This window comes from Rhipicephalus microplus, chromosome 10 (assembly GCF_043290135.1).
Source record: "Rhipicephalus microplus isolate Deutch F79 chromosome 10, USDA_Rmic, whole genome shotgun sequence".
Taxonomy (NCBI): Eukaryota; Metazoa; Arthropoda; class Arachnida; order Ixodida; family Ixodidae; genus Rhipicephalus; species Rhipicephalus microplus.
Window position 1 is genome coordinate 26,632,537 of NC_134709.1, and position 117,749 is coordinate 26,750,285.

Sequence of the window (117,749 nt, forward strand, 5' to 3'; positions counted from 1 at the left end):
AGAAAGAGTGCACATGTGCATTGGGAACATGTGCACTTCATAATACAGTATATACCTGTTCTCCAAGAGTATGAGTGATCAGCATCTCATCTAATGAAGCATTAACAGAGCCATGAATAATGTTTCTTGTGCCACTGAATTTCACTCGTAAATCTAAACAGACCAACATTCCCAGCTGTCAAAAAGACTATCAGCACCTTGTGTAAAATAACCAGACACCCCAAATTCCGAAAAGATTGCAGCACGTTGCTGAAAGTTCTTTTCAAAAGATCAAGTTATACACACGATATAACCTGCTGCGGTGGTCTAGTGGCTAAGGTACTCGGCTGCTGACCCGCAGGTCACGGGATCGAATCCTGGCTGCGGCGGCTCCATTTTTGGTGGAGGGGGAAATGTTGTAGGCCCGTGTGCTCAGGTTTTCGGAGCACGTTAAAGAACCCCAGGTGGTCTAAATTTCAGGAGTCCTCCACTATGGTGTCTCTCATAATCATATGGTGGTTTTGGGACTTTAAACTGCACATATCAATCAATCATTGTATCACCAGCCTTCTTTGTATGCTCAATCCACTTGAAGCTTTGACAAAGGCGATTAAGTAAGATTCCATGCATTAAGTGCAATCTAGAAATATTCGTACCTCTCCTCTACAGAAGACTCGTTCCCTGAAGGCTAGTGGTACATACCCTTCACAGATTTTTTTTTTTTTCCTCACTCTATCACTAGTATTGTGACAAAGCCGTCGTTCAAGCTCTACTACGTTTGCATATTTATCAACTTGAGACAAAATTCCGATTGTATATGATAGATGTGGCAGAGGTAGAAGATCAATTAGACCTGAAACTTTAGTAGGAAGTCTGAAAAACTAGACCAGAGACTTTTAGCGTGCAAAATTTTAGAGATTCCTATATATGGACATCTATAAGGCAGATTTGGGATTTCGGATTTGGAAGGAACATGCCCTCGTCTGCCACAACAGTTGGGCTTTCACAGAAGTTGAAAGAAGAGAGGCTGAGGAAATATAGCATGTTTGCCTCACACTTGCAACATGTTGTCGGACACATTTTGATAGCACCAAATCATGCACATAAAAAAAATTTGGCTTCTGCATTGTCTCATTCTTGGTAAGACAGCTATGAGACGCCACTCCACCTATACTTCATCAACTTAGCCCAAAGAAACACTGTTGCTATGCCGTAAAAATATGGTTAGGAATCCTCTGCAACTTTTTTTTGTGCAATTTCTTTTCAAATTATTTGACAAATAATTTAGCAATATTCGAAAAATATCAGATTTGATTCGCACTCACACTTCAATATTCAAATTTGCTATGCACCCAAAACTTCGCTATTCGCACAGTTCTACTGAAGACTCTGTAGTCACTAAATTCGTTATCATTGGTTCATAAATCAATGAATGAATCAATGTGAAGAGCATCACTTTTAAATTTCTCGCCCCAATTTTCTATAGCGATGTCGCCGATTTGAAAGCACTTTTTCACATTTTGGCCACATAAGCTCAACAATATTCCCCGTGACACGGGTATGTTAAATTTCTAGTTTGCTCAGAACAGAATGCAATTTCTCACTACTGCAAAGAAACTGTGTAGGCCCTATTAGTGCGGGAATTTCAAGATTCCGTTGCCATCAGGATTATTTTTTAGCACATCTTGTAGCTCACCAAGTGTTTTTTTTTTTCCCTCTAAGTGCTCGTTTTACACTCAAAGGTTCCACGAACAACATTCCCCAAAACCTTGAAAAAAATGCACAATGCAGCAGTTGCTCTGCAAGGCAGCAATTTTATTGCATCCCCCACAAGCTGTTTTTCGGCGATTTTACTTTTTTGTAGCTCATGTAAAGCAAAGCATTCCATCAAATCAACAACATGGTGTGTATATATATAATATATATATATATATAATGTATACATTTATGTATATACTTATGGTTAGACAAATGTCAAGCAACAACAAATGGTACATTTAAACAATGCATTCATTCCAAAAAATAAAAGATAAAGGCTAGAGAAAACAAAATAATTGCCAACGAAGCGACGCAATATTTTTTTAATTAAAAGGGGGAAGGTCATGATGAGCACGCAGCAAGCTCAGGCTGTTCTCGAGGCGGTGTTTGTTAGATTTCTTTTTTATCTGCAATATTTACAAGTTCACGCGGGATGAAGACACAGACGAGGTGACTGCAGTGGCAACGGTGCGGTCATTAATTAGTCTGCTAACGCACATCATCTGCAATAGCAACTGGCAGACGACAGGCAGAACATGGGCAAAAGCACTAGGGAGTCTTAAGGAAGAACCAAAGGAAAAAAAAAAAGAAGAAGCATCGAGTGCCATTAAAAAATATTCTCTATGTACACAATACATGGCGAGAAATGCAGCAGCGTAAGCGCGACCGTTGGGCAGTACTACCTATATTACACCATTAGCGGCAAGGAAGCAAGAAAAAAATGGGGGGAAAAAGGAGAAAAATACTTTTCCATGTGGCTTGCCAGAGAAAGCGGTCGCATCCACGCTGTTGCTGCTACCGCTACCACCGCTGCCACCACTCAGCGAAAAAACAAGTTCTGGCTTGCGCTGTGTCGAAGATAAAGGTCAATATCTAACAAGCATCTACCACAACCATAGTTTACCACGGGCACCTTCCAGAGGTAGTCGACGTGGCATGAAATAGGATGGGCGCGATGCCGGTGTTTTTACGAGCGAAGAGACGCTAGAGCGTTCACTTCGACTTTGTCTACAAGCGGGCACGTATGCTTCCATCAAACTCCTTTTCATCTCAGTACGTGTGTGAAGAACCGTCGAGAACGGGCAAGAATTTCGCCGTTATCCGTCCCTCCCTCTTGTGGCGGCTTTGTGCAGGTTGACTACTTCGTCGGGACCTACTAACTGCTACGTCGCCAGAGTGCCACAATTTGCAAGGCGAGACAGAAAACACTGGCTGCGACGACGGTGACGGTGAGTGCCGAGATGTGAGCCGGGGCGAATATGGGGGGAGGCGAGGCCTGGTGCTGTTGCTGCTGCTGGGGCGGGGATGAGGCATCGGGGGCGGGACATCGGGTTTGAGAGACGGGAGGAGGAGGAGTTTCAGGGGCGGGGACTCGGGTTTGAGGGATGGGAGGCTGCAGGACATCGCAGGAAGATGGTCTTCGGTGGAGAAGTGGGAGAGGTGGAGGTGGGGGAGGAGGAGGGGGATCGAAAGAAGGCGGAGGCAGTATGGCGACAAGCTCGTCGGTCGAACCAGCGACCGGCACGGGCGTCGCCGCCACCTCCACCATGGTTGGTTGCAGAGCGCTGCTGTCTTGTTCGTCAGGGCTTGACGGCGGGGAGGCGGGGACAGGTGGCAGAGGACGGCCCGTCATCGCCGTCGCGGGCAAATGTCACGGCTCGCATAGGTATTTGCCTGCGCATGTGAGACAGGCAAGTATGAAACAGTTCCCACAGGAAATGGAATTAAGTGCTTGTGTTAATTCTGACAGCGAGCAAAGTTTGAGGCTGCTATTTACACATTAATTCTAAATACAACACAGCAATAAAGATTTGCAGGTTGCTCAACAGGATAGGTCACGGAAGTCCCGTGGCTCGTCACAACATAAAATTACGAATGCTTTTTGCTTCAGTAATAAAATCGGTATGCCAAAAATTGTCACATCCTGCAACTCTTCCATTTCAACTGCTCTCAACTAATAATTAAAATGTTAATAAGTTCTAATTAGCCACTTCATTTTTAACTTCGAATGATATCAGCTAATAACTAAAGTGTTAATTAATGAGTGATAATTAGTCATTTCATAGCAACTTCATGTGCAGCAGAGTACTTCCACCTAAATGTAAAGTTTTTGTGTGAAGACAAGTGTCTAACTGTCACGACATTCTGTAAAATATCTCCAGTGCCTAAAAAAAAACACCCTGTATATGCACGCACACAACGTAGAAGAAGCATTTCTGCGTCCACTCACCCGACAATATTTGCCTCTTGACTAGAGACACGCGATAGCCCTGGCCAATCAGCTCAAAGCTGGCACCGGACAGAGTAGCTCCCTCGCAGAGGAAGCGCGCCTCCAGCGGCCGAGGTGTCGAGGGACCCCGCGTCAGGACAAAGCGAGCCAGTAAAGACCCGCCCCGCTGACCGCCCGCCGTCCCACCCAGTGGGTCGCTAAGCCTCCACAGGGCTCGCTGGGTCTCTCCATTCCAAATGCACGGAGGCTTGGCCTGTGAACCGCCAGAAGCACCTCGTTACTCCTCCTACAAGCAGCTGATTGGCTGACTGGTTTACTGACTGATCAGTTGGTAGGTTGACTAGAATTGGTAGGTTGAATCTGTTGGTAGATTCAGTGAGTTGCTCAATTGACCGCATGAGCCATCAGCACATAAACTGACTGACTGATCAGTCCAACTTCGATTGACAAACCACCTAATTGGTTGGCTGATCATATGATTGGACAGCTGCTTGGTGGATTGCAAAATTGATGTTTTCTTTAAAGGTCAATTCGCTCGATTCACTCACTGACTGAGGAATGGATCGATTTATTGATTGTCATATGAAATGAACACAGAAGCTATGGAGACACTGTGGGAGAGGTTTTAAGCGGTCTGGATAAATTTTTAAAATCTACAATTCTTCAGTGTGTATGCAAAGTGTGGTACATGGGTGCTTTTAAATTCAGCCTCCATCAGAATGCGGCAAATGCAGCTGGGAATCAAACCTGAAACCTCGTCCTCAGCAGTAGAATGTCAGTTTAAGTTAATATTGACCTTCACACAGATATTGTTCCTTGTGGACTTTCGTCACACTACTCTCCTTAGAAAAAGATCCTCGGACCATATAGAACATGCAGCTGCGGCAACACTTTAACTTGTGAATCCCTTCAGCCAGCATTAGCTGGTCAATTCTTTGTGAGGTTTGAAGTATACTGCTTCGGCCTCATTCATGGGTTAACCAAATTAATAATTATTTTGAGATCACAATGTTCCCTTCAGAACTGAGGTCAGAAATCCCACATGATTACCAAGCCCTTGTGCTCCTTAAATGGGAAGTTTAAACACACTACTGCAATGACAATCGGCCATAGTTGAAAACCGAGCATCTATCATTCAGATTGGCTTGAGGTACTGTAAATCCATGTACAATTTGTATTTCATTGGACCAAAACAACAAAATTATCTGAATGTTGAGTGATCTGATGCAAAAAAACAGACAAGCACTTACTAAACTAAGCTGCCTTTTTTTACTGAAAAATTTTGAAACTCTCAACATGGAGGCTATAATTCTCATTATGTTGAAACTCAAAAAGATGAAGAATTTAGAGACTGTTGCCAATAAACTGCGCACGAGTTTCTCAGATACTCGAGAAAAAACTGAAATTATCTGAAGTTCCTAATTAATGATGTTTTGTACACAGTATTGGTAGAAAATTTAATGAAACATAAACAACTGTTTCGCACTGTTTGGAACTAATGGTGCATTAGTCAAGATTGTTCCAACTATGCCTCAACACAATTTGGAATGCTGTACAGCCCTCTCACGGTTGAAGTCGCAAAAAAAGCTTGCCCAAGCTAGATGCTGAGCTACTCTCAGTGCAATAGCCATGAAATTTAAATTACATCAAAATTTAGCAATGGACCCAGCTCAAAGATATGGTTATGAGACTGTCACAGAACGAGCGCTCAAAAGGGGCGCGCCGCCAAATTCTCGCGACGAACCGCCAAAGTGACGCCGCGAGGTCAACGAAAAAAAAAAGAAAAAGAAAACAAACATCTAAGGGCTCCCCGGGCGCGCGAGCCTCTCCTCTCGGAAGCGTGGCTTCGCCGACGAACCTCCTCACCCCACAGCAGCGGCCAAGCAAGCGCTGGAAAGTTCCAGAAGGAAATAGGCGTGGTCATGCCGAGTTGAGTCATCCGACGCAGAGGGCATTCGAACCGTCTCGCCTTCTCCCCAGCCTTCGCTGCGTACCGCGCCGACGAAATGACGAGAACCTTCTGGAATCTCGCGCGCAAGGTATTTAATCGAGCGGCCGAGACGAGAGAGCAGGAGAAGACGGAAGTTAGCGCCAGAGCGCGTAGGGATTCCGCCATATAGTCGGCGAAGGTTTTGTCCGTAGCGACAAAGCAGGAGAAGAAGAGGATTTCCACCTGAGGGGTGAAGGCTCGAGTCACAGGCAAGAGCGTGTGTTTACCGCTATCGAGCGAAGACGCGTGGCAACAGCTGCGTGTGTGAGGGCGACGTGTTTCCGGCGAAGAAGTTGAAGCTTGAAGAGTGGCCAATTGAAGACGCGAGGTTTTCTGGAAGAGAAACTTCAGGGGGCAGCGGAACGACAACGCTGGACTTTGAGTGAGTGATTCTTGGAAGAGTATCATTCAGACTTTTGTTCCAAGGACTTTGGACTGAATAGGTTTTCTATCTCTTTAGTCTTTAAGTGTCTTGGTTGTTAAATGCATGCGACTGCATTGTAGTGTGAATTGTTGTCTGTGTCCGTTGTTTTGAGTGTGGCTGATTGTACTGTGTAGTACGTTGGTTGATTGGTGACATATTGTACTCAACTATTGTGGAGTGTGCATACTCGTGTATTGTTTTCGATCTGCCATTATCGATAATATAATTTTGTTTGTTTATCAACTCTCGGCTCTGACTTGTTCTTTGGGCCACAGCCGGCGTCTGCTGGCGCGCCAGTAAGGACCACTTCTAAATTGTCCACGCTTTCGTGGTGCAGTTCGGGGGGCCGATACTTCGGCTCGTGGAATTAGCCCGGCGATCGCCTCCCTAATAACGGGACATGTGTGACAGAGACAGTATGGTGCTCTGAATGCACTTAGCTAATGTACTCTGAATGCTGCATTTCAAACGCATCATAAGCACGCCATAAGTTACACTGTAGAGCACTTTTTCTATTTGTTGAAAATGTCAAATGTGTAATACACTCAAACCTCGATATAACGAACTTGGATATATCGAACTCGAAGGGGATCACAAATCAGTTCGATATATGAAAAATTCGATATAAAGAAACAGAAGCCCCGAGAGCTTACCTGTAGCAGATCATCACTTACAATAGAACAAGAGTGACAACTAATTCTGCAGACACGCCACAACAGAATGATTTATTTGCGTGAAAAAAATCGCTAATCTTCACCTGCTTTTTCGTTTTTGAAATGTTGATGCTAGTCTCGATCTTATCAAGACTGTCCCGGTGCGACAGCCCGGTTTCCTCCATGTCGCTGATACAACAGCGAATGATGCCGAACGCTGCCGCTACTTGAGCGGCGGAGTACGCACGTGTAGCGAGCCCCTCGTCAGGACGATTTGCCTCGTCCCATGAGCTATCAGCCTGGACATTGCAGTCTGCTTACACGAAGTCGTCTGCGGACACTTCGTGTGGAATTGCTGCCGGAAAGCAGGACGACAACTCGCAAAACGCACCGTCCATGTGCTTGTCATTGTCTTCACCAGTTTTCGCAAGTTCCGCCATCTCGAAGCCTGCCTAGCGGAAGCAGTTGACCGCTGTGTAAGTCTTCATGTCTCGTCAGGCATTGAAGATCTTTGCGGGAGAAAACCTCGCGGAGATTTCCAGCTACTCCTTGGTCACCCACTGCAATGTGACCTCGCTGCTGAAAGCTTCGCTTTCACCAGAGTTGCTTTTGCCAACAATGTTGTAGTGCTGCTTAATGAGGGACACTGGTCTTAAAAGGCCGAAAATAGCGAAAAAAACCGACTTGTTGAAGTTGACATTTTCGGAATCTGCAACTATTTTTGCACTTATTTGAGAAGTTTCAAGCTTCTCGCGTAATTATTTCCGGCACAAAATCAATTTATAACACCCCTGTGAGATTATTCTGAGCACAAATAGACTCTAAAGTTGCGCTTTTTCCACACCGAACTGTTGCCGTTACACACGAGCTAGCGTGGTCATCTTGGTTTCGTTTGGAAGGGCCGTTCTTCATCTTCAATTTCCCGCCACCAGTGGCTCGCCTTGCTCATTGGTTCTTCAGCAAAAACGTGTCATCGAAAAGCACCACCGCGTGATTCTATTGGCTGCTTGGGGCACATGACAAAACCTAGGCACCCGATTGACCAAATGATGTTTCCGGCGTCTGCTTTTTCATTGTGACGCGCACGGAAATGTGCCATTTTGTCATGGTGCTGTCGACTGCCTACCGCAGTAAAGAAGTTCCTCGCCGCACTAATTTGTGAAGCGGGTGTAGTGATCGTTCGTTCGCTGTTAACTTCAGAAAGAGCCCCGCTATCACTCGGGACAGACAGGATAGCAAACACGCGGCGTTCAACGGCGGTCGCTGAGTCACCGGTGTAGGCCTAACTCACGTACGGGCCCGTCGGTTGTCGATAACATCGCTGAAAGCGGCAGTGTTTTGGAGCTTCAACAGTTACAGGACAGTAAGTATAGAAGTAGAAGTGAAGCTACGAGAGATAGCAATCTTTGCAATGATGAAATGGAAGCGCAGTCTTATCGCGAAACGCACCGATGCCGTGGGTTCCCCCAGTCTGACGTGAACTGCGTGACGGGTCGCCAGAGTGGAGTTTGCCGCGCGTTGACAAACAGCAGAAAATCAATCAGTTTACGGTGAACGTGCTCGTCGCCCGCGCAATGAAGGCTACTGGCAACAGGTAGAGTGCTTGTAACAACACGTCCGCAACGATGAACATATTGCGCCGCGGCCTCCACTCGAAAATGTGGCAATCTTACGTGAAAAGGAAACTAACACCTCGCTGCTCTTGGAGCCTTGAAATTGATGAGCGAGTGCACGAGTTTGGTCTGCGAGTGCACGAGTTTGATCACGACTCAATCTGGACAAGCCGGAAAACTGCTTTATTATAGGACGGATCGCGGATTACGTGGGCAAATTCGTCGCACATAGGCGTCACCGAACTGGTAAGCGGCCTAGCCGGCAGACGAGCCCAAGGCGACCGCATCAGATCGCAAGTGTGCCTCCGCGGAAAGCATGCAGCGGGCATTGAAAAAATGCAATTTAGGTGACGCAAAACAGAAGGACTACATGCCTGCTGTCTACTGAGAAAGCTGAATTTGCAAATCATTGTAAATAAACAGCTTTTCCATGCTACTGTCTGCCCAAAATGGACTTGTGTTTTTGCATGATTTCTCGATATTCAAATTTTGCTGCAGTTACAAACTTGTCTAAAAGATATCTCTGCCTTCATAGAAGCTAGGAGTGTCATTATTGTTGTGACATGTAGCTGAATTAGTTTACACAATGGTAGGTGTGAATTTTTTATTAAGATCTTCAAAAAATTTAAATCTTGCCATAAATTGGAGCATAAAGTGGGCATGTCTGCAACACTGAAGTGCAAGGTGCAACAAACCTTACTGAAATTACCAAATAAAAAAAGCACTTCTACCATTGTGTAGCTTATGTTCATTAGTATACAGGCATGTGCCAATAGTAGCTCTGCAATGCAAATTTCCTGTCTCATTATACCGGCAAACAATAGATAAATAATTTTAGGATATCTCAAAAACTAATTGGTTTAGAGGAATAGCGATTGCATTTTTCAAATCAGCATCAAAAACTCGATCACACTGTGAATTTTCTTTATAAACGCATGAAAATATCTGAAATTTTGTCTCAAGTACAGTGTCCCCCTTAAATCGCTGAAGGCACCCACTTTTGTCGGCAAATTGTTTCACAGAGTGCAGCGGCAAACCATTTGGCCTTGACGATCAGCATCAGGCCATCCACCGAAATGTCCTTCGCACGCACTTCTAAAAACCAGGCATAGAGTACCTTTTTTGCATTCCCGTGAGCAGAAGCGCGCACATGACAGGCTTCCAACATTCGCTGCTCCGCTGCCTTTGCCGCGATATCTACCTTGTTTTTCAACAAGGTACTCGGAGTGCTCTGTGGCATCCCGAAGTCGTCCGCAAAAGGTCGAACATTTCTCGCCCGCCTAAACACACTGAATAGCCTTGAACTTCGTCGCAAAGTCAAGGGGGTCTTGCGCTTATCGACGCTGGCCATAGCTACAAGAGAAGCCGACAATTCAAGGAGTCCGCAGCGGCTATGCACACCACGCATTCAAAAGAGAAGTGCTGCACATGCGGTGATACGTAGGTAACGCGTCAGCGGAAGCAACAAAGCGCTCACGAGGCGATGGACACCTGCGAGGGCAACAGCAAAAGGCCTGAGCTGTGGTTGGTTGATCAAAACTCACAAAACTGGAAAAAAAAAAGAAAATGCAAAAGGAGGAAAGCGGCGGCTCCTTCGTGCCTGCTCTCCGAGCTGACGGGTAAGCAAAGAAAGCATAAGAGAGAGAAAGGGGAACAAAAAAAGAAAAAAAAACATTTCTGCAAGTTAGAGATTGTGCGATTTCTATACTTTTACAAAGGAATTTCAAGGGGATAAGTTACGAGTTCGATATACCCGAAAATTCTATATATGTGGGTTCGATATAACCATGTTTGACTGTATAACGAAGTAAATAAAGAGTACTCTTGCAATAGATATAGTGCTAGAAATACAACTCTATAACGAATTTTTCGATATAACAAACTTTTTCCAGTAAGATGCAACTTTGTTATATGAAGTTTGAGTGCACATGCTTATGTTTCATTTCTTGCATTTATCAAAATGAAGGTACTTCATGTTAGACCATTCATGTAGGCACGCTGAATGAAGATCCCCTCACTGTTCGCTCTGTGGTCTTCCTGTAGCTTGGCATACAGACCTGCACACTTGTTACGCCGCCGTCCATGGGCACGCCCAGACACAGTCCCGTCAGCGGTGGAAGCCCCGGTGCCGACGGGGCCGGGTTCGCCGATGCAGGCTGGCTCACCCCGGTTGCTCCTGTGCCCGCCGGCAGGCTCAGGGCCTTGGCATTGTACTCGTAGTCAATCTGAAACAGAAGGGAGGACATCAGCTCACCAACACAGCGAACCAGGAGAACCCCGAGGGGAAACTCTACCAATCACTTTCTTAAAGCGGGATTCACACGAGGGAGAAATACACGGGGAATAAAGACGGAGCCTAGCGACGTCAACAGGCGAGGACAAGTCCCCCCAAATGCCCCTCACTCACACGGACGAGGCAAACTGTGGTGGAGATCAGTGTAACCAGAGGCTCCACCATATAATAGAGCGGGAGCACTGAAAAATTCTTTGACCCCCAGCCATAGATATCGGCAAGCTCTCTTCTTGGAGGGGGGGGGGGGGGGGTGTTCAAAGTCTTAATTGGAGAAGGAGGAAAGCACTGGTGTTTCTTGGGTGAAGAAAGTGCTGCTGTGCTTTGAGAGAAGTGCCAATTTTGCACCCCTCCCCCCTGCCGCTTTGCTGTTTTTAGAAACTTTGTTTGTCTTTTTTTTTTTTGTGCGGAATGCAGACGCGGCATTGCTGTTGGTTTGACTCGCCACCGCAAGCTTTTCTTTTTTGCAAAAACGAACTCGCCCAAAGCGACATTTCGGGCAGCGTCATTGACAATGGCTTTTCTTTCTTTTTTTTTTTTTACTGCGAAATCGCTCACAGTCTCTCTGACTCGTCAAATACTACTATTGAGTCGGTAGATAGGAATTTCAGTATCTTTCGATATCGGTTGGATTTCTGTGAGTGAAGAAATTATGCTATCATAGCATTTCTCTAATGAGAACTAAGAACGTAAGGGATCTAGCCTATTAATATTTGACAATTATCTGTACAAGCGTTTCATTATTATAATTTCGAAACACAAGGTAATAGAAGACCTCTACTGTGCAAACTCACTATGCAAACTCAGCCTTAGATTCTGCTGTATCAATGCAGCCGATAAAGTAAAATGTGAAGTATGTCATGTTTCTGAAAATAAAAAGCAGCTCTCGGATACTATGGCTGCCTATATTTGAAGTGACTAATCTTAAATAATAAGGCCTGCTAAAAAAATTTCATTATAAAGTAAGACATCTCCACCAGGCTGAACAAGCAGAGTAGTAGAAGCAGCAGTAACAACAAAAGCGGGCGATGTCACAATTCTAATGAGAATAACCACTTTAAAACAAAACAAAATATCAATTCATAGAGAAGGTGGTGCTCCATCATCTGTTTGACCATCGTCTCCCACGCACCATTCTTTAGTAGTTTTACTATAGTCACTGGAAGAGATGTCCCACAAGCGATGATATTCTTCCACGAGAGAAAAGAAAAAAAGTTGCTTCATCATTAATTTTCGCCATCACGGTGCACGCAATGAGGCTTAGGTGAATCAACGTGCGATAATATGAAAAATACTCTTCGGTGCACGCAAGTAATTTGGAACAGCCGTTGCCGCCAGGTTCTGCAGGCACTGCAGGAGAGAGGGCTACGATGTGGCCACTAAAATTCCACTACATCCCCCACTGCACGTAGATCATTTTACCGGTCGGAAAAACGATCGCCGTCTCCCCGGAGGAGTCGCGAGGAGGTCGCGTCGACACACTAACCCGTGACGTTGTTGTCACGTGATGCACCATCCTCGCCTCTCCTCCGGGGATTTTTCCCACGTGTGAATCCCGCTTAAGGAGGGACGTGCCATTGGAAACGAACTTTCTTGTTTCTGGTTGGATATTGATAAAAATTGGCACAGACACTAAGATTAACTCGCAGTGCTTCCATAAAAATTTTGAGGCGATACCACAAAAACTTGACAAAAGACAAATTATTTCTTCATTGAACCTCACGGAGGGGCTTGAGGATTTATAAAATGATAGAAATAGTTGGTAATTACTGTACACATGGCGAAATGTATGCTGAAGGGGGCTGCATCTTCAAAGTAATATTTTTGCAATGCTAAAACTCGTATAGTTGATGTTTTCTCCAGCGACACTCCAATAAGCCCAATCGTGCTACAAACAAGAAGCCCTACGAAAAATTCTTTAGGGAGTAAAATGAAAAACTAAGATCGCAGTCCTCCCCTGAAGCACAGTTCAAGGAGCGTTACAAAACAAACAATCAAAATCTGTGAAGTGGTTGCCAAAACATTGCTCCACGAGCTGAGCCTAATGCAAAAAAAAAAAAAAACAGAACTTGCCAAAACATTGCTCCACGAGCTGAGCCTAATGCAAAAAAAAAAACAGAACTGAAAAAACTGCGTTTAAAGTTTCCCCTTCTCTTTTCGTCTCTGAAACACCCATACCCCAATGTTGTCCACCATAACGAATTCCGCACATTTTCCAGCAGAGGCCTACTATAGCTAGGCCAAAAGTGAAGTGTAGACCAGAAGTAGGTTCAAGTAGAGAATAAAAGTGGTTTAACTATAAGAAACAGTGCGTGCCCTAAACCTACACGAGCAAGTGGCATAATGAAAGCTGAATGCAGGATCCGGAAGTCAAGTCATATGGCAGAAGTAAGAAGTGAATAGAACTAAAATGCATCATCATCTTCATTCAATCTGCACCCAATCCAGCTATCAGGACATTTACACTAAACTTCGTCCCACTATCGGAGTTCTCTATAGTTGCGGTTAAATGCCTGCAAATATTTCCATGTCTATACAGCAGTTTACCTTTTCATGGCTGCTGCTGTCAGGGAAATCAAACAATGACTCTGATTTGATTATGCTGTGAAGAAAAGCTTTTTCTGTGACTTCGATGACAAATTAATAGATTTATTAATCGACTGATTGATTAATTTACTGATTAATTTGTCTATGTACTGATCGATCAGCTGACTGCAGGTGTTTATTCCGTATTTTTCCTAACCTCCATTCTAAACACTGCTGCAGCTTCTGCGCCCTACAGACTAGCATGAATGCATCGACACCGACTCAAACTCCGTCATGAACTCACCTTGAGGTCAGTGTTGTCCTCCTGCGTCTTCCAGAAGGCAACCAGATGCAGGGGCGCTGACCGGGCACCAGGCCCGGCCCGTACATGATACTTGAGGATGTCAATGTTAAAGTAGGACGCCGAGGGCGTCTGCTCGTGCTGCCGCCGCAGAAGGCCCGTCAGCACCGACATGTTGAACTCGTACACGCACCGGTCACTCGTCGACTGACTCGCATCTCTGCGCAACGCCAAGATGAAGCAAGTGAACTGGCAGGCTCCGACACTAGCTCAAAAATGTACTTATATCAACAAGTGCGCATCAAAGCACCTATATACCACGAACTCTTCAATTCCAATACCCTGAACCACATATTCCCAAACAACTTGTAGAAGCACTTTCACAAGTATACTACATCCAACAAAGTTCAAGTCGCCCATGCCATGACTGTCATTTTAGAGTTTTTGCAGAAGCACAAAGGAACAAATTTGAGAAACAAAAATGTGCACAACATTGCCCAAACACAAACATTAACTAATGCTATTTGCACACATTTGTGTTTCTCACCATTGTACCTGTGTGCTTGCGCAAAAACTTAAAGATGACAATTTTCCAACAAGGCCGAATCGCAGTTTTGCTTCGACTGTCGTCGGCTGACCAGACATGAATTAATGTGGCCAACTCACTCTAGCTCATGCATTTCAGAGGCCCGCCCTTCATTCTTACACAGTGTAGACCACTTACAACCGCTTATAGTGCAGAATCGGTTGCAATGCGGCCTTTTCCAACTCCCCTTCGTCCTCCCATAAAACGCCATGTATAAGCATATCGCTTATTGTGCAGTACTTCAAGATTATAATGCGGTTGCCGGAAAATCTTTGTGACAATCGCGGTGACGAGCGCGCGTCTGAAAAGAGGCGCGCTGGGTGCTAACTTAGGAGTGAGCGACGGAGGGTACGTGGAGTGAATGAACGAAGAGCAGAGGGAAGAAAAACGAAAAAAAAAAAAGAAAGACTGCAGCATGCTCCACGGGCTTACCAAATAAGGGTGGAGGGCAGTAGCACCAGCGCCGATGCGGCTACTGCGTACGAGTGTCGCTAGCATGGCTCCGGCCACGCGCGGCCCAACATGATACGCGCAATGCCGTCCTTATCAACTGCGCTTAACAGTTTGCCTTCGGGAAAAGCGTTGACCTTATCTAGCTTGCTACAGATATTGCTTTTGCTACTTCGTGCATAAATTGAAAACCCTTTGCAGTTTTATGACGTGAGCTTTCGCTTTTGCTGCCAATGCGCTGTATTACGAATGCTTGGCGGGTTTTCGTCATTGTTGACCTTCCAGCTGCAAACGCAAACTTCATATTACCCGCGCTGATTTTGGTTCAGCGCTTGAGTGCAATCTTTTTCACGCCAGATCTTCATGTCTTGGACAAATTTACCGCAACAACTTCGAACCTCAAGCTAGGACTCATCGACGTTAGTTGCATTGCTGCAGTGGTCGTGTGCTAAGTTACACTTTGGTATGAAATCAATAAAACTCCTCATGGTCACTGCAGTCGACGGGAAGAAATTCATATTATTAATGAAAACGAGGATGGCACTTGTAGCGCTCGAATGGTGGTTCACAATTCGATAGCAAGTTTTTAAATCGGGTGCGCGTCCATGAAATAGAACGATTGATGTCTTTCAGCACGTGAAATTTTCGGCGTGATTTAAGGTAGTTTTTGTGTAATGCGCATAATCGAGGCGGTCTGCAGAGTAGTCAGCGAAAGACCCCCCCCCCCTGTTTTTACATTGATTTCGTTGGCAACGCGTGTCTTTAGACGTCAAATTTTTTTAACATTCAGAAATTTAATTCTTTATAAACACCCCCCCCCCCCGCATTACATGCTTCGATTCTAAGAGACGCGTAGCTGTATGCTCAACAGGTTTTGCACAAGTGCGGCCCTTGGAAAATGTTGTTTTGGTTATAGTGTGGTACCGCTTAAAGTGCGAATATCCGTGACTCCTGCGACTTACAGTATAAGCGGTCTATACTGTAATTATGTTAATCAAGTTCAGCTGCAAACAACTGTCCTCTCATTGGCATCTTTTTTTTATTGTTTTTTTTTCTACTACTAAGATAGCATTACTCTGTCCTGAGAAGCCCCTTAAAAATGTTTCAATTATAACTGAAAAGCCTCATTTGAACCGATGAATATTTAGTTATTTCAGCTTCAAATATATTAAGTAAAATGCATTATCTCGCAGATGTCAATGCAGCTTGAGTTCACCAAAACACCGCAACTTACAATGTAACGAGGTTCTTGTTGGGTAGAACATTGTCAAAGCGGGCAGTGTTGACCCTGAATGTTAATGCTGCTGGTGATGGGTTGTTTGTCAGCACATGCACAATGCCTGCCGGGAAGGACACCTTCATGTCACCCAGAAGCTTCACCTGCAAACAGAAAATTTGCTCAGTTTCACGTGATTGGGTGTATGAAATGATGCATAAATTGATGCAGAATTCAGATTTTACAGTTGAACCGCGCTACAACGAAACTGACGGGGCACGAAAAAAATTTCGTTTAAGTGAAATCAAAAATAAGTATAGCTGATCGGAGCTAGCAAAACGGAGGAACATTTATTCTCAAAATTAAAAAAATGTCCGCTGCTTCCTATTCTTTCCCAGCCGCCTCACAACGTCATTTTCACCCATGTATAGCGAGGCCATCGTGAAAAGCATGCTAAAACACGCCTAAAACCGCCTTCGTGAACGAACCAAACAGTTGCATTAACACCTTAACACCAGCAGCTGTCCGCCGTCAAAAGTATGCGAAAACGCCGAGATGAAGGCAGGACATCGTGGAGCGGCAAGTATTGCATTATTCTATGCAGTTCTTATCATCCATCACTCCCAGCTAGCTGATTTTGTTGATAATGCAGACGACCAGCCGCTCTGATTAGTTACCGCACTGGCCAGGTGCGAACATACTGATAAACATCGGAATCGGAAAAGGAATCGTTCCGCGATTGCACCCCGCAGCTGCGTGAAGAAAACCATGAACTGAGAAACTGAGCTTGAGCTTCGTATCGTCGGCGGCTCGAAATAAGCCAGTAGCAAAAGCAGGGCAGACTCATTGCCATCCCTATCGAACAATGGCGGCGCCCATGCTTGTTGAACAGCGGCTCTATAGCGGCGGTTTCTGGTAGTGCCAGCGCGTATTTTAGACTTCGTTGACGCATTTTCAGGCTCTGAAAATGCATCGAAATGTTAAACATTGGGTTTACTGCATAGCAATAAGTATCTGAGCCTGTAATTGCATCATAAAATTTCGTTCAAGTGGGAAAATTGAAGAAAAAGTGTTCGTTGTGGCGACAATATTTATGCATTGACTCTTACAAACTGCTGATGGGGAATCGTGGATTTTTCGTTGTAGCGGAAATTTCGTTGAAGCAGCGTTCGTTATAGCGGAGTTGGACTGTACTAACATTCTTTCCTTAAAAAGGGGGACCAATGATAAGACTACAAATTCCGCTTCTCGTGCATTGAACTAAAAGTCAACTGGGGTTACAAAGCGGTTACTGAATCAGCATAAAAAAAGAAACACTTTGTGAACTTAAGCTTCACTATACCTCTAGCGGTGAAATTCAGTATGCACGAACTGTAAATTGTTATCTGCACCGAATTTTAATTGGTACCTGCACCTATATAGCATACAATGAACTGTCAAAGCAAACCAATCAGTACCTGGCAGAGTGTCTCGTCAGTTCCTCGGAAGCGAGCGTGCACCACTTCCTGGAAGGCGACAGCTAGCGGTATGGAGTCGCTCAGGCCAATGGTGAGCGGGGAGGGACCCCGCGACGAACCAAGTGGCATAGGTGTTGTCTTGAAGTCGCTGCTGAGGCTTCCCACGCTCTCCGTCCGACTCATGGGCAGCGGTGACGCCCGACCCCGCACAGCCTGTTCGCATCACACAAGAAAGGCGGAGCCAAGTATGGTCAGTCACAAATGTTTATGAAAACACGGCATGATGTTTCCTACAATATTTACTTGAGGGAACTGTGGCACTGCCACGGTTTAGCCACCATGGGAATGATGGATAGTGCGTGGATTTGCTTGCGAATTAGAAAGACCTTTGGCTTAGCTTATTGTTGCGTTTTGTCTATCCTTACGAAGAAAAGAATGGCTCGTTGCGAACCCTCACGAGCTGATTTGAACTGCTCAGCCTAAAAGGGACAAGGCGGGGAAGCATGACCACTGGAAATTCGGCTGGACTTCTTTTTGCAACAAAGTGGGTGCAGGTCACACAGTCAAAAGAATGAGGCTTAGGTGAATCAACGTGCGATAATATGAAAAATACTCTTCGAAATCTGTGGTGTCATGCACGGGAATTTCGGTGCAAAATTAAAAAATGAAACATTGACACTGATTTTTCATCTCTATTAAACCTACGCTGGTGAAATCAGCAACATCACAGTGCCCAGAATCGAATTATCAAAGTAAACCAATTCATTGTTTCATTTTGATGTCCCTTTAATCTGCTTTCAGTCCTTTCAATCAAGGTCATGCATGCATGAAAAAAATCAAGTACATGAAATGAATGCAGTTCGTACTATCAGCGTCATTTGAAACCTGAAGAGTGGCAAGCCTTTGCGATGGTATAGTGCGTGTCCTCTTATCACTATGAACAGGCACACGTATATGAGCAGAGCTGTCAAACAGGATGTGCACACCTTTCAATGGTGATGCACTCAAACCTCGATATAACGAATCTGGATATAACACAATATCGGGTATAACAAAGTAAATGAAAATAGTCTTGAAATAAATTTAATGTTAAGAATACATCTTTAAAGCTAATTTTCGAATATAAATGAACTTAATCTCATGTAAGATGCAACTTCGTTGTAATGAGGTTCGAGTGTAACTGGACGCGTTCCCCACACTACCACGAAGGCTTGTCGCCGTTCGGCTTTCATTCGGCACTGACAGTGCACGAAAAAAAATGGCTAACCTCTGATCGTCTAGACGGCGGCCTTGGTAACGCAGGTCCTGTGAAGGCACTTGTCGGTGTTCCTCCCCTACTGGTGGTCGCCCCTTTGCCTGCCTCTGAACTTGACGACTCTGCCGGTGCCTTGTCGTTGAACAAGTCGCTCAACGCTGCGAACAGAGTCGAGAGGAAAGCATTGTGCCGGTTGAAGCACTTCTCATAGAAAGATGGGTTGAGCTGGAGGTCACAATGGTTTCAAACCGCGTGGCAACAAGAAAGTGAGGCTCTCCAGCGTGATGAATGACCCTTACCTACCCCTGATGCCTTATGTCACTTTTCAAGTCACAACACAGGTGCCAGGCAGCTGTCATTAATGTACAACAATAACCCCTGGTGACACGTCATGCTTATTTGCCGACAGAACTTCCTTTCCCCACTTCAGTATACTACTGGCAAAGAAGAGACATCGAACAGTGATCTGATGATGAATCACCCCGAAACTCTCTTATATCACTTCCGAGTGAAAGGTTTTGTTACGCACAATCACTTTTATAAAGGCATCACCAAGTTCAATGAGACGTTGGGACGGGTGCTTCGAAAGGAATTTCGTTTTTTTTTTTTTGTTAATAAACTTTTTAAGGATACTTGGCCTCAGCAGACAGATACAGCATATAATTTCAGTGGGCCATCAAGCTCGTTTTATCAAGCAATATAACATAGCTTACTGCACGGCGTTAGGGATCATTTACATTAAAAATGCAATTAACCAATACGAAAGACTAACACGTTACTTCCACTTGCTTTTTATTTGGTTCCCAAAACACTGATATCAAATCACATCAGCTTCATGTATTTATCGACAGACGATAATAATCTGTGCTTCGAAAGGACAGGACACACTTACAGGCCGTGTGTTCAATTACAACAGCATTTGCTGCTTGTGCAAGTGCTCAATAAGCGTTAGTTGCGCTCACCTGCATATCGGTCCCAGGAGGGCACGCTGCTTGACGCAGAAGGCTGTGATGCGGGCTCACCCTGGCCCAGTGGACTTTGAAGTCTCGTGGTTGGCGTTGATGCACTCGCGTCCAGTGGAAACAAGCCAAGCATGTCGGCTTCCGTGCCGCTGCCTATGCCACCGCTGTCCCTGTGAAGAAGAACAATTAATGACTGGCATTCCTGTTATGGGAGCCAGTGGTGTTAACTTAGCTAGAAAGTCGCTTAATTTAGTGTCTTTTGAGTCGTGCTAGCAACAGTTCTATCTCTTAGGAATCTTGGTGACTTTTTTGGGGGACTTCCAAATTTTAGTACAGTGTTTTAAAACAGACATAGAAAATTGGGAAACTGTAGGAACAGTGGAACGCTTGCAACGAGCTTAAATGAATGAGGCCAAAGCATACAAGATCAAGTTTCTTGAGGTGCTGCGATCTTTAGCGTGCAATAAGGCTGTTCCAAGCACTTCGTCTGTTTCAGTTAGAGATGGGCAAAGCAGCTCCGAATGGCTAATGGTTCACCGCATCAGGTGGACTACAACTACTGACTGGTTAACAGTGGCGTAGCCAGGAGGTAGAAGTGCAGTTCAACTTCATTCGCCACAACAGAAATTGATTTACAATATTGTTTAAATAAAATATAATCTATTCACATGCGTTATCAAGTCAAGAACTAAATGCTCAAAAAAAATTACCATCATCGTCGTCATTTAGCGACTTTTGGCTAAAATACGCGACTTTTCAGAAGCGTATTGGTGTCTATACCAGAAAAAAAAAAAGCTAGAACCTCTTGATGGGAGACCAGGGCCCATGCTTAGTGACAAACATATTTTTTTTATTGAAATTACTTTTTTTACAGCTACATGTTCAAAATGCTCCCTGATGGCTTGAGAACAGCTGGCAAACGTGCCTATGTTCAATTGAATGAGCTGCTCTTCGCATCTCAGAGTATTACAAACTGCAAGGCTTATATAAACCAAGAAAAAGTGATAATCAATTATAATTCATACATGATTTCTCATATAACAAAACTATTTAAAAAGACAAAAAAAATGTTTCTAGATTTTCCAATGTGATTACAATTTTACTGAACAAAAGGTGCAGTTTAAACAGGCTTATCAAGAGAAGTTGACAGTCACTATCTGTCAAAACAATTCGTGCAAGTACTTTTTCTTCCCACCATTCCAATAAGCTGAAGCAAGCGAAGAACATAAACCAGATTTTTCCGTGACGTTTCTTCAAGCCAACCATGATGGTAATCCAGGATAACAAGTCCCAGTGATAAAAATGCACCTGAGATTTACTTGAAATGCATGGTATCAGAAAAGGGTGAAGACTAAGTGGTATGGCAATGTACCACATCCCTCTCCTGCGCAAATTAAGGTTTTGCTTGCTACGAGCACGTCGTTACAGGGTTGCGCTATTGCTCCCTCGCTTATCACACAGTCACCATTTGAGAGCTTGCCTCGAGTTTGGAAACAAGTAATTAACTGAACAATGAAAAAATCAAAGCCAGTTGTACGCCGGTGCAATCTCAGAAAACAGTGGGGCCAGCGAGTGCCAACAGATTGAGATCTTCCTTCTCTTCCTTTTTTTTTCATGTTTCCTTCTTTTGCTCTTTCCTTATCTCTTCTATATCACCCTCTCCTCCTTTCCTTCCTACCAACCCTCACACCACTCTCGCTCTTTCCCACCCCTTGCTATACTACACTATCTGCGGCTATGCCACGCTAGGAGCTCCTTGGTACCATACCCAATTCAGTTCCGCATACCAACCTCATCCTCTACCTTCTTCTTTCCTTCCTCCTACGTTGCCAAGAGAAAACTGTCTTTACTTGTAGCGGCTATCTACTAGAATGTTTTAGGATTGGCTATTAGCTAATTCTAAAACGAAGAAGGGGACGAAGGGAACACATGCCAGCAAGGTAATTGAATCGCATGCGCCAGGCATGGTTTAGTTTCCTGGTCACAAAACGGCCGAACAAAAAGCTTCAACGGCTTCGACGTTAAAAGAGCAACCTAAAGGAGAAGGCAGCAGCTTCGAAATGCACGAAACGCAAGCTCACTTTGAACTTTGGTTTCCTGGCCTCTTGGGTGCTTCGTCTGGCGTAGACGAGGCGCTGTTGTACGCTCTTCGTGCCTGCGATGAATGCACAGCCAGTGTCAGGACCGTAACCAAGCAGAAACCATCGCTAGCATGCAATGTTCGCGCACGACAACTACTTCTAGAGAAAGGAGAGCAAAAGAACGAACATGACAAAATCACCCAGCTCGCGAAAAACCACGTCATGTCTCTATGAATCTGACCCCTAAAGGTAATATTGGCTCCGATATAAGTGTTCATGCCTAAATTACGCCCCCATGACAAACTGCAGATGCTGGAAACGAAAGTCTGTGCATTGCTACGCCCTAAATTGTGGCGTTCCAATACGCGAGTACTGTACAGTATTCTTGGGAATCAAAAAGGCAATGACTCCGAGAAAGGTTACGTAAATCTGTATCACCTAAAGCATAAACGCAAATTTAACAGTAAGGGTTCATTCACGCGGTACTCATTTATTTATTTATTTATTTAAATACCTTAAGAGCCCAGAGGGCATTACATAAGGGGGGATACATACAAGAGGTTACTATAGCATCAGTAAAACAACATGTCAGGGAGTAATACTAGTAATCAAACTGACCGATAGCCCAAACAACATTACTAATAACACAATAAGCAAAAAACACAGTAAGCAGCTCACCATAACAGGAAACATATTTCAAGAAATAGCAATAAACATTCTCTAAGCATGCGTTACACATTAAATGTCAATGGTGGTTACAAATTATTGTCAACTTCTAAGTAAGTTAGTACTGCAGACTGGAAAAGGGAGGGTTCTGTAATAGCGACGATGTTTGAGGGCAGCGCGTTCCACTCGTTAATGGATAACAGCAGAGGTGAAAATTGGTATTTCTTAGTGCGTGAATATATTGCATTGACCTTATGTGCATGACCAACGCGATCAGAAACGTAGGGAGCCGGGTGAATGAATGATCGGGAAAATGACGAGTCACTATGATATAAGCTATGGAAAAAACATAGGCGGGACAACTTTCTGCGCGTGGCAAGCAATGGAAGGTTCAGAGAACGCTTAAGACATGTTACGCTTTGGTGGCGAGAATGACAGGAGGTGATAAACCGAGCTGCTTTATTTTGTACAGATTCTAGCATATCAGATAACGTTGCCGTGTGTGGATGCCAGATGGTTGACGCCTACTCTAGTGAAGGCCTGATCAGAGCTTGATATGCGTGAAGTTTAGTTTTCAAGTATGCGCATCTGAGGCGGCGTTTCAAAAGACCGAGTTTTTTTGATGATTTGCTGGTGATGTATTCAATGTGACTGTTCCAGGTTAGGTCGGAACTAAAGAAAATGCCGAGGTATTTTGTGGATGAAACGATCTCAATTACGGTGCTATTGACTATGTATCTGACGGATGATGAGGGGTTGGCTACGGAAGTAAATCTAATATGTTTGGTTTTTTCAGCGTTGATGTGCATCTGCCACAAGTTGCACCACCCTGTGAGTTTTAACAAATCTGACTGTAGGATGCTACTGTCATTCGGTTCGGTAACCTCCTTATATATAACGCAATCATCTGCGAATAGGCTAGTTAGGTGCTGTATCTCATCTCGAGATACAGCACCCAACTCTCCTTTTTTGGCATACAGGAAGAGAGGCTCGAACATGCGTACATTTGTAGATGCACACAAATACGGCATACACACAGATTCATGCGCGTGCCCACGACACACCTCGCATAGCTAATGAGTAAACATGCAAAAGGCCAAAGCACTCAATCACAAGTTTGGCAAGTTAGCTCACACACACTTGTGTTAACCCTTTCAGTGAAATGACGAACATTCAATGTGTTTCTATCCCGCAGCCAACACCCATACTCCCGAGCACACAAGTGATACATCTGTCCAGAAATTTGTGCTTGTTAGCATGAAGTTCGTGAGCTCTGAGGTGGTTTCACCTTCTGTTTTATCTTTCTTGGAAGTTTATTGTTTCCTCTCCCTCAATGTGTTCATTTGCACCATCATCATCATTTTATGTCCGCTCCAGGATGTAGGCCCCTATGAATGGACTCCAACTCACCATTTCCTGCATGAGCCGATTGCATTTTATACTGCCAAACTTATTAATTTCGTCGCCCCACTTACTCCTTGGCCATCACCCTGCATGCTTCCCAACTCATGGTATCTGTTCCTATGTTCTAACTGACCATCTGTTGCCTGGCCTTTTGACGACGTGGCCTGTCCAGATCCATTTTCTTTCCTTTTAGTATCTACTAGGATATTAACTACCCCTGTTCTCTAATCCCCCCCTCCCCATTTAGTGGCTACGAAACACCTCTATCAGAATAGGCCAACAGGTGGAATGGGTAGTCTACGGTCTATGTACTGCTAGGCACGGTGATATATCTCCATAAAAAATAATTAATAAAAAATAAACTTAGCAAAAGCTACGATTTTTGAAGGTAGTTGCCATCTCTTATATGTATGATGGAGGCTTTCCTTTTCTCTGTCTGTTGCTGTTTTTACTATGGCACCGCCCCCTTTAAACAGTGAAGAAGTATGCTTCATCAATGTGCATTCTCTAGAATGATTCCAAGATATCTTTCATCCCTTTCAACTACTGCTTTCTCTGTTGTACCAGGAGGGTATTTGTCATCACCCAAGTCACTTTCTTTTCAGCATATCAGCCAAAATTAGCCACAGTCATAACTTTATCAAGTGTAAGAAAAAAATGGTGCTCAATTTTCATTAGAACCAGGCACTGAAAGGGTTAAGACAACATTACCTCTAATAACTTAGCAGTAGTCATGTCAATGTGATGCATTGGCCATACACAGCTCGTGACACACAAAGCTTAATTACAGAGTGTAAGCAATGTTTTAGGTGAAAAGAGGTAGCCAGAAAATAAATAAATAAAAAAAGCATTTTTCAAGAAACAGACTCTTCTCCCAATTTGCAAATACATGGACATTCATCTTTCTCTGCACTGTACACAGTGCAATGCTGGTGCTTCGCTGATGTACCACGTCCACATTTTTTTCATCTGACATAATGCACAAAGTTTACATATACGCATTGAGTGCAAGACTGACTACACTGCCATCGTTGTGATAAGACATCTTGTGTGAAATTTAGTTTCATAAAACACACTAAATCCAAATCAACTACGCTACTATCGAGAGGGCAAATTGGCATTTTAAAAGCTGGCTTTACAGTGAATGCTCTCGGAATGCTAAGGTGACTTTCCCTGACCATGATAAAGTGACATTACCAAGCTGACCCACATTGTCCCGGAAAAGCATTAGTTTTACAAACGAGGAAAAAAAGGTCGGGGACTACTCAAGCAGCAGTTTCAGGCAACACATGGGCACAGCACACTCATTCCCGGCTGCGTGCAACTGGAATATACTACGAGCTACCTTGTGCCTGATGTACAGCGTTTCTGGCCTCCGACTCTGCAGTGCGGTGCCCCGTGCCAAAGAAAGAAGGGGGAGGGGGAAAATAAGAAAAAAGTACACAAGAGATGCACAAAAGGCACAGGAAAAAAGACATACACTCCAAACAAGTGTGCGACACACATCACTAACTTAAAAAGAACGGACCATTGGGCGAGTCGGTTAGAAAGAAATGAGCATGAAATCAATGCCAGGCGAGACTGGGAAGGCCACAAAAAGAATGCATAACCGACAACTGAAAGTTTCATTAATGAACATTATCCACGTTCATCCCCTTCGATGCGCCAGTAAGTGGCCAAGCGCAACTAGGTTTCACTTCACGAGTGGCTGGTCAACAAGTCCGCTGACTAGCCAAATTAGTAAACTTGACACACTGCCGCACCGACTGCAGTCAAAGCCAAACTATGGCTGTGGCTCACTGAAGTTACGTTCACCAGTGAAATTCAATGGCAATTACGTTTGCATCAATCGATCTTAACAAAATAAATGTGACCAGATATACTGCGCAACCATGTGCAAAATTGAGCTACAGTTCACCTGTAGTTGGAGTGCTATCTTACGGCTCCCCTTGGAAAAATAAGAAAAGTGTTAATCTACAGCCTACAGCAATGAAAATTTTGCTGTAAATATAGGCCTTTGTACTGATTTCAACTATTTTAATTAGTTTTATAGTAAATTCCACAGTTTTCGTTTTGTGCCATGACAATGTGTAGAGTATAGTTCCTTTTAGACGAACATTTTATGTCACTAATATTTTATAGTTCTGAGCCATTAATGGCTCATACTGCTCCATATTAACTGTAGAATGCAAATAACTATCAAGAAAGTGCATATAAAACATTTTGATGGTCAAGACAAATTGTAATGTGAGAATTCTTAGAATCCTCAGCCTCTACAAATTGCTTACTTTAGGTTCATAATAATTGTACGGGTGGTATCGAGTTTTAAAGGACATACTTGCACCCTTCATATGTTAAGGTATATGTGAGAAAAATTTCATCCCGATCATTTTCCAGAAGTACCAAATCGTGATGTCCAAGCTCATGAAGTTGCCCAAAAATGAACCGAGAGAAAAACATATTTTAAAGGTATAAGTGAAAGCTCATCTGTGCGAAGAAGATATACTATTTAAGATTATTTCTTCCATCATGAAAGCTTGGCAATCAAGGTTATTTTGAGTATGTGGCTTTAATCAACTCCTCATGGCAAGCAGCCAGGTGGCAATTTGCAGGGGGACTCCAGATCATGAGCTCTTCCTAGTTTTTAGTAGCCAGCTTGTGCTCTTTAAAAGCTATTTTAACCTACTTCGAGTTTAATAACAATGTTCAGTATTTTTGTCATGCAAGTAGAGAAACTAAACTTGTGAAAGCAAATAAAACCAAAAAGTATGAAATTTTTTAGAAAAAAAAAAGAAAACCGTTTTTGGACTTTCATCTCTCCATAATGGTGACAAAGCTAACCAACTGACCTCATGATTAATTTTCTGAAGTTAATTCAAAAAGGAAATTTAACCTATTGAAACGGTGGCTCAGTGGGTTAGCTAGCATGTATAACGTAGCTGGCACAGAGCTTTTTTCTACCCATCTGTGCAGTAATAAAAGCATCACAATCTATATACAAGGTGAATCCCAAAGGGTAGACTGTAGCTAAGCGCACAGAGTCACATGGACTAATTCTGATATTCGCAATACCTCTGCAACAACTACGTCTCTATGAAAAAAAAATGTTTTTTTTTTTGTTTCCATCGCTTTAAAAGCTACTATAGGTTCAATAAAAGAAGCTTTTGGCAGTGTTTACACTTCTATATATTTTTATTTCAAATTGAATACATCAGTGGAGTAATACGCACTCAGCCAAACACCTTTGCAAAAAATGCAACATTGATTGATTGATTGATTGATTGGCATCAAAATACAAGAGATATAACAGATACTGTAGTGGAATGCTTCATATAAATCTTAATTTTTATAGCCAACGATTCCTTAACATGCACACACATGTCTAAGCATGAGCATTTACGAATTCAATCTCCCCTGAATTGTGGCCATAGAGACAAGAAACTAATGAACCTTGACATCCGTAGCTAAAGTCTGCCAACAATATAGCAAGCATGAAAACGTGTAAGAAGGCATACAACGCAACAGCTACTACACATCATGACAGTGACAAAACAGAAATAAAGCACACAAAAACAGAGAAACTGGCAGACTCACAGAGTGCTGGGGAATCGGTGACAGTGATAACGAGCCAATAGTGGCACGCAGTTCGTCAACGCTCGCACTCATTGGCGCCCCGTTGCTCAGCGGCTTGATTTCTATGTGGATCCTTCGGTCGCGGTCTTCATCGTCTGCGCACCATAGACCCATGGAAGCATGCAGAAATGAGACACGGCGGCGAAATGTGGTGGCGTGGGGGAGCGTGCCAACAACACTTGGAGAATTCACTCGTTACCAATGTCAACTTAGATCCAAACATTTCTTTTTGTACCAGCCAGCAATAGGAAGAACATATTTATGCTCATCTGAATCTCATCATGCAGCAACATCTGGCAAGAACAACAACTACAAGCCAACCTGGCATGAACCTGCGAGATAGATACCTCTCAGCAGAGCAGTTGGGACAATTGTTAGCAGTGTGCCACATGCCACACCATAAATTAGGAGGGCAATATCCCAGCTGGTCCTACTGGGAATCTTAGGAGGGAGATGTGTGGTTGGCTCCACAACAAAACACTTGCCTGCTGCATCACAGAGGAAAGATTGTTTGTTACAGTGGATGAGCCTTCTTTATTAACAAGAAGCTGACATCACAGGAACAGCTCTTCTCAATATTTCAAGAACATCGTTAACTTCACACGGCCAGTCATTCACGTTGAAACTTCTTTGTCATACTGTCGCTCAACCATGCAAATGAAGAAAAGGGTCTCACCTGAATCACCGTCTGAACTTGAATAAAAACTGTCCCTGTCATCTGAAGGAGCCAGTGGTTAAGAAAATAGCATAAAGTTGTGCATTCTTTAGCAGTGGAGGGCACCACCTTAAATAGCACCACACCGTTATGCTACTATCGAAAAGTCTGATAACATTGAGCGAGACAAAGGATACTTTCTTTGTGACGCTCCGATGATGGCCGTACTGTATAACCTTCTTCGTCGACTTCGGCGTTCTACAGAAGAAAGTGCTGTGTATAATGCTTGTCCCAATGCAGTAAACAGCACTTCAGCCATTCAATTTGTAATGACGAAGCTCAATAAAGCTTCTGTTAAAGCAACAAAAGGCAAACTCACCTGTTCTTCAGATTCCTTGCTGTCTCTAAGGAAGAAGCCAGACAAGCAGGAAAAGAAACAGGTGCCAATTTAATGAGAATATTTTCATAACTATTTTCCAAGGTCGATACTTCATAAACCTTCAAACGCTTGAGTGAAACATAGGGCTTTGTCAAATGCATTATACAAGATACAAGCTGCCTACAATTATACATTTTCTGCACGGCCTGAGAACTTTTACTGAGAAAATTCAGAAATTTGCGGGGTACGCTCTTCTAAGATCTTCTAAGAGTTGTTTATCAGATTCAATGTGTAGCCAGCAACAAGTGACAATTTTTCACTGTTGGCAGTAAATCAAAATATTCCAATCGGAACATCGCTAAAAAAAAAAAAAAGCTGTGTGATAAAATACGTATACATATAAATATATAAAATATGCATATAAATATATTTAGTAGGAAGCCTTTTAAATTGTAGAACAATGCAACTTCAGATATCTTTGCCATAATCAACCTTGTCAACTTGCACAGACACGAGCAGCAACCCGCATGTTCTGCATTCCAAAGGTTTTGTTCCTGCATTTTTATTTGAATTACTGAGCTGATCTAAGCTGTTTCTAATAGAGACAAACAAAATGAGAAAGAGCTACCTTTATCTGTAGACAGTGAAATTATTTCTGTAAGGCATACATTTGTTGTTGTGCAAACACAGCGTCAAAACAATTGCTTCATTCATTAAGCTGGTTTCTCAGTAACACAGAATGCCATTTTCTTTAATACTCAAGCTTATGACTAACACTTCCATTTCACTTTCCTAGTTCCACGCATTCAAATAATGTCCAGGTGAAAACAACACAGCTACACAAATATAATCTCTAGACCAAAGTGAAACGTGCAGTTAGCGCACAAGTGAGAAAGTAAAGAGCAAACAGTGTAGTGAACACACAAATTCAAGCACGGTGGAAACAAAAATGCATGCAGAAGCTGTGGTATACAAAGAGCTTGTTAGTAGCAGCGCAGCAGCAACGTTAGTAGGCAAAGCCAACACGACCGCTAGCCTCACGCTGTTGCCCAATACACACCGATATGATGGTATTCTTGTAGTGGCGCATGAAGGGGCACCTTACCGGATCATCGTGAAAACTACATACACACACACAAACACACAGTTTCACCCAAGACAGAAACAACGTCAAGTCTTGTAGCAAAGTCTTCATATGCGTGTGCTAGATTCTCAATCCTTATACCACAGAGATCTTTGATAGTCTATTTGTGTGTTTGCTTTATCAATCATTGATTGATTTATTGGTTGATTGATTGATTCATAGTAGCATAGCCTTCCTATGTCTCTACTACCTTGTTATTCAGATGGTCATTCCTTATAGCATCCTAATTAGAGAAAGACCTTTGACTGGTTGACTGATCGAAGTAGTAAGCCTGTTGCACGTTGAAACTCAATATTAGGGAGGGATACTGCAGCAAAGGACTCAAAGATTGCTTGAGCCCCGTGGTATCCTCTCATGTAAACTTGAAAGACTACATAAGTGTACTAGTACATTCTAACCTCAACAAAATGTATCTGTGACATTGAGAAGCTAAGATTGTGAGCCATTTTTCTGCAACTAACGGCTGCTACTGCAGAGGGTATACCTAATTATGCTTCCTCAATTGTAGAACAGGATAAAAGAACAAGATTTTTATAAGTTTAAGAATTTCACAGACGGACACATTACCATTGCACCTATCACTCTAATTCCCACTTTCAATTGCACAGCTTTCGGAGCCCGAGAATCATTTGCATACCAACTACTGCTCGCTGCCACCGCCTCACACTAGAGCAACTAACCTGGTGGGCACACGCACCACCGAAGTGGTTGCCGTGGTTGCCGTGCAGACCGGCACGTGGAAGAGTGAATCGAGGTCAGAGGTGGCTCGAGGCTGTTCAACCGAGAGCCGCCGGAGCGTGCTACGTTCGCAGGGCGGCGATGGTTCGTGCAGGGTGCCACTGCCGCCGGCTCGGCCCAGAGCGACTCGTGCCCTGAGGAGCGAGCGCCACCCAGGCGGCCGCCTTGCTTTAGGAGAAGACGTGTTTTGCGCTCAATCTGAAACTCGTCCAGGTCAGCATTCGCTTCGTGCATGAGATTTGCTTTAAGTATCTACGTTACAAGGAGTCCTGCGACACCCCTTGCAAAAGGTGTAATGCTCTTTCTCTCATCAAAAGACCACTCTCGCCATAACAGCTCTTGTTGCCGAGCTAGTTAGTTCAGAAATTCAGAAAAATAGGTATGAATCGAGAAGGATGAGGAGGAAAAGAAGACTCGAACGCAAGATGCCCATGTTCGTCAGTTGGTGCCTTCACTTCGTCCCCCTCCTTTTTGTGCCGTTTACTGCCTCAGTAATTGACTGTCGCAAACATTTTAAAAATCTGTCAAGTATGGGCGGGGTTACGGGAATTCGTCATGCGCTCTAAGTGCTTTCTCTTTCCGTTTTGAAACTTACAATCGGCTTGTAATTAAAACTGCAGGTTTTCTTTCTTTAGCCTGGAGACATCAAAAATGTCCGCAGGGTGTCCCAGTGCTTCACAAATTGAAGTATCACTAACAAATTTTCCAATCTCAAGCTGTACTGAAGGTCTGTTCTTCTACCATCCATGCTCAGAACATGGCTGTACTTGTTCTTGCTTGATAGCAATATTACTGCTTTCCTGCTATACATCGCATGTTGGCCTGTAACTGAGCTGTTGTTAAGTTGCTCAATTTTCAGTTTTTACATGGCAGCTACATGACCAAGATTGGGAGGCTTTTTATACTTCATGACCGCATTTATTTTGTGCGATCTTTGGCAGACGTTTGGCTGTCATCCACATTCAAGATCGACAAGCTTTGAACGTGAGAGCGCACCTCTGACATTGCACAAGCAGCAGTGTTAGTGGACACGTAGCAAGCACACGTGAGGGCACACGTGACTCCCAAGTGGCAACATTTGCACAGGGAGGTGCAGTTAGTCAATCTACAGCACATCAACCAGACCAACACCACATCCAAGACACGAGCGAAAATTGAGTGCTTTGTGAAAAAACAAAAAACAAATAGACAACAAATAGGCAAGTGAAAAAAAGACAATTTTCCAACTGTGCGAAACAAAACGATTCCCAGTGAAAAACAAGTGCTCTGTGTGGGCAACTTGTGAGGTTTAACCTATTCTGCATCCCACTAGCTTCTTAAGTAGAGCAGCATAAAAGTAAGAAAATATGTTGCTACGGAGTTAATAACTACATGCAAAATTTAGCAATAGCAACTCAATAAAAACAAAGCTTTTTTTTAAGTAATGGTACGATATGATCTGCTTCAACAATAAAATGATGCAAATATTCAGAAAATCAAATTCATTACAACTTATATGACCAGAAGTTAACCCCACCTGTGCTAAGAAAGACCACACTCATTTCCACTGTTCCCAACAAACCGTTCTGAAAGCGGTGGAATACCCCTGACAATGCAGGCTCATTAGGGCAATGAGCGCCTTGCGACAATCGCAGGTTGTGCTTAGTGGCTTTAGCAAACTGGGGATGAACGAACCTCCTCTTTTTTTAGGGGAATTCTCAGAAAGAAAAATTCAGATTACAGTGTGCGCATACGACTCAGTTTAAGTATCTACCCCTAGTTCGAGTGACCTAGAAACAAGAGGTGACGCAAATAGAAGCCTGTCCATAGCTTGAATGGATGCATGCCTCAATTGTGAGCTAATGCCCACTTTGCCTCTCGAGCTTAGATGATGATTATGAGATGCACAGAAAGCAATGCAAAGCCATATGCGCAGGAAGAGAGATGAAGATAACAAACCTATTAAAAAAAAACGAACAAGTCCGATACTCACGCCTCTCCGCTCGTGGTCGAAGCGTCCTTGGAAGACATCTCCTTCTTTCGCTTGCGTTTTTCTTTCTGCCGTTCCCACTTGGTTCTCAAGAACCCTGTGACCCCAGTCACCCACAAGAAACACGGGCATCACACACAATGTCTTCACACTCGCCTCGACCAACTAAAGCTGAAAGTGGAGCATACAACCTATCGAGATTAGGTGCCTATCTAGCCATGACATGATTCTCATATATATATATTTATTTATGCAACTTCCAAAGCAGGAACGCAAACTTGGTGATCTGAACAGCTAAGCGTCACAAAAGATTTAACAGAAAAGAGTTCAAATCGATGCTAACTAAAACTGTACTTCGTGTAGGCAAATAAAGTGAAAGTAGTAAAATCCTTCATGTACGGTAGATCTTTCCTCTGTCCGTGTCTTTTGTGCTGTTTTTCCATTTCAGCAACAATTTCAATTTCTTGTTGTTGCAACAACACTAACCGTAAGGAGAAGTAGGAAGAAAAATGGAAACCATGTAAGCTGTTGTCTCAGGAACTTGCACTAAACCCACGTTCTGTCTTGAAAGCATGGAATGTGAATGAGTTGTCGCTATAATCAGGTCCACCTAGCTTTTCATTTTTTTTAACAGCACGAAACTGAATGTTACTGCTTGCTTTCAATTTAACAGACTATGAGCCCTCCCTTCGTGCTTGCAAATGTCATTGCACTCTCTAAAGCTCTAAGATGGCTGCCTACATTGAAAAACCGAATGTAACGCCCTTACCTCGCAGCCACCCAAATTATTACTGGTTTACTAGTATAGTGTCCATAATGCGACTGCAATTACACAGTCCATTCTTGGTAGCTTGTACAGTTACTTGGGATTATTATGACATACAAGATTATAAACCCTTGCATTTAAAGAGTTCTAAATCCTTGTTTTCACAAAATGGATTGACAGACTGATTGAAATTTCCTCTTAAACTACGACTTTATGATATTGAAAATTTTAAGCTTTGAAACTGTGTTACGTTTACCCAGTTACACAAGTTCTCGAGTCAAATAATACGCACTGCTGCTAGACTCGCCGCAATCCTACCTTTTGTGACCTATATGTTAATGGTTGCAGCACACATTTTTCGAGCTAGAAAGGACAGCACTTGACAACACAGCTACAAATACAGCTTGTAACAGTGCAAAGCATGGAAGCGTGCTACTAATCACTACAATACAGTTAGCTGCTGGGATTAGAAGCAAATAACTGCACTACGTACTATTAAGCATAGCGGAATATATCTGCTGTCTATGAAAAGCTTGCTTCTTTGAACGACACAGACAAAACATATAACAATAGGCAATACTAGTAGTGTCCCTATTGTCTGATATTACAGCAGTCACTAGTACTACACTAGTATGCAACACTAGTTTTGCCAATTACTAATTTGTCAACACTAAACGCGGAGACTAAACAACTAGGCGGTACAATTTATAACAAAAGCTGGCACAAGAAACTGAAACTGTGGCACAAGAAACTACCCTGCACGCAACACAGTATTGCGTTCTCACAAAAAAATGAGATTTGATTGCGCGCACCACAGAGGCGGCCCTTCATTTTTGTTCAGAGAAATTCTCTCGGGGCAGAGAAAGTATTTAGTCCCTTTATTAAAGATGTCAAAAGGTTAATCTTTTTAATCTTTATTTCTGAGGCCATATTTACATTTGGCTGCCTGTTTACTGTGACATATGCAAATTAAAAAAATAAGTTACATATTGTAAATGTTGCCTGGCTTTCTGTCCCACAACAGGGAACCAAGAATGTGGTAATGGCATCCAGCAGTAGACTACTAACGACCTGTACAAGCACACATAAGAAGTGCTAGCCTGCTATCTTCCACTTAGCTCTTAATGCGAATGTTTATGAACGGTTTATGAGTAACAAATGCATCCACATTCAGCACATAACACTACTGACAGAATAATCTCCTCCTCCAACCACTGAACTCTAGTTGTCAGGTAAATATGTTCATAGCACACTCATCCTTCATCAACTCTAAACATGCAGGTGCGCACTATAGCTGACCATAACATAACTTGCTTGGAATGACAGCGGGAAGAAAAAAAATCGCTTCTGATCAAAGATGAAGAGCCCCCTCTCAGGTACATACAGGCGCGATAGGTCAGACTATTGCTGGGTAAATGACAGCAATTAAATGACACTGATTCAGCATTCCAGATGATCAATTATGTACATTAGCAAATATTAAAATGCATTTATAGTTGCATAACCACTATATAGTTAATGCAGATGGCAGTGTTCAACTAAACTACTGCCAAGGAACATTATGTAACAAAATTCTGTTCAAAAATTAATTGAGAAGGCAACGAAATGCACTGGCCCAGTCATTCTCAAGTGGGATTGAACTAGCGGGAATCTACTGTCATAGAATTAATAAACTATCACATAAAAGGTCGTATGTTAAATAACAAATGGCAATATGTTTACAAGCTAAACCCTCCTCATTTTTTTATTTCAGCAATGCACTTAATTACTACAGAAGCAAGCTTCAATTTAAAACACCTTTGATTAATTGTTTTTATTCTGTCTAGTTCATCACACAAGGCTTTTGCAACCAAAGAATACAAACACTCCAAGGACAGCCCAGCGAAAATAGTGGAAATCCCTTTCATGCTCTCAATTTACAGTAATTTTGTTGAAGGGGCCCTGAAGCACTTTTTGAGCATGGTCAGAAAATGCTGCTGTTCGGTAGTAGAGGCTCCCAACAACACGCGAGCCAAGCATTATAGCACAGAACGCGGCCTGGAATTCACAATAAATCATCAAAGTCAGCTAAAGATAGCTTTCTCTTCTCTCGACAAATCACGGAATTAAGCCCAGTAAGCCCATCTATCAGCCGTTGGCTGATTCGAACATGGCGCGCTCGGTTGTTACAGAGCTCACCGCAAGAAGCCGTCACTTGTCCAAGCGTGCGCCCGCGATCGCACTGAAAAAGCTGCGTATTAGAAAAAAAAAGAAAAAATCCTCCAGGTCACGAGGCGCAAGTGACGTTTTTTTGTTTGCCCCTCTCTCCCTGCTCAGCTTCCAGCGCTTTTGCCGGGGCGAGAGGAGAGAGAATGTCATTGCAGCATGTGACAAATCTTCGTAACTCCGCTCATACTGGACAGATTCTTAAAATTTTTGCGGCTTTCAATTTGTGAGGTAACACGCTTTTCCAGTGAATTAATTGCATGGATACTCAAAACAGTCTTTAAGGGCCCCTTTAACCAAGCTAAGACAGCGGACAAAATTGAAGTCTTTAGCTGGTACTACAAGTTCAATGATTTCGGTACCAATATGTACAAAGTACTATTAACGATGGGATAGTGGGTAGTTACAGAACTGATGTACTGATACTAACACAAAGCCTTAAAGATTACTGTACCACAGGGCCATGCTTATTCTCCTCACGTAAAGCCGACTTTTCCTGCTGGCGCCAAACCCTCTAAAATGGCTACACTACGGCGCCTTTTTGCTGTCACCACGCAAAGTTACACTTTCCAGATGATACCAGCCTGTCTAAATATGCTGGCGCAAATGCTGACAATATACAAATACCGCTAGGGAAAAGTGCTGAAGCAAACAAATGTTCGAATCCTGATTGCTTGTGGCTTGTATACCCCCCCTCCCTCCATTCCCCTACCACTTGGGTGCTTGCTACTTAACGGAGGAGAGCATGGCTTGTAAACAAATCACCACTGTCACTTCACATACCTGCCACTTCTCTTACCGTTCCTCTAAAAGATATTTAAACAGAAAAAAAGAACTAAAAGAACAAGAAAAGCGATGAGTCACCGCCACTGCCACCGCCGTGACCGCCGGCGCGCTGCTTCTGCCGCCGCTGCTTGCTGCTCCCAAAGGGTGAAAAAACAAAAGCGTGATGCGAGAGATGGCTCAAGGGTGCAAAAAACGAAAGGGTGGTGGTGGTGGTGAGATGGGTGAAGTGACGACGTGAAAAAGGCAAGAGGGGAAGAAGCGATTGAGCGTCTAACGAGCCACCCACTGTGCCAGATGGCGAGGAAGCACCGTCACCTCAGCAACGAGGGCAATCGTTAACCAATATAAAGCACTGCCACCACCAGTCATGAAGTGCATCGTCACTACCATGCACCTAGTGCAGTAAAAGTGCAAGCTTCTTGTGTTGGCAGAAACGAAAAGCAGGTCAAAGAGGATGAACCATTTGCAAAGAACCTCACTTGCACAGAGGGCATGTACCTCTATCACTGCCAATTTAAATGAGCCAAATTCTTGAAGTGTGAAGAAGTCATAGTAAGTGAGAATTTGTATTTAAATATTAGTGTATATGCCTTGATAACCCTTTTGGAACACTGGCGTAATAATACTACAGTGACAATAATGTAACACCGACTACAACGCCAGCAGTGACAAAGTGAAGGGTACTTGACAACCTCTTGCCCCAAAAAACAGAACTCTCCTTGTCTGAGTGCTGACTACAACGACATTTTCTTCAATGACATCTCATCATTTTAGGCCTGCTGACATACTTTTGACACGTTTACGAAGGTACTTCGAGTACATCAGATATTTAGTGCTTGGCCCAGCATCTATGGGATGCTGCAGCCATTAAGCAGCATGAAACGTGTTCAAACTTCTCATTTAAGGTTCAATTAGTATGACAAAAAATTAACAGTGATCAGAAAAAAGTGTTAACGAATTAAGCAAACATTAGTAGGGTAACAGCAGTGCAAGAAGTCAATACACAACAAGAGGTGTATTATGAATCCAGATATAGCAATTTATAGCATTAGACGTGCAAATGATGCTTAGAAAACTTATGAAGAAGGATGACCCTGCCAGTATCCCCACTGACGAGATGCTGCTGAGGAATCATGACAGTACTCGCGTCAGTCACTTTTACGCCATTTCACTTAATTGTACTGACTGACAGCACACTAAATCACTAAATTTTGATATCACAGCAGACATCACAGAACTGTACACAGTTAACAGTATGAACTAGAACTACCTGCCACAGTACTCAGTGCCATTAACAACAGGCCCTAATGATACAGCAATATCGCAAATGCAAACTACTCTGCTTAGTAATCAACGACATTATGAAGCTACTATGATATATCTAAAGTGCCAATAAAGGCAACATTTTAATGGCTGCTTAATGGTCAGTAAAATGTACTGTGTAACATCATGAAGCTCTTCTGAAGCACCTGCATTAACTTTTTGTTAAACCAGTCGATTAAAGGGTTGCGTTTGTAATGTATTCATATCCCATCTAAGGCCAATGGCTAAGTCACAGTTCACAAAGCGAACATATAGTCTGACCAGAATAGTCTACGTCAATTTTTTCCATTGTGAAAAGAAATAGAAAATCATAAGAGTATCACTTGGTGTGTTAATGATTTTAAGAAATATCGAGTGCGTTCTCACTAACGACAATATAATCAGAACTTTTTTTTTGCCAACAAAATAATAACACTATATGGCAGTCCGTGCTTTTGATGCAAGCAAATATTTTATCAAATAAAGTTGCATGTCTCGGAATGATTTTTCCTAACTTTTGTGGTATCACTGCCATGAAAATTATCGTAGGTAGAGAACTTTAGGACGCCACCTATCAACTCAAATAGCCAGTACACCAACAGATCAGCCAAAAATGATGCTAGCAGAATTGCCACTGTCAGTACATAGCTGTACTTCCTCTATACTAAAGGGATGTTAAAGTGAAACAATAAATTGGCTTAGATTTATGAATTACACTCTGAAAACACTAATGACATTAATTTCACCATTGCCTATTCATTAAAAGAGTAGAGAATCAAGGTTAAAGTTTCGCTTTTAAATTTTGCGCCAAAATCTTTCCACGTGACGTCACTGATTTGAAAGATTATTTTCAACATTTTGGCAGCATCGGCTCAATGTAATTTCTTGAAACTTTGTATGTTAAGAGTATGACCCCCTCATAGGACAATGTACTACATTTTTACTACATTAGCAACGACGTATACCCTAGTACATGCTGTCAAAATCTATGACACCATGGTGATTGATTCTGGAAAGCTGGCGTCGCCACCCGTATTTTCGTTCTGCGTGTTTTCTCGTTTGCCAAGCATGTTCTCACAACAAGCATGGCGATTTTGTTATAGTGAGAGAGGAATTGACGAATTTGAGAAAAATCGTTTTTCTCTTTAGAGTCCCTTTAAGCCATCTCAATAAAAAAGTTGGCATCCTTGTGAAGTTTCTTCACTTGCCATCTACCCTGCCCCCAACGTCTATGGGATAATCCAGCACAGAAAGTGCATATACCAAATCTCGTACTTTGGCTGGTCTGCGACTTTTAGCTTTCCTGCTATTATTACTACTGCTGTACACTAACAAACCCACTAACGAACCATTTCGACAGACACGTTCATTCTAAAAGTTGTAGCTCAATTAGAAAATTTGTACAATCTCAGCACATACCAAGTGGAAGGCCTTGGCAGTTAACTTGTGCATCACTATTTAAATAGAAGACTCTTGATAGGGCTAACTATTCTGCTTAATAGAAAGTTCAAGCACCGGCAAGTTTCAGGTCACGCATGATACGACTTATCCGAGCGTGTGTTCAATAACCGCCTGACAGAGCCGGCTCTGCCGGCCGATACTGTCGCTGGTTCATCGTGTGCATTGCCGGTGAAGGCCAGAGAGACCAACATTGCAAGTTCCCATTCCAGTCGGGCATGCAGAGGGGCTTTCCAGGTTAATCGAAAAGCAGTTGCGTGTGTTAGGTGAAGAAAGCGAGTGGCGTGGGGTGCTTCAAAAGGAAAAGACGGTGCGTGGCGGGGAGCAGATGTGTCATCGCTCAAAGAAAAAAAAAATTCTTTCCGCATTCTACGAAGAGAGGAGGCACTTTCAATGTTGCGGCAAGTGTAACAAAATGCTGAAGAAATTGCATTGCCTCGGGCACTACTCGCAGGTCTCCGTACTGCGAAGAAAAGTGAATAAGATATCAGAGATCGAGTTCGTAATGAAACAACGCTGCTTGTGTTGTAAGAACCATGCAAATTCTATTAATTACTGCAAGGCCAAAGCCATAACAATTTACCAGCGTGTGAAAATCCTAATATCATGCCAAATCAACATCATTCTCAGAGAAATCAGGGCAACTTAAAGAACATGTCTTTAAAACCAATGCTGACACTGTCACACTGATTGAGCCTCTACGAAAACAGTGCATGTTTGCAGAGTTTTTATAATTACCAGTGACTTGATTATACTATTGAATTGCAGGAGTAAAGTGTACTTATATAGGAGGTTTTAAGTTAATTGCAAGCTGCTTTTCTCAACTTCACAGAAGTCATCGCTGCTACTGTTTTGTCAGTTGTGCTCGTTATTTCTACGTCCGTGACGCTGCGATGATTTCGGTGCCCTGCTGCGCTGGCGGCAACGGTTTCAGCAGTACCTCATCTCTCCGTTCTTCAGCCTCTTTTCAACAACTGATTCCTACTGCTACCATACGAGAACTGTAAAAAAAAAATTATTGCAAGCTAAACTATAGACTTTACATTTAGAAGATCGCAGCGAGGTTCGGGCAAGGGACTCTCTCTTGGGGGCAGCTGTGGAGTTGGCTTGGCTGCCGTTGGCATCGACTCCTGCGCCTGAAGGGGGGAAACAGAGACCACCGGTACACTTTGGCGTCACCTTCGGCCGTTTCCTCAAGAGTGAAAGTGCGTGGCGCTTTGCAGATCGCCGTTTCGCTGCTGCTGCATCTCTGGCACTGGGAGGGCCCGTTCATCGGCCGGCGTCTCTAACGGCTTTGGAAGCAACACAAATCTCAAAATATCATCGAAAGAGAAAACTTAAGCTCTCATAACTGGGTACCACCCTTCCCTGTTGTCCCATGCCTTTTTCAATCCCTTCAACGAGTGCAACTTCCTTGGACTACAAATATGAGGCTAACATTGGGCTAAGCTCCCACAAAAAATTGTAACAGCTACCCTTGTCAGCAGAAAGCTGAATTTGCTCTCAAATCATTAATTAGAGTTAACAAGAAGGTTCGAAGCGTCAACCACTGTTTAGAGAAAATGCTGATGTACATAAAACCCTCAATTCTGTACTGTAGGCACAAGCCCTGAAGAGGCCACAGTGGCTAAATTATCACACTCACTGAACATTATGAAATTATCCAGAAACAACTTATATCTATTCATGGTGCAAAACGAGGAATGTTTAAACAGATCATAATCAAGAAAGCCTGAGCCACTCATTTCTAAAAACTTTAGTGACTTGACTCTGAAATATGCTCTGTGCTAAGACTAAAGCGAATTCAGCAACATAATTACCTTAACTATTGAGTCCCGCAACAAAAGATTAAACTAGCATCTTCCCTACAATCACGAAAGTGCAGCAAAGAAAGCCTAGATCAAATAAAAGAAAAAAAAACAAAGCACAAGGGCCTATAGAAGTCTGGGCAACTCACTTCACGGAATGTTTTCAGTCTCGTTCTAAAAAAAAGGGGGGGGGGGAGGGGGCACCTTTTCCACCTGTGGCTTGGCTGAGCGAGAATCCAAGCCAAAGCCAAAGCCAGAAAATCTAGAACAGGCGGCGCAGCAACTGAAGTTGAAACAATGCAGCCAGCGAGAAGCCAGCGAAGCTTAGCGGCGCACCTGCGTATCTGCGCGCTGCTCGAGGGCGAAGGTCGAGCAGAAAAAAAATTTGCGAATAAAAAGCAGAGTTGCAAACATAAAACACAACGACACGTCGAGGTGCTGTCGACGAATTCGTCGGCAGGTAACGAGAGAGGAAGTGAGGCACGAAACACCAGCCGAGCACAGTAGAGTGGTGCGACAGAAAAGACAAGTGCAAACAACAAACAGGTAAAAACGACCCACCCCGTAAAGAGACAAAATAAGGAGGAAAAAAATTAAGGATGTAAGTAGAAACAGTGTTCCTTTTAAAAGAGCCAGTGAACTTCCATGCATGACAATGGCACAGATGAACAATGCATACGCGAGCACTGAAACGAAACAAACCAACAGAAATCACACAACAGGCTCAAAATACACAAAGAAAAAAATAAGAAGAAACAAGCAAACAAGTGATTATGCAGTCCATAATTGAGTCAATAATTAAAGGTAATGCCCTCACTCTTTTGTAATGGCTAAAACACTACAGCGCGGCACATATGCAAGTACGCTCACGCATAAGCAAGCACCTCTGAATTAGTGGAGTCATCTTTCTACCACTTTTTTACCTTCATTTACTAACAGTGCAAATTTTATTGATGAATGGCTGAATAGAAATAACTTTTTTTAAGAATTATAAAAACTGGGCTTAAAGTCCTTTTTTTTAAGTGCACAACTGCTCCTTTTATTCAGAACTACGACTGCTTGAACTTGTTCGTTCCATGTCAATATCAGGATTTAGGACTCCGTACGCTGCATCCGTTACGGTGCTGTGCACGTAAAAAAAAAACTAGCTCAGTACGCGGGAGCCAATAGTTATGCGCATGCGTTCCACGTAAAGCATGGCATTATTGCATATTTGAAGCTGTTATGGACGCTACGTAGACAGTACTAAAACACGCTATTGAACATATGTCATACGCAGCGCAAGAAACACATGAAGGTGCGAAACATACTAGCTGTAATGTAAGTTGTCTCGACTTCTAATGCATCCGTGACACTTTGCACTACAACTTGTAAATGCTTTTAGTCATTTACCTCTGCAAAGAATGGAATTCAATGAAACCAGCATTTGCAAATTTAGCTATTTTATTTTGCACTTATCGAATAAGGCACTTGTGTTTAACTTTTCAGGCACCACTTTGATATTACCGCTAACCCCATCACAATCCTGTTCTTAGCTCTCTTTATGTAAAAAAAAAATTTCACAAAACTTTCCCGGAAGTGAACAAAACTTTTGGCAGACCAATATCTTCTCGTGTTTGAGAAGAGGCATTGTGGCGCTGTTACAGAATGGTTCCTGGTCCTTTACAGCAACAAAAATTGTTAATTTGGAATGAGAAATCATCGAATTTCCCGTCGCGTTGCAAGAGCGTGTTGGACATGCCACCACAACGTCCTTGTCCTCAAACCTGTCCCTAAAATAGAGCTAGGTAGAGCTCATACTACCTGTACTAGGATCAACACATACACTACAAAACACAAGAAAGAGCCCTAAAGACAAACACAGTAATTATTATTGGGAAACGTTCAAAAAGAAAAACTATTCTGGATAAATCATAAAACTATTATCCCCTCAAACTTGGGTTGTTGAGGAGAAATTTTCAACACTTCCTTATTTTTACTACATTGGCCAATGAAAGAATCATAAATGTTGAATTTTAAAGGTTCAGTGCATTCATCGAGTGAAAGCACTGCACCGAATAGATGCATTAGGCAGACTAGATGCTTTTAGGTAGGTGTGTAGAAAACAGTTCATGGTGTTTGCAATAACACCTGCTTATCTGTCTTTCCCTCTCTCCAGAAAAAAAAAGATACAGGCCAAACAAAAATAGATAAACGACCATGTGGGAACAAGTAAAACGAAAGTGGGAGAGATCAAATGTCAGTAGGGACGTGAAAACAAGAGATAGCAGTGGAAAGGTGGGATGGATAAGTGGCCACAAGAAAAACGACGCTTAAAAAAAGACAAATATACACAAAAAGGGTTAATGCATCGTGTTATTATTTCTTTTCCTCTTTGTTTCCTATAACAAGTCTGTTATGAATAGCATGAACTTTTTTTAATGAAAGAAATAAATTAAGCAAGGACAACTCGTTTTAGCTCCTGCCTTTTATGTATACATGAACTAGCACTGCTTTATCCTAATATTGCCTATTTTATTGGGTTAACAAAAGGTATAAATGTGATAGCATGGAAAACTGGGCGAGTTGATTCAAGGACATCCTCGGAAACATTGTGGGGCATGCACACAGCGAACATCGTGTATTTGGTGTATTTCTTTCAATAAACTGAGCTGTGAGTTCGCGCCTGTCCGTCTTCTTACTTTTCGTTTTCCCGTCCACTGTGTGCGCGCCGAAATGTCTCTAAGAATGTATAAATGCATATGGAGACACTGTCCTGACTTTATAGTTAACTGAACTACACTTTTGTGGTCTATTCACTACTGATACTGTCGAAACGAACTAAGGAGCATTAACTTGACCCAGCAACCCACATCAAGCCTTTTTTTGTGCATGACGTTAATTCAGAGAATCGATGTATGCAACAGGCCTTTTGAAACAGATTCATGTTCAGATAATGAAATCATCAGAGCAATAAATTTCAGCATAAGTTCGCAGTACATATGATTCCCTATTCTAGTGCGGGGGATGCTATTGTTTCTTCCCAAGTTTTATCGCTAGTGCTAGTAGTACTGGCAGCTAAAAGGATAAAAGCTTCGTTTGCACACGTTACACGAGATGAAGAGAATAGAATGCCAACACGCTAACCCGCAAGCGCAGAAATATTTTTAATAAATGAAAATCAGACTGGTCGAAACACGGTGGTGGCAGAAGAAGTGATGGACGAAGCTTTGAATACGGTAAAATCACAGGCAAGCGGTCCCCTTATGGTAAACGATAATTCGACAAGATTTGAGGGGGAGGAGATGGGGTTTGCTCCCCCGTGGATCAAAATTCAAGATGGCTGCAGAAAAGCAGCTACGAATAAAGAATTGTGCACCTGTGCATCTAATTAAATGCTTTATTGAATACCCATGCATTCACTGTTTTCATTTGCCCTCGTCAGGCGAATAAAAACAGTGAACGAAACTGAAAATGACGAGAGGGGAGAAGAAGTCGCATATTTTAAATCTGACGAATCGGGAAAGGTGGCACTTGTCCGGGTAGGGGCGCTCTTGCTCGTGATTTTAAGGTAACCTAATCATACACTGAAGAAATGATAAAGAAAATGAAAATGCTGAGGAAACCAGGGGTGTGAGGATTGAGTGCCCCATGTGTTTGCCACAACGCCACGGGTGGGTTTGTACCAAACATAATTAAACACAATCATTCACTAATAAGCAGGTGCCAAGATACTGAAATGGTAATAATGACGAAAGTAATGAGCGTACAGCAACTGAAACACGGGCAGAGCTAAGAGGAAAGAACTAAGCGACCGTATGGCTTGTAGCGGGGCTACCCATCGGACTGCTTCTTCCATCCAAACTTCGTTGCATTTCTCCAGCTTTTGTTACAACCATTTCCGAGTGAAATAACTATGACCGGAAAATTGGTGCTGTATAGTAGTTTTCTTTATGCAAATAGAGTTAAGCGACACCTATTGCTTTGTTTTTCAAAGCCCTTCAACATATAGTACTTGTGTTGAGCCAACAGAACAATTTCAATTCTGTTTCTTTTGGCACTGCGCTAGTGGTCTAAGCCACATTCCGCCCATGCTACCAACTAGATAGGTTGGTCATGCACAGTACCCGAGAGGAAAAGACCAGAAATTGGTAAAATGGATTGATGCGTTACACTGATTCTTGATTGATGATTTGTTTTCTTTTTTTCTTTAGAGGTTGCTACCAAGTGTTTACCACAAAGCAGCGCCCATGTCTTCAGCATACCAAGCAAAGCATGAAGGCTGTTAGTTGTCGACATGACTCGTCAAACACGGAATCATTTTTCTGAATCCAGTGAAGTGAATTCTAAGAACAAATGCCCTTTTCAAGAAGTATTTGTATCACATAAGTACAAATGTTGAGCTTTGGACATCCATACTTCAATGCTCTGTGCTCTCAAGCTAAAAAAAGGCCAGAGACCATGGCTAGGTGTCGTAATGGCTAGCATCGAGGTGGAAGGATGACAACGCACTGCTCTGTCACTTCTCGAAGGATGCAGACGACGCACGACGGAGAACGGGGTAGATAAAAATTCGCGCATTGGAAAGAAGGTGACGTACACTATGGTGATTTGTTCTAATCCGCTCGCAACGACTTCATTATCCCCGGTGAGTACAGCATTATTTAGCGTGTGTGGATTCTTGTAAATATTCAGGAATATCTAAGCAAGCAGTATAGTTCAGTTTATATGCGCAAGCTCTTTAGGAAATTTGTTGCATAATGTATGCGAGTAGCGAGTATTTGTCGTGTTTGCTTGTTTTTTGCACAAGTTGTTGTGCTACCCATTTTTGAATTAAAGGGACACTAAAGGCAACTATTAAGCCAACATTGATTGTTGAAATAGCGGTCCATAAACCTCGTAGTGCTACTTTTGTGACAAGGAAGAGCGTATTTTGAAATAAAATCACGTTTTAGTGGATCACATCGGGTTAGCGCTTTTCAAATTACCCGCCTCAAGACGCGGACCGACTGACGTCACTGTTGCCGTGCACAACGTTGCCCGGCGTTACTGCACTAGTAACAGCAGACTGAAAGCAGCGGGAACCACAGGAGCAACAACGGCCAATGATCGATTTCCTGCCATTGGCTCAGAGATTGCAGACATTTTTGGGTGAACTGCGCCCCACTCGATGGCACCACCTGTCCAGTGTAACTACGCGAAAATCGAATTTTCGAACCACTCACGCCATTCCCCATAGTAACGTCCGGCGGTTCTTTTTTTCATGAATCAAACCAAAACGAACAAGCAGCATTTTATTGAGTCTCTTCATGCACGGAAGGTTCTTTATTTAGTGCAGCTGGATCGATTACCAGTGATTAATTGTAGGCGGTCCGTCTGATGTCACTGGGATCATTTTGAGAATGTCCTACAGCGGCGCTTGTGTTCTTGTGCATTTACCTTAATTTCTGGGTAAGTAGGGCACTGATGTTCATAACATCGCCGTTTTAAATCTTGACATACATTGAGCTTTCTCCGACGTAAATTGTTACTTAACTTTAGTGTCCCTTTAAGCTTCTCTAATCCTTACTCCCAAAAATATTTTATTTCGCATGTGTATATATACACGTGCCCAAACAGATGCGCGAATATACATAAATGATGAGTGTACCTTACAAAAAGAAATAACTTCACTAAGGGCACAATTCCTTTTACATGTTTACCTGCTTGGGGGTGCCTCTGCAGCCACAAGTTCTGCCGTCAATCTGGTAAGACATTCATGTCAGTAATAGGTGTTCTTTCGCTTCACAGTACTGCCAAGCAGGTCAACCGTGACAAGTGACTGGTGCAGTGAAACTGCAGAAGTGAATGGCCACATGCAAGGTGTCCTGAATAATTCTGCTTTAGGAAGATGGAACTTTTCCTTCTGCTTTGCATTGGGAGCTGTGCTACGGCTAACGGATCAGGGGGCGTTGCCAGAGACGAATGCTCACTCGCAGAGTCGGTCGGCAGCTACAAGTCCATCGATAAAATTGAACATCGTTTTGGTCATTCCGCAAGCTAACAGTTCATTTCACTTTCTTCCCTTTAGACTGCAGAAACAGTAATGTAATAACTGTTCTGGTTTTACATCCCAAAACCTCAATACGAATAGGAGGGATAACACGGTGGAGGGATCGAGAAACGTCAACCGCCTGTGGTTCTTTAATGAGCACCTAAATTAGTGCACACCTGCATTATTATGCACCTCAATTATTAGCACCTAAATTAGTAGACGGGCTTCCAGCATTTCACTATATGCAGCCACCCCGGGAAGGATTCCATCCTGTAACCTTCAGATCAATAGCAAGGCACCATAACCAGTAGACAACCGCGGCGGGTCGTAGCAAATTCTATAGGATCTCAATGCTCACAAAAGTTGACAGGAAAAAGAAATGAGGAATGCTGGAATAGGTCCAGCAGGAATCGGTGATGAGCAGGAGGTTTCATGAAAGGAAAACTTGTCATCCATCTGAAGACAGCTGTGCTGCCGGAGAAACGCGACCAGGTGGATGACTTGCCGTACATTCACGCATGTATGTATTTAGGCCCAGCACGTAAACAACGGCTCAGTATACTAGCAATAACATCTTTTCCGAAAACTTAGAAAGATTATGAACCTGTCTGTTACCATTTAACATCGATCTACTGATTACGAAAGTGGTGCTCAAGAAGCAATTATATTTGTTCTGCGCATGCAGTCATGAAGGCTTTCTGAACTACTCTCCCTTGAAGCACAATGCAGCTTAGTGGCAAGGGAAAACCTTGCTTTCGAATGTGGCTTGACAAAATCGCCGCTCTACTGCTTACAGTAAGAATTTCATGCTTGTTCAGATACAAATCATTGCTTGGTAGACAAACTACTGCCATAGTGAAGCCACATCTAAGTAAAACAAGAAAGCACATATTTAAAAATTACCCTTGCAATAAATGTTATGATTGGCTGTCCATAGGTCGCCGAGTAGCGAGAGCATGCGACGGACGCGAATCACATCGGCTCCGGCTCAGGTTCAATTTCAAGAAGAATTTCTTCCTGGCGACCTGTTGCAACAATAGGAACTTGTTCCTAGCATCACCACTGTCAAGCCTATATCGGACTTCAACCTGTGAGTGCGCTTTTAAACGTTTTAACGCTTTCGAAAGTTCTTGAAGAGGTCCACCTCGCTAACCCTAACAAGCCGGAGACGCGGCTTGGACAGAACGCCGCCCCGCTCTACAGCGGATGGCGAGCGTCTCTGGGAGCGTCGCAGCCGACGAGAAGCACTCATTGCCCTCTCGCTCCACGGACCACATGATGGATACGCAGACCAGTCAAGACGCCGATACGCAGGTGAGCGATGAGGACAACGCAAATCCATGGATCACTGTTACCAAGAGAGCGAACAAACGCCGACAGCTGCAACCCCATAACGTACCGACTGAACAGCTGCCCAGCACGCCGTCTGAGCCCGCTCTACGCCAGAGCCGGCCTAGGACGCGTCTACCAAGACTCCCACCGCTACCTGCCGAGGACTACAAGCTAGCAATCCGTCCCCATGGTGGATTAAATCTCAGCAAGGTTAGCCCCAAGACATTACTTCTCGCCATAGTTCATGCAGCAAATATACGCAGTGAGAAGCCTGATATCAAGCTTCGAGTTGACGAAAATCAAAATGTGCTAACAATAAGCACCTCATCTGAACACATCCCCATGGCACTTGGACAAATCACCAAAATTACAGTGCACGCAACAACCTACGACATCACCTCTTATGGTATTGCGCCTGATAATTCGTGCAAAGGGGTGGTCAACGGAATAGGCCATGAAATCACACCAGACGAATTCCTGACAGAAGTTGAAGTACCGGGCTACGAGGTCCTTACGTGCAGACGCCTCGGCAACTCCGGAGCAATGGTGCTCACATTTTGTGGCAAGCGAGTCCCTTTCTTCGTGAACGCGTACGGACAGGCTCTCCGCTGCTACCTCTACAAACGGACTATTCCCCACTGTAGAAAGTGCAACAAAACTGGACACCGCGAAGATGTGTGCCCACAGCCTCCTGACACACCGAAATGTCGAGTGTGCGGGGATTCACTATCACCCAACAACCACGAGTGCCGCCCTTCTTGCATGCTTTGTGGTGGCGACCACCCGACGGCTGCCAAACCATGCCCAAAGCGGTTTTTGCCACCTGTCGACCGACGCAAACCACCCCGGTCAGCTACTCCCACCAAGAAGGCCCAGTCACCATCTCCCAGCCCCGGACGGCAGAGCAGTGCGTCCGGGAGTGCAGCCAGGCGAAGGAGCCATTCCAGGGATAAGTCGGGGCCCAAGCGAGGAAACTCGTCATCGCGGAGTGGTTTCGCTGGCCAGCCGGGATCTCAAGGCTGGCACACGGACGGGACAACGCATCATCATGGCCAGCAAAGCGGTTCCCACAAGAAAGCACAAACGGTAAGCTGGGCAGGGCAGTTCCCTCCTCTCCCTCCCTCTCCACACCAGTCCCACTCCCTCACACAAACATCAACGCAGGAAAGAACACCACAACCAACGCCACCTAGACTACCACAACCCATGTCAGTAGACACTCAGCTTCACCCTGACATGTCGTCAACTACGGCACGATCCGACTATTGCACACGAGAGGCGTTGAACGAAATGGCTACTTCTTTAAGGAACGAATTCGCAACTATGATGCAGGTAGAAATGCAGAAAATGAAGGATAGCATTATGGCTGAACTAACAGCTCCACTCCAACAATTGATCCAGCAGGCCCTGCAACCTGCTATCCAGCAGATTGTAACGGATGTTAAACAGCAGATATCGGCTGCACTTGGCCAACTTGATATTTCGCCATCTGCACCAAAACGCACCACGTCTCCGACACGTGAAACACAGCGACCGCATCCTTACATACGCCCCTCCCGTTTCCTATCACCGTCCCGAAAAACCGTCCCAACAGCCGCAGCTGCTGCAGTCCCGCTTCCCACCACCCTCCACCAAGATTTAGCACATTCCGAAATGCCTCCGTGTACTACCGAGGCCCCGCTATTGCATGATCATGGCGAGAAACCGTAGGTCAACGCGTGACACCCCTCAACTCCTACGTGTGTGGCAGTGGAAGTGCAGGGGGTATCGTAGGAAACGCGGAGCTCTAATGCAATTTATTGCGACGCAGCAGATTACTCCCGATGTCATAGCGTTACAAGAAGTACAATGTACCCCTACGCTTCCGGGTTACACCACATACACGGACGTAACGAACAATACACCACATCGCACAGCTACATTAGTTTCTAAGCATGTCACTGTCATAGAACACACCCTTCAAAGCACCTCCATCTCACACGTACTTCTCGAATTAGTCCCGTGCTCTCGTTCCAGTAGCAGCCTGTACGTGCTTAACGTTTACAGTGCACCTAACGCCAGGAACGATGACTTCGGTAATCTATTCGCACAAATCTGCAAGTTGGGTAAACAAATAGTTATTGTAGGAGATTTCAATGCCCCCCATCCGGCTTGGGGCTACGCAACAGAAACGCCTAAAGGCCGACGACTCGCACAGGTTCTCGCGATTCATCGCATGACCCTGCTGACAGAACCTGATCAACCCACTCGCCTAGGTAATAGTGTGAGCAGGGACACATGCCCCGACCTCACGATAGTCAAGGGCGTTAGTCACCATTCCTGGTGCAACCTCATGGTGAATCTAGGCAGTGATCACCATATACTAACTACAGAGCTCCAAGTAGCAGCCACGCGTGCCCCAGAGCGCATCATAAAACTAACGAATTGGGATGCATTTAGGCGTAATCGTACAACTACCCATCAGGACTCTCCTTCCCTAGAGGCTTGGATATTAAAACTTCACTCCGATTTTCAAAGAGCTACCAAACACATCGCTGCGACGACAGAAACGCCGGATGTGGACCGGCATCTGCTACATCTCTGGGATGCCCACAGAGGCTTGACACGGCGGTGGCGGCGACAGAAACATAACCGAAAACTTCGTCTCCGAATCGCCAAACTAGCTACTGAGGCACAGGACTATGCGAACATCCTCACTAGCAATAATTGGCATAACTTCTGTGATCGACTCAACAGCTCACTAAGTACACCTCGAACGTGGCGTATACTCCGTGCTCTTTTAAATCCCACGCAGACAAAATCACACACTGCTAACGCAATCCGCACCATTCTCCACAAATCAGGGCTCGACGATAACACTCTGCTGCACACCTTAAAGCAACACTATGTATCCACGGGCCCCCATCCCACCTACCGTGATTATCCACACGTACACGATACGCCTCTAGATGAGGACATTACAGAAGCAGAGGTTAGGGCAGCTTTGCAAAGCATTAAGCGCAACACAGCACCCGGTACAGACGGGATTACGTACACACTTCTGCGTAATTTAGATGACCAGTCCATCGAATATTTAACCGCTTTTTACAACGAACATTGGAAAAACGGCACGCTACCACAGGAGTGGCGACACGCAGAAATCATACTTATTCCAAAGCCTGGCAAGCCGCTATCCCTCCAGAATCTTCGCCCTATATCCTTAACTTCATGTGTAGCTAAACTCTTTGAACGCGTTGTTCTCTCTCGACTACAACCATTTCTCGAAGACAATCACTTTTTTCCTGATACACTATTCGGTTACCGTCCTGTTATCTCTACACAGGACGTATTATTACAGCTTAAGGAGGACGTGTTGGATAGCCCCACTTCAAACCAGGTCCGAGCTATTCTGGCCCTGGATCTGAAGGGTGCTTTTGACAACGTCTCCCACGACCTTATTCTTGACAATCTCGCTTCATCTCGGTGTGGCTCACGTATCTACAATTACGTCAGGTCCTTTCTTTCTGACCGCACGGCCACTATTGGGATTGGAGACCTCCGTTCGGACGTCATTCGTCTCGCAGGCAGAGGAACACCACAGGGCTCGGTTCTCTCGCCCACTTTGTTCAACGTGGCTATGGCTAAACTCCCTTCCCTATTACAACAGGTTCCCAACATCCAGCATGCCATCTATGCAGATGACATTACAATTTGGGCGACCAAAGGATCAGACGGAACCATTCAGGACGCCCTACAGGAAGCTGTGTCTGTGGTACAAGACTATGCTGCTGCCGGCAGCCTTACGTGCTCAGTGGATAAGTCGGAGTTGTTATTAGTATACAAGCGGCGCCGCAAAACCGCTGATTCTCCTGACATTTCGCTGTTTCTTGATGGCCATCCTATCCCTCTGGTACCACGAATTCGCATTTTAGGCCTCTACCTTCAGTCCGACGGCAAGGCCTCGTACACTACACACCTTTTGGCTCAGCAGATAACTCAAATTACACACATGATCCAACGCATCACCAATCGCAGGAGAGGCCTCTGTGAGAAAGATGTCCTCCGCTTAGTACAAGCACTCATAGTTAGTCGGCTCACCTATCATCTTCCCTTTCACAATCTCACTCTAGCTCAAATAAAAAAGATGGACATCCTTCTACGGACAGCTGTGAAGGCGGCTATCGGCTTGCCTCCACACGCATCTACACAACGCCTCCTTCAATTAGGAGTCCACAACACCATAACCGAACTCATCGAGGCCCAGCGCAATAGTCAGCTTCAACGGCTCAGGCAGACCCGTCAGGGCTGCGCCATCCTGTCTCGTCATGGCTACCCGATTCCTCAAAAACCCGCACAAGTACCGCGATATAAACTTGCTTCTACTGTACGCGCACTCATCAAAGTGCCTCCGATTCCACGCAATATGAATCCCTCCCGCCACGCCGGTCGTCGACGTGCCCGAGTTCAGGCTATGACACGCGTCTTTGGTGATGGTACATCAGACTTACAAGTACTTTACACTGATGCAGCACGCTACCCAGAGAAGTCAGCCATGTGTTTAGCCGTGACAGATGACACAGACGCCCTTGTGGCGTCTGCCACACTTCGCACTACAGACAGTGGTCTGGCAGAGGAGGGAGCTCTCGCTCTGGCAATTGTTTACGCTACGACACTGTCACATGACTCCCCTGTCACTATTGTAACAGATTCACAAGCTGCTTGCCGTGCTTTCGCTCAAGGACTTGTGGCTGCACATACACACAATATCCTCTCTTCTGTCTCACCGTCCGCATTACGTCCTGTGCGTATCGTCTGGACTCCTGGACACGCCTCTCTCCATGGTAATGAACGCGTTCATGCGGTTGCCCGAGAGCTGACCGGCCGGGCTCCATTGGAAGAGCTGTCCAATCCAGACGACGCATCGACAGAACCACTAAACTACAACGCTACGCTGCAGTACTATCGACAGAGCCGTTACACGTATCCTCCCCCTCATCCTTCACTTAACAGAGCAGATGCTGTCGCTTGGCGGCAACTACAGACCAATTCATTTCCTTGCCTTTATATGCTAAATCGCTTTCATCCGACTCTCTACCCCTCCTACTGCCCCTTCTGTGGATCCGTACCGACGGTGTACCACTCCACGTGGGAATGCTCTGCCCCACAGGGCGTGCCTCCCATTCCCAATCCCACCCCTTCCTCTTGGGAGTCTGCACTGCTCAGCTTACGCCGGCAGGAACAGCAGCAGCTGGTCCAGCGGGCTCGCAGGGTCGCGCAAGGCAATGGAGCCCTGGACTGAGGGCCCCACCCAAAGATGGCTCAGTTTCCATTTGTTATTAATAAATGTTTATTCTCTCTCTCTCTGGCTGTCCATAAATGCGTGCAGTTCCCATAATTTCATGCCACGTTTCTGGGGCACAAATGTAAAGCAAGTGAAGGAGTTAAAATTAATTACAGTGTATTTTACAGCAATTGTTTATAATGACAATGTAAATAATTATCTCGTAATTGCAGCCAGTCATGCTATCCTCCTTCATTAACCAAATTCAACGACCCACTTAAATTACATGCGGTAATTACTTCCTGGCAGCGAGCATTTCATAATGGTAAAAACAAGAATCTTTTGAAATTTCTGCTGAGCACCCCACGTCGAACATTTTGTTAAACACGATACTTCACTAGAGTGATCGTGTTTCAACCAGAAGTGATATAAAAGAATGTTAAGCTATAAAAATGCTTAATTCAACACCAGCTCAGCATTTTCAGTTTCTTCCTAGACAAAGTGCACAGAAATGTCAAAAGTAAGTCAAGTTTCCAAATGTGAATCTTGTGCCACAAAGGGTTAACCTTCAACATCTGTGGTGGTGGTTGTTGAGCTCCAACAACATCTATAAATTTGGGGGGCACAGACTACATGCGTGAAGGTATGGCATTTTCCGTTTCACTGATGAGATGTCAATGAGAGGGGGGAACAGTTAGAACCTACCCGCGGCGGGAGCAGCATGACGTGCAGTGGTGGTGGTGGTGGCGGTGGCAGTGGCGATGTTGTTGTTGGCGGCGGGGGGAGGAGAAGGGGCCGGCGTTTTCGTGGCAGACAGGGACGGAGAGAAAAAAAACAGGTCCAGGAGAGACATGGCGCGGTGACGCCGCCCTTTACCTTCTTTCTTGGCCGCCGGCGCCTGCGGACCATTGGTGGCGGCCAAAGACGGCGCCGCTGCCGCTGCCGACGTCGGGCAGAAGTCGGCCGGCAGCACGGGACCGTTCTCGGTGCCAGACGCGGTCGGCGCGGGTGTGGACGTCGTAAAGAACGGCGGCGACCCCGTGGTGGCCGCGTTCGTCGGCGTGAGCTGCAGGCTCGGATCGGGCTCCTCGAAGGTGATCACCTCTGCGTGAAGAGTTACGGCAATTGGTGACCGAACACATCTTCACGCACACTTTCTTATTAGAGAATTTCAGTTTGGTTGTAAACTTCTGCAAGTTTGTGGGTACTGTGGAACCTCGGTGATACAACCATGGCTCGCATGGCTTACCAGCCACCACTTGAACATTGTGTCCAGTGATCCACGCCGCCAATGCCAGCAAAACGTGAAACAATACAGCTCTCTCGCATAATGCAAGCATGAAATAACAGGTTTACAGTAAGGAGACTACAAGGCAACATAGACCAACAAGTGTTCTCATTTGCTTACTAATTTACACAGTACAGTAGACTCTCAGTAAACGGAACCTGAGGGGACCGGGAAAGGATGTTCCATTTAACAGGAGTTTTGTTTACTGAGAGGAGAACATGGTTGCAGAATACAAGCCCGTAACCAAGTATTGCAGAGGCAATATTTCCCTTTAAGCAGTAGTTCCGTTTAACAGATCTCCGTTTACTGAGAGTTTACTGTAATACACCCCTTCAAGAACAAGGAAATTGCACAGCTGCTAGAGACATTTAGTGGAATTTTATCCAAGTACATAACGTCTGAATTGTTTTTTTTTTTTTTTTCAGTCGCATCAGGGTTCACGTAGAAATAAAATTGGGGCAGTAAATGAACATTACACACTCAAAGCCTTGCACCAGCAGGTAAGAAAAACGTTTGTAAGCCACTGCCATATTAGCTTTGTGGCGTCTCTGGTTAAGCTCTGCATTATAAGATGCCAATTCTCGCATTGCCAGTCACATACACTTATTCAATAAATTATGATAAAATGAATCAAGATTCTTGCACTTATTAATAATACTACAGTCCGGTCACTGATTCTTTAGCTCCAAGAATCTCTCTTACAGGGAATGTCGTACATTGTATTTCTTTAACTTCCCTGGATTTCCAGGTAGCACATATATAGAAAACAAAATTCGTTACTGTGCTTTGTACCTTGCACTCCAGAAGATAATGAAGAGAGAAGTGGGTTTAGAGACAATTACAGCATGCACGCCTAAAAACAGGAAGTTCAGTAGAGTACGTGAGAAAATTGGTTGGCAATATGAATTGGAAAGTTGAAAAGCATAACACGACAAGGTTGCCGTAAAACAACTAAATGTGGAACAAGGCAGCGATAAGCATGGTTATCTTGTAAGGCAGAAAAAAAACAAAATTTGAATCACCAGCGAAACATAAGAATCTATTATGCACAGCGGCAGACAAAGAATGCATGTCTTTTGACCTGGGTACTTCACTACATCAAAGGCCAGATAGGATTACAAGATCGCTAAAAGAGGCCTTCAACACGTAGTAGTGATGTAGTGAACATTACCAGGTTACAGGACTGCCCGGGAAAGAGCTTGAAGTTCGCATGTCTGCAGTGTTTGCATGCATGCATCGAATGGTAAATCAGAGGTGCAAAAAAAAAAAGCAAAGGGAGAAATTCGTTGATGGCTTCAAAGGGTGTGGTGTCTAACGTACCTCTTTTCTGTGAACTATGTTACGTGTGACCGAGATGCAGATGGCACATTGCAAGATCGCAGGAGCACAACTAAAAAGTCCAGGAAAGAAAAGACCTCTTTTTGTTGGTATAAGTTCCAAAAAGTGTGGCTGCATTCCATTCTTTGACAAGATGGCAATACTATCTAGACAATCATGTGATAACACAAGAGTTATCATTGAAACCACGTCTACTGCAAAGGCAGTTATATTAGTAGCTCTTCTGTAGCTCTGACCGATAAGAAACTTGCTCATTTAGATTCACCAATGTGCCAATGCCATCCTACATTGGCACATTGGGTCTTATCAAGTACATGGGATTAGATAGCTGCATACTCTTAGCAACAAGGTGAGTTGATAATCAGTCCTAGTTTTTGTCACTCTTCTTTCTTTTTTTTTTCTGTGAGCACATTATGCATACTAAAATGTATAGCCCAGTCCTGTGCCTCACGATGAAGAAATAGGTGTTTAGGACTGCTCACAACTGGTCAGCGTACATACACAAGTGTCGCATTATATGCAATGAAGTATAACTGAAAAAAAAAAAAATACTGGGCCTGCACGAACACGCAGAGCAGTCAAAGCGAAAGTTGGAGCGGCGACCCGTTGTAAACTCTCTCGCGGTGACTACTACACCAAATATGCCACTATTTATCATTCTGCATAAGAACAAAGTACCCGTTACACATCTGTAAGACATTATAGCATTATGTCCATGCTGTGGCTGATGACAAAAAAAATATGATTGAGCCCTTTGTAATGTATGCGAGGCCTTAAACAACTCACTCATTAGACAATTTGGATTGTGTGATGTACAGTCGAACCTCGATATATCAAACGGTGCGGCGATCGCGAAATAGTTCGATATATCCAGAATTCGAAATAAAAAAATCACGAAAAAAATGCGTCAACAGCTTGCTGAAAACGACCAACGAATTGTTCAAGCGTGGTGCAGTAAATACTCACTTGAGGATTCAAACATAGTATTTATTGTGTTGGTTTAAAATATTGAAAAAGAGTAGCCTGCTTTTTGTTGGCCATGGCGTGTTTGACGACTGCGTCCTCAATATAGTCCAGGCGATCTATAAGTGATAGGCCGGTGCCTTCAATCGCGCCGTAGTGGCGGCGCACAAGGGCCAAGGCAGCTACGACCTCAGCTAATGTCGGGAGCGGGGCACCATCAGCGCTTGCGGGATCCACCTTGGCAGAGTCTTCATTTGGCTGCTCAGCAGTAGCTTCGGCGACAATCTCCACATCCGTGAGCTCCGCCATTCGGAGTTAGGCCTGTCGCGCACTGTGGTGCGCGACAGGCCTGACTCCGACACACGAACACTGCGAGCACAACGACCGATGCCTGCCGATGCTACGGGGGAGGAGCTTGCAACAAGTGCGCAGTGTGCCGTTGACACCATAGAGACTGCAACGACTGCAAGCTGCAAGGCTGCGGCGTGAGTCCGGGTGTAAAGCGCGCACATGGCGCGCCCATGACGGCTCACCTGACTGCTTTCCCTTTCCCGGCAACAGCGCGGGCCGCGTCCGAGACAGTCGTCTGCGTCCTTTCCCTTCTATACTTTCCTCCTCAATCTTTACCTCCCCCTCCCCCTTCTCCAGCGCGAAGCCGTGTCGGTGCCTTCGTATTGAAAGAAAATAACAGCTCCGCGCTTTTCTCTTCACTTTCCTCATTCAAGAACCTCTACCGCAAGGCTGCGGCGTGCGTACGCCGCTACGTTAAAGTGGCGCTCTCGGCGCCATCGATGCGTGCAGCATTCGTAAACGCCCGCCGCTCTACCGCTACTTTCGAGAGTTGCGGGAAAGCTCGCCGCCTGTCAATGGAGCGCGGGCGGTTTGGGGTGGCTGAGTTCAATATATCCATTATGTGTCAAACTTTGTTCGAAATAAAAAATCAATAATGCATGCAATTTCCCGCGTGATATAGGAACCGTTCGATATAGGCAATAATTCGATATATCTGTGTTCGATATATTGAGGTTTGACTGTATAGTTGCTATTTTAGTCATCTACAATACTTTGTTACATCTGTTAACATAATTCTTTTCTGAACATGATGCCTGTATAAGGTCTTTCCCAAGGAGTTTCAAATACTGGTGTGGCTGCCGTAGAATATTCGAATGCCACACAGAGGGCTTGGGTTGAAAACCCACTCGCTCCTGGATATTTCTTGTCCTCGTGCACGATAGTAGTTAGGGACACTGGTGGCAGCAGCGGACAGCTACGGCTTCAAAAATCGGCTGTTGTAACCTCATGACAGATTTTGTTGTACAAAAAGTCACAGTAAATCTACTAACAAAGGAAAAAGGAGGCAACGATAATCTCACCTGGCTTTTCAGAACCCGTCTGGCGAGCGTCTGCAAACTGCTGCAATAACGTGTCCATGTCCAGGGCATCACACTGCTGCCGGAACTCGGCGTGCACCTGCCCCACGAGGGCGTGGCTGCTGTCGAGGACGCGTGCGTATCCCGCCAGGAACTCCTTCATGTGCTGAAGGTGGCCCACCTCAAGCTCCTGGAACCGCTGGCACGATCCGGCCATGCGCCGTTCAAAGTCCGCTCGCACCACACCGTGCCGCTCCACTAGCTGCCGGTACTCCTCGCATGCCTGTGGACACACAATGCAGCCAGAGAGTTGAGCAGGAGGCATAATAACCCCTTTATAAGAGGCACTGATATGAGGTCTGTTAGTAAAGTATTCTACCTTTGGCCAAAGAAAAAAAAACTGACATAACTGGAGTGTTGGAAACGTAATCACCCTCAAAGCAGTCTCCTTGGGACAATACACACATCTTGCAATGGTGCTGCCATTGTTGGAAGCATTCCCGGAAGGCCTCCTTCGGAATAGTGCTTAGCTATGCTGTCGTTGCAGCAGTAATGTCCTCACTTGCCTGAAGTCGCGCTCCTTTCAAGAGCCTCTTGATATTGCAAAACAGCCAGAACTTGCCGCGGGTCATATCAGAAGAGTAAGGAGCCTGTTGAACTACAGAAGTCCGGTTTTACGCCAAAAAAAGTCTCAATCAAGAGCGAGGAATTTGTAGGAGAATTATTGTGATTGACGTGCCAATTTCCTGTTGACCGCAACTTTGGTCTTTGGCACCACACAGCATCACGTAGCCGCGATGGAGGACACCGCTGTAACACTTTTTGGTGACTGTTTGACCCTGTGGTGCCTACTCGAGGTGTACCACAGCAGGGGAGTCAAAGAAAGCAGTTAGCATCACTTAGACATTGTGGTGGACTTTATGCGTCTTCTTTGATTTTGGTGATGTGGAATGCTCTAACTGTGTGGACTGGGATCGGGTTTACAGGTCTTACCCGTACACCCAAGACTCTTCACCAGTGATAATTGTGTTCATTATGTGTTCATAAAATCCAGCATGTCCCGTTAGACTTCGTTTTGTACCACTAGAAGAAACTGCATTATGATTCAAACATCATGTAACAGCACGAAACGATGTGAACTAGCACACAAAGTTGCTTTTGCTCCGCCGTGAGCAGCTTTAGCTTGAATTTCGCCGCTGCTCCGTTTATGGCAAAATCTTTGGTCATAGTAAAATGTACGGAAAAAGTGCTGGTGCCTACCTCTTCCGCAATTTCTAGGATAGTCAAACGACGGCCTCGTATCACCATGGGATTCACCTTGGCAATGGCTTGATCATTTCGGCATGTTGATGGCCGACCAGAAAATATCTCGCACTTCACTGATGTGCGGCAGTTTTTACACCAGTTGTACCACAGCTTGATCTGTGTGCTGCTGGCTCCGCCGCGGTGGTCTAGTGACTAATGTACTCGGCTACTGACCCGCAGGTCGCGGGAAACGAATCCCGGCTGCAGCAGCTGCATTTTCAAAGGAGACGAAAATGCTGCAGACCTGTGTGCTCAGATTTGGGTGCACGTTAAAGAACCCCAGGTGGTCGAAATTCCGGGAGCCCTCCACTACAGTGTCTCTCATAATCATATGGTGGTTTTGAAACATTAAACCCCATATAGCAATCTGTGTGCTGCTCATAGCATCGTCACGGATAGTCGTTTGAAGCCATTGAATGGTTTCCACTTGGCTGTCACGCAGTTTCTGGCAAAATTTGATGCAGTAGCGCTACTTCATTCGCTCGGTCATCTTCCTGGCTGTAAAATTTGGACGAACCCAATGCACACTACCTCACTGAAATGTTGCGTCACAGCGACCGGCGCTATGAATAGGTGGGAAAAAATTCGCGCAAGCAAATATTGAAGGTACACTGATGCAAGCTCGCCTCATCCAAATCCATCAGGTGTTCACAAAAAACAAAAAAAAAGTCTCATATTTTGTGGGGATCTGAGGCGCGCCTGCGACCATTTCCCGGGCATTCCGCCACACAACCACACCCTTTTGCTTTCCTGCTCTGTCAACACCACGTGGCGATAGATGGCACCACGTGCGGGCACGGCACGCGATAAGCGCGCGCCGAGGGAGCGGTCTCTTCTCCGTGGACGGCGCCGGGTAAGCACGTGTTTTCCTTCGTCCGCGTCCCCTTTGGGAATCGCCGAACTGTAACCTGCCCGGGGTGGCCTTGGGCACCTCGGAAGGCGTGTTTACTTGAGTGCTAGCTTCGGTAGCGTACGCTAAGCCCACAGCGGTGCCGAGTGCTTGAAGTGGTCGTACCACAACGAGCCGCACTTGCCGTAGGCCTACGCGTACGAGTGTTGCCCTAACACTCGCGACCAGGCCCATTGGCCATCGTGAGAGTGCGCAGCATAGCCGCGAGGGACCTTTTCCCGACCCGCGTGTCAAAGCTCGCCATTGCCAGCTGCGACGTGCTCGCGGTTTTCCCCTTATTGTGAACGTCCGCGTGCGGGTGCCTTTGCTACCCGCGTCCCGGGAGCGGACGTTGTACTGTTGTTCGGGGTGCCGCCAGAGGCAATAAAGTGTTGTGTACTTTTATATTAGAACACTGTCTATTTGCCGCGCCGCGCTAACGCCTTATTAGTTGAGCCCGCGCGGAGCGGTGCGTTACACGCGAGTAAACGGAGTAGCGGCCCTGTGGCTCGCTAAGCGTGAACCCGCGGTGATCGTCCGCTACAGTTAGGAGCGGGGTCACCATAACTTTCCTAACAGACCTTGTATAGGAGACAATTGGGTATAATAGCCACCTTAGATGCCTACGTAGGAATAGAGGTTGATTAAATGAGAAAACGGTACCCTGCTTATGAGAGACACCTCATTCAAGGGACAAGAACTGCTTTACGATGCGTGCTTCTTACGACGAGGTTCAACTGCCAACCATTATTGGTGCAACATTTAAAGGGGTCATCAACTAGCCTGCAGGCTTGGTAAAAAACACGTCGTGTGAAAAGCAAACACTGCCGTGAACATCTCTGCCAGTTCTGCCATCTCTGCAAGCGAAGTAGCCACTTCCCTCTTTTCACAGAGGCACATGCTCGCGCTCTTCGAAAATGTTGGAGCCTACAGATAACACGCCATTAGCCAATAGCTGACTCGAAATCAAGAGCAGCATTTAGATGAGATACGCTCCTTATCACAAGGTGCGGCCACGCGCCGGTGCAGCACTCCCATCGCCTGCTACCATTACATTATGGGCAACAATCGTGCATCGAAATTACAACAGGAGAGAGTGATCGCATTTCATCACTCACACTCATGGTCACTACACATGCAGACATGACTTCCTTTTACCCATGCTGCCATCCCTCCTTGTGCAGCTTGCAGTGTGCTAGTCATGACAGCAGCAGAGAAAGAGCACATTAAGCACCCACAAAACCCCTGTAATTTCACTGATTTTAAACAGATTCGAGAAATTTTTGTGTCAGTCAATGTGGAAAGTGATGAATTCTGAATGGAGAAAAAAAAATGACTTTTGGAAAACTTGGAAAAACAGTTCGCGACCACTTCAAGTGAAAAGAGGTGAGACCCGTCCCAGAGGACCGAAGAGCGGCAACCAAGTGCCTCTGCAACATAAGAAATAGTCATGTCTATAGCAACTTACTCTCACTACACTTCCTATCAATTCATTAACCGTCAAGCCGCGCAACTGTGATAACAAAAACCAAGCTCCTAGAATGCACTATCCTTTCAGCTCATTTTGTGCTCAGTCACCCGACAAAAAGAAGCTCACCTTCACGCCTGTGATGTTCACACGACACTCATGCCAAAATCCCATAGAATAACTCTTCACACTGCTAGTGCTTAACTGGCCATAAAGCCATGATTGGCAACCAAAAGTCTGTGCAAAAGCTTTTGCCAGTCACACTGATTGCATAAGACTGTCACAATGAAATTCGTCAACTTGGGCACAGCGATTGCCAACCAGAACTCCTCTTTGCTGCAAGCGATCTATGTAAATAGAAGAGCCAGAGTCAAACTTTCTTTTTAAGAAAAATTTGAATGAAAAATGCAGAGCGTTTGCATGACTGCGAAGACGGAAGCAAGCAAAGCTATGGTGGAAGCACCGGCAGTGGCAGCACCTTCTGTGGCAACAGCTTCACATTGTTTTTGAGATCATTTGCACTACTGCGGCCGTTGGTGCTCCTTCAATAGCCGCTCTTTTTCATATGAGAAAAGCGACGTGTGTACACCTATAGCAAGTACCAAGGGCAACTGCTGATAACAGCACTAGCGCAACCTCTATGTCATGAGACAGAGGAGCACAATGAGTGGTGAGAAGTGCCACCACCGAGTATAGCAGCACTAGTGAAAGAGGAATGAGCAGTAGTGTGGAAGAGAGGTGCACCTTAGACAAGGCACTTGATATATAAACCAATGTGTTATATCCGCCTCCGAGGATTGTGTTCGACACGTCATCTCCCCAATGGATGCAATCTGCTGGAAACTTGCCGCATACAGCTTCGTTGTAAAAAATGCAACAGCGACGACCGCTGCCCCTGACCTTGCGTGCCTTGGCCTCCGCCTTGTCCAGGTCCTTCGGAGAGGACTCCCGCTTGAGCTTCTCCAACTCGAGACATCGGGCAGCATAGGCCTCTCGGGCCTTGGCCAGTGCCCCCGTCGTCTGCTGCAGGCCCTGCACCACCTCTAACGTGGGTGCCTCCTCCTCCTTCACCTGCTTGTGCCGTCGGTGCTGCTCCTCGCAGTAGCGCTGCACCTGTGCACACCAGACGACAAACATTTTTCACAAGGCTCGTTCAGAACCTGCGACCTTTTTTGGCAACCTGAATGAGTCAAGACGAGCGTCGTTCACACCTGCTTGTGACCTATACCCATCACCCCACAACATTCATGCCTGCTCGCATTGCCATTGCCATATAAAATAAGGAAACGTCTTGTTCCTGTGCATCTGATTTTTTTCAGAGATTTGAAAGTGCAGTCATGTGACCGAAAAATCTAACAGACAGCTACTAAGCCAAAGAAGTCGCTCTACACCAAAGCGGCCACTAGCAGCCAGTTACTGTGCAACTTGGTCACACGACCAGTGCTAGTCGCACGACCGATTCAAAATTAACTGTAAATCAATACAAGTTTCAAGAATGCTGAAGGAGAGTTGGAATGAATGAATGACGAAAAATCATATGCAGCACTTATTGGTGCATCGAAAAAATTTTCTGAGACAACTCAACTGTACACATTATGACAGGTCTGGCGGCGTGAAAGAATCCTGGTTGCTGAGGTAGCTCCAGCCTTAGTTTTTAGGTGGAGCCAATGTTTTGCGACCCGTTTGATCATTTTCTCAAAGTTTGCATAAGTTATGGATACAGCCAGCCCCTGAGGAAGTTCATCATTTTTTCTCCTCTTCCTTTGCCGTCTCCTTTCCACCACATCACAAAAGCCACGCATGTTGAGAGTGGCATAGTGATACAAAGTGATGTGAATGCTTTGTACTGCATAGCACCAATTTGCCCATAAAAAAATTCATTCTTCAACCTTCTGGGGCCCGCTGTCAGGATTGTACAACAATACAACACAGCCACAGTGGTGCGCCGTCGGGCACCACACGCAGCCCAAATATCACTGAAGGACTTTGGCACAATATCAACTGCAAAAAAGGACATCTGATAAGTTTTTCTTGCCCAGCTGTTTTTCTTTCAAGGTGCTTAAAACTGACAAAATGTTTCCAGATCAGAATATCCCCAAAGTTGCTAAAGTTTTTGGACTGCAACGGCATAAGACTTTGTCTGCAGCATTTGGACTGCAAAGGCTTAAGACTTCATCTGGTGCATTCTTTATAATCACAACATGACAATGCAGAAAGCTAAGACCCAGCAGTTACTACTGTTACCAAAATATGCTTTAGTAAAACCTAGAACTCCCCCATGAATGACACTGAATAAAAAAAAAAGAGACGATATAACACTGCACATTCTTTACTCTGTGCCACGATTTGCGCTCGGCTAGCAAATTTAGTTTTCCAGACCTGTTTTCCTTATTAAATAGCACAACACACCTCCCGGACCAGGTCTTGCAACTGCGCAACCATCTGTGCGTGAAGAGAGGAGAGCTTCTCAGAGGTGGAGCGCAGCACCCCCCATAAAGGTCCAAAGGTGCCCGTCGAGCAGGAGCCGGCTGCCTGGCGGGCAAGCTTCGACAGCAGCTTCGAGTGAGACTCCTCCACCAGGGACCTGCACAGCAGCAGGGGCGGCCTTTCACAAGAGGACCGTGACTTTTCCGTGCGCTAAATATTCCGGCATGCCACGCGGCAAAACTGCGATGCGATTACGAGACATGCTGAGAGTGAGGAGATTAATTTCCACCACCTGTGCTTCCTTAATATGTGTTTGAGCTTAAGGGAGCACTGACAAAAATTTTAACGTATTTTTTTTTTCAATACTCATCGCTTGAGTGCACAATGAGTGCACACGCTTGTTTGTTGAGTGCACACAATGAGTGCACACGCTTGTTTGTTGAGTGCACACAATGAGTGCACACGCTTGTTGGGTATTTGGAGACCGCTCTATAGCACGCAACTGTAGTTTCAGTTCCGGAAAGTGCCGAGTGAGGTGGGACCCAGCGTGTTTGTCATGTACAAATAGCTGGCTACGCGAGTACTGGTAATCACAGGCAGACGAGCACCACTTCGGCAGTACTTTTAACAAAAGCTTCCCGAGTACTACTATAACCACTATGAGGCGTAAATATGTATGGCCCTCCCGAATTTCGCTGCAGAAGCAAAGAGGTCAGCTTTCGTACTCCCATGCAAGTCCGTAAAGCAAGTGCCCCCCCCCCCTCTTTCTATTGAAAAGGCCTGTAAGGGAGAGAGTGCTCGCAGGGACCATGGTCGCCAACACAGACTCATTATGCAGGAGTCGGGCGTTTACGTTAAAAACCAAGTTGGTGTCAATGTTATAAGAAGGGATGCTTCATGTGTGGTTATGCGACACTCACATTTAAATAGATTTTAAATATGTTATAAGCTATATTAGCTGTTGTTATTTTGGAGATGACGTGTGCATGTCCACAAAAACATATTCCTCAAGTTATTTAACCTTCACAATCTTGTGTCAGTACTTCTGTAGGTCTACTGGTGTTATTGTATTCTGCTTCCACTGCAATGCAACCGCCATGGCCAAGAGTAAAACCTCTGTTCACATGATTAGCAAAGCGACCTATTGGGCACTAATCTGCACATAGTAGATCCCAGTGGTAAGTCCACATTTAATTCTCATCATGTGCAGCTTCATGTCAATGCACCCACAGCTCCCTACGTGGTGTTTATATATTCCACTACCATTAGCAAGAAGACCAGAACAATAATAAATCAAAACTGTCACAACAAACTCAGCAGCAGAGCATTAGAACTGACTCGGCCAACTCAGATTGAGCCAAGATTTTCCAGAATTAAAAATTCGCAAATGTAGATATATATTCAGAAAATGTTATAAAACAGCCCATTCAGGACTTCAACTGTACCCCACTAAAGCATGCACAAACCTTAATTTGCTGTTGCTGGACTAGCAAAGAGAAGCACAAGGTATGAAAAAAAGAAAGGTAATAAACATCACTAGCCCCACAATAAGCTGTGTGAGTCAAGTCATCCGTGAGTGCATTTGAGTACCATGACACTCTGTCAGATAACAGCTGTGTCCCCTAAAATATGGTACCTACAGCTACAATTAAATCTGTCAGAGGGTCAACCCCCCCCCCCCCAATTATGTGGCGACACACATCACAGTCACTTGACAGGATGTCACTTGCCCTACTCAAACTTTTTTATGTTGATGCGATGACGTTTTAAAGGTTGATTCCCCTGATATTTCGCTAGTGCGAAAAGCTCAAGCATTTCTTAAAGGAACACTAAAGTCAAATAACACTAAAGTCAAATAACAATTTAAGACACAGTGAAACCTCTATATTTGTTGTCTAAACGACAATATAATCAATAGCAGTGCCCTACTTACCGACAAATTAATGTAAATGCACGTGAACACATTGTGCCACGAATAGGCATAGGTCGGCGAACTCACTCGTGAGTCGACTCACTCAGACTTGGATCGAGCCGCGAATCTGAGTCCGAGTGAGTCCCAGGGAGTAATGCGATGCAGGCCTCTAAAACATGATTTCATTTCAAAATGAGCCCTTCCTTGGCCCAAAAGTAGCACTACAAGGTTTCTGGACTGCCATTTCAGCAATCAATATCGACTTAATATTTGCCTTTTGTGTCCCTTTAAGCAGTTGAAACAATTCAAAATACTATGAAAGAAAAGCATGAAATGTTCAAAAGAAAAAAAAAAGCATGATCTGTACTATTACACATGAAGATCAAACAACTGAATTGAACCAGATGAAGGTAATAATCCAATCAAAAAGCAATGCTAGCATATATGTAACTACAAAAAATGGAAACAAGACAAATTGTGCTTTAATGAAATTGTAATTCTTGAAGTGCAATGAAATTATAATGCTTGAAGTGTAGATAAAGTGCAGTGTTTAGCACTGTTTACAGGCACACTGTCTTCAACTTTTTTTTCTTTCTATAGCACTAAACTTTAGCTTTTATTTTCAACTCTTTAGCGCTCAAGCAACTAACCTTAGCGCACCACACAATTTTTTTTTTTGGTTCTGCTACATCTGTTTAGAACACCACATAAAGTGCTAGGGGACATTCAATACACAACAAGGAACAGCATTTCTCACTATGTACAAAGGGAACAGCATTTCTCACTATGCACATAGGCAAGAAAGGCAACTGCTTCAAGTAACTCATTTAAAGCTCCTGCCACGCATTTTCTCTAGTAGTAACAGACTTCCCTCCATCTACCACACACCGCATGTGTGTGGTTTGAACAAGCACAGAGAACTGCTTCTCAGACAAAGCGGCCACCACTCCCAATAAGCAATCACCGCACTTCCCGGTCACCCCCAGCAGCTCCAATGGCTAGTCCCCTCTTTCAGAAGCAATTGCATTGTTTCAGACGACCCATTGTTCTCAGAGCTACCGCACATCAAAGGCCACAGGGCAGACAAAGAAATGAAAATGAAACTCGTCAATAGAAGTACAAAGCTATGGCGCAAGAGGGACGGAAGCTGAGTTAGACAATAATAATCTGCCTACAAAGAAGGATGGACAAGCACGCCAGAGTGAACAAACAGGCCTGCCAGAATGGCATGGTGGCTCCACCAGCTGCTAGGCCAAAGACTGCGCTAACGGAACAGTATGTCACTTATAGTCAACACAACTACTACACTTTCCTTCACCGTCTTCTGACCCTCTACTTCCTTCATAGAAATAAATACAGGCTGAAAGTACAACACAACCAGCTCTCGAAGTAGCTAGCCCTTGTTGAGAAACAGCACTTCCTTGGCCTAACTCGCATTTCGCGCTAGTTAACATGTGTACCAACTTTGCTTGCGCTCAAAATAAGACAACTGTGTCGGCAGGAGAACTGTACTTCCTTAGTCTGATCGTCTCGTCCATCTGCCGCCGTTTTCGCCCATCACGTTTTACATTAAGTTAACACACACAGAAACCTCGCTTGCACTTGAAATTGTACAAACCTATGTGTAGTGACTTAGATGCTGCAGAGGCCTTAACTATAGAAAAAAATTTTTAAAAAATGATATGAAATGTAGGCCTTTTTTTAATCTACAAGAAACGCATAGCAAAACAACCGACAGAAGACTGGCAGAAAATGGGCATATTTCATCCCCTTAAATCAATAATCACTGGTTTTACTGGAAGGTTTTAGAAAACCAAGTAGATAGCACAATAAAATATGTCAAGAGTGCATAAAAACCCATAACACTGGCACACAACATATAGAGCTTCTTTCAACTCTACGCTGCACACAACTAGGTGAGGCGTGGTTTCAGTTCTCACTATCGACAATGTTTGCATTCACGTGCAGTTCATATAACCTTATGCTTTTAAATAAATCTATAACATTAATGACTCCCTTTGATTGGAAAAGAAAAAGCTTTTTAGCACCTTTGTACGCTCCCCGAGAAAAGCATTGTTGGTAGCCCCATCTAGGTTTCGGTTCTCAAATTAATCACTCAGTGACTCATTTTCTGAATTCTTTTCAGCAAAACTACAAAAATATGACTAAATGGAGCAGCACAATTGAGCAGAAAAGCGGGAACAAAATTAGTCACAGTTTGTAGAAAAGAAACAATGGAAGGCACATACACAAGAACAAGTGGCACAAGGCATCAGAAGAATATTGTTCACGGCCGAGAATCGCTTCCATGTGCTACATGCAACAAAAGGACAAAGAAAATCTGAAAAATGGCAAGCAACAACCTTCGCCATTCAATAGCTCTGCCGATAAAAGCAGTCTCGAATAAACCCTTCGTTGAAAGGCTTGCAGACAACATTTTTTCCCCACCAACGGCAGTATTGAAGACTAAACCACCTTGTCGAAATCCTCAAGGAAGGCTCTTTTCGAGGCAGTTGCACCCCTGATCATGTATAACCAATTCCCAAACTACGTCGAAAATCATCTCTGGACCTCTGTCTGCTTACCGGCAATGAAAACAGAAAACTCCCATATAGAATATAGCTCACCGATTTTCCAAAAACACCGCATGGTGCCAAAAATCATTAGCTGATCACAAGTTATCAGCTAGCTAAGCACACTACTGCAAGAAATCCTCTCCTTTTTTTTCCTATTTTAAGCAATAGCAGAACTCCAGTGAAATAGCGTTCCATTACTGTTGCATCGACTTCAGGAAAAACTTACCTCTCGCGGAAGAACTCCGCCAAGTCTTTGGCCGCGAGATAGCCATATTTCATGTTATGGTACAGCACATCAAAGCCATTGTTCTTTTCTCCCTGCATAAAAAGAAATAACAAACCACATGAGCATACAACAACACAGCATGACAAAAACTAATGCCCCATCACAAAAACTGTGAGGATTGCATCTGTTAGAAGAGCTTGAATGAGGAAGAGTGCTGCAGTGAAATGTGAAAACTAGACTCATTGTGTGAAACCGTGTCGGTGTATTATCAGAAAAAAAGTTGAGTGTAATCAATCTTCATTTTGACCTTAATGCAACTTTTCTAAGCTCCAGAGAGCACGTTGTCAAAAGAGAAGAACATTGCCGTCAACAATCAACATGCTTGGGCAAATTCACAGCTCCTAAAGAAAAAAAGCCAGTTCGACTTCCCCGGTAATTGTGAAAGGTCTAATAAGACTCCTGTCTGTAATTACCATCACAACATTTGTACAGCTGAAACAAGACTAATAAATGGGCTAGTGGTCGAAACGTATTGCATTTCATTTAGAGATAATATATAAGCTTTTCAACTTGACTAAGCTGACAAGGTGTGACCTTTGCAACCTTCTTAACCATGTCAAGCTTGACCAGTTATGCACTTAGAACTTCTGATAGCCAAATTCCAGCCGAACATGACCAAACATTCTCATAAGAAATTAGCATCTTGTGGTCCAAGCTTGCAACTTGGCTTATCAGCTCCGGTTCAGGTCTGGTCATATAGTTAGGCACATTCATAGAGAATAAAACAATATCCTACCATTTCCAAAATGTAATCATATTTTCAATTGTGCATCAAGGATTGCACTAAATAAATGTCCTCTCTTAGCCAATACACCAAAGCAGGTTGAAGCCATAGCCAAATGATCTGGGCATTCCATTTTCAAATTACAGTAGTTAATTATTTGTCTTCTTTTCCCCTTTTTGAATGAAGTTTAATGAAGCTAATTTATTTGATGCCATGCTATTGCACGGGCAGGAAGCTACTGCATCAGAATGCCTACATTGTAAAATTTGAGTTTTCTCACTGTGCCATTTACAAAGCCTCGCAAATTAAGTACACGAACTGCAAATGAACCCAGCCCTATCAAGATGCCATTACGTAGCCATTCATCATAAGGCAATTACAACACCACTTCAAACGTGAAGCAATTACCTTCCTTCCGCTAGCTTTCTTCCAAACGGTTGACCTATAAGGCCTCCATAATGCAAAGTCCCGGTGCGCGCGCATATCAACGAAAAAACTTGGGTGCTCACACGGGAGCGTTTCAGCAGCAGATCGAAAATGTACCGCTCATACCCAGTGCACTGCATGCTCCTAAACGGAACACTGTCACCTACTTGCCAAGCACCGCCCATTCATTTACATATACCGTGTCCCGCAAAGCAAGCGAAATGACAGGCCTAAGAAAGACGAGAATAAAGAACATGCAACCTGACACTCAAGCAAAAGGGAGGTACGCATTACAACAAAAGAGCGTAAGGTAATCCCTGTCCACTACCCCCGCCCCTCTCCTTGTTTTCCAAGGATGCAGCTGGCTTACGTCCAGGGAAGTCGTGCACACGCAATCCTGGGATTCCTCTGTGTGCATGGGAGAGAAAACACCCCTGTATGCTACATGCCTGCTGTACTCAGCCTGACGGCTGGTGCAGTTTATCTGACGTTCAAAATTCCTGGCAACCAAATCTTGCATTTTATAATCTTCTGCTTGCTTTTTTCCTTGTAGCTGTCTCGTAACTATCATGCAATGTCTGAATTATTCAAGAAAGCAGCAATCAGCGTGCAGTTACTGTTCAAAAAAACCAGTTCAGAATGCGCGCCAAGTGCAGCACGACTTTATACGCAAAGTTAGGCGCCATAATGCATCACCAAAACCACAGACGGATGTTGAGTTATTATATTTTACGAACACTCCTACATGCTACAGTGGGGTCATATGCGAACAAAGAAAATGCCCAGCTGTGTATTTAATGAAACGATATGCTTTGTTCTTTCACACAAGTGAAAGGATTTCGGGACAACTTAAATGTTGCATATTGTTCCGCATCTAGCTGAAGTTAACCATAAAAATATGTCTAATAGTATTTTCATGCATTGGGAGTAAACGAGAACTAAAGTTGCTTGATTAAATTTTTGCAGGAATATAGCCACCATTAGAACTTTTAAAGGTGCTAATAAGGAAGCCAAGTGGTTTTTGCTAAAAGAAAAAAATATACATGTATGATCTCAAGCGCCACACAAAGAAAACAAGTATCAGTTTAAACAGGCTAAGATTAGCTGGCTGGCATACGGGAAGACTGAAAACGCAATTGAGTTCTCTCAACATGGAATGTGGAAAGAATCACCACTTATAACTGTCACACAACTAAAAATTCTGACTTTATTTTTCCACAGACATTTGCTTTATTAATATAATGCCCTGACACAGATCTGCACCGAGGAACATAAATATAGCATGCTAATTTTGACTGCTGAACCCAGAGAGCACTTGAAGAACTGTAGGGCAGTGTTATTACGAACAAGCTTAATTAGTAAAGTAGTCCATCATTTATTAATTACTTGAGATATTGAAAGCTACATCCCTTTTGCGTATTATAATACAACTCCAGGCTTTGCTTAAATTAAGCCTCTCATTTTTAAACATCAGCATTTTGAACTATCAAACTCAACATGACACGCATGATATTTTGGATATTACAGGGATAACATAAAAGATAGTTTCACCGAGTACCTCATAGAATTCCAAATCATATACCCTCGTAACTTGAAAGAAGACAAATGTACAGTTTTTTATGCTATCGATGAGCTTCTACAACAAATACTGCAACAGTTCAGAGCATTCAGTGAAACTAGATAGAAAATTCAACGAAGGAAAATAATTAACAGGACTTCATTCCATGCAGCAGCTACGTAATTTTTGAGAATTTTTTTATAAACCCTAAGTTATCGGTCAGTGAGTAATGGCCATTTGAACGTTCCGAAAAAAAAGCTGTTGCATTTGAAGGTATTCTTTCCCTCATTTGAACCAAAGCTTTCGCCATAGAGTTGCATACAATAATACCTAGACGGGAATCTGACAATAGGAAAATCTGGCGCAACAATAGTTAAAAGGGAATCTGGTTCCTTCAGCGGCGTTTGTACCCCCTTGGAAATTATGGGAAGTACAGGCTCTGGATCACCTTCGGATGGTTTATGTTCTTGAGATTAGAGACGCTTCTTTTCCGGGTGGAAAACAAAGTCATATGAACTTATATTCAATTAAAACTTGCTTAATTCGTTTATACGAAAACTTTATTGCAAAAAATTTTTGTGATGAGGCAGCAAAAGTGAAACCTGGGCAAATTTAACTATCATGGTATCCATTGCTCTGCCATTGCATTCCAGATTTGGCATCAAGATTAAATGAACCACTTTCTACAACACTTGAAAACGAACATGCTTGTTTTTCTCTCAAAAGTATGCATTATCTATTTATGGAAATGACAGTACAGAATTAAGTGAGAAACACTTTTTTTCATCTCCTGTGATGCTAGGTGCGCCTGTGGAAGTGTTTTGCCCCCCCCCCCCCCCTTGCTCCTCTGCCTTTGGTTTGTTGTGAAGCCGAGTCAGCGCAGCGCGACGGTGCATCTGCTCCGTCTTGCCTAAAACGAGTTTAGGCAAGACGTGCTTGTGAAAAAATATGAACTCGATGCGATATCCTGCACCGGCATGAGACGCTACACTTATGCGCAGAGTTGAGTGGACGGTGCTTTGTTTAAACTGTCAAATATGACTAAAAGCTTCAACGTCGCAGCAAACTTCAAACCTAGTGGTCCTCAGTCTCTTGGAACAACAAAGACACTGCTTCAGTGCTTTTCACCGCACCCCACTACCCACGCTGCACGAAGAACAGAACTGAAACTGTAGAAAAAAGTCTATAAACAGTTCGCTAGCTAACCCTATCCATACCGAAGCCTACACTTCCCATAATTCCCATGGAGGTACAGGATCGTAGCGACAGGTTCCTCCCTAGGTATTGTTTTATAAAACTGTATGCTTTTCTCGGTAGGTACATTTCTCTCTAGTGGCTACAAGTTTTCTTTGTTTTTACTTTCCTTTGGCGTCGCTCACCAATTCGAATCATTTTCAGTCGCCTTTAACTAACAAGAGTAGAGCACTCACTAGTTGTAAGACAACCGCAAATAACATTTGTCGGGAATGTGGGGCTTTTTGAGGCAAAGGTCATATTGAACAATTGGTATAGTCTCACTTACACACGACGTGAATTATGAAATCTGTATGGAGATTTATCCAATGAAAAGCCTCCTCTGCTTTTTGTTTTTTTTTTTTTTGCTTGACACGTACGTGTAGTGCCAATCACACAAGAACATTCAGTGGAATGCGGCAGTTGTAAATGATACGACTTCATTCCGTATGCTTGTGCACTCATGCTGCAATAATATGAGAACAGAACATCACTACACGTGCTTAAAAAGTTGATGCGCTCGTTGAATGACGCAAGTGCGCTACTACAGCATCCCACTCACGTGTCCGCTACAAATGGGTGAGAAAGATTAATTTTTTTTAAATAAAAGAAATATTTGCTTAAGTTCACATGAGAATTTGATAAACTGCCTAAACGATAGCTGGTATTGTACCGATACCAGCCGTAGCTGAGCCTAACCCAAGTTATTACCAGTCCTCACTTTCATTTTCATTCTGCCCAGAGACTTAAATATGTGTGGCCCTTATTTCTTATGTCCAAAACAGCAAACTATCCAAATTTTTCTGATAGCCAATTCTCAAAAATATACTTACATATAAATTAATGAATACTCACACACAAGGAAACTATTCTACTAAGAGATTTATTCAGACAAACGGTGCTGTTACCACTTTCCATTTCTGCAACACTGCACACATTTAGCGAAACCCAGCATCGATAACTTTTCATTCTTTTTGCTTCAGAGCTGTAACAAACATTCGCAGCAGTGCCTATCCAGAAGAGCCAGGTTGCCACAAACTCCATACATACATGGTAACATCTACAACAAAAACGCATCCTCTCTAGTTTACACAACGTGCCCGAAGCTGGGGTGTTATGAAAGTGCAATCTGATTCGCCACTGGGGAGCCAGCTTTATTTTTTTTTCGCAATGAGCCAGGCACTGGCTACGTCACAAACCTCTCAAGCCCAGCATGCAATCGCACGTGCAACAGCTCGCACGTGACTTTTCAAGTGTGTTTCACTACCAGGAGCCACTGCCTCCTTCCTGTTAAACAATCAAGTTGACATAAACGGGCGTAGTGATATCCTAACGTCATTCACTGCCAACCACCTCCGGGGTCTTCCGCTTTCGTAACAGGCTGCCTTTTTTTAAACGTTTTTTGTTTCTGCAGAACAGGCCACGTGACTCATAGCAGCACCTGTGTGCAGCAGTGCGTAGCGCGTGTGCACGTGCGACATGCGTGAGTTAGACCATTGTCTGTGCATCTTCCTTCCAGAAGCTCCGAACACTTGCTTGGTGACTGCTAGGTTCTGCAGTACGCTACAATGTCACGGCAAGCGAGAACGTGAGGAAAGCGACGCCTGCGCATTACGCAGGCAGCAATGACGTAAAGTTTTTAGCACAGCGTGCAACAATTATAATTGCTATTTAACAGAAATGTACTTTTCTTTGCAACGCCTAAGAAACTTCTTAACTATTTTGAAAAGCATACAACAAATAATTAAGGTAGGTTATTGGACTGTTCCTTTGGTAATTCGAATTTGTTGTACTTCGATCAAATTTTCCGGTGAACCAGGAACAAAGTGGTTATGTAAAACAGGCAACAAAACCACCTATCAACGCCTACAAATGCTGCAACACGAATATAGAAACGCTTAGTTTGATTTTCCAAAAATTCGCTACATGAGGACGCCTCAGTACATAAAGACACTGTCCAGCATTAATTTTGACCACTTGGTTCTATTTAAGAGCTGAGAAGGACACCGTCCCGCTTTAATTTTGACCACTTGGTTCTATTTAAGCGCTGAGAAGATGGTACAGAACATTTTTTTTTTATTCTGCCTTAACACTGGAATTCAGCTGCAATGACAGGCAGTCAAACGCATGATCTCCTGCTCAGCACTGCTACGTAATAACTAATAAACCATCGATGTGCATAAAACGGAAGAAAAAAAAAAGAAAAGCACCACAGCAAACGCAATAAGTTTGCACTAAGTCGTGCAGAGCTTGGCACACGAAAGCTGGCTAATGCTGTTTGTTCCAATGTAGTAAGCAGGTTTTGCTATAGGATCAACCATCTTTGCTGTGCCAAGCTTTGCTCAACTTAGTGCAAACATCCCGGATTTTCCTTTCGTCTCTGTTTATTTCTACTTTCTTTATCTCTCTTTCTCACCCTCTTTCTATTGATTTTTCAATCTTTCCATTATTTATCTCACTAACTCTCGATTTTCCCATTTGCTTACCTTTTCTAAAATTTTTTACCTCTCTTTTGCTGATGCCCTCTTCTTTGCCAGTGCTTCTTTATCTTTCTTTCTTCTTCTTTATAGGCTGCACTTTACACCTATCCTCCTTTTCCCTATCACTCTCACTCTCCTAACCCCCTAGCTATACGTACTACAAAAAGCTTTGTTCTGACAGCATACCTGGATAACGCAGTGGTCGACACGATTGCCTTCGGATCATGGGTATGCAAACCCCCACCTCAGGAGGAATTTTTTTAGCCAAGATTTTATCTCTCTCTCTCTCACTCTCTATCATCTCCTTGCTCAACACCAGCCGTCTGTAGGCCCATTTCTGCGGCACACACCTGTTCATTATGATAACAGTGTTTGCGTGACGACACATTATACCGAGCTACAACTGCTTTGCCGTTGACAGAACGCACTATGTATGCTAAAAAAAAAAAAACGAATCTCTGTATTTCCAGGAGACCCACCTTTGAGAGACATTCAGCTCTCCTGGTAACTGGAAGTACAGACTGGGCTACCAATTAAATGCTCAAAGCCAGAACTTGCCAGTTTTAGTTCAATCAGCAGACTAACTGTCCTGCCGCGTTCAATAAAAAGAGAGCAATTTACAGACCGAACAAACGAACACCGCTGAATGGACCTTTTCATCTCGGGAGAGTTCAACACCCTATTGCAGACAAATAGATTGGCTACAACAGAAAGACAAAGGGGCAGGTGAAATGAGGGGCACTCCAATTCTACTAAGGCAGAATTCATGATAGCTATGCCAGAAAAATGCTTCCATGGTCTATCCACCTGGCCCACTTTAGAAAATGAAATGTCTAAAGGAATTGAGCATAAAAAAAGCCATAACGATCAAGCTTTAGCTTACAAACAACCCAGCCATACTTCTAGGGTGTTTACAAAAATAAGTAGACCTAATATGTAAGCCCTACAATTAAAGCACATGTCATTAAAATGGAATCAGCTCCTGCGTGCCCAGAAAAGAAAGACTATTGGCCCACAAGAGCCAAAAGCAATATAAATGATAAAAATGGGATCAGTGGGATTTAGCAACGGTTATCAGCAGTCCGTGAACAAAGCCACCAACAATATCAGTATGCCACACTCTTTGTCCTATGGCAGAAAACAATGTGTGTCTGCAATAAGTGCCAGCGAGCGATATCCTGTATAGATGTATACGCCAATATTGCTGGTGTCGCTTGCTAACTCCCGTGTTTTGTTTTGTTCTTTTATAAATATGTAGAGACAAATGGTCTATATATACCAGAGGTATATTTATCGCATGGTCTATCATGCAAATAAATATTATCAGCATGTGTCACGTCGGCACTTTTTAGTCCAACTGTTTTAAGAGGGGACATGGAACTTTAAGAAGTTTACTTCTTGATAAATTTTGATGACACTTGGCAAATGTATGTATATCTGTGTGCGGATTTCAAATATACAATTATTTTGCTTGTATAAAGTGTAGTTTTTAAAATACTAAATATTTCATGTGCCTTTGGGGAGCAATTTTTGTCTAATCTAAAAGAGTTACAAAGTAAATCAGCACATAAAATAATCTGGAATCGTATCTGATTGCAATGCAACAAAAATTAATGTTCTAAACCCACTAAAAGAAAAGTTATGAAATGTTGAACACTCCCCAGTGAAATCCTAGCTTCAAGCTGACTCACTCTAAATGTTCAACTTACCATAATATTTGTTCAAATTTATTTAGAATAATCATTTTTTCTTTGCATTGCATGCAGACCTGACACCAAATTATTGTGATATGCTAATTTAATTTGCAGCTCTCCTAGTTTCAAAAAATCTTACTCCCCAAAAGGCACATGATATAGCTTGTATTTTAAAAACCCCACCTTATTCAAGAAAAATGATTGCATATTTAAAATTGGCACACACATATATACATAAGCTCACCAAGTTATATCGAAATCAATCGAGAAATAAAAAAACTATTTTTTTTAAGAGCAGCGTCTTAACTAGGCAGACTGTAGCTGATGCATGCCTGGTAACTACTGCAGCACCTTTCTGAAAGAAAAATAACACGAGCAGGCTGAATCACTACGGTGCATGCGACGTCACGTGAGGCATCTTTGAATGAAATATTTAGAAATGGCAATACTGCCTCTGGATCTCTTTTTTTTCATTGTCCAAAAAAACCAGCATTGATTGTGATTGACTAATTTACTCTATTTACCATATACTGGGAAATACAAATTCATGAACAAAAAAATATCAATAATTTACAAGGCTGCGACAGTATAAGATGTCACGCCTAATTTTTTTTTAACATTTATTTTCCCCCACTGTCCTTTCAGTCCCTGTGCGAACACATTTCTATCCATACAGGACAAAACCATGTGCACCCTCACAACCATGCATTCTTTTTCTACGATCGCTTAGTGAAAATGAAAGTGATAATAAATAAAATGAAATGCCACGAAACCTGTGCGACAGACTCCCAAACTTTGTTCTCTTTCACTAGTATAACTTTTTATATGCACATGTGCTTCTTAGTGAAGAAACTACCGATTCAGCACAAATATGCACATTTTTTTTAAGCATATTCGGCCTCATTTGATTACTGGCCAACAGCACGGAGTTTTGAAGCTCAACCACCACACAATGTGTCTATGGACCCAACAGTTCACAACCGATGCTTAGGAAAGCCCTTTTGAAACATCACATCACTGCAAATGTAAGTAGGCAGGTCCGGGTTAAAAAAAAAAGCGAAACAGAAAAGTTGAGGCACAATGCACGGAGCAAAACAAATAAGTTGCGTCATGGAGGTTTCTGCCTTTAGACCCGTTATCTCGTTGACGCAAGGTTCTAGGCCTCTTCCGTCAAGCGCTTTCTGGGCACACTGCCAGCGCTTGAACCGTCCAGATTATGAATGGCTCAACCTTGCTCCAATTGCGCCTATGACTATCCGCCCATAAAGACGGACAGTGGTCAGCTCGGCGCAATCAGTCAAGGAAAAGCGACGTTCCTCGAAGGCATCTGAGCAAGAAACGGGATTACTCGCCTGTGTTTGTGGTCGCGCATGATTCTGAACAGTTGGCGAGACGTACTTCGCACAAAATGCCTAGCCCTTTGTTGGAAAGGTCACACGTATGGCAGCGATAAGACGTGATGTATGCAGAGAGAAACAAGTTAGACATGTGCTGCCCTTTCTTGACCTCTTTTTCTTTCTGAGCACGTCAGGCGTTTGCTGTGCCTTTCCCCCTCCAAGCTACAAGTACACACACACACACACAACATGTCAGGAGCAAATCAAGAACGGACACTGAGAATTCAGATTACTTCAAACACTTCATTCTCGATTAAATTTTAAGGCACTACCTTCAGAAGGACATACGTAAAATCCAAACCTTCGTTCTAGATGAACCACGTTTAAGGACAACACACCTGGACAACTTCTAGCAGCACGTTTCAACACTGCTGTTTATTCCAGCAAAAAAAAAAAAAAAGCCATGCTTCTCATGCCACATGCCATCTTCATTTTTCTCCTCTTCTAGCGTGTGCTATGTTCACTGTTCTTAACAACATACACTCAATTAAAACAATAATGAAACACAATCATTTTGCCTAACGAAAATTGCCGTTGCGTAAAGCAAAGCCAAAATTCGGCCGGAGTTAGAGGTTAACAGAGTTACACTCGGTTTGCTACCCTGCACTAGGAGAGGGGATGAAATGAAAGGAAGGGAAAACGGGCAAGCGATACCGCGCGTGTGCCTAGCAGAACTGACAGCGCCACGTGGGCCGAACGCAACGAAAATGCAATCTGCGCTAACAGAAAGGAAGGGGGGCGAGGAATCTGGTCAACGCTAGCTGCAAGCACGGCCGCAGTCCGGCGCACAACGGCTACCGCAGCGCGCCGGTTACGAAAGCGCTCTGCGCGCTCAGTAATTGGTTTCACCGCTCCTCTCGGTCGCTCAAAACGTTTTTTTTTTTTTTTATCGCCCGATGGAAGACGAAGAAGGCCTTCGAATCACTTCCCAACGGTCACACGGCCGGGGAGAGAAGAAGGGGGCAGGGCGAGCGGTAATCGACATTCTCGCCGCGACTTCGTGCCGTAGGCGCAGCGTCGGTAGTACGCAGTCGAGACGGCATCGCTGACTTCTGTTCTGTTCATTCGCGCGCCCGTAGCTAACGACGCATTAACGCACGGACGCAGGCAAAGTAGGCAATCGGCGATGCGACGACGGTGTCCGGTCGACGTCATACGCACGCCTCTTTCTCCGAGTCGTTTTTTTTTCGTTTACCACGTATACCCTTCTATACGCGGAATAAGAGGTCAGCGTCGCCGATCACGAAGGCCTTGCCTCAGCAGCGCAGCGCGTGACGCAAGCCCTAAATCACCACGCTAGCTGTCCCGTTCCAACTCATAATTAAAGCGCGTAATTTTTGAGGCGATCGCCAAGCCCGACTTTTAACGCATTTGTGCCGGGCAGGCGTTGCGCCGGCAACTCGCGTGTCCGCTCAAGCGTCGGCTCAACGAACCACGACGGTCTAAGCCACTCCCGTCTCCGGCGGTCACGAACCGCAAGAGTTGTGTGTGTTCCAATGCGACGCGTGAAACGTGGCGGCTTGTTTGGCGCCGTTGCGAAACCGCGGGTCGCGCAGGATGCGTGCGTAGCGCTAATCGCGCGTGTTAGCGTTGCGACGGTAAGCAGCCGACGTGTGGCATCAACGCATTTCGTTCTAGACGTGCACGACGACCCGGTCAACACGCAATTGTTCACCCAAGGCCGCGCTTTGACGGGACAGGGGCGGCGATATGTTCGTAGCGCAGTTTCGCTTTTGTCTTACGGGCGCTTTTCAAAGCCCTGCCTGGATGGCCCGCATCAAAGGAGACAAACGCCGCGTCGCCGTGGTAAAAAAAAAAAAAAACTACCCGTTCACAGCTAAGCATCGGCATTAAACCGAGTCACGCGGCTGCTGCAAAAAAACCCGCCGCCAAGCGTGGAGACGCGATGTACCCCGCACATGCGCTTGGAAACGGCGCACCTCTTGTCTGCAGGGGGTAAAGGGAGGGCTCGAGCAAGCCAAGTCAGTCGCAAGCACGAACGACAGGTCGACCACCTGACGGGCCAAAACAAAAACAACACATCGACGAGACGTCGGTGCAAGCACGGATCACGGCGTGCGGTATGACAAGACCACCAAGTTGCACACACGAAAACGCGACTGCGGATTGTGCTCCGCGTTGGTCATCGCCGACTCGAAGCATACGCTTCCGTGCTCACGAACGTAAAATCCAGCGTGAAAACGAAAACAACGTTCGACTAAACCGAAATCCCTCGGGTATACCGGCGCCTCCTCTAGTTTTTACAAACCAGAGACAAATTACGTCCGGCAGCTTTCTTTTTCTTGATTTGCTCTTGCCCGACGCGTCGCTTCTTGCGCAGTTAATGCGTGCATTTATGTTTATTTCCGTTGCCAACTTCTCACTTTCGTCCTCCCCGTCGAGAAGGCCCTCTCCTCGAATCGCGGCGGTGTGGATGAGTCTACACGCATCGACGACGGCGCGAGGCGACTGAAAGTAAAGAAAAAAATGAACCTCTCAAACGGCACTCCCGAAACATGTCAAGCGCGTACCCGCGGCAACTACACCACCACTGTTCAACGTCCAATGCTCGCGACTAGGCCAAGGAACGAAAATTAATCGCCGCGCTTGTCACCGCGCAGCCCGAACTCGCTGGCCGGGCGAATGTTTAGGCGTAGGCGAATGCGGACTCGTCGGGCGTTTCATACACGATGCCGCTATCGCCAGAGCCGATCGGACCGACACATCGCGGGGAAGTGTCCCGCTTACAACTGCGCGAACGCGTCCAGTTTTTTGGGTGCAATTTGCGGTACGTACCCAGAAGTAGTCGCGGAAGTCCACAGTCATTTTGGAGTCATGGGAATGGTGGCGTGAGGAGGAGTGCAGCGAAAATTCCACGCTGCCGTCTTGTCGTTGGGTGGGGGAAGGAGGGTCGAGTTCCGATTCACCGATGGCGTTAGCGAAATATCACACACAGGCCAGCACCACCACTACCTGCCTACCACCACAACGGCAGCAGCAGCAGGCAACGCGAACGAGAGCGCAAAACGAGACTCCACGAGATATCGTCATCGCCGCTGGTTGAATCGGCCGTCGCCGCGTCCGGCGCCGCAGGATCGTATGACAAAAATAAAAACTAAAAAAAACAAATTCGTGCAAGTTTTATTAAGTAAGTTAACTATAAAATCATAATGTAGTTTATGCAACTGTAATATAGCTACAAATAATCTAATCATTAAGAAATTAACGCGAGTTTTGCATGTAGACGAAATCGTCTGTTATTGTTTCTCTGAAAGGTCTATATGAAATACTTTTTCTTCGTACTGCGTACAAATTTGTCTTGCGTGCTTAACAAAGCACTGAGCTTGGCCAGGCTCCCAAAATTGCTTCAACGCGCATCATTCCAAGGTAACATGCGCCCCAGCGGGGCTTTCCCATGGCCGTTCAACTTTTTTATGGCGGTCGCACCGCAATCGGCATCGCCCAAGCGCCGACAAGTCGAAAGCGACGGAGCTCCGCGAAAAATTGCCGAAAAAACCGTATCGCAGGGGTCTCAGACTAGCTCTGAGCCCCCGAATAAACGTAGGAAAGTCCGGTAAATTTGTTTCTCCCCATCAGCAACGTAAGTGCGACCCGTCACGGCTTGTGGCAGTGTTTTTTTTCTCTCCCCCTTCTCAATGGCCGGGCGGCGGCCATGAGCCATGGCGTCCTTCACCTCCTCTCATCCGTCCATCCTCGCGCCTCTCTCGCGCGGCTACACTGTAGCGCGGCGCTCCTCCGGCCGCCCTTTAACTTTGTTTTTTTCTTTTTCTTCCAAAGCGGCGCTAATTTTGTTTTGTTTTTGTGAGCGTGATGTTTGTTTATTCTCACAGGTGATCCTGCAGCTGCGAAGTCTGAATTTTTATTAACCGAAAGTGACATTATTATTATTATTATTATTATTATTATTATTATTATTATTATTATTATTCATTACCTTGTGGCATTCTCATATTCGCCTCTCTGAGAGAGTTTTGGTTAATGAACACAACTTTTCTGGCATTAATTGCTGATTTTGATGTCTTCTTTTAATGGCATGTTTTCTTTTTGTATAATTTGTATCAAGCGTTTGAAAAAAAAAAAAGGGAGGATTTTCTTCCTTGTAACTGGTCCACATGCATGCTTTCAGAAAAGAAGAACTGCAGCTGTTTATTTGTCCATTTCGTAATGAAATCGAATATATAACGATATATTCTGATAATGAGTATATGAGGTCTAATCAATTCTTTATGTATTTCAGAAACCAATTCACAGTGTGCTATCAATTGACATTGGCCCATATCAATTATATTCAATTCAGTTTATTTGGACAAACATTGCCTAGGTTGAAAGGCAGATTCTCTCTGCCCAATTAGGATCACTCTTGCAGATACATTTGGTGATCAGATGCAGTGGAAGATAAAAATAGAGTGATTTTTTTTTAGGAACATGAAGGCAAAATTCAAGGAGCTATTAATGTGATAGCATTAAAGAACTGGGTTCGAGGAAATTCCATCATCGGCTTCGGCATCATTTGTTGTGGGCAAAAGATCATCATGTTGCCCATCACTAAAAAATCTATAATTATGCTACTAAAATAAATAATAAAAATTTTCAGATCCAAGTGAGGATCGAATCCTGGCCGTCTGAGTGGCAAGCAAATGTTCTACCACAGAGAGACAAGACTTGTTCAAACTGCTTTGGAAAAAAACGTATATGAATGTAGTGCAGCGGAAGGAGTTTTCTTAGCAAAGCGTAAAATCGTGCCAGGCATCAAAACATGTTAACTGAACAGCGAGTGGGTGTTTTATAGGTCCACCCATTACAGAGCGCTCAGACACATTTAATCATCAGCAGCAGCAGGACTATCAAGAAAGTGAGCAGTTGCATAGGTTGGCATAGGAGGCCCTTTGCAGATACACAAAAGGAATAATTATGGTGTAGTGGGCACTTAACAACTTTGCTTGCAGTAGGCATTCAATGATACTTTCAAGGTGCAAATTCGTTGGTTACCTTACGGGATTGTTGGTGTATACACCAAGAACCGAAGCAGTCTAGCAGATCATAAGACGATGCGCATGAGGTCCGCTTACATTATCGCGATATTTCTTCAAGGCGAATTCAAGCGTTCTCGAATTTTTGTTTGTGCACTTACACAAGTACGGAAACAGTTGAATAGACCTGATATATAATTTTTCAATATCAGCCAGACAATTGAAATATGATGGAAGGAGCAATTAGGATGTGTTGTGCACATTATCTTTTTCTTCTATTTGCCACCCTAGGGTAGCCCTGCACTTTAGTGTCGAAGACAGCTATTTTTGTGAGCTTTCCATGACACTTTCTCTCACATTTCAAGCAACTTACCTTGTATTCAGTGCGAACATGTGACATATGTGTAATGTTTCAATACCACGACTTGAAGAATGAACACATTGAAGCTCTCATGAACCTATGACCCACCTTGCCCCTTGAACTGGGGCCACAAATTGCTGGCACATGGTGACAGCATGTTCAATTTAATGCTCTGCCTGTCTCTCTTTCATCTAGACAGGAGAGTACACTGCTGTCTCTTGGTTTCTCTGGGTGAAACCGTCAATGCCATGGCTCAGTTAGAGTTGGACCCGCTGTTCCTCAAGGCCCTGCGACTGTTGCATTCGAAGGCGAAGGATTCGGCCGAACAGCTGCGACAGCTCATCGAAGACACACTCGTCCAACGCCAGAGTGCCAGTGGAACCTCTACGGGGAGGGACACCAAGACGTTACTCACCACAATAAAACTGGTCAGTATTGTCCTTGGCTGTCTATGGTTTCTCTCGTATTAGTAAATTTCTTTTTCACGGTACCGAGAACGCCATGCTTGCTGCGAGACGACACTGGGCAAGTGACAAAACGCGAAAGTGCGGGTGGCAACATCGTCTTGCAGTGCCGCACCAATCGCGTTGATGTCATAGATTTTGATAGCGTCTACTGTAGAACTTCCATAATTCCTAATGGGTAAAAATGAAGTACATTGTCTTCTGAAGGGGCCAGGCACCTTAGGAAACTTGAAGGACACTTGAGCTTCGCCTTCAAGAGCAGACCCCAATAGCGTAATTTGGCCTTGTGCGCATCACCTTCTCAATTGCTGGCCCGGCCTGCTCGATTGAGACATACTCAGTGCATGCCTCAACCTGTTTGGTTTAATTATTGAACACAAAAATAAAATGTGCACTGGGGCTATTCATGTTTTTAAAACCTTTTGAACTGGGTGGAAAACTGTATTATGCAGGCAGATATTATTTCTCTTCTTTTCCGCATTCCTGAAGCGATTCTGCTTACATGTTATCCTCCCTGCCTTTCATGCGGAGTACCCTTTCAACAAATTTAAAAAGGGCCTGAAGAACTGGCAAGCAGAAGAGCAGAATAAACAATTCAAGCTTATGGAATATGCACGAGCACAACATTCCCGGCAGAGAAGTTTCAGATCGGAAACGAGTCGGATCTCTTGTTTTGTTGTGCTGGTTCAACAAACCTCTGGTCCTCTCTCTGTCTCTCTCCATGCTTCGCGTATGCTCACTAGGAGCATCTTTATTTTTCTTTTTTACTACTGCCTTGTTTTCGCAGTGTGTACATGCTCGTATCCCGAGACATGCCCCCTTTTCCCTCTAATTGCAGGAAAGTGATGGCAGAGCTCACCTACTGGGGCGGCGGCAGTCGCCCAAGCAAGAGGCCGGAGCTGGCAACAACGGAGGCCCACCTGCCCTGTCAGCTATCCGTAGCCTATCCACTGACGAGCCAAGGCGGAAAGACCCACCGCCTTTAGAGTGCAAGCCGCCTCCTCTCCCCATCTCGGCCATTAAACCAGACACCCCATCGCCTGTCTTAGAGGCAAGCAGTTCGGTGAATTAACATGCTACGGCATTCTAAAGCTGGCAATAGAAGGCGTGGCTGTATTAGTTAGAAGCCAGTATGGTCAGTCATCTTGCTTGCATCTAGCGATTGGTTTCTTATGCAGAATGGAGGCATCTTGGGTCCCGTTCTTGCGAAAATGCTGTGTTCAGTTCATATGCATGCATGAGCAGGGTGAGAAAGGTCACCAAAATAGATGTTCAATAGCATTACGTTTATTCGACTCTCGTATGTCATGGCATCCCTCTGCTCAGGACGTGTGTTGGCAAGCTTACATAAAACCCACGACACACAATATACAACATATCTAATGAAGCACCTTCCCCAACCAGATTGATCTTTCATCAGATGTTCGTGTTCCAAGTGTGAACACGTATGCATGAACAAATCTGAAACCCATTGTCTATTTTTTTTTTGTACAGGTGAGCGGTTTGTTGGAATCCAAGCGTGCCCGCACAGAGTCACCGCAGCTAGCCTCGTCTCAGTCTGCCTCTCCTGCGAGTCGTCTCGCCTCATCCTCATCGCCAGACTCGAGTAGCGATGGAGAAGACTTCACCGTGGACATGGGCCAAGTGTGTGTGATGTGCAAGTGAGCATCGAATCGCTTTTTATCCATTTTGTACAAGCCGTCTCTGGTCTAGCACCTTGCTTCAGGTACCTTCATAATACCAGCAAATATACAGAGAGACTTCATGTTGAAAAAGTAGTACGAAAGGACAAAAACCCCGTTTTGCCTTAGAGTGTAACAATGAACAGAAATACTAGACAAGAGCTAACATGAAACTAAAGTTTATTCATAGAAATCCATGCCGTTTTTATCAATGCACGCTGATCCTAAAAGTACGTCATCACAGAAGGACGCCACATTCGATGCTAAAAACAATAGAGTGTGCACTACAACATGAAAAAACACCTTAGTTCTTAAAAAATATCCTATAAACTAAAAGCTTCAAGTTGTTTGATGCGTGTTCAAACTCAAGTCTTCATCCTAAGAAAGCAGAAGGTACCAGATCATCTGTACGAAAAGCTGATTCACAGGGATGAAAATTCAAAGAAATTTGGCTCATACACGTGGAGCCATTTTGTTGAATATATAAACACTCTACTGCTTCTCCTGTCACCTTGTTGTAGTTTCGATACAACACTGAAGCGTCTTTCAAATGGGCTCACATCAACCCTTGTTTTTGCACTGCTTGTTCTACATGAATTCGTACAAACTTGCCTAAATTTCAGGTCTTGTAAGGGAGAGGCACTACAACGAGCATGGAGAGTGTATGTGCTCACGTTTTTGTGCTGTTTGGTTTTTCTTTATTCTAACATGCCATTCTATTTTTTCCTCAATCGTCTTCTAGACATCACCAGAAGTGGTAAGCATTGTGTCCGCACTTCCTCAACACTTTGGTGGCACCGTTCGATTGCCAACCTCGCGAGGAAACAGTACGTTTCACGCTGCACCTAATCACTGCTGCTCTTCTGTTTTTTGGTTTTGTCGGTTCCCTGCCGTATATGATCAAGGACAAATGCAATAAATTACATTGTAGATTTATATTCAGATTGATAAGCAGCACTGGCAAAATTAATCCTGAATCCTCCTTTTCAGTCAGTCTGTTGCTTCGCTGTTAAATCAATCAGTCAGCCAATTAGTCAATAAAAAAATCTGTGTACACCTGCATCCAGGGAATAGAAGCACAGTTTGCGGTCGCTGCTATGATAAAGGTAGCTGCAGTGATATGACAGTCCGTACGGCAACCGAGGAAGTTGCTGTTCATTCCACCGCTCACCAGTTGATAGCTTGAATGGACCACAGCTATGACCACAAACACAGACCCTAAAGCATGAATGGGCATTGGGAAAGGCATTGGTACAGAGTATCAGTCCTTGACTACTGAGCTATGTCGATTGAGCCCTAACCTCAGGGTTGTTGACGCCTTTGGCTTCGTTGGCCTATTGAGGCCCGAAGTTCCTTTGGCTTAATAGGCTTAAAGGGGCCCTCCAACACTTTTCACGACCTCATTGTTTTACATGTTTTTTCTAGCTAGTTGCGTGCACTGAAAGCTTAAGAGATAAGTGCCGCAAGAACAGCAGCGATATAGGCACACAGTGCAAAGTTATTCAGCATAGAGATACCAAAATACCATGAAATGGATGCTTACCGTCAACTCGATTTTCGCATGCTCACCTGACCGTATTTCCCTCGCCCTGTGACGTCGTAAAGCTGCCTAATGAAATAAACTGAAAGCCCTACCATAGAGGAAGCTTGCATGATGCCATATGCCCGTTGTGTCCAATGTATTGAGGACGCCATTGCGACAGTAACAAATAATGTGGTACTTGAAGAGGGAATGACACGTGCAAAACGAGGCAGCTCGCGAACGCTTCTATAATGTTTTATAGCTTTACTGATCTTTCTTTTTGTGATGGCGTTTATATATCAACGCTCTTACATGTTGTTGTTTTTTTTTTCTTAGTTTTTTCAAACGACGACACCTGGAGCGTCCCTGAAGCATTTCCTCCAGCACCGTGGCGTTTGGCGCATTCTTTGATGAGCTTTGCAGTTTTCAAGCTGAAAAAATCAAAGAGCTTTATTCTCTTCTGCGTTCAGTGAAAAATGGTGCTAAAGAAAAAATAAATCAAATAGTAATCCCTATTTTGATACAATGCCACGATTGCTTTTACGGACACATTCATCCAATCACAGGTCTGCACCCTGCGTCTCCATTTCCGCTCGCAACAGCCCTGGCGAGCACCGCTACCAGTTATGCAGTCAGCACCGATGTTTTTTTAAAGTGTCAGAGGGGCCCTTTAAAGCTTCTTTAGGTTCCTTATGCCAAAGGAACATAAAGCAGCCCCTTTGAGAAAGCTTGAAGGCATCGCTATGCTGCATTTCGCCTCAAGGCCGTGCTCCGTTTGCCTTTTGCAGCCAACAAGACGTAACTGCCAAGAATCAGTTGATTGAATGCCAGGAGTGCCACTGCCTCTATCACCAGGTGAGTCAAGCTCAAGGCATTGTTTGCATGCAGACTTGTAAACTGACCAACTCTCTAGAAACTGTTTGTACCCTGTTCTTGGTGCAGTTGCGAAATCACAAGTTTGATTTTTGAATGAGGGCTACATTTTACTGAGGCATAGCACATTTTTCCTGAGGAGCTTGCCTAGCGACTTAAAGAAAAGAATAGGGACCCTCCTTGTTTAAAAGTTTGGAAGCGAGCTCTGACGTATTGGGCGATCACAGTCATTATGGAGCTGAATCTGTGTTGGTTTGGGAAGGCAGAGACATTCAGTTGTTTCGTTCCTTTATAAAAATATAGGAGTGCCATAGACCGCCAGCCACAGACTATGATGTCAACGACCCCCGCCTTGTATGGTACTGCGCCCGGTGCACGAAGAATATGAAGAAAATGGTGAGTCACTGCCATTAATGATTTTAAAAAGTTCCTGCAAGATCCGGACGTAAAGTTTCAACAACGCCAACTTTCTGCTCATCAGCAGGTTCGCCCAAATTGAAAAGAAGGACCTGCAATGCCTAAAAAAATTACTAGAGCCATTGTTAATTGTTATTTTGTGTTTTTCCACTTCTTCTGTTGCACTTCGGTGTTAAGAAACACCACTGAACAGTTAAAGTTGTGTACAAGAGTCAATGACTCATGTTGTGTAATAGGGCAAGGGCCATTCGATGGCAAAAGAGTGCCAGCACATGAAATCGAATGTGAAAAATGATTGTGTTAAGTGGCTGTATATGGGCCTATAATTCTGTCCTCTCTAAAGGAGTGACGCGAAATGTGTGTGATGAGAATAAATGGCAAGTTGTCGTAGTGACAAAATTATGAGCATACGGCATTGGCATGAATGCCTTGTCAACACCCTTGAGTCCGAGGGCCATGGGGCAAGTGCTTCGTTTAATGTAGCTACTGCAGCAGCGACCTCTAATCAGAGGTTAATGTCAGAAAATAAAAGTTGCTATTAAGAATTTAGATAACATGTGCAGCCCACGTTGCACAGCCACTCAACAAAGTGAGTACAAATGCCACATGGAAACACATAGCGCCAAAGTAACCAAGCGTAGTATAGTGACGTAACATCAAATGAGTATGTGATCCTAGTGTGTTGTTACAGATGTTACAGTGGCCAGGAAATTCCCATTTTCACCCATAACACAAGGTCAAATTCTGTGCTTACAATGACGGCCTGTTTTTTTTTTTTTTTTGCAGTAGCACAAAACAAAGCTTTATTGAAGGAAAAGTTAGACTGGAAGCATGTCCTTCCCCACTAGTTCCTTCTTTACAGCAAATTTTGTTCCTTTACCCAGTACCAAAAATTGTGATACACCTTTTCAGCTTTAACCCCTTACCTATTTTTAGGGGCGAAGCTCCTTAGGGCGTGGGCTGTGCGTCCCCTGTAGCCTGTATGTAGCCACCTCTAGTTTAGTTCTTGCAGTGTTCACTAGATGGCGGTACCGTCCCCTGTATGTCCCCTGTAAATGACGTCCTGAAAAAAGAATCGTCAGGACTAGCGACGACCTTGGCGAAAGGGGTGGATGACATGCGCGCCGTGTCCCCCCAGGTGCAAATTGTAGTATGCACAGTACCGGAAGTACCAGTACGCAACGTCAACCTGCAAAGAGCGGTTGTCGACGCAAACAAAGAGATATGGCGAATTAGTCGAGAGAAGGGTTTCGAGGTAGTGGATTTAAACAGGGAAGTGCACAGGTGGGGTGGATTCCAAAGAGACAAGATTCATTTCGATAAGAGGCTTGGACACGAGGTGGGCTGGCGACTGGCAGGACGCGCAGTAGCTTTTTTGGGGGGCTCACGGGCCCTTCGGAGTCCGGGGTAGCTCGTAACAGGGAAAACAACCAGGAGGACGCTTTGACAGGTAGAATTGCGAAAAACCAGAAAAAAGGTAAAAGAAAAAGGAAAAAGGCGCGTGTTGCAATTAGTTACATAAACATGCAGGGTGGCAGAAAGAACGCAAAATGGTTAGAGATTGAGGAGCAGTTAAACAAAGAACAGATAGGCGTGTATGCGGTTACAGAAACACACCTTAGAGACTTGGAAGAGCCACCACATATTGAAAATTATGTTTGGGAAGGGTGTAACAGGACCATATCGGAAAGGAAAGGTGGGGGTGTAGGAATGCTAATTCATCGCGGAGCCAAATGGGTTAGAGTGAAACAGACGTGTTCAGAGCACCTCTGGGTTCTGGGCACAGTAGGTGGAAAGGAAACGTGGCTAGGGGTAGCCTACTTGTGGACGGGGAATAACTGCAGAGAAAAGAATCAGGAGATAGTGGATTGCATGAGTGCGGATATTAAGGAATTTGGTAATGGGGCCGAAATCATCCTTCTAGGGGACATGAATGCCCACATACATGACCTTGACGGATATTCAGACACCAATGGGAAGTTATTACTAGATCTTTGCGAGCAACATAGTCTGGAGATAGTTAACACGGGGCCTAAATGTGACGGCCAGATCACATGGGAAGTCGGAAACAAGCAATCAAGTATTGATTATTGTCTCATGACTGAAGGAATTTACCACAAACTGACAGAAATGAGGATAGACGAGGAAGGCATTAACAGCTTGGGTAGTGATCATAAACGAATAACATTACAAATGGGATACGAAACTGAAAATATGAGCATGGAATCAAAGTCTGGCAGCTCGTATTTAAATGACAAACAAATAATAAATATAGCCGCAAGAGTCGAGGAAGAAGTAGGCGAAATACCAGGCAAGGACTGGGAGTATAGTGAGCTGTTACATCTAATGACGAAGGAGATAGGGAAAGAGAAGAAAACTGTTTGCTGGAAAGGAAAAAGGAAGCCAAAAAGTTGGTGGAACAAGGAAATCCGGGAGGCGATCGAGAAGCGACGCGAAGCATCACGGGAGCATAGAAAGGCAAAAAAGGAGAAGCGGCCGCAGGATGAAGTAAAAAAAATATGGGAAATATATTTAGAGAAAAAATCCCTTGTACAGAAATTGGTAGAGGCAAAAATTAAAGGTGAAAGTGAACGCTGGATGACAGAGATACACGAAAAAAAGGAGGCCGCGCCTAGGATTTTTTGGAGCCACATAAAGGCGCTAGGTAGGAAGTCTGTCACAACGCAACAACATATTCTAGATGAAGGAGGAAATCAATTGGAAGGGTACGAAGCGCTAGGTTACATCCAAAAGGTAACAGCCGATTCGTTTCAAAAGAGCGTCCAGGGGATCTCCCCGGTGAGTAAAAGTGTGGCGGAGAAAGCAACAGAGGAAGAGCTAGTACTTGATAATTTCAACTGGAAAAAGGCCGAAGGAAAAATTCCAAAGCGCACTGCCGCGGGTTTAGATGGGATTCCCGTTAGCCTCATTAAAGAACTAGGACATAACACTAAAGAAGCATTGTTAAAAGCAGTAGAAAAAAGCTTAAAGGACGGACAAATACCGGACAGTTGGCGACAAAGTAGAATGAACTTAATCTATAAAAGCAAGGGAGAAAAGGACAAGATTCGCTCGTATAGACCACTAACCATTACATCGGTACTATACAGGTTGGCGATGCAAGCAGTAAAAATGAAAATAGAAACATGGGCCGAACATAACGATATTTTGGGAGAACTTCAGAAAGGATTTCGAGTCGACAGGCGGTTAGACGATAACCTGTTTGTTCTCACTCAGTGTATAGAAATATCTAAAATAGAGAATAGGCCCTTGTACGTGGCTTTTCTAGACATCACTGGGGCATACGACAACGTTAATCAGGAAATTTTGTGGGATATATTGAAAGGAATGGGCATGGGCGACGACTGTATACAGCTTTTGAGGGAGATATACCGAGAAAATACAGTTTGCATAGAGTGGGAAGGAATGCGTAGCAAAGAGAACGTTGAGGTTAGCAAGGGTCTGAGACAGGGATGTCCTTTGTCCCCGCTGTTATTCATGCTGTACATGGTGAGTATGGAAAAAGCGCTAGAAGGTAGCAACATTGGTTTTAGTCTGTCACACAAACAGGGCGGCATGATGATTGAGCAGAAGCTTCCAGGTTTATTTTATGCGGACGATATCGTCTTATTTGCAGACAGTCGAGATGATATACAGCAGCTGGCGAATATATGCGGAAGGGAAGGTGAAGCTCTTGGACTAGGATTCAGTGTAACGAAGTGTGGATTGATGGTATTCAATGATCCCTGTGATCAGACGGTGTCCATACAAGGCCAAGAAATACAGAGGGTAAGCGAATACAAGTACCTTGGAGTATGGGTAAATGAGAGTGATAGATACATGGAGGTACAGGAAAAAGCCTCGGCAGCAAAAGGAAGGAGGAATGCGGCAATAATGAAGCACAGAGCGTTGTGGGGATACAATAGGTATGAGGTGCTTCGAGGTCTGTGGAAGGGTGTAATGGTTCCAGGGCTTACTTTTGGGAACTCAGTGGTGTGCATGAGGGCAGAGGTGCAATCGGGAATGGATGTAAATCAAAGGACTGTGGGACGCCTCGCGTTGGGTGCTCACGGGAAGACGACAAACGAGGCTGTAAAGGGCGATATGGGGTGGGCAGGTTTTGAGGCGAGGGAAGCGCAGAGCAAAATAAGGTTCGAAGAAAGGCTAAGAAATATGAAGGAGAGTAGATGGGCAGAGAAGGTGTTCCGTTATTTGTATAGGAAGAGCGTGGACACACAGTGGAGAAAAAGAACTAGAAGACTCACTAGTAAATATACGACTGGTATTGTAAGCCATATGTCAACAAAGAGCGTTAAGGGAAAAGTCAGGGAGGCGGAGAGGATTTACTGGATGACAGCTATGGAGAAAAAACCGGCCTTAAGTAACTACCGAAAGGGCAAAAATGAAATAAGGAGGGAGGCATTTTACGATAATTCAAGGGGAAGCGCTTTACTGTTTGAAGCGAGATCGGGTTGCCTTAGAACGCGTAGTTATAAAGCAAGATTCAATAAAGAAGAAGAACAATGCACATGCTGCGGGAAAGATAAGGAAACGGCGGAGCATGTTCTGATTGAATGTGGAGATATCCACCCAGGTGTACGTTTGGGCACGAGCCTACAGGAAGCCTTGGGTTTTAGGGACAACAATGGAAAGCTGAACACACCCGCGATTGAAATAAGTAAGAGACGGTTAGAGTATTGGTGGCAGAAAATTAGAGAGAAAGGACAGAAATAAATATTGGAAAAATAAAATATGGACAGTGTGCCGTAAATGGCAGAGAACTTAAGCTGAAAATTTACCTTTTTTTCCATTAAGATAGAATTTATCAAAGTAGAGGCATTAGGCCAACATCAAAAAAGAAAAAAAGGTTTTTTTTTTTTGTCGAGCCTGGTGGCATACTTGTCACCACCCCGTTATAAAGGGGACGCTCATAGCATCCATCCATCCATCCATCCATGTAGCCACCTCTAGTTTAGTTCTTGTAGTGTTTACTAGATGGTGGTACTTGTAGCTGATGATGAAAAGATGCAAGATGTTATAAACTAGAAAGCGGTACTTGTAGTTGATGAAAGATGCGAGATCTTATAAAATAGGAATGATGTCACATATGTATGCGCGTGTCATTGGTTGAAGGCAATCGTTCGATTTAGTGCGGCGACGTACGCTAGGGGGAGCGATGTAATCGAGTGGGCAAAATGTACAGAGGATTTATGGTTTACCAGGTTTACCTCCGGAGCTTCGCCCACTCATCATCATTCACTTCGTGGATATGGCGGAATTTTTTTCTTTTTTTGTTTTTTTTTTAAATTCCAGTCAAAAAGTGCTTATTTCTTTAAATGCTGATTTCAAATCTGATTGTACTGAAAAGTAGCGAGTCAATGTTGAAAAAAATATTTACCAAACACTTAGTCATACTAACAGAATAAAGTCTAGTATTTCGGAACAATAGATAAGATACCAGCTACCCGCTGCTAATAAAATTTGAAAACCTTATAAACCAAACAGTTACAGATGCCACATCTTTCTTCACTTGAGTAGGCTAAAAACCCTTGGGGTATTTCACTCGGGAAGCTTCGGGGCTGCGTGGAAAATTTCTAAACATGGAAAAACGCAAAGCGGCTTCACTGGTAGGCCTTCGCAATGTTTCCGTCCGAGCTGTCTTCGTCATTACCGGCAGAGCTACTCAATTGACCGTCATTGCTGTCTTCACTTCGGACACAAGATAAATATCTGTATTTAAATCATCCTCACTCGAAGAAGATGACCAAAGTGAATAGCTTCTTTCTCGTATTTATGGGCCAGCTATCGATGGGTCGCCGCCACCGCACGCTGTCTTTCCTTACAAAAAACAATGCTCCTGCCGCAGGAGAAAACTAAATTCTCGAGCAAATGCTGCCATCTAATGGATGGCACGCAATGTAAGCCGTAAATGCGTGCTTTTATGCCTGAACGCTAGAGGGGAGTACTTATTCCACTAGGTAAAGTTCTGCTCATCCAAATCAGTTAGGGGGTTAATAAAGCAATTTTTGTGCTCCGAATCTGCTCTGGTTATTTGCCCTTCAAGGTATTTTTCATGGAGCTACTTGTGTGGTACTGCTTAATATTTCATCTGTTTTACAGAAAGTCCGGCAAACTAGAAACACATCTCTTTGTTTTTATTTTTTTGTTGTTGTTTAGATGTATTTTTATTAATACATGTGCTCCCTCCAGACCATTAAGTCCGGCAAACTAGAAACACATCTCTTCGTTTTTATTTTTTTGTTGTTGTTTAGATGTATTTTTATTAATACATGTGCTCCCTCCAGACCATTAAGCCTCCCAAGCCACCATCAAAGGTGCCCTTTGGTGTTCCACGAGAATTGACACCACCGAGCAAACCAGACACGCCTCCGCCACTGACGTCTCAGCCATTCAAGCGTGCCGAGTTGAAGGTGAGCTATCGCTAACAGGTCTATAACCTAACGCCTACCAATAAACAGCTGTTGCACAAACGCTCAGAGAAGGCCATATTTTTGAGCATTCAAATAGTTAAAAGCTCTGGCCTATGGCACTTCGAATAGATAATAATAAAAAAATTAGACCATCTCCCACTGAAGGGAACCACGTGTAGATGCGAAACAGTGAGCGCTAATAATGCTTACACTGGCGGCAGCATTTACGCTGGTGCTTATCGCAGCGTTGCGCAGGAGAGGAACCTCGGGAGGCGCGAAGCACAGAGTGGTGGACCAGTTTTTTCCTGCTGGAACATGCCAGTCGCTGCTAATGGGCAATGAGACGCTTCTAGTTAATGTGCACGCTGCGAATTTTTATTGTTCAACAACAGACAGTAGAAATCTCCCATCAGCACTATGTCTCCCATCGGCACGGATCAAGATCGAGTGCCTATATATATTGGGATAGCCAGTGAACAGTTGTGCAGCGCGAGCAGTCAGTTCTTTTCAATCAAGAAACATGCTAGCAGACTCTAGCTGCGTCGGCGTCGCCAGGCGAGAGAGAGGGGAGCATAGGAGAGGGGGCGCGCATATTCGATGGGGCTGTAAACACCGCGGGGAGGGATGCCCAGAGGGGAGAGAGGGGAAGCGAGCTTAGACTAGCAGTTGTAGCCGTTGCGAGGTGGGAGAAGGGGAGCATAGGAGGAGAAGGGGGACGCATACGTAGTGAGGGCAGTTATGCAGCACACCACCGCACTGAACTCCTCCATAAGCTGCTTTACATCTAATAATTTGTGGTGTTTCACATCCCAAAATTATGATATTGGCTGGCACTGCTCCAGCTAATATCATACATATCTATACAAAGCAAGATGTAGGAGAGGGATCAGTGGGACCAACGTCCCCTGATCCCTCTCCTACAATTACGTTGCCCCTTGTTCAAGCAGTTGTCCGGCAGGAAATCGCCAGCTTGGGAATTCACTCTATTTCACCCCCTCCCCGAACCGACTTCCAGCCCCAATACATGCCTGCACACCCCTTTCCGACCGGCTCTGCCACAACGTTCCGTAATCCGTCCGCATGGCGAACACATAATGACAAGCCGATCTTCTTATCGTGTCACTGAATCGGGTACATTTCTCGCCATTGCAGAAGTCGCTGGGGTCCTCCTGCACAAGCCTCCTCTGGTCACTTCCATGCACGTCCTGCCTATCGCCATGAGACCAGCCACAATGATTAGCTCGCGCCAGTATATATACATTTCTTCTTCGTCTCCATGCACTGGCACGTAGCAATATGATTACGAGACGCCGTAGTGGAGGGCTTCTGAAGTTTCGGCCACCTGGAGTTTTTATAATCATAATCTCTCATAGTTATATCGTATTTTGAAGATGTAAAAACCAAGGATAACGATTGAACGACCTACTGAAAAGTTATTTCAGCAAAACCCTTGCCATACAGCACCTAACAACTTCCAGTTTGTAATCCCAATTCGCAATAGAGAGCAGCTAGAGAAAATCATTTAGGAAATGAGTGAAATTGAATCACAAATATGTGCTTTGTATCGATAGTAAGCTTGATGCCAAAAACATAAACACACAGGAACACAAACAAACACACTGACAGTATGAACAAACAGAGAAGAACGCCTGTCCTGCGTATATGTTCATTTGTGTTTTTTGTATGTTTATGTTTTTGGCGTGCAGTTTAGTTTCAATACAAAACATGCACCAACTAATCTAAAAGTGAGTGCTGCTAAGATGTTGCCTTGTGTCACCCGTCTTGCTGTGATCCTGCAGCTGCATCTGTTTGTGGAAATGTTGAGTGCCTGACTAAATGGTCTGACTTTGCACTCACACATCACCAACTTGATCCCCACCATTCTTCGAAAACCAGGTTCCTGCACTGTCTTCCTCTGCCGGCCCAAACAAGCCCATCGGACTTGCGGGTCTTGCCGCAAACCTGAGCAAGCCGAAGCCACTGAAGCCGATGGGTTCTGCCGCACAGCCACAGAAGCCGCTGCCCTCCACCGCATTCCAGAATCTCTCGAGCCTAGCCGCAGCCGCCACCGCCATAAAGTCTGGCTCTTCCTGTTCCGCCGGATCCTCCCGAGGAAACAACGGGGGCAACGGCAGTTCCTCGTCATCGAGCTCCTCCGGCCCATCGCCGCCGACACTCGTCCCTGTGAGCACCGCGGGCGGCAATGGGAAGTCGGCATCCTCATCTCTACTTATGTCTGCGGACAAGCGGCTGCAAATAATGAAGAAGAAAGCCGCAGCAAAGATGCAGGAAAAGCGACGAGTCACGTCGAAGTAGCGCGATTTCTTCCTGTTTTTTTTTTTTTCATCCTTTCTTTTTCTCGGCGGCTGGGTCTAGAGTTTGATTGCGCCGATGCTCGTTTCGACTCTGTCGATCTCCATTACTGTGTTGATCGGAAAGTGCCACGCGTCAGGAGTCACTGGCAGAGTAGAACGTCACCAACTGAACATGGCCAGTTTTTCGGCTTGAGTGATTATGTAATGACTTGTCTCGTCTCTGTTCTATGTCTAGCCAAGTTGCGACCTCCTTGCCAGCAGACCACAACAGTGACGCAAGGTGTCAACTGTGAAGTTTAAGTGCTGTGCCGTCTAGTGAGCATCTTTTTATGCGGAGCGGCATAGAATACCCTTTTTGACGTAAGAACTGAGCTTTATTCGATGGTACTGTCATGATGCATTTACATATGGACGCTTGCTTCTTGAAAAGTTTGGAAATTGTGCACCCTATTGTGCTTTTTGTTAATACCAGATGCAAGCTGACTTGACTAATGGACATGTGAAAGAGTGATAACTGAATATATTGCATGCTTATATTGTTGTTGAAGAAACATAGACTTTTGTTAAATTTTGACCGCACAAGATCTGTCGTAATGTAAGTGCCGCAAGCTGCATGACTTTTGTGCGCTTGTTATTGTGAGAGGTCGCGACAAACGTGTGCATTTCAGTCTGGCACAATGCATGTTTCAAGTCTATGACTAGACGTTCTTTCACGGTTCTGAAGCACATGGTCCTTAAGGAGGATTGTCACTGAACTAGATCTAGAATTTTGTACTGACGTTGTGAATGCATCGCTCGGCTAAATCTGACACGGTCGCGAGTTTAGTGGTGGTTCATCTGGTAAGGAGGGCACCCAGCGAGACAGTTATGTTTCCAAGTTTTAAATGCTACAAGATCTTATTATAGCTATTCTAGATATATAGGCTCCGTCAATCTTGAAACTCTGTTTCAAGGTTGTCAGTTTAGTCCTGTCACAGAGATGCGTAACAAGAAGTCGAGTTTGCAGAATGTTTGCCTACAATGGGTGAAGTAGCAAAACGTAAGCAATGCACATGATTGAAATGTCATTGTTGTGTAAGCCGGTGAACCAAGCGATCTCCACTCGCCAGGTGTGTGCATCAACGTGGTCTCAACAGATCTTTCTCAATATCTGAAAAATGATAGCACATAATGCAATAACAACACACCACTAATGCAGCACTCGGGCCTGCTACCATTAGAGGTATAGCAGAGTGAAGTTACAAGTTTTCAGGGGCGTAGTTGCAGATCTACTGTCTAGTCAGCCCTCTCTAGTGACAAAAGAGCAACTGCTCGATCACTCGGCGTACATCAAGTTTTGGAAAGGTCCCAGGAAGTTGTTCCCCAAAAAAACCGTCATTTCTCTGATACTGATATAGTATCACAGCCAGTGTTGTTTGATAGATGAAACATAAAATATGCAAGAAATGACCGGTGAATAAAAGGTGTAGTGACAATTTTTTGCATTTTGATGAAACTGTTAGAGATTTAACATATCCTTAGCATTGTGGCCCTTATAAAAAGCTCATTTTGAGCATAACGCGGGATATTACACTTCCGTTAAAACTTCTACAAGGCAATGTTCCAGCAACATTTTCTCTTAATTGCGAAAGAATGATGAGATCGCATTAAGTTAGATGACGAGGAAGTTTTGCCCAGAACAGTCAATGACCATGTACCTTTGATGTGACATTTATTTTGCTTCCGTTTTCACTACTGACACCCATTGGCATCTCCATTAGCTTGTGGCAGGCCATCACAAGGCGTCTTATTTACAGAGCTTACAGGGTTTGGTTGTTGGTCTCCAATACTCACTTTGAAACGACTACGCACACGTGCTTTTCTAGCTTGCGAGCGCACAATATTTCTACCCAAGATCAATGTAGCAAATGTTTGAGTTAAAAAGGAAGACATTGCCGCAGTGGAAACGGGATATAGCAGTATGTATTTATTCTACATTTTATACGCGGTCTGGATACACAGAAGACGGCGTCTTACATTTTTAAGTCGCTCGAAAATATTTTTCATTGCCCCGCAAAGCATGTACCGTTACGGACAGTTGAGAGAGATATGGGCCTCCTAGGACGAAATAGTTATTTTTCTTCCTTCCTTCATGAGTAGTTTAGGCTCTGCCGCATCTCTGGCTACCATATACGTTCCAGCACAACTCAGTTATTACTGATCAGAAGGGCATTATTTTAAATTCGCTGACCGCGTCCCCTTTGTTCATATGGTGGAGTGCTCACTCAATGAAATGCAGTGATCCAAGTACATCAAGCTTGGATAATTTTAGAACCCCTTATATCGCCTGAATAACAAACATTCTACTCACGACTAGCTCAAGGTGTGAGGTATGAGAGTAATTGAAGGATTAGTGCTTTTTTGCCATCTTCACTAATACAACATACGTGGTGCAGGAGCATATAAGACTCCTACACTCCCGAGGAAAACATTTCTCACTGCTATTCAAACTTGCCCTTCAGCTATCTTCATCTTAAACTATCTGATATGATAAATCATATCGTGATTTCCTTTTTTCTTGCAAGTAATGCTGGAGGGAAAAGTAATTGAATACTGCTGTAGTACTCTTTTCTTAAAGTAGATATTTCATATGGCCTAGTGGCACAAAAAGCATGGAACTTCAGCATGTCATTTTCTGTTTCATACATCTCTGACTAGGCAAAAAAAAGTGAAATGGTACAAAATGTGGTCATTTTTGTGCAAAGTGTTCGTCAAGGGAATGAATTTGTCATCTCAAACATTGCCACCCATCTGCTGTGATCGAAATGATGCGCATAACATCGTCAAGTGACCTCCAGAGACTGTGCGCTCTGTCTGTCTTGTGGCACCTCCCTCAGCAGGACATTGAAGACACGTGAATCATCCCTGCTTGAATTGCCCAGTGACTGCCATTAAGCACTCTGCACACGAGCTCTGCAAAACGTCTTGAGATGTCTTGCAACGCCATGTGAAATGTGATAGCACATTTGCTGCACAATTTTTTGGCATGTTTTCTGTCTAGTGCATTAATTTTGACGATGGTACACTGCTAGTAGAGAGCTTCAGCCAGTCTACAGTGTTACTGATTATGAAATTTGACTGCACTGGAAGCACAGGTAGGCAAAAGCAGGGTTGGTAGCACCACTTCATGGTGTTTTGTTCAACCACAATGCTTGTCTTAGCACGAGAGTTCTTAATGAAGAGAACTAAGAAAAAGTACAGTCACAGTGGGAGCATCAGTGATTTTACCGTTGCCTAGAAATTTGCTGCAGAAAGTAGTATGTAAGTCTGACTTTGCAAAGCAGCACTGCCTGCAGTGTTGCCCATGTCACTGCATCTTGTGAAGTAACCTTTAAATGGTAACAAGTTACATAGACAAAATAAAACTCTCTAATGTCAAGGCTGGATGAAGTATGGTTAGACGACAGGTGTCACGTGCATTTCTGAGCAAGCTGTGTGGCATATAGTTTGCCATGAAAGTTACCAGAGGGCACTACAAGTTTGATGTGTAAAGCTGTTCAGCCAGTGTGGGCTCGATGGGTAGCTACGTGGACTTGAGTAGACTTTGGCTTAGAACACTTTCAAGACCTCTAAAGTTGATCACTTTCAGCAGAACATTGTGTTACAAATGTTACATATTTGCAGTGATCCCAAGTGTATGTTAAAATAAAATAATTGCTTGAAAAGCTCCACAAGTGAAATATAACACTGCCTCCAAAATTTTGAAAGTAAAGGAAATGAAGATTGGACAAGTCTGTTTATTACCAGTCATCCCCATTCAAGGTTAATAGCCACACCACAAGAGTTTCACTATTAGATCTTAAGAGGGGCTGGCAACAGCCCAGAACATGAAATGAGATGACTCTGTTGATGAAAAAATTGTTCTAGGTTGACTCAAACCAACCCTGTTTTTTGAATGTGCGAGATGTAAATGTATATTTTATTTGTTCATTCAAAGTAGCAAAAATTGACCTGTGGCCCTGCCAGCAAATGCGTAAACGATCCAAAGTACCCACCCACGAGACTGTTGATTGCTGTAAGTGTTCGACGATTTTTTTGTTGTTAGTACTGAAATATTGTTTGTTTCTTTTATACTAAAAGGCATTACTCCGTAAAAATGTACATATAGGCCTCCGTTAGTGGTGTCACCTTTGCATGATGTAATGATCCCATGTTTGTCAGTGCACATTGAGCAACTTTTCAGGGTGCTCATGTAACCATGTGTGCAGTTTTTAAGTCATCAAGATTTTGGAGCGGCATAGTTTTGCCACCTACACTTCGTCTCAGAAACAACGCGCACTGCTATTCGGCACGTCCGTGCATATGCGTAGTGACGTTTTTGGTGACTCGGCTTGGCTCGCATGACAAGAGTAGCAATGCCAGGACAAGCCATCCATGACACAGGCAAAGCTTGGGTGCGGGCACGCAGAACGCAGTACAAATACAGGAAAGTTGTATAATGCCTCGTCATCTCATTGCAACAGCTTATTTTCAAACGTAGTTGACAAGCTCAAAATATTGGTGGTTATGCATAGTAAGAGGAACTCCTGTGAAAGCAAAATGACAACAGTTTCTACACATTGCGAGAAGGAGTAGCAGCACCGCAATCAATTATCGATTTTACTGGTGGAAAGGTCTGTTAAGAGCCTTTGAGATTGAAAAACACTAATTGTAAAATAACTAAGTGCTTTTGGCTTTAACTACTGCAGCCACAAACACTACAAAGGGTGAGCTTTCTGTCGCGTCATAAAAAAGGGGCCGACAAAAATCGGTTGTCGGTTCCTTTAAAAGACACTTTGCACTGTACACATAAGCCATGTTGGTAGCCCTGGTCACTGAAACTGCTTGTAAGCAATGAAGAGGTCTTATTTTGTTGTTATCAACTTTTGTTTGCACAAAATTCAGTGGTTGCATTGAAGCAGCAACCCTGGAAGTGTTCGTGTGTGTGCTGTCTGTGGTGCAGAAAATGAGCAAACTTTCAGCAGGTTGTGTAGGAGTTGTTGCTGTTGGTCTACATTGTGCTGCTGTATAAATTAGTGTCATAAACCAGCGATAGCTTTCCGTCTTTTCTTGCTTCAAATGCATCGTCCATCTTAGGGCATCTGTTTCATGCAAATTGCTACAGCAGTTTAGGAAATGTGTAATTTGTAATGACAACTGCTTCCAGATTGTCCGAATAACAGGTTGTTGAGATTTGTCGGTACTTTAGAAAAGCTTTTGTTTCATTCGGTTTTTTTTTTTCTCTCCCTTTGTCAAGGTGGAGGAATCAAAATTGCGATATGGCTGTATTGCATGAGGTCTGCTTCCTCCTGGAAGACCTAGTGAGAAGGGTCATTGTAGCAATGTGAAAAAAAAAAAATCCTCTTGCTCAAAACCAGAATGCTAAGTGTAGAAGCAAATCAGATTAAAGACGTCGAAGCATTGATTTTGCCGAGTGCTTTTATCGTACAAGGCAGTTAGAGGCACAATGAACGTCTCATTTAACTCGTATGAACTTTCGTGTTTCTCAACGAATACAGCTCCTTGGAGTCATTTATTTTGTTGTCCTTCTAGCACCAGCCAACACCTTTCCTCCTAGATACCAAGGTCATTTTATGCTAATTGATCTAGTTTGCTATGCACAAACTCACAAATCTAACCACTTTTGCAGAAGCTCACAATATGAAGTATCGCTTCTTAAATGAAACGGTTTTCATCAACCCAAGAGTATAACAAAGCTAGCAAAACTGAAGCTTCATTGTAGATTCAAGCAAACAAATTGCTGTTACACAGTGTTGTTGCAAAGGTATGTGTCCTTTATCTTTTTTATTAAAATGATCAAATCGAAGACGTTGGTGCCATTATGGTGGCACCGGCTACTCCTTTTCTCCTAGTAGACAAGATATGTCATGGCCATTTGGTTAGCCGCTAGTACATGTTGCTTAGCGGCAGCGCTTCAACAGGTCATACTAATGATATAACTCAAACCTCGTTATAACGAAACCGGATATAACGAAATATCAGTTATAACAAAATTAATGAAAAATATTGTTGCAATAAATATAGTGGTAAAAATAAACCTACATGACTAATTTTCAGATATAACGAACTTATTTTCATTAAGATACAGATTTGTTATGAGGTTTGAGTGAAGTTGCTGCCACCACTTGTGATAACTACCACCAGTATAACTAAACCTTCACAAAAGTATGACAATGAATGTGGAATGAAGAGCACAACACCAAGCATGAACAAGAATTTCATTATTAACCGAAGGATCGTCTTTCGAGACAGTTGCAGGTGAATAGTCCCAGCATGGTACATCAGTACCTCACTGCTACAGGTACGAACATGCAACACTTTCTGCAAAGTCCACAATGCACCAAGCTGAAAGTCCAAGCCGAAAGCGTGGCGACTCGGCTCTTTTCTCTCAGACTGAGTCCTCAAAGCACACCGGCTTCATTAAGAGAACACTACACCTTGACCACCTGCCGTCCTTCTCACAACGCAGATCCAGCACCCTCTGGACCTGTACACTTCTGTCACCTGATCTCTCGACAACGAACGAGTTCGGGTTTAGGAGTTTCGGTTTCTTGCACCTCGACTACGTTGCCATCTTCGTCAAAGCAGACTGGGGTCTCCTTCGCAGTCTCTTCCGCAACCAGTTTCTTTCTCAGAAGCTGCGAAGTGTAAAGGAGGTCCTCCGTACGAAGCTCTTCGTCCGCGGGATTGAGGTGAACCGCAGAGCAGAAACTTCGCAGTGCCTAGGGATGACCAAACGTTATTGCGCTCCTAGTAAGTAGGATACATTTAAACTAAAGAATAGTCTGCTTGTATAGTCCATAACTGCATACAAACCGTAAACCTAATGCTCACAGTTGGCAAGAGGAATACTATAAGAACGACACAAATGCCACAATCGCAAAAGTATCACTGCTTTACATAGCACCGATTTCTGCTCTGCGACATCTATAAACACATTGCAGCAAAAAAAATGTGATGCCAAAATTTTTGTACCGGTACCCTTTTGAAAAAACGAAGTTATGTCATGCTGCATGTCATCTGTGCACCTATGTGCTGCCAATATGCTAAATTAGTTATGGCTGAAACCACAAGCCGTGTTCTGTCAGTTGCTGCCTGCGGAGAAGTGTTGCTCGGCACACCTAGAGGAAAAACGGTTCGCGCCTGCAACACCTTTCACATAACACTAATCACGTAATATTTTCCTTCACGAAAATTCGTGACACAACGCCACATTACTATAAATTATGCACACTTCAATTTACATCTTTCTTTCTCGTTGAGCATGCTATTTTTGGGTGCCTATTAAATTAATGAGAGAAGGAAGAGAACCGACTGAGCCCACAAGCTTTGCCAATGGTAAAGGTAGTGTTCCGAGTCCATTGTTGGTACGTTCATTTCCGTGAACCTTCAGTTTCCTTTACTATACAATTACTACACCTAAACATTGAAAATTCTACAAATACCATCCACCCCATGCTTTTTCTTGGCTTCATGTAGTACTGAGACGGGTTCCTCTAGCGTTCGTAGAACTGATTAATACGTACAAACCTAGAAGCTATGTGCACTCGCACAAGTTCGAAGTCTCGCTCTATGGTATGTGCTCACTCGTGTATCTATAGGGCCATACACAACAAATACAAGCATTAACCCTTCAACACTCTTTGTTTGTATGCTTGTACTTGCTAGCTGCATCAACTAGCAGCTAAAAAAGAGCACTATACATTGAGGTTTGGATTAACTGAACCAGTGTAATAAATGTGCCTTTAGTTAACTGGATTTCGCAGTCTACACATGATCACATTTCTGAAGGCACTACTGCATTCAGTGATTCATTTAAACGTGCCGCTTTTCACAAGCCACATAAACAGTATCATTTTTTCTTTACTCAAAATAAATATAATTGAAAAAACAAATTCCACAATGTACCCAGCCTAAGTTTTAATTCTGTACATACAAAAACAGAATGTGAATCCCTTGAAGCTAACTGCATATTTAATTAAAATTTTACTGAATATAATTAGTATAAAATATACAGATACACATTATAAGAGATTGTTTTTGTTGAAATAGAAGACTGAGTACCTCGAAATGATGCTGTGCAACTTTTAAGCATTCACAAACAGTTCTTCATAAGTGGAACCTGAAAAAGCTGGAGGCTATTGTTCAAAAAAAAAAAAAAGAAGGTGATACAAGCAAAAAAAGCAATCTTGCCATTTGAATCTCGCCCAACTGTAGCTGCGCTCGTCCAAGGGTCTGGTGTGCGACCCACCACAAGGGATCAAGCTTGACAACTTGCTCTGCCTCCTGAACAGCTGCAAAGTCTTCTCGCAGCAGCATCAGCACCTAAAGATCAAACGCTGCCTTATTGCCTTGTACTGTTGTTTGTCATTTTTTTTTTGAAACACATTCAAACCCCATTATAACAAAGTTGCATCTTACAAGAAAATGGGTTTATTATATTCGAAAATGCATTATAAAGGTAAATTCCTAACACTATATGCTATAGCAAAACTATTTTTCATTTAATTCATTATAACCAATATTTTGTTACGTCCAGGTTTGAGTTACCATAAGCAACAATATGTATAATTCAATGATATGTACAAAATATGGTCAGCACCTCAACCAATGTACCTCGCTCTTATTGACAGTCAATTCTCCTTGCAAAGTGTAAGTCACACAAAGCGCCTTCTTTGACAGACTTATTCAATGGCTTCAAGTGGGACGTAAACAGCTCTGTGCCAGCATGGTTTAGTTTCTGGACAACAATGTTTAAAAAAATGAAACTTGGAGAGTAATCGGTCCATCACATTGTACTGTCTCTCTTGCGTCTAACCACTGTTTTCCATTCTATCAAGCTTTTCCACATGCATGAACTATTAGCATCAAATGAAACGCCATCATCGGTGACAGGCGTGTGCATCCGATTTGACTGCAATGTGCATTACCACTGTAGAGTGATTTTTTTGTCGCTTCTGCGCTAGATCTTTTATCTTGATAATGACAGTCAGCGTGGGTGTGCCAAGCTCTTCTGGTCGTTTCACTTTTGCTACGTTCTATATTGATTTTCTTCCTTTCAAATATCACAACTAGAATGGAAGCAAAATTACCGCACAATATGGAAATCATGCAGAGCTGCCAAACAGGGTGTGTGCACCGGTCAATAGTATATTATTCCTAATGCTTGCTGCTGTTTCAGGTTTAATTTTATGCCAAGACAACATTTGTGGCTTGTGCACGGCAAATCGCTTGATGCCAACAGCGACAAATTCACAAATGCTCCATGCAATTCCAATGCAAGCGAACAGTGTGTCCCTTTGCCTTACACATATGCGAAATAATGAACAGCTTCAAAATTGGGCACGCAGACCTTCAATGTATGCGAACAACACACATGCCTAAGACAGTTGTCGATCATGTCCATGCATCGAATGCAAGCACTCTTGTGTAGGTATGCACGCTACTTTCAGAAAATAAGATTTATACCCAGGAAACCAACCTGAGAATTCAATATTAAAACTCTAATGTTTACTTAAAGACACTATTACGCATGTTTTCTGACAAAACTGCTGAAAAGTTGACTACGGTATAAGACACACTTATTTTTTAAGATATATCGCTCACCTGAGCTCTCATCTCGTGAATTTTGACATCGCCAGGTGTGAGCTGGAGCGCTTCATCAAATTTCTTCAGAGCTTCCCAGCACCTGAAATGGTTACAATCATGCAGAGATATTATACCGTTTGTTTCAAGCCAAATCTCCTAATTTACAACTTAACGCCGTGGATGCATTCCACCCACACACACACACACACAAAAAACTATGCGGGATGCCTAATTTGGCGACTTACATCTATAGATACAATATAGTAAAATTTTTTTGAAGTACTCAGTGGCGATAATCTCTCAGTTTCTGATAAAATGCAACTACTAGTATATGTTGTTTGCTCATGCAATATCAGAGCCTGTACGGAGCCCAAGAACTCAATATTGTCAAAGCTTGATTGATGATTGAAATGTGGGGTTTAACGTCCCAAGACCACCATATGATTATGAGAGACGCCGTAGTGGAGGGCTTCGGAAATTTCGACTACCTGAGATTCTTTAACGTGCACCCAAATCTGAGCACACGGGCCTACGACATTTCCGCCTCCATCAGAAATGCAGCCGCCGCAGTCGGGATTCAATCCCGCGACCTGCGGAATATTGTCAAAGCAAACCAGAGTTAAACAATCCACCAGTCGCGCCACACGTAACTGCAAATTTCGATCAATTAACTGACTTATTAAAAAAGGATTTCGAGCACTCGATTGCCAGTAAGGTCGAACGTAACTCTCCTGAAAACCGAGCGTTTGTTACGCGAACCAGGAAGCGTATTTCTGTCACGCGCAAAACCGCTGCAAGTGGTCGGTGTAATAAACGTAATTGGTGGTTCTAGCTTATACAGTGTGTGCACGCATTCTTGCAGCTCCGTTAACCAGCAACCTGAGATTTTTGCAAGGACACGTTGCCGGGCAACGCAACACGGCAGAGATGACATGTGGGAGTTCTGCCCACCATCTTTATTTGTAGTTTACTTGGCCTTATCGGCCCGCCGCCTTGGCATAAATAGCACGTGTGATCGCAAAATGAATCTATTAGTTGTGAGTTAGCGCTGTGTGCTAGCTCTCTCTCGGGCACTGTCGTGTAGCGCTGCTACGTGAAACCGCTTAATATCACCAAATCAGGACAAACCTGTCGAGTTCCGCTAGTGTCGTCCCTTCTTGCCGAAGGCGACGACTTTTTTGAGCGCAGTCTTCCAACAGCAGGTTTCTGCGACGCTTGTAGCCGCTTAACCAGTCTACGCCTTCGGGAGGATCGGCGTTTTCGTCCGCGCAGTTCTCTGCAAATGCGGCTGCCAGGACCGTCGCCACTTTTCCACTCGCCTTGCGCTTCCACCCGAAGGCGGTTGCCTTCATGACTGCACACGACGGCCGAAAACACGAAGAAAAACTTCGTCGAACCAAGACGCTTTTCGGTCAAACTTGTTGCGATCACCACCGATGCGCGAAGATCAGCCGCAACGACATATTGAACTGTCAGCGATGGCGATGCCCCCTTTGCTAACTGTAAACATGGCCATTGACATGGCTAACCCGAAACCAGGTAGGGGTGTGGCAGTTTGGGCTAGTTGGTATTACATGACAATAGTTATAGCGCGAGAACAGAACGACGACGAAGAGACAAGAATCCTTCTTCTTGTCTCTTTGTCGTCGTTCTGTTTTCGCGCTATAACTATCACCAGTTTAGGGTCTAGCCACCCTTACTAGGTAACGGTTTTGCCTCGGAAGGTTTGTTTTGCCCAGTTTTACCTTTGTGGCCATATAAACTCCATGCTTATGGCGTTTCTGCGCATAAGTTCGCTGGTTCGATTTTCAGCTACGGAAGCTGCTTTTCAATGGGCAAAGAATACGAATGCTCTGTGAACTTCAGCGTTCAGAACTAAAGCGCCATTAAATTCAAATAACAATTTACGTAAAAGTGAAAGTTCAATGGACAAGCTCTAAAACGACAATACTATCAGCAGCAGTGCCCTACTTACAGAAAAATTAAAGGGGCCCTGAACCACTTCTTCAAGTAGCCATGGAATGAATTTATTGGAAGAGATTATTGTCTCACGAATTCAACGCCGCAAAAATTTTAAGAATCTGTCCAAGGCGAGTGGAGTTACAAAGGTTTGTCGCGCGCTGCAATTCAGGTATTATTGCATGAAACTCTATGGCAATTGCATTCTCTCTTCTCTAGTCCCGACGAAAGCGCTGGAAGCTAAGCAGAAAGGGATGTTAGCGCCATAGAAAAACGTCACGCGCGCCTACGCTACTCGGCTGCTGACCCGCAGGTCACGGGATCGAATCCCAGCTGCGGCGGCTGCATTTCCAATGGAGGCGAAAATGTTGCAGGCCCGTGTGCTCAGATTTGGGTGCACGTACTCAGGTAGTCGAAATTTACGGAACACTACACTACGACGTTTCTCATAATCATATGGTGGTTTTGGGACGTTAAATTCCACATATCAATCATCAACTTGTGCTCTTTTTTTTTTCAAATGCGTGGCTTTTTTAAGTGTGATCGCGCGTAAACAAGTAGCAGCCTCCCGCGGTGATCTCTGTAATGAGTGAGCGCGCAATGTTCGAATCAGCCAATGGCTGACAGATGGGCTTGCTACGTGCGATTTTTGGGCATATTCCGTGATTTGTCGAGAGAAGAGAAAACAATTTTTAGCTGACTTTGATAATTTATTGTGAATTCCAGGCCACGTGCTGAGCTATAACATTTGGCTCGCGTGTTGTCGGGAGCCTCTACTACCGATCGGCAGCGTTTTCTGACCATGCTAAAAAAGTTTTGCAGGGCCCCTTTAAGGTGAATGCACGTGGACACGTGTTACGATAGGACATTCTCAAAATGACGTCACACGAACCACCTACAATTAAACACTAGTAATTGAACTAGTTCACTAAATAAAAAACTCTCCGTGCATCAAGACGTAATAAAATGCTACTTGTTCGTTTCTGTTTCATTCATGGATAAAAGAACCGCAGGACGTTATTATGGGGAATACGCATGCAAGGCGGAGCGGATCCTCCTTGAATCGATACAAGCAATGATTGCTTGCTATCGCCAGCCGGTCGCAAAATGGTATAACCGCGTTATCACTTTATTTGCCTATCGCATCGAAATGTCAGATTAAACGCCGAGTGCAACTGACGCGGCACATATCAAGGAGGAGCTTTGTGCTGCAGTGCTGACCGCAATAATGCAGTAGCTAGGAAGTTTATTCGCCGGCGATGGGAGGGGTACTAGCTGATAACCTCGACTATTTAAAAGAATATTTTTATTACTTTTGGCGAAACAACTTCGTCCATCAGAATTTCTGGGCGTGCCGAGTCCATATATGGCATCATATTTACCTGGCTGTTTTGCATGTGCGATCATGCAAACCACAATTAAAGTTTTCAGCCTGATGTCTCAGAGCACATCCATGCTTAAAGAATTATTTTCAAGTATATGGTATGGTATACGGTACGAAGAAATTTATTTAAAGATCCGGAGGCCGTTGGGAACAGTTTACTGTTGGACCTAGTCGTAACTGTGAAGAAACATGACTGCCTCCAACTTTTCAATACAAGTATGCCCGCTGCTGCTCGATCATTACTTATATTAGGTAATTGGGCGACTGACGGCAATAGTTAGTCTAACCTTGTGTCTCCCTTGATACATAACATTTGCAAAGAGCTAGGTGGTTTTTATGTGCCTCCAATTTCAGTGCTGAATTTTAAGAAAATTATAAAGTTTAATTTTGAACATCCTGTATATGCAAGGTTCCAAATTGCAGAAGTTAGGCACACTCGATAGTAAGCACAATAACAATCAAACATTAGTGAGGCCGCACATATAACAATGCAGTCTGTCGCAGAATATATGTGAAACAGCATGTTTGAAGCCACACCAGCCGCAGCCAACACCATTATTCACTAAAGTGGTAGCAACTTCCCAGTTTGCGCTGAACTTTTAATTACATTGCGGAGAAAAGGTGTTCATGAGCAGTTTAAATGAAGATGGAAGAATATCATCAGATCAACTGTGCTTTACGATGAATTATTTAAAAATATAAAGATATATGGGCTTCAGAAATATCGGTGAAATACTGGTGGTGGCCTTCCGAAGCCCGTAGAGTGACCTCCGTTATGTTCATTATATGGTCAATCTAGATTCCCATATCCCACAGCTTCCGAACTTGGGGTCCCATCTCGGCCATCGGCACGAAATTCGTTCCCCTGCCAAGGTTCATTTTTGTAGTGTTCATGGTGTGACAGTTCTGCGAGTGCACCCGCATATTTGTTGTGACCTGGTAGTCATACCAAGCAAAGGAGACTCCGTTGTCTTGAGACAGTAGAATGAAATACTTTTAATCTCTGTCAGAATGAGATAGGGTTAAAGATATATGACAATTGCAAGTAATTCTGCTTGACAAACAGGCAGGCTCTGAAGACAAGAAATGAATTTGTATTTTCTTTTTACCATGGGCACCTTTGTGTGAGCTAGCTCCTGAACACCCGCCATGCCTACATGGGTGCAATTCTAAACGTGTGTGGGCGCGTGTGTCCACCGTCACATTTGCGTGGCCGGCTCCAGTACGCCTCCGTCTCACTCCACTGCCGACCCAGTTCTGTCCCACGATGAATGAAATTGTTGCTTGCTGTTAAGAGCGATTGAGAAGATTGATTTCCAATGCTACTCGTTAATACGCCAGCTTTATCTGAGAGCGATCGAGGATGACAGTACAGCGATCCAGAGACAAGACCACACACAGTCCAGTGATGGATTTCAATTCGATCGAACATCTACAACGTTATCTTCATACGTCTAATTGATCATACAAATTGTTCAACTCCACTGTACATGTATGTTCCTGTCATGTGTCAGCACCTATGCCGTTTTCTTTTCAGGTACACGCTTGCGGTGTTCAACATCATGGTTTAAACGCGTTAGATAGGGAACAAATTAAAACGCACTCGTTATGCCTTTATTAAATTGAAATCAGACAGGATATACATATAACTGTACTGATTTACATATCGAATTGCTGGCTTTCTTAAACACAATACATTGCCAGCTGGAACCTATGCATCTTCTACTCCCATGAAAGCAATATTATATTCTTACAAATTCTGTCATATATATATATATATATATATATATATATATATATATATATATATATATATATATATATATATATATATATATATATATTATATATATATATAATGAAACATATTGCACCGCGAATAGGCACCCCAGCAATCTGATTGGTAATTGGTGTTGACAAGATGGAGACTTATTCGCAGAATTTCAACAATGGCCCGAATACCGTCACCGCAAAGTAAACATAGTTAGCGTTTAGTAAATTGCACATGCAAGCACGGATCACCGCCATTAAAGCATCCACTTCACCGCAGCAAGTCGTACTTGTACATACTATATTTGCGATAACAAATACACACCTTTTATTTTGTTTGTGCACTCTGTTGCCAAACCCGTGGGCTTGCTCTATAATGCCGGTTCAACACGCCGCCAGCCAACATTTACTATGGCTGTCTATCTGTCCTGTAATTTAACACGCTGCCTCCGAAGGCCCTCGACTGTGTCTGCATTGCACCTTTGTCCCTAGACCCGACGCCCACCGCGTTGAGGAAGGGACAGCCCGACCTGGGAACCCCGGGCTCGTTTATCGCGGCACGGCTTCCTGGTCGCGCGATCAGCAAGTACTTCTATTGGAATTCGTTCATGACTGCCACGAGGTCTTCGTCGGCGGATGACTCCGAGCTAAGCCACTCAGTCACCTGCCTGACAAACTTGATGGACTTGTCGCCTTTGTTCCGGGGCGAGCGTCGACCAGATGAAGAGGACGAAGACGATGCTGAGGAGCCATTCTTAGCGGGTGCGGACCCCCTCCTCTTCTTTCCTTGAGACTTGCGGCGTTTGCCTTTGCTGTCCTTAGACTTGTGCAAACGCTGTTTGAGAGGTTTGCCATGAGACGAAGCGGATGAAGAGGAAGACGATGAGGACTTATGGTGTCGCGAGGTTCTTCGCATTGGTCTCGGCGACCTCCTCTCCCTGTAGTCCCAGTCGTCGCATGGTCCGATGGAGGTGCGTGATGTCATTTTACCCATTTCCGGGGGTATACTGATTCTCCTCGCTGTAGATCCACAGCCTACGTCATCTTCAGCGTCCATCGTCACGACGTCTCTGTGAATCTTCTCGAGCACTGTCTCGGCGCGATGCTCGTCGATTTCCTCCTTAATTTTCTGTAGCAAGTCTGAAGCCCTGCTCATAGACTGCTTCGGAAGCAGCCTGCTGCCCTCGGTGTATTCGTCCCGCGGAGGCCTGGCGCTCTCCCTCGACATTGTTCGCCTTCCGAGTTCCCTCGGATTGTCTTTTCGCCAGTCGGTGGAACCGGACATCCGGGGATTCATAGCAGGTCTTTTATATCCTCCCAGAAAACGTTCCGCGCTATAAGCGCTCGTCATGTCAGGCATTGGTGCGCCGTAAGGTCGCATCATAGGTCCGCCGTAGCCACCTGGCATCGGCAGGCCGAAACCACTACCCACCATCATTGGTGGTGCGCCGTAAGGTGGCATCATGGGTCCCCCGTAGCCGCCTGGCATCGGCACCCCGAAACCACCACCCGATATTGTTGGTGGTGACCCTCCGAAGCCCGCAGCAAGACCTCTATACCTTCCGGCGGAATCCGATCCCATGATTATCAGGGACCCCTCGGCCCTCCGGATCATGTCCATTATTTGGTCAATTTGGCTTCCCATATCCAGCAGCCTTCGAACTTGGGGTCCCATCTCCGCCATCCGTGCGAAATCCACTCTTCCGCTATAGTCCATCATATTCTCGAAGTCCTCACGGTTTCGCTGTATGCCCAATGAAGAAGCTCCGAAGCCACCACCCATAGGGTTCTGTTGGCCGTATCCGCAAGGCCCGCCGGCTCCCATCGCCATATTATAGCCGCACTCCATTCCTGGTCGTGTCATTCCTGGAACCATCCCGGGTAACATTCCTGTGGGGGGAACGCTGCGGTTCATGGGCAAGCTCTCGACAAACATCTTGCCACGCACGATGTTGGCGCCAACTTGCTCCTCGTACGCCCTCACAGCTGTAACGTATTCTCTCTTCAAAGGGTCGGAAGGTGCACTCTTGACCGTTGCTACCGTGCGCGTGCCGGGTATCTGTCCTGCCGTCTGCGCAGTGTACTGCTTTGGCGCAGCAAGATGGGCCTTCTGCGCAGGTTCCCGCAGTGCAACAGGTTGAGGTTCAGGAGGTGGCAGCGTAGCAGCTGGAGCCGGTGGTGCTGCAGCAGTGGGCGGTGGCACGGCAGCATGCGGCAATGGCTGCGCTGGCTGCGTTGAGGCAGGTGAAAACGCTTCTGGATTACCTGGTGGGGCGGAGCCTAGCGGCGGTGTTTCAGGTGGTGAATGCGCATCTGGGTGGCCCGGTGGTAAAGCAGCCAGAGGTGCCCCCGGGTGGCCTGGTGGCAAAGCAGCTGGAGGCGCTCTAGGGTGACCTGGTGGTAAAGGAGCAAGAGGCGCTCCAGGGTGACCCGGTGGCAAAGACGCAAGAGGCGCTCCAGGGTGACCCGGTGGCAAAGACGCAGGAGGCACTCCTGGGTGGTCTGGTGGCAAAGACGCAGGAGGCGCTCCTGGATGACCTAGCAGTAAAACAGCAGGAGGTGCTCCTGAGTGACCAGGTGGCAGAACAAGATACGCTGCCCCAGGGCGAACGCCCACGGAAGGAGCGACACCAGGCTGTGGTCCCGCGGGAGGACGTGGTGGGGCGGCCATCTTGAACGATGACGAGTATTGCCACGAGCGATTGGTTGATTTAGTACTCAATCAGAGAGTGGTGCCTGTAGGGAGCTCAAGTCGTTTCTGCTGCTCCTGTGTTGACAAATGGAATCCCGGGATGCTTACAATGGTATAGACGTAGGAGGTGAATGAAAAGTTTATATTACGGAAAAGTTCAGCGGAGAGATAAGGGCTCGAAATATGCAAGTGGTAGTATCCTTTATGAATCCGTCTCTGATATCTGCGAGCTACCACCACATAGCTGTCTTCTCTTTGGAGAGCCATACAAAGCCATCCTATCTTTCATAAAACAATTCTGTTCCATAATATCTCTACCGTTAACTGACACAAGTTTGGTCATGTGTTTTTCTGCCGCGATGTGTTCCTGAGGGCCTGTTAGTCACGACATGACACATTGTTCACTGCAGCATGCGATAGATAATTACAGGTCCATCATTATCGACCAGTTTCAGTCGAGAGAGCTTCAAAAACAAAAAGCCACCGGGTGCAACTCTCGATCGCCACCTAGCGTGTGCAGCTCTCGACTACGTCAACACACAGAACTGTGACACATTTCCGCGCGGTACGCATCGAGAATTACTGAGACTACATTGTCGCCAAACAGAAACTTTCAAAGCATGTGCCATGACAACACACTCGTTGTTTCCAGCCGCCGACTGCGAGAACAAACGCGGCAAAAGAAAAATGGCGGCTATGACGACATCATAACTTGTTTTATTGACAACGGCATGGTGACGCATAGGGACGTCAAGGAACTAGGGGGTCTCCAAAGCATGAGGTATGCCCAAAAGTATCCCCTTCGGGGATTTTCACCATGTCACTGGCACAATGGAACTTAGAAGTTTAGCAGTTTGGGCTAGTTGGTATGACATGACGATAGTTATAGCGCGAGAACAGAACGTTGACAAAGAGACAAGAGCGCTCGTGTCCTTCTTGTCTCTTTGTCGTCGTTCTGTTCTCGCGCTATAACTATCGGCACAATGTTGTCGAGCACTCACGCAAACTTCAAAATTAATTTAAAATAGCTTCCAAGCTATACTCGCTTTTGATATTTTGCAGGCGATATACGAATGTTCACGGCAAACGAAGCCGCCGACTATCTCGGCCGCAAAATTTTGTGTTAGTACCACTTTAGAGTAGCCCTGCAACTCCTATACATAGGTTGCACGTACGTCACATCCGGGAACGAGATGACCGAGAACCGCCATGTTTTTCAACAGTTATATGCAGCTGGTCTTTGGTCGTGCTACCGGCTTCACCATGACTTATTTCTGCCATTTTTGAATGCAGAACAAGAAATAGAACTTCTGCTTCGAAAAGCAAGGCGCTGCTACACGCTAAAATATTTAGTTTTTCCGTGATTATTACAAATCGGTGCGCGCGAACAAGAATGTTGTCCGGGTTCACGTCGTGCCTTAAATTCTCTGGTTGTCCTATCAAAGAAGACAGGTTCACATATTTTGCACCGTTGGACCTCATATATAACACGAGACATGGTTATTCAAGAGAAAAAGGTCGTCATCACTAAGAATTTTGGTAGGATTCTAAAGAAGCGACGCGATCACGTCAGTAAGCATGATAAACCTGGACTTAACTCGAAAATACCTTTACCTGTGATGAAGTGAAGACTGCAGGCACGGATGTATTTCTCTTTCTTCAGGCTTTCCCGGTTAGCGTGCGCCAGCCAAGCGATACGGCGCCTTTCATCCTTGTTCGCGCGCACCGATTTGCAATGTTCGCGGGAAAACTAAACATTCTAACGCCTGGCTGTCCCTTGTTAAAAGCAGAAGTTCCACTTCTTGTTCTGCATTCAAAAATGGCGATAAAGTCATGGCAATGACGCTGGTAGCACGGCCGAAGACCAAATCTCACAATTGAGAAGCTCCCGCGGACTACGCTTCGAGGCAGCCGCATATGTTGACAAACATGGCGGTTCTCGACCCTTTCGTTCCCGAATGTGATGTACGTGCACTTGCGTGCGTCCCCATTCGTCTTGCTTCGTCTTCGCCAGTGTGTACTAAATTCTTAGGATACGTCGATCGTACCAACAAGGACACAAGTGAGCCCTTGTATAAAGAGAAGACGACTCACTCTCGCGTCCGGCAATTTGGGAGGTCTTCTGTGCATTAGCTGCTGACGCAGTGGCGACAGCTGCGGGCGCCGCCTCGCAGGGGTCAACTCGGACACCAGCAGAGACGACCGTCAGGCCCGCCCAGTCGTCACCCGCCGATGATGATGATGATGATCCTTGTTATTCTGGCACACACCCACAAAGGGGGATCGGCCAAGAACAGGGCGGCAGGATGTTTAAGTAAAAGGCTTATGGTTTTACAAACACAACCGAACAAAACACGTGACACGCGGGCTCCTGGCCAGTTTCGTTCTCTTTGGGCAACATGACATGCGCACCAGACAAAGAAAAAGTATAATTTTAATCGTCATCGCTCTATTTCTACATGTTGACACAAGGCTGAGTAAATATTGTTACACATGAAGGCACACAGAGAAACAAGCTCAGAGACTGTCCTAGCGCCCAATACAGAAGAAGACGACATGATTTTGGGGTGTGATGTGAGCACCCCCTCCTATTATGAGGTACAGTGTGGCCAATCCCCCATGTGGGTATGAGCCAAGA

General features: G+C 44.3%; 4 protein-coding genes across 12 annotated transcripts; 2 read left to right on the forward strand and 2 right to left on the reverse strand.

The window, feature by feature from the left end:
• Positions 1–1,773: 1,773 nt before the first annotated feature.
• LOC119181027 (F-BAR domain only protein 2) lies at positions 1,774–81,645 on the reverse strand. Of its 9 annotated transcripts, none has more exons than XM_075875284.1 (23): positions 81,420–81,645; positions 69,052–69,143; positions 64,320–64,494; positions 62,811–63,023; positions 58,252–58,531; positions 54,166–54,393; positions 39,920–40,012; positions 32,363–32,456; positions 30,333–30,554; positions 28,509–28,533; positions 28,327–28,387; positions 28,151–28,192; positions 27,436–27,569; positions 25,187–25,222; positions 21,772–21,845; positions 19,691–19,860; positions 18,741–18,886; positions 17,474–17,686; positions 16,035–16,180; positions 13,768–13,984; positions 10,705–10,872; positions 3,968–4,220; positions 1,774–3,411 (listed from the first exon to the last, which is right to left on the reverse strand). In XM_075875284.1, the coding sequence occupies exons 1-23, from the start codon at positions 81,447–81,449 to the stop codon at positions 3,389–3,391; spliced, it is 3,135 nt and encodes a 1,044-aa protein (XP_075731399.1). In that variant the 5' UTR covers positions 81,450–81,645; the 3' UTR covers positions 1,774–3,388. The 9 variants fall into 9 exon arrangements, with proteins under 9 accessions (XP_075731399.1, XP_075731396.1, XP_075731402.1 ...); XM_075875281.1 differs by having other exon boundaries at positions 53,995–54,393; XM_075875287.1 differs by lacking the exon at positions 39,920–40,012.
• A 442-nt stretch (positions 81,646–82,087) lies between these two features.
• Positions 82,088–85,511, forward strand: LOC142774845 (uncharacterized). Its single transcript, XM_075875987.1, has 3 exons — positions 82,088–82,224; positions 84,171–84,403; positions 85,278–85,511. The coding sequence occupies exons 2-3, from the start codon at positions 84,224–84,226 to the stop codon at positions 85,509–85,511; spliced, it is 414 nt and encodes a 137-aa protein (XP_075732102.1). The 5' UTR covers positions 82,088–82,224; positions 84,171–84,223.
• Positions 85,512–85,894: 383 nt separating this feature from the next.
• On the forward strand, positions 85,895–103,122 carry LOC142774658 (uncharacterized; the record flags this gene model as incomplete). The annotated part of the gene is made up of 5 exons (XM_075875291.1): positions 85,895–86,100; positions 88,432–88,498; positions 88,820–88,912; positions 95,239–95,364; positions 97,261–103,122. Coding segments are annotated over 5 exons (912 nt in total), but the record flags the coding sequence as incomplete, so codon positions are not given.
• An 800-nt stretch (positions 103,123–103,922) lies between these two features.
• LOC142774657 (tetratricopeptide repeat protein 33-like) lies at positions 103,923–108,952 on the reverse strand. The gene is made up of 4 exons (XM_075875290.1): positions 108,435–108,952; positions 107,325–107,406; positions 105,912–106,043; positions 103,923–104,440 (listed from the first exon to the last, which is right to left on the reverse strand). Exons 1-4 carry the CDS (start codon positions 108,656–108,658, stop codon positions 104,219–104,221), a joined length of 660 nt encoding a protein of 219 aa, XP_075731405.1. The 5' UTR covers positions 108,659–108,952; the 3' UTR covers positions 103,923–104,218.
• Positions 108,953–117,749: the final 8,797 nt, after the last annotated feature.

Bases quoted from the DNA above. Each gene is read 5' to 3' on its own strand.
- LOC142774845 (XM_075875987.1), top strand. From the start codon at position 84,224: ATGGCTCAGTTAGAGTTGGACCCGCTGTTCCTCAAGGCCCTGCGACTG. The intron at 84,404-85,277 runs GTCAGTATTGTC...CTCTAATTGCAG, and splicing joins TACTCACCACAATAAAACTG to GAAAGTGATGGCAGAGCTCA.
- LOC142774657 (XM_075875290.1), bottom strand. From the start codon at position 108,658: ATGAAGGCAACCGCCTTCGGGTGGAAGCGCAAGGCGAGTGGAAAAGTG. The intron at 107,407-108,434 runs GTTTGTCCTGAT...TAACCATTTCAG, and splicing joins ACACTAGCGGAACTCGACAG to GTGCTGGGAAGCTCTGAAGA. The intron at 104,441-105,911 runs GCAAGATTGCTT...GGTCATCCCTAG, and splicing joins AGTTGGGCGAGATTCAAATG to GCACTGCGAAGTTTCTGCTC.
- LOC119181027 (XM_075875281.1), bottom strand. From the start codon at position 81,449: ATGACTGTGGACTTCCGCGACTACTTCTGG. The intron at 64,495-69,051 runs GTAAGTTTTTCC...GCTGCTGTGCAG, and splicing joins GCGGAGTTCTTCCGCGAGAG to GTCCCTGGTGGAGGAGTCTC. The intron at 13,985-16,034 runs GTAAGTTGCGGT...GGCGTTGCGCAG, and splicing joins AACAAGAACCTCGTTACATT to AGATGCGAGTCAGTCGACGA.